This window comes from Saimiri boliviensis, chromosome 19 (genome assembly GCF_048565385.1).
Source record: "Saimiri boliviensis isolate mSaiBol1 chromosome 19, mSaiBol1.pri, whole genome shotgun sequence".
In the NCBI taxonomy this organism is placed as follows: domain Eukaryota; kingdom Metazoa; phylum Chordata; class Mammalia; order Primates; family Cebidae; genus Saimiri; species Saimiri boliviensis.
This window is the reverse complement of record NC_133467.1, coordinates 7,878,888-8,023,066: the sequence shown is the minus strand read 5'-3', so window position 1 is coordinate 8,023,066 and position 144,179 is coordinate 7,878,888. Positions and strand designations below refer to the sequence as shown.

The window sequence follows — 144,179 nt, the reverse complement described above, 5'->3', positions numbered from 1 at the left end:
TATAGTGTAGAAGAGGTTTTTTTTTTTGGTGGTTATTGTTGTTTTTTGGCAATCTGACCATCCTATCTAAATTCTTTTAATATATACATATTATCAAAAAGTTTGGTTCACATTTCAGTATTTATAGGATCCTTGGATTTCAGGATTGAATAAGATCTTAGAGATAACCCTCAGTTCCTATAATTACTATTTCAGGTAGCACTAACTGCAGGTACTAGCTTTGGAAGTAAAGCAAAAGAAAACCGGCCAGCACTTGTGAGGACTGCCCATTTTTTCCTGTACTCATTAAATGGCAGTGTGCAAGGGCATGACTCATAAACTACCACCACCCTTGACAGGTTTGCTTTAGGAATAGACCTATTATACCACTTTAGCAATAGAACTTCAAATAGCTTGGGGACAGAGGCTGTGATCTGAAGTTTAAGAAGCATACTCTTGTAAAGATTAGTTGTAATATATTTGAGACTCCATAGGGGTGCTAAAGCAACCATGCAGTCAACAGGATAGCCAAGTTTTTGGAAACAGACGGTAGAAGTGATGATAAGACTATAGGGAAGTTCCCCTATGATGAATAATGAGGCAAAGTGTTTAATGAAGAGAATTACAAAAGAAAACTGATGGTTAAATGCAGGGTGATTGGTATCCTGGAATGAGGCAGGAAAAAGAAAAGCAAAAAAAGGTAGAGTGCAGAGGTAGAGACACACAGGGAATACCAAGTGTGTATACAGGGTACACCGCTGCCTTAAACTCGTTTTACAGAGAGATAAAGTACAAGTTGAGGAATAAAAAACTGTTTAACTCCGAAAGACACAAACAGAAAAATGCAGACAAAGAATAGAGGAATATCCATTAAAGGAGTATCTCTCCATTTGTCCATCCACATACAGAAGGACAGCTACTCCTCCATACATACATGCACACAACCATACAAATAAATTCAAAAGGACTCACCTACTTTAGTACTGTAGACACTTTTTTGAAATGAAGTAGGCTATTAAGAATTCCATAAAGACAGACTTAGTAAGGTTGACAGAGACTTAGAAACCCAAATACACTCAAGCACATAATCACCAATACACGCCTGCCCCTCTCTGTCTTATAATGTCTTTCCTACCCTGCAGTCTTTCAGGATTTTGCCATTAAAGTCATTTAAAGCTATATTTAATTTTAGCGTCATGCAAAATTATCACCCCCTGGAATTTTCCTAAAAACTCAAACTAATCAGAGGCTAGATTTTGGCTCAGGGAGTGGAGGTTCCTTACTTCTGACTTATTTTTAGTAATAACATAGCTGTCATACTTACTTGAGTAGTGTAATACACCTTAAAATTGCCAGAGTAGCTGTTAATGTCCTGTTTCAATAGAGTATTAATGATTATATAAGCAATAAGATATTTATATAGTGTAATTCCTGAATTTATTTTTCAAGAAGATTAAGTATTTTTAATGACAGGAGAAATGAATCATTCTATCGATAATTATAAATTTCACCTTTCTTAAAATTATATATCATTTAAAGACTGATTTTAAATACCATATTTTTCCTGAAAAGTAAAAAATAACTTATTACTGCAATATTGTTTTCCTAGTCCTTTAAAACTGTTTACATTATTTGTAACATTAAACAACACTGGTAATACATATCTTGCTCTGTTTTTGAAGTTCATGATGATCTCAATTATAAAAATTGATTGATCTTAAGAAAAAAGTACTGGTTCATTTGAGGTCGGGAGTTTGAGAGCAGCCTGACCAACATGGAGAAATCCTGTCCCTACTGAACAAAATTAGCCAGATGTATGCCTATAATCCCAGCTACTCAGGAGACTGAGGCAGGAGAATCTCTTGAACCAGGTGGGGGAAGTTGTGGTGAGCTGAGATCGCGCCATTACACTCCAGCCTGGGCAACGAGAGTAAAATCCATCCTCCCGCCTTGCAAAAAAAAAAAAAAAAAAAAAAGAAAAAGTACTTATTTTGCATAGAAAACATTACATATCTCATCGCAGGAGGTTAAGATTTTTTAAATGCTTTAAAAATGGAAAGATAAAATTTCTCAGATCGCTGAAGAAAAAGCATGCCTTTTAAAGGTAATTGCCAAAATGTCAAGTCAAGATCAATGCAGATTTTATTAAAGCATCACAAATTATTAAAACATTATTTAAAGCTCTATTTTCCCACTAGATGACATGAACTGTTGGGTTATTTGTGGTAAAAACTTAGAACTGAGTTTTAAAAGACTGCCAAAGACCTGCGATTTATGATTTACTTATGAGCCACGATGGAGGAATGAAGCCCCAGATAGGTACTTGGTATGTAGTTTTGAAGATCATTCCTGAAGGATTCTTACTTTTTGATATTCATCTACTTGCATCCCTCCCTCCCACATGGAGAGAGATGTCTTGTGTAATAAGAGACATCCTGTGTCTTTACTAATAAGATGTTGTAAATAATATGGAGTGTGGCTCCCAAAGCTATTTCAAAAAATAGATAATAGGAGCAAGTGAGCTTCCAAATCACCAGGATCTTAAAGCAGCCCTATGAAAGGTCCTTGTGGTAAGAAACTGACACCTCCCAACAGCAGCCACATGAGGGGGCGATCTTGGAATCAGGTCCTCCAGTCTCAGTCAGGCTTCAGCTGCTGGCAACCCTGATCAGCATTTTGATTGCAACCCCATGAAATGCAGTGAGCCAGAAATAACCAGCTACATTATCCTTGAATTCATGACCCGAATAAACTGTGTGAGATTATACATTTATATTGTGTGTGTTAGTTGCTAAGTTTCACAGTAATTTCTTATGCTGCATTTGAAACTAATATAAGTACATATTTAAATTTTAGAACCAAATCCAACACTTAATGGCTAAATAGCATTGTAATAATCACTTATTTTTTCTGGGTCTCAGTTTTCCTGTTTTATTTATTTATATCCATTTTATAAAAATGAAAATATTATATGCAATATATTCATTTTATACAAATTACAAAGTATAATTAGAAGATCTGTAGGATCCCTTTTAGATATAATAGCTATGCATATTTCTGAATCTATGAGACGGAGAGTGTTGTTTTAATCAGTCCAATGATTTGATTTGAATATTGAAGAAAGACTGCTTGCTTTTTCATTATGTTATTCTCACTTTATATTCAAAATGACTTAAAAGATAATGAACTATTTTAGAAAGTAGACTTAGCAAGCTAATTCATGCTGAAATAACTTTATAATTGACATGTCTATTACAGAAGATATATATATATATGTATATATATATATATATACACACACACAAACCTATTGATAAGAAGTAAGATACAGGCCGGGCAAGGTGGCTCAAGCCTGTAATCCCAGCACTTTGGGAGGCCGAGGCGGGTGGATCACGAGGTCAAGAGATCGAGACCATCCTGGTCAACATGGTGAAACCCCGTCTCTACTAAAAATACAAAAAAATTAGCTGGGCATGGTGGCGCGTGCCTGTGATTCCCAGCTACTCAGGAGGCTGAGGCAGAAGAACTGCCTGAACTCAGGAGGCGCAGGTTGCGGTGAGCCGAGATTGTGCCATTGCACTCGAGCCTGGGTAACAAGAGTAAAACTCAGTCTCAAAAAAAAAAAAAAAAAAAAAAAAGAAGTAAGATACACATAATTCTTTTTTTTTTTTTTTTTGAGATGGAGTTTCACTCAGGCTGGAGTGCAATGGCGCGATCTCGGCTCACCGCAACCTCCGCCTCCTGGGTTCAGGCAATTCTCCTGCCTCAGCCTCCTGAGTAGCTGGGATTACAGGCACGCGCCACCATGCCCAGCTAATTTTTTTGTATTTTTAGTAGAGACGGGGTTTCACCATGTTGACCAGGATGGTCTCGATCTCTCGACCTCGTGATCCACCCGCCTCGGCCTCCCCAAGTGCTGGGATTACAGGCTTGAGCCACTGCGCCCGGCCTGTTGCTTTTTTTTTAATAAAGACGGGGTTTCACCATGTTGGTCAGGCTGGTCTTGAACTCCCGACCTCAGGTGATCCACCCCCCTTGGCCTCCAAAGTGTTTGGATTACAGGCATGAGCCACCACGCCCTGTCGATACATATAATTCTTAACTCTGGAGGAACATTTGAATCACCTGGAGAGTGATTTTAGAAAATGCTTTTTAGAAAATGCTCATGCTGGGAACAGTTTTCCTGTGGCTGTGCTGGAATAATTTGGAAAGTATTCTTTTTTGTCTTTTACTTTCTTTTTAAGTAAGAACTTTTTTCCTAATCACACCAAAAACCTATAGGATCTGATGGTTCTCATGATCTCTAAAGACAAGAGCGCCGTCTGGCCACAACCCTTAAATAGCAATAACATCTAATCTCTTTGCAATGCCATCAAAAGAAAGCACTGCACACAGCAAAAATAAAGCACAACATTATTTAAAAATTAAATGATAAGCTGGAGAATTTTGCAGCATCAAAAATAAAGGACTCATAAATCAAAAGGAAAAAAGATTATACCATGAAAAATATGAGCAAAAGACATGAGCTGGCAAATGAAAAAAGAAAAAATACAACGATCAGTAAGTGCCTGAGAAGATATTCATCATTATAAGTAAATAAAAGTTTGTTATTTATAGGATTAGCAATTTTTGAAAATGACTATATTAGTAATACGATGCTTCCATTCACTTAGGAAGTTAAATATTTCAGTTGAAGAACGATTTATCATTCTGTAGTTACTTTCAGTATGTGTAAATGTATCAAGCCATGCAATTCTACTTTAGAAATGAACTTTTAAAATATAAGTGGATGTGTGTAAAAGTAATTGTCTCTAAAGAAGTTCATTTTATCATGGCTAAAATTCAGACAATTTGAAATGTCCCAAATGACATTAGAAAGGGGATAAATATTACAGCATATCTATAGCAGTTTGAGAGCATAGCATATCTATAAAATGAAATATTTAGCCATTAAAAATAATGTTACAGTGAATATGAATTTAAGCTATTATCCAAGAAAAAATCCAAATTATGAATAATGAGAGCCTGAATATCTAAATGGACAATAGCCAGGCCATACATGACAATAACATTCTGACCCGCTAGCTGTGAGCAACCCGCCTGGGAAGACAGACTACAATCTCTGCAGCAAGTAATTAGAAACAATGAGGGTTTTGTTAATGACTGTCTTTTTAAAAATTCTCTTTTTCCCCTGACTCTATATACATCTCTGTGCTTCTAGCTTTTAACCATCCAGAGAAATCAAGTATGTTTTACTAACTAATCACATAATATACCCAGCTTCTAGTTAGCCCTCTTCTAGCTTCTCTATGCCAACAAAGCTTTAATCAGAGCATACCTAAAAGGTTTTTTTTCCACTACAAAGCTTTCCCACTCCTCTATCTCCCTTTGAGTCTCTGCCACATGCAAATCACAATGGCTGAGTCTTCGCTACAGCAAACTGAATACATAGCCTCTGTTTGTACTCATTTGGGAGGTCTTTGATTGTTTCCACAGTATCATAATAGAATGTAAACTGGGTGGGTGTTTTGTGAGCAAGATCTGCTTCTGAGTGTATGCCTGGGGAAATATCTGAAAGATCGTCACTGAGATATTAAACTTAGTTATCTTTCAGAGGGGAGGTACAGGGCTATTTTTACTTTAACTTATTTTGCATTTGCATTTTTCAATGAGCACATACAATTTATGTAAATGGAAATAAAATCATCATAAGTGTACAAATAAATCTATCATTATGTTTAATATTGTTAGACCAAATATCATATATATAAAACATATATATTTCTATCCAGATATGAAGTGTGTGTTGGTATTTGGTTGACTGTACTTTCCCATTACTCAATCATTCTCTAAAAGTAATTTTCCATCTTGGGTATCCAAAAGTTTTAGTCTGATGAATATTCTTTAAATATGAAAAATAGACTGCGTTAAGAAATACATTTTTAATTATAAAAATGATTAATGTGTGTTAACCATAAGGGGACTTTCTGATTCAATAGTCTCCATTATTCAGCCATAACTCAAATAACTATTATCATTCCAGAGCTAGAAAAAAAAATCCCCTTAGATTAATAAATATAAATCTTTATGGTCATCAATTTCCCCTGATGTTTCTTTAACAAAGGCCAGAAAGATGAGATTTTTGAAGGGAGCATTGCTCATTTCTGTCAACATCTGATTATTTATCCTTCTTAGTTAAACAAAACCCTGGTTATGACAAAGACTAAACTTTGAATAAATCTGCAAACTTAAATTATACAGCTGAGGGAGAAAAGAAAGCATAAATAATAGGGCCAACTTCTTTCACCTGAACACAATCTTGTTCCTGATTAAAGGTGATGCTACCGAGCCAGTCACAGGAGGACATATGCTTCATCCATTGCAAGGCAATGGGTTTCCGCTCTTGCACGTATCCTTTATTTCCTGGTCTTCCTTTTGACCTTTTCATCCATGGCAAGTGGGACAGGTACTAGGGTCCCATGAGGAAGACAAATGGCCAAAAAACACAGATCTTACATTCCCTTCTGTGCCACTGCGTTTTGTTTTTCATATTGGTAATATCGGCATGAGGACTAAGCGTGTGTGTGTGTGTGTGTGTGTGTGTGTGTGTGTGTTTAGAGGAGTATACATATGTGTATGTATGTGTATAAATCTGTAAATATATATATGCAAAGTATTTAGAAGAAGGTAGGTAACCTTTAGCCAAACATGTATATAATAATTACTGCTATTATTTCATGTTCTAAATTGTTTAGCAATTAACTGATAGATGCTAAAGTATCACCAGTATGTTCCCTTTTCTCAGCTTGGAGTACAGAACAAGACTCTAATTCCTTTATTGTTAAAATGATAATTTTTTTAACTCTAATGAATTAATATAGTATTTAATACTACAGGGCTTCCTACTGCAAATTGCCAGGATCCCACACAGTTTGTTTGTGCTGATCCAAGAAACAGTTTTCCTGTGGCTTCCTCATGGCAGGACTCAGCTGTGCCAGCGAAACCATGGCCCGCAAACACTGACCCTAAATAGCCCTGTGTGCAGGGCCTGGTTCCTCTGCGCTAAGCCCAAGTCTGCTTTCACAGCTGTAACCAACTTAAAGGGGCAGGCTCGTGCAAGTCTCCATCTGCCTCAGGAATCCTCTCAGGTAGCAGGTGTCACTACCAAGGCAAAATTTCCCCTCCCCAAACCACCACAAAGGACAAAACCTTAATTACAAAGCGCCACTCTAAATGTCCTTTCTACGACAAAGAGGTTCTTCCACTGAAGTAAAACGCCAAATCCAATTCTGGAGGTCCGAAGCGGGGAGCAAATTTTCAATGATGGCACTAAGGTTTAACATAAATAAACCAACTGATGATTAGAAAAATAAGTAAATTAAGTGAGGAGTAAAGTAGAATCTGGGACCTAAATTTCCGAGTAACCTGATACACATGTATCTCAGTTGACTATATATATATATATATATATATATATATATATATATATATTAAACAAGGCTCATTCTTTTCCATTTTTCTGTCTTATATGTTATGGACAGCCGTCAGTCTGGTGAAAAATTTTATGGCTATTTACGCCTTTTGGTGGGATTATTTCCAATTCGAGTATGTCCTGAAAATGTCTGTATTAGAGTTCTCCAGAGGGACAGAACCAATAGGGGAGAGAGGGAGACAAATAAACAGGAGTTCGTTAGGGAGAACTGACTCACACGTTTCCGAGGTGAAGTCCCAGGACAGGCCATCTGCAGGCTGGGGAAAGAGAGAAGCCGGTGGTCCCTCGGTGCAAGTCGTAATGCCCGAAAGCAGGGAAGCCGAGTGCAGCCTGCATCTTGCGGCTGAAGGCCCGAGGCCCCCCGGGAAGCCACTGCTGCGAGACCAAGACCGAAGCACCTGAAGCGTGATTGCCACGAGCAGGAGGATTAGAAATAAACACCCAGCAGGGAAAGAAGGCTCAGCAAGCGCACGTGGCCCGCGGTCTTCCCCTCCTGGGCCCGGCCCCGCGGCCGCTGATTGGACGGGCCCAGCCCCGCAGCAGCTGATTGGACGGGCCCAGCCCTGCGGCAGCTGATTGGACGGGCTCCCCCACCTTGAGGGAGTCTTCCTCTCCCGGTTCCCTGACTCAAATGTCAATCTCCTCTGGCAACGCCTTCGCAAACACGCCCAGAACTCGTGCCTTAGCAGCCACCTGGGTGTTCTTTAATCCAATCAAGTTGATACCTAATATTAACCGTGACCGTGTCTTCCACAACATTAGGAATGGTTCAGTACGTCCTGTATCGTTGCATTTTTAAACACATCCGTGGCTCAGCCTGTAGCCTCACTCCAGCCTCACGGTCGTGTTGTGAAATTATTCAATTTTCCTATTTTGAAATATGTTGCTCATTTCCTCAATAATTTTAATATTCTGAAGGACAGATCTCCATTTACATTTCTTTGCATCCTTCTCACTTTTTGAAGTGTTCACCATGAAACTAATTAATCTGTTTAATTTCTGATTTCAGTGTGTGCCCCAAAGTCACAGTGTTGTGCCTAAAAATGTTAACAGCTATTTTCATTGATAAAAGCATGTCAAAATGCACTGGCCACACTGATCTACTCCCAAGTTCATAAGCACAACTAGAAAATTGCAGCAAGGTCATTCAGTGTGAGCATCTTGGTGTTCCTGAAGTTCAGCGTTGCTAAACTCATCTGATGGCATTGTATTTGTCTGAAGCCAATGCCTGAACAAGTATCACAAACCTGAACTCAATTATGAGCTTGAGCGATGCTCTCCTCCCTCATCCCCTCTTAGTAATCTAGTCATGTGTTCCACTCAGTACTCTCCTTCTCAACGCAGGCTCAGTTCCAAGGGCTGGATAGAGGGAAGCGACTGGCCAGAATTTTTCCCTGTGCCCTTTCACACTTCTGAGTCCTCCTCTGCCTGATGTTAAAGATGAATGAGAATATTTCCCAATCTATTAGCCCTCCAGGCTTGCCTTAGCATGAAGCCCTAGGGATGGAGGACATGTTATGGTAACAGGAGGAATAATGGAAAAGTAACTTGAAGACAGGTATGAAACTTTCTAAATGTTAATTCTTTTAAACCAATTCTTTCTTCTTCAATGGCTCAGCTACGTCACTGAACAAAAAGTCTGGGGTGGTTATAGTCTCCCCATGTCCCTCTTAAGGGTGACGATGAAGGCTTTTTGTGCTTGCCTGTGAAGGTTTCAGCTACCTAAAGAGTTCCTTTGCGGTTAAAGCTTATCTTTCTGCACTCTGTTACCTGTTCTTTTGAGGAAGGTAATCCTTGGCTAATAATTTGAATAAGTCTTGAGTAGCAGTGATTTATAAAACCTTTTGCCGAATGTTTGTGTAGCTAAAATAGTTGCCGTTAATAATTCAGCAAAGGGTCATGGAGACTTGGCCAGTTCCTCTTAGCATTTACTCAAAGATGATGGAAAATAACAACAACGACGAAACAAACCCAGAGTGCTCCTATGGCTGCACATAACCCATGAGAGGCAAAACCACAGGACATAGTAGACGTGACTGCGGCACAGACACTTGCGAGGCACTCACTATGTTGGTTTGGTATCTTCACAAATGCACCCTTTCTGTTAAAGTGTAGGAGAACATAGGTTCTATTTGAGACTGGGTGATTTGGTCATCGTGTTTGCTTCGGGCATCAAGGGACGACAGTTTGCATTGTTGGGAGAAGGCTGTCCATACATCAGATTCTAGCACTAGGGCATAATTTCCAAGACACTCTGAGTGGGGAGAGATTCCTCATAACTGTTTTGCCCTGTAATAGGCTCGGATGGGGATTTGCTGGTTTCTGTGTCAGATCCAGCGATCGATTTGATATCCTCCAGGTCTCAAGGAAATAAAAAACACAAAGATAATTAAAGTAACTCTCACACAGCTTTTTGAAAACCCAGAAAAATATAACCATTAAAGCTTTCAAGAAACCCAGGATCCTCTGCACTGAATATTTATCAGGTAGTTATGTCACATAGACGTCAAAACTAAATCCGTACTTTTATAGATATAGATCGTTTTGGTGTCTTTTTAGTTGGGGTCCTACTCTTTCTACTATTTGAGGGACACACTTCTGGATAGCAGGATGGATGGGCATGAAGTATAAAGCATATGAAAATGGTTTTTCAAAACTTTACTATTATTCAACCCAAAAGATGATATAATATCTTGTCACTTTTCTCAGCAGATTGAAAAGAAACATGGCCAATGTTTTCTCTAGTAAATTATTTCAAAAGGATTTAATCAGTCTTTCTGAAGTGTTAAGATGTGTCATGTCATACCTGGAAGGGAGATTCCCTGAGATCCTTTGAAACCACCCTGTGTGCAGCTTGTGACTTCTTTTACAGTAGCTTGAGTGTAAGAAGAAACATCTTGCTCATTTCCTCAATAATTTTAATATTCTGAAGGACAGATCTCCATTTACAATTCTTTGCATCCTGAGTGTTGTTACTGACTTCTTTCAGGTGGCTCACCACTGACACATTCCACGGGCCAAATGTATTCATTTGGTTTATTCCCCGACAGATGCAGTAAACAGGTGCCTTCTATCAAAATGACAATGTATCTCACGTGGGCTATACTTGCCGGTGTAGGTGTTTTCTGTTTTAAAAGCTAATAAAAGCTCTTCTCTGAAATGCAAGACCCGTATATAAATTAAACATGGCTATAGGGCGAATGTCTTTGAGTTATCAGTGAAAGGATATTTTAACATAAATTGAAAACATTTACTTTGCAAAAATACTTCCTGAATTGCATCAAAAATTAATTAGAAAACAGGTAATACCAAATCAAACTAAAAGATGGCAAGAAGATTTTATAACATATGATCTAAAAGCACAGAAGAGGAATTACAAATTTCTGTTAAAATGTTATTTGTACTCATATGAGTTGACAGTCATTGGGAAAAAAAAATAAACCAACTTCTCAAATGAGAATTTTTACCTTGAACTAAAAATCTCCTTATAACTAGTTTATTTCTCTCGATAAAACATTAGACCTCCTATATCTGAACATATTACTGTTTATATATATATATATAGTTATTTCTGTAACAACACTCTCTACAGGTACATATTTTGAGATGAAAGTAAGACTGTGTCAAACTAGAGATATTTTGTATAGCAAAGAAAACAACTAACAGAGTGAAAAGGCAACCTACAAAATGGAAAAAAATATTTGCAAACCATATAACTGGTAAGGCACTAATTTCCAAAATATATAAGAAAACTCCTACAACCTAATAGCAAAAAAAAAAAAAAAAAAAAGCCAGAAATCACCTAATAACTAGATTAAAAATGGACCAAAGGCTTAAGTAGACTTTTCCCCAAAGAAGACATACAGGTAGCCAACAGGTATATGAATGAATGTTCAACTTCACTAATTGGTTGAGGGAAATTTAAATCAAAGCCACAAAGAAATATCTCGAATCTGTTAGGATACCAATTATATATATATATATATATATATATATATATATGACACCAAGTGTTGGTGAGGATGTGGAGAATTTGCAAATCTTGTACACTATAGGTGGGAATGCATGATGGTGACTCTGCTATGAAAAACAGTATGGAGTTACCTCAAAAAATTCAAAATATGATGTGGTAGTCTCAATTTAGGGTATTTATTTAAAAGAACGGAAATCAGGATCTTGCAGTGATGTTAGCACTTCCATGTTCATTGCAGGACTATTCACAATAGTCAAGACATAGAAGCAACCTACATGTCTATGTAAAAAAGCTGAGTGGATAGCCGGGCGCGGTGGCTCATGCCTGTCATCCCAGCACTTTGGGAGGCCGAGGCAGGTGGATCACGAGGTCAGGAGATCGAGACCATCCTGGTCAACATGGTGAAACCCCGTCTCTACTAAAAATACAAAAAATTAGCTGGGCATGGTGGTGCGTGCCTGTAATCCCAGCTACTCAGGAGGCTGAGGCAGGAGAATTGCCTGAACCCAGGAGGCGGAGGTTGTGGTGAGCCGAGATCGCGCCATTGCACTCCAGCCTGGGTAACAAGAGCAAAACTCCTTCTAAAAAATAAACAAACAAACAAACAAAAAAACACAAAGGCACATTATTCCATCTTTAAAAAGGGAGAACATTTTGTAATGAGAAAACCTGGATGACCTTTAAGAACATTATGCTATATGAAGTAAGCCAGTCACAGAATAACAGATGCTACATGATTCCATTTACATGAGATATCTAAAATTGTCAAAATCATAGCATCAACAAGCGGACTGGTGTTTACTAGGGGCTGGGGAGATAAATCAAGTGCTAATCAATAAGCATAAAGTTTCAGTTAAACAAAATAGGTAAGTTCTAGAGATCTGCTGTTCAGCACTGTGCCTATGGTCAGCAATACTTTGCTGCAAACTTACACAGTTACTAAGAGGGTAGATTTTTCTAGTAAGCATGCTTAGGACAGTACAATTTTAAAAATTGAAAAAATATATATTGTAGTCACTGACATGCATTTAAGAGTACAGTTTTTGGTTTAAGCATTAGAAATTCATATATCAGTTTTGTATTGTGTATTTTCTTTAATGATAAATGACACTTAAAGACAGTTTCTGAAAACAATGCTGCTGAATTTGACAAACCATGGCTATAAATGAAGAGCAAAATTAGTAATGCATTTGACTGTTCTGCCCTGGATTCACTCATCTCAGCCTAAAAACACATTTCCCCTGTGATTCTCCTTCGTTACCAGTGTAGCAGGTATGTATGCACCTAGGCATACAAACTGAAAGGTACAAAAAAGTAATTTTTGCATCACTTTTTCCACTTAGTGCTTCCATTCCACCAGGAGTAATTGAATTTTATTATCAGTTAATCTCCCTCTCCTAACATATATATGCACTTTAATGTACTTTATCCTGAGTTGTGTCTAATCTTTGGGGATTTATGCATTAGCAATCTCCAGAGAAGCAGAAAAAATAGGACAGGATTTTTTTATGTGTTACATACAATATATACATATTTATATATGTGTTATATATATTTACATATTATATATTGGTTCCAAGGCCTCCTGGGAATATAAAAATGCATGCATGCTCCTGTCCCTGCTTTAAAATGCCAGAGTAACTGCATGTAACCTATGCACACTCTGGTGTACTTTTTGTTTGTTTGTTTGTTTGTTTTTGTTTTTGAGATGGAGTCTCGCTCTGTCACCAGGTTGCAGTGCAGTGGTGTGATCTCGGCCCACTGCAACCTCTGCCTTCCAGGTTAGAGTGATTCTCCTGCTTCAGCTTCCTGAGTAGCTGGGACTACAGGTGCGTACCACCACACCACTACTGATAATTTTTGTATTTTTAGTAGTGATGGCATTTTGCCATTTTGGCCAGGATAGTCTCGATCTTTTGACCTTGTGATCCACCCGCCTTGGCCTCCCAAAGTGCTGGGATCACAGGCTTGAGCCACCGTGCCTGACCCCCTCTGGTGTACTTTAAATCATCTCTAGATGCTTATAATAACTAATACAATGCAAACACTACATAAGTAATTGTTACAATGCAGCGTTTAGGGAATAAAGACAAGGAAAGGTTCATATATATTAAGTGGAGAAGCAATATTTTTTTTCGAATATTTTAAATTTGAGTTTGGTGGAATCCACAGATGTGTGAACCTACTGATACGAAGTGCTGGCTGTATGTGTGCATGTGTTTGTGAGTATGTGTGTGTTGTCCCTTCTATGCATGTATGTTTTAATTGTAGTAAAAGTAAAGGAAAAGTAGAACATACAATTTTCAATTTTTTCCGTAAAGTAAACATAACATCTTTGAAAATAGTGAGCTAATGGGGAAATAGCTTCAAGTCCATAACAAAATTGCTTAGGTGGCTTCTAGCCATTTGGAAGCTCTCTTGATCATCGCTGAAGCTTATTTGGTAGCTTCTTTCTGTTTTCCTGATCTCCCATACAATGCCGTAGGAATCAAGTCTCTCTAACGTTTAACCTGTGCTCCCTGCCGGATGCTTCTTGAAGGCTTTTGTGTTCCTGGAATTTAGGATTAACTGTGTAAGCAAATGCAGAGGTGTTTTTCGAAAGTGTCCACCAGATGTCACTGTTCACCAGAAAAATGTGATTAACTCTGCTGCCCTGAAACAAACAGGTGTTACTAATGATTTGATTCCTAAAATAGAAAAGGAAAAAATAAAAAGAAACAAGTAGAGCTACACTACAACCCGATCTCAGGCAGAAAGTAAAAACTCTCTTTACTTTAGGCTGGGAAATAATAATCCTTTAGGCGCTTTTAATTTCACGAACATTTTACCCCCATTAGGAAACAGGGCAGGTGCCTACAGTCAACGACTATTTAGTGGATAAACAGCTGAAAGCTGGAATCTGGGTTCTACCCTAGACCTTGCAATCAGAACATCAGTGTTACTGGTCAAGTTCCTTTATCAATGCATCTTCATTTCTTTTCCTATCAAATAAGAAGTCGGGTATTCCCACCAATCAAAAAATATTAGAATCTTGCTTCAACAATTTTAGAGAAATGCCTTCTCAAGGTTACCGTTTCTTGACTTGAATCTGCACTAGAGCCCAGGCCCTTTTTCACTCCTTAATGCAAGCCAGAGTGTACTAGCACATGAAGGATTCCCTGAGCTGCTTCGTTCAACATAAAAAAATAGGATTCCCACTGACCGTTACCTTCTGCAGACATTTATCTTTCTGTTCTCCAACAATGTTTACAGTTTTAAAATAGAACTATGTAGGATTTATTAAAATATATGTATTTTTTTTGCTCTGAGATTTATGTTTTGGAAAACTGACTTGGCTTACTTTTAAATAAATTTCTTAACAAAACAAAATATAAAAGATATATGCATATACATATATGAATAATAAAATGAATACATATACCTACTATTTGGTTTTACAATGTAGAACACTCTTCATATGTCTTTACACAAAGCAATTCAGTCCTTTGTTTCATCCACATCATTTGAGAACTAAATTTACTGTGCCAAAGTAAAGATGTTTCTTCTAACAAAAGGTTATTTCTTTCTGGATTTTAGCTTTTAGTAATTGCACACTCTTAGTTTACCCACAAACCTCAGAAGGCAAGCAGAGGCAGTAATTTGTTCCTGTAGACTCCCATCCCATTCTTATTTTCCTCTTAGAAAAATTAATACTGAAACTACATTTTTCTAGTCTGTAGTGTTTTATTTATTCAAAATTATAATAGATTATAATTCTTATCAATGTTAAAATACAAAGTATTTCATTTTTCCGGGAACCTTGAGGAGGGGAGTAGAGCAATGAAAAAAGAGGAAGCTTTCATAGTGGCCCAGAGAGGAGAAAGCGCTTATGGGATTGGGGACTTTCTAAGCAGGTAAATATTTTCAGGGAAATTCTGAACCTAGAATGTCTAAATGTGACATTGAATTTATCATGATAAGCTTTCAATTGGGGCTCAAACTGTGTGAAGGTGGCACTCTAGGGTGAGAAGAGCCTAGGGCAGCAATGGAACCAGAGAAAAAACAGAGAGATAATTCAGACAAAGAAGGGATCTCAGGAAGAAGCAATGGGGAACAATGTATGCTCCCTATTTCTCAGCCTATTTAAGGTAGTTTTATGAGTCATTTAAATTTAAACATATTAAAAAGCTTATTCCCAGTGTAAGAGTTGAAGAAAGAAGAAAGAAACACCAAAAGTGGCTCAACGGTCAAAGGCAAGTTTATTTTGGAGACTAAACATGAGAGGGGCTTCTCGCGGAGTTAGGTCAGGAGATTTCTCTCTTATAAACTAAGGTTATTTAAGGGTTTGGGGCTTGTGAGGAGGGAGTGCTTTATCCTCCAAGGGCCCAAAGGTTCATTTAGGACCAGGTGTGCTGTCTGTATATAGCAGAGTTTTTATCAGCTCTCACCCCATTCCCAGACCACATTGGCCAACTATTAGTCTGTGTCTCTTTGTCTCGCTTATCGGGGTGGGAGGGGTTTTGTGTCTGCTCCCATACATCTTCCTGCAGTTGCAGGCATACAGGCCGCCCCCTCCCCACCTGCCCGAGTCTGCTTTTAGCTTCCCTATCTTACTGCACCTAAAGAGAAAGGAATGTGCTTATTAGGGCTCACTGTTTTACTGGGGCGCATTGTGTGAGTGTGAAGTTTGGTGATTACCCAAGACACTTTCCCCATTCCTTCTGCGCCCGAGCTGTCTTATCCATGTTCTACTGTCTGCTTTTTCTGGCTGCTTGTTGTTAGAAGAGAAGTGATCTCCTTGAAATGCATGAAGTTAGAAAGGGAGGTGGAACTTAAATTGGCGGTGTCTGTCCAAGATGACAGTGCTCTTGTTTTGTCACCCAGCACATTGAAAGATTTGAGATACCCAGAAAGCTGATATTGAAGTTACAGATGTGCACAAATAGAGCATGCATTTACTGGAAATTCCAGAGTGTTTTTTCAGGTGCACGCACATGAATAATAAGATTCACTAATAAAAGCTTTTTCATTCTCCAGGAAACTCACATTCTTTGAGCTTCTTTGTGATTTGGTGTCATTCCTTCATAGAACTTCTTGGCAATCCGGGAAGGTCAGGGGCATTTCTCTGATTGTTTTAAGCCTGAAAAGAAGTTAAACGGTGCACGTCTCAGTTGCTGGCCACTTTGGCAGCCTCCAAAGCAATCATCTCTGCCACCCTTCCAAAGGGTTAAGAACAAGACCATGCTGCAAACGGGGCAGCAATGACATACTGACTGGGAAAATCACCAGTCATTCCTGGTCTCTGACCCTCTCTACGTGATGTCCAACTATTCTGCCTTTGAAATGTATACCTTAATCATCCTTCACAGTTGACAGTGTTTTGCGTTTTTTAAAGCATATTTAAATGCATCCTTTCTCTTGGATGTCATCCACCCACTGCAGACCTAGATTGCTAGTACAGATAAAATCAACAGTGTTTTGCACATGGAGATCTATGATAAAGAAAGATAAAAATCCTTGCTCCAGGTCATACAAAACTCAGAGAAAACATGTATTTCCTGTCTTCAACACAAGTGAGTTTTTAGATGCAGGAAACTACGTTGTCTCTTCATTTCGTTGTTGAGATTATAAACTCACCAAAGCCCAAATACCACTATACCCAAATCAGAGCCACTGTTTCCCCTTTGTATCTATTCTTGCTATGTCTTTTTTTTTCGGGGTGGGGAGGGGGTCTTTATGGCCTGGGAAATAAACTCCAGGGAAGTTAGAATAAAATGATGAATTAGTTATTTCTGCAATATAAATGGTGAAATTTGTGATGGGACTTTGATTCCAACTTTCCTCTTTAAATAGAAACTTCAGGAATATTATTCACAGAGTTACATGAAATATCACAAATCCAGGTCTATGTGAAATGCTAACCTAGCATTTTTCCAAGTGTGATCTATTAATGAGTATATTATGTTACAAAAAATGATTCCATGTTCAAATTAGTCAAAAGTTCTTTGTCAAATGACCTGTCCCCGTATCTCATATGTGTATATTCCTCACTGATAAGGAGGATGATTAAAGAGTGTATTTCCCTAACTTGCTTTCCCACTGAAATATTTTGTTAGAGAATGTTTTTTGGTCCAGATTATTCTGGATGGCAAGCTAAATTAGAGAAAAGAATGTTGCAATGTCTCCAGTACTTCTTCTTTGTATCCTTCTTTCTAAGGAGTTACTGCAGTTTTATATACTTCAAAGTTAAATCAAGTGAGAGTTGTATAAAACCTTCAGATACATTTTAATTGTTTTAAGATTTAAAATACAGAAAAATTTAATTTTTCTTGATTTGTTAAAGAAAATAAAGTGAAGAAATTTAATTTGTACTATGTGCTTGTACAAGTCACAAATGGTACTCACAGAGGATAAGAAAAAGGATAAACATGGAAAGAGGGAAGTTCACAGAAAACCTGTAATTGTCTCCACTGTTCTCAGTGGAAATGCTGCCTCCTAAACGATCAGAAATCCTGATGAGCCTGTTTGCTCCTCCAGCATCTCTCGGGCCAAGATTGAATTTCCCCGTACGTTCAAGATGCCGCCTGGGAGCTTATGTTTTTCTCTGCAGCTTGCCTTGCGCTGATTCCGGAAGCAAATTGAAGGTGTCCATTCCCAGATAGAGCATGTCAGGTTGGATTGCAAGTTCAGTGTATCTTTGAAAGGCAATGCTTTAACTCCTAATTCTCTAGGAAGGACTCTTACAACTGGTGCAGTTATGAAAAGAAACAAAATCACGATCATTTTACTGATATCACCTTTGGTGGCAATTAGTCTTAATTCCAAACACTTTGCTAGGACTTTTGAGATTTTCACAGCACTTTCACTTACTCTGAACTCTCACTGCAAATTCATAAGAAGTTATGCACAAGGCAGAAATAATTATATTCCTTTTGCAAGAGATCCAATGACTTGTGAAAAAGAAAGTATATCCAAGAGAGGCCGAATCAGTGATCTCTGTCTCTTGGTTCAGTGTTTGTTTGTTTTCATTACATACACCAACCTACTCTTGGAATGAGTTACCATTTCTAAGGTAATATCATAATAAAATATGTTGGCTACTAGTTTTGACAGTTACTCTGCTAAGCTCTGACTTCACGACACAATAAACTATGCTTACTTGTCTCTAGAACTGTGTTAAGAACTTTATATCGACTTTATATAACAATCATTGACATTTGTACAATTTTCTTTAGATATATATGAAACATAATTTCTTAAATGCAGGCATTATTACACAAAATAATCCTGTTTTAGAGACATGATCTTGCTCTGTTGTCCAGGCTGGAGTGCAGTGACATAGTCTTGGCTCACTGTAGCCTCGACCTCCTGGGTTCAAGCAATCCTCCTGTCTCAACTTTCCCTGTGTCTGGGACCACAGGTGTAGGCCACCATATCTGGCTAATTTTTTGATTTTTTGGTATATGGGAGTCTCACTTTGTTGCCCAGGCTGGTCTTGGACTCTTGGGCTCAAGCAATCACCCATCTCAGCCTCCCTAAGTGTTGGGATTACAGGTGTTAGCCACCACACCCAGGCACAAAATAATCTTAAAGATTTAGTCTGGAGTGCTTTGACAATCACATATACCCATGTAACCATCACCCAAAACAAGATATAGAATATGTCCATTCCCCCCCAGTGTTGCCCTAAACCCCTTTGTGGTTGATTTGTACTTCTCACAACTCTAGACAAACCGTTCTTAATTTCTATTACCTTAGAAGTTCTTGGGCGTCACATAATTATAACCATGGATTATATGCTGTTTGGTCAGGATTTTCTCATTCAACATTTTTTGACTTTTTTTTCCATGTGGTGATGTGTATCATGGTTTGTTCCTTTTAATTAATGAGTAGCACTTCATTGTGTTACTAGATCGTAAGTTATTTACCCAGTATCCTATTGGTGAACATTTGGATTGTTTCTCCTTTTGACTATTATGAATAAGGCTTCTTTGAACATTCTTGTACAAACATTATATTTTCACTTTTTAAAAATAAACACAAGCATTAGAATTTCTAGGTCATAAGGTAGGCCTATGTTTAATCTTATAAGAAAATGGTATTTTTCCATTCCTCATTTCTTCCAACAGCTATGGGTGAAAATTCTGGTTGCTCCAAATCTTCACCCAATTTGATGCTCTCAATTTATTTAATTTGAATGATTTTACAAGGTACACTATGGCATCTTCTTGAAGTTTTACTTTTATTTTCCCTGGTGATTAATAGTGTTGAGCAACTTCACAGGGTAGTTACCTGTTTATCTTCTTTGTTAAGTGAGAGTTTAAGATTTTAGTTTACTTTTTTTTCCTAATGTTTCATTTATTGTTGATTTGGAAGAAACTTTTGTGGATTTTATATACGAATCATTTGTCAGATATATATTCCAAAAAAAATTTTTTTTTTAGTGTGTCGTTTACTGGTTATAATTATCTTAATGGTATTTTTTAATGTACAAAGATTTTTAATTTAATAGAATCCAATTTATCCCTTACCTTTTAAATGGTTTGTGCTTCTGTAGTTCTATTTAAAAATTCTTTTTCATCTCCAAGTTTGTGAAGATACTCTCCTGAGTAACTTTTTAGAAGCTTTCTATTTCTGCTATTTATATTTAAGTTTATGGTCCATGTGAAGTTGTTTTTTTGTGTATCAAATTAGGTAGGGTCAAGTCTCATTTTTTTTCCACATTAGAATATTTATCTATTCCAGTACTGTTTGTTAAAATGTTGCATTCCCTATTGAATTGTTTTGCTGCCTTTCTCTAATTTCAACCTACTTTATATGTGTGCATCTCTTTATAAACTTTCTATTCCATTTTACTGATTTCTTATTTGTACATACTTTTGACAATACCATGCCATCTTGATTACTGTTTTACTTATTTACTGAGACAGAGTTTTGTTCTTATTCCCTAGGCTGGAGTGCAAAGGTGTTACCTCAGCTCTCTGCAACCTCCGCCTCCCTGGTTCAAGCAATTCTCCTGTCTTAGCCTCCCTAGTAGCTGGGATTACATGCGACTGCCACCACGCCCAGCTAATTTTTTGTATTTTTAGTAGAGATGAGGTTTCACTATGTTGGCCAGGTTAGTCTCGAACTCCTGACCTCAGGTGATCCATCCACCTCAGCCTCCCAAAGTGCTGGGATTACAGGCATGAGCCACCACACCCAGCTGATTACTGTATGATAGTAACTCTGAATATCAGGCAGCAATGTACGTTTTCCAACCTTGTTTTTATTTTGCAAAATTGTTTTTATGATTCTAGATCCTTTGAATTTCCATATATGTTTTAGAATTGGGTAGTCTCTTTTCACCAAAAATATCATTCTGATATTTAATTAGTGTGATAAATGTATGGATAATTTTAGAAAAGAATAGATATCTTAACAATATGATGTCCTCTAGTACATGAGCATTGGATAGCTATTGATTTTTCAATTTTTCTCAGCTTTGTTTTCTACTTTTCAGGGCATATGTTTTAAAAATGTTATTGTAAATTATATATTTTATTAGGTTTTATTTTCCAAGTATTTGTTACTATTATATGGAAATACAATCATCTTTACATGTTGACCTTGTATTTTGTGACCTTACTAAATTCACTTATTATTTCATAGAGATTTTTAAATACATTCTAATTCTATAGTTTTCTATGTACACAACCATGTCATTGTTGAATAGAGTTTACGTCATTTCTGATCTGATTGCCTTATATTTAGTTTTTTACTTTCTTATTGCAATGCTAAGACCTCCTTTACAATGTTAAATAGATATAGCAAACATCCTTGTGGTGTTCCTGATCTTAGGAAAAATGAATTCTAATATTATACTCCTAATTACAATGTTACCTGTAGGTTTTTCGTAGATGCCCCTTAACAGACTGAAGAAATTCCTTCTAAGTTTTCTGAGAGATTTAAAAATATCTTGAATGTATGCTATTATTAATTTTTAATGCATACCTTGAGATATTTATGTATTTATCTCCCTTATTCTGTTACAATCATGATCTACAATTGACTGTTTTCACATGCTGAAACAACATTTGCATTACTGAGTTCCATTCCAAATGGAGTTTATCTTTATATATGTTACTGAATTTAATTTACTACTTTTCTTAAAGGTTTATTTCCATGTTTATAAGGGCTATTAAACCATTATTTTATTTCTTTGTAATATCATTGTCAGATTTTGCTAGCGGAGTCATGTTTTATACCCAAATAACTGCAGAGGAGTGATTGTCTTTCAGCTCTTACGCTCTCCTTTCAGCCTTTCACACACTCTCTCCTTACACATGGTAAAGGCCTGCAGGAAAGGTTTGGCAAACAGACTTGTTCTGTGCCTGGAAATCCTCGGCATTGTTTAATGGTAGCCTGTGCGAAGCCACTAAACATTGTTAGGAGTTCAACTGTTTATGGTGGTTTTCTTTTACCATCTGCCTGAGATGAAAAGAATGGCTCTGGTCTCCTCTCGGGAATGGCTCATCACTTTCTGGAATTCGGTTTACTTAGGTTTCCTTTCATTGCCAACTCCTGAGTGGGTTTTATAAAGCTATGATGTTACGGTGTATCCAGCTTGTTCTCCCTGTTAAGGTAGGAGTGATGGTTCCACTGAGTTTCTGCTTTTTGTCCAGGAGACTAATTTGGAATGTACCATTATTGCTGCCATATTATGCATGAAGAAACAGAACTCCAAGATCCCACAGTTAGAAGTTGTTAAGCTTGGATCTGGAAAGTAGTTTATTATTATTATTATTATTATTATTATTATTATTATTTAAATTCTGGAGTACATGTGCAGAACGTGCAGTTTTGTTACCTAGTTATACATGTGCCATGGTGGTTTGCTGCACCCATCAAGCTGTCATCTACATTAGGCATTTCTCCTAATGCGGTCCCTTCCCTTGCCCCGCAGCATCCAGCAGGCCCCAGTGCGTGATGATCCCCTCCATGTGTCCTTGTGTTCTCTCTGTTCAGCTCCCACCTGTGAGTGAGAACATGCTGTGCTTGGTTTTCTGTTCTTGTGTTAGTTTGCTGAGAATAATAGTTTCCTCTTATCTGACTCCATGATTCATATTCTTAAAAGATTATGCATAGTCAAGATTAATCACTTTTTACATTTAGAGAAGAAAAAAGGATAAAAAGTTACAGATGTTTCCCAACTTATAATGGTTTGACTCATGATTTCTGACTTTACAACAGTGTAAAAGTGATACACATTCAGTAGAATGTCAATAAATGACATGATATATTCAATACTTTATTACAAAATAGGTTTTGTGTTAGGCAATGTATCCCAGCTGTATGCAGCTGTGTGTTCTGAGTACATTTAGGGTAAGCTAGGTTAAGCTCTGAGGTTTGGTAGGTTAGGTGTACCTGTAGTAAATGCATTTGCCACACAGTATTTTCAGTTTTTTAGGTTTACTGGGTCAAAATCCCTTTCTAAGTCAAGTTGCATCTGTACATCTATTTTAGAGGAAGCCTCACACTATCTATTTTTACTCTTTCCTGAAACACAACTGCACTGCCAGGCAAGGATTTTCTAAATTAACTCTACTTTGAACTTCATTGATCTACCGAGATTTTGAAGGAGTATTCACAGAAGAGTCACTGCTTACTTTCTACTGGATACAAGTTTGGAGAAAAGTCAGGGTGTACTCTATTTGCACCTCTTAGAATGAATTGAGCTTTTGCTCAAAATGAATAATAGACATCTGAACTGTTAATTATGAAGAGAAGAAATTTTTTCTATATATTCACTGCTAAGAAGTTGCAATTTCCAGGATATCAGTTTGTGTGTATTTGTACAATTGGAAAATTTTTGTTCAAATTTAATTAGAGTAAAATGCAGCTCTTGTCTGTTTTAAGAGGAAAACATTAATTAACATTAAAAGACAAAATACTGTTTTAAGTGGAGGGAAGATTTGTCTTTCTTGCTTTTCTCTGTCATCTCTGGCAGAAGGCAGCCAGGGGACCATTATTTTCTTCTCATTATTAAGGACCCCCAAATACTTTTGGCGAAAGTCACTGGAGCACCTTATTGCCATCTTGCTGGTCAGATCACCAATTTTTTTCCCTAGCCCCAGGAAATAGGTTTTCTGACATCAATTTTGTATCTGTGAATTCTAAGATAATTTTTTTTTGAGTTTCAGGAAAAAGTTAGATATAGAAAATGGAACTTTTTGAGGGGAGAGGACTAGGTGGAGTCTGGATAAATTTAGAGAATTTCAAGCAGCTGGGGAAATGTAGAATTTACTTTGGTAGGAAAGAGGTGTAGAGATTTTAATTTAAAGAGAATAAATGCTATATAAGTTTACCTTGTATACAATTTGTCAATATAATCAGCCTAGAATTGTGACTAGAATAAATATTCCAAATATTTTATTAGCTATAATGGAAATTTTACTTTAGCTTTGAGTAATTAGATATGATTATTTAAAGTGAATTCCTCTATTTATTCACGCAGCAATCACTTATTACATACTGTGTGCCAAGGGCTTTTATAATGGACTCCAAAATGCTCGTTCTTTAGTGAGTAAAAAACATACTTAAACGTAATGAAAACACGAAATCAAATCATATATACCATGTTCTTTAGGAGCCAAGAGGAAAAAGTAACAGCTAACTTTTCCAGACAAGGAGATTGAGGAAGGTTTTAAAGAAGTGAAAGTTGAGTGGAATTTGAAACTATATATAAAGACATAAATATAGAGGCAACTTCCAGACAAAGGGAATAGGACTTAACTGTGATGTCAAAATAAAGGTATGGATCAGCCAAAACGTCTTAGCGTATACATAGAAATATATGTAGTAGTCCAGTGCAGCTATGGTGTGATGTAATTAGGGCCAGAATAAGATGAAGATACCATGTGGCGAAGGGATTTCTAAAGTTTGAACTTTATGCTCTAGAAAACAGAGTGTATTTGAGAAATGTGAGCTACTATTAAACATGCTGAAATTATTTAATAAAGTAGAAAATAATTATTCTTACAATTCTATTTTGCCTAGTAAACAGGGGTAGCCGCCCTGGATCGCAGCCTGGTAAGTTGCAGAGAGGTGATGAGGGAAGGCTGTAGTGACCCAGTAACTAAAGCTGACACTATTAGCATCGTCTTTTTCTCCCTTTCCCTGTCTCTATCTCTATTTCTTTCTATCTCTATCTATCTCTTTGTGTTAGTCCATTTGCATTGCTATAAAGAAATATCCAAGATCAGGTAATTTACAAAGAAAATAGGTTTATTTTGGCTTACAGTTCTGCAGGCTCCACAGGAAACGTGGTGCCGGCATCTGCTTCTGTTGGGGGCCTTTGGGAGCTTGTAGTCATGGGAAAAGGCAAAGGGGAAGCTAGTGTACTACATGGTGAGAGGGAGCAAGAGAGATGCCAGGCTTCTTTAAACAACCAGCTCTCATGTGAACCAACAGAGCCAGAACTCACTAATTACCATCAGAAGGGCACCAAGCCATTCATGAGGGATATGCCCCCATGACCCAAACCCCTCACCAGATCCCTTCTCCAGCACTGGGGATCAGCTTGCAATGTGAGACTTGAAGGGGACACCCATCCAAGCCATACAGCTCTTTAAAGAGAAGAAGCATGATCACAAGAAACATACCCTTCTTGGGAGAGTCCAGTGTGGTAATTTTGATCATTTGGATTTAGGGTTTTTTTTTTTTTTTTTCTGGTATGAGTTATACAAAAGACAAAAGCTTCAGAGATACTAATAGAGCAGGGTTTGGGTGCAGACTTTTGAATCAACAAAGAAAGGGCACACCAACCCATTTCTAGCTGTGCAATGTTTTGGTGGCATGGATGCAGTTAATCTGTTACGAAGATATTTTTAATTTACTTACATGTAAAACAAAATGAAGCCATTTCAATTGTGGTTAATTTTAGGTGGCAAACAAAGCAAACAATGGTGTTAGAATTATGTTCTAGCTGGAAAATAAAATAACTTTATTTGTTGACATTGAAAACAAACGTTAAGAAACACTTGCTGAAGTTACATTTCTGTTATGGAATGTGAACATGTCCAGAACTGTAAGGAAACATGAGAGCTCATATATTCACCTCCTTCACAGCAGTCACTCTTTTTTTAAAAATTTTTTTTTAAAAAATTATACTTTAGGCTCTGGGATACGTGTGCAGATCACTCTTCTCACTCAAATCTCATTTTACTCTGTGCTGTCTTTACTGTCATCTAAGATCGCCTTTATGTAAACTTTTGTGGGCAGCTGAGCAGCTAATTTCCCAGTTTAAAAATATTAAAACACTTCAGTAAAATTTAAGTTCTTGAAAAACAAACAAAACACTAGCAAGACTCTGAAGGCTGACTCTATCTGCTATAAAACAGCATGAACTATAGATTAGAATTTTACATCACAGGCTGACCCAAAGGGTTTGATTTATTTTCATACCTTTCTAGTCTTTCTTTTTCATATTTTTTGATAGCTGGTTGACATGATGTATTCAAAAGTAATCCGGGCCCTTGTAGGCCCTTCAGAGGTGGAACTGCTGGGCACGGTGTCCTAGGAAAGGTGTTCAGGTGTTAGTCACTTCCTTTATTGTTGGAAAATGCCGATGCTTTGCTTACACACATGTCAAACTGACAGCAAATCACTTCCTGAGAGGGGCTGACAGTCTCAGGAAAACGAACTCAGGAAATGGTACATACGACAAATGTGTAATGTCACAAATCCTGACTCTTACATTCACATCTCCTTTCTTTCTCTTTCTTTTCCTCTTCTTGCCCTGAAAAGAACTTACAGTATGTATATGAAACATAACAGTCAGTGAGAACATTACTTGTTTTGCCAGATTATTTGACATTATAGTGTTTGAATTATAACTTATGCTAGATTCAGTAAATAAACTAGAAATAACAAGATGAGGTAGGCAAGTCTTGCAAATTAATTAGTGTAATATTATTTAAAGTGGGCTATTACCTAATTGGCTTCTTCTACATTTTCACATAGATTATATTTTCCATTATTTAATGTTATCTTATTTCTTCCATAAGATTTGAAAGGAGTAGAATTGGCAATAATACTAAAGAACAGCATGATTGGTATTAAAAGGGGGCAAAACAACAGATAATTTAAAGTAGACAAATAGAACCCTATATTATGGTGGGGGGGCGGAGTCTGTATCTTGAGACAAAGAACACTAAGGAGTGTGTAAAATTAACAGTGTATCTCCAGAATAAAAGACAAAAACAAACACACAGAAAACCCAACAATATCTTATACTGGCATATAGTGAGTTTCCTTTCACAGGGCTCTGAAGATGTTTTGTATGGGCCACTAAACTTAGTGCAGGGATTTCAGTATCAGAAAAATGGAGATAAATTAGAAAGGGCTCATGAACAGAAAGATAGATAAAGGACTGTGGAGTTTACCCATTAGGAAACATAATTGAGTGAAAAATATGGTTTGACTCACCACTAATGTAAGATACAGCCTCTAAGAATATGATAAATGTGAGTAACCCAGATCCATGGAATTTAATGTGTCTGTGTAACAAGCAGCAGTAGGCAGTGGACAGGCTTTCCGTCCGTGGTCACAGGAGTCCTAGCTAGACAGTAATGCTGGTTGTATACATGCCCTTAGGCTTCTGTGAAGGTGACCAGAGATTTTAAGGCTAGACCAGAGATTTCTTAGCCTTAGATGAGAGGGAGTCTCTTGAATAGAGCAAGGGCTGTTTAGAGTAGACTCCCAGCAATGCTCAGAGTGCAAAGAACCCTCTGCATGGGCTTAGTGACAGTGAATGTGGGAAGCCAGAGTAAAATCTCTCCAAGAGTCTTGTGTTTCCCAGTGTCAGAAATTGTCAACCCGATATTTATTACATTGTGAAGACTAGAGAGCTGTATTTTTTAATATTGTCCCACATGTCAGTGACCCCAGAGGCAGGGCCTTTGCCTTTCAGCCAAGCTATTATTTCCCATGGGGATCATGATAAAAGCAGCAGAGAATTTTAAACTCCTGATGATGAGAGCAAAGGGAAGTTGTGTCCGCAGTAACATCGACAGAGATGGCAGGGACGTGAGTTCCCTCCAACGTGGAGAACGTTAGCGCTCAGAAGCACAGCGGGTGAGACATCGGAGGGATATGTATTGTGACACAGGACACCTCAACAGTGTGTAGCTCCATGACAGTTCTAGAGGCAGGGGAACGTTAGAAGCAAATTGTAGTATCAGTGGTGCAAAGTGCTCTTCCTCCGGAAGACGATGAAGGCTACAGCTGCTGTACTAGTCTTGCAATGGGTGGCACTGGAAGCTATTCTTCAGTGGTGAGACTGCACTTTTGGGTATTAAGAAAAGTAACACAGAAACTTTCGGAAGCCTTAACTGAGTCACTAGGGCAGAGATGACATTGTTTGACCTCCACGGAATCATGTGCAAAAACTTGGCATGGGGCCTCCTGTGTCAAAACGTAAATGAACCAGGTCTTGGAGTCAATTTTGTCTGACTTAAGGTTTCTAAGAGAAGAATGACAAATGGCCCCTTTATCAGCTTCATGCAATCTGATGAGTCGCAGGTGATTGCAGAGCATGGGCACATCCAAGTACAACAGGAATATCTTTGATTTCTATCTATAGACACAATTTTAACTATTTAATCTCATTTCATTTTCTCAAACTCAATCATCGTATTTCTGTGTAACAAACACAATAATAATATGGGCTGCTTTGATATGTTCTTATGTATCATCTCAAGTATGTGTGTGTGTGTGTTTGCAAAATGTAATATTAATAGTAATTGTTTTATACATAAACAAATAGGCAGTGTTTAACAATTTTACATGTGATGGTGTTTGCCTTTGTCTAATCAGGTAACCTAAGAATTTTGAACTGCTGCTGTGTCTAGGGGTGTAGTCTGTGCTGCTTAAGTATATGTTGGGTTGAAAATAGATTATTTCCAAATTATTTTCCAAGTAGATTATTTTCAAATAATATATTTTCAACCTAAAATATACATAAGTAGCACAGACTAATGTTATCCCAATGGATAATGAGAAAAATTGAAACTATTATAAACCAATATGTTTAAAGACTATTCAGCCTTTTTTTAAAAAGCTGACCTTAGCAAGACAATTGCAAGAACAGTTTTAGAGACACTGTTACTCTTTCTATATGTGACTTTGGAAGAAGTGTGAACTATGAGGAGAGACTCATCTTTGGCTCAAAAAGCATCCACTCTCGGCATTGAACCAGCATATTGGATCAAAGAAAACTAGATCATGCCAAGGAAAAAAGAATTGTATTCTCTAAAGGGCACTGCAACATTATCTTCATTGTTTATTTTCACAAGAAAAAAAGACAAGGATAACATGGTAATAGTAGTTAATTTGAGATGATGGAAATATAGATATTTATTACATTCTTTTCTGTACATCTTTATATTTTTAAAATTGTGCACATATAAAATATGTGCTTGAGTAAAAAAAACTGTTACATAAAAATCTCCCGTCACTTACATCTGCACCCTTAAGGTGCATGTTAGAGTGTGGAAAATGGTAAATAACAAATACCACAAAGGAAACCACAGATTAAGACTTACAACATTTTAAATCAGGCTTTCTGCCACTCAAAATGATAAGCTAAACACTTACAGTTTTCATTTTTTCCTAATTCCCTATTTTTATCTTAGCACTTTCTAATTAAATTGAATGAAAGTCAGTGAGTGCTCATGAACTGTGTCCCACATGCTGGGCAGTGTGTGTCACTGGGACTGTGCCAGGTAGGAGGCAGGGTGGCCTGGTGGATACACAGTGGGAGCTGGAGCCAGCCTGCCTGGCTTTGCTGCTTGGCTCAGCTCCCAGCCAGCTGTGTTGTTTGGGAAAAGTTATTTCATGTTCTGCACCTCAACTCCTCATCTGTATAATGTGGAGGTAAAAATAGCACCTACCTTTTAAACTGTGAAGTGTAAGTTGTGAAGAGTAAAGGTGTGAAAACATATTTAGTACTAAGAAAGGGGCCTGACTCATGAGAAGCATTCAATGCATGTTCATATTATTATCAAGGAAGAGAGACTCTTGTTCTCAAGGAGATGGATCTCATATTTCTTGTGGCTCACAATCCTTTTTATACAGAAAAAAAAATTACATTCTTTAAATAAACTAAGATATCTCAAGGGGAGTCTTTCCTTGATCAGCTTCTTCCAGAGACTTAGAAGGCATAGTGGTTGAAATGGGAAAAAAAAAAAAAAAAAAAAAAAAGGCAATAAAAGTGGAGCTCAAGACCATAAAGAAATTAAAGACATTAAAGAACATTAAGAAATGCACTAATCTGACACATGTGTGAAAGCATTAGCATCGTGTACTAAGTAAAGGACTAAGTTAGAGCAATGAATTCTAATTAATCATTTAAGAATTTTATGGAGAGCAGGCCAAGCTTCTAATGTTATCTGGAAAAAGAAAAGGGTGAAAACAGTATTTGAATGGAGAAGAGAAGGAAGAAATAAAACATTTGAGTTTGCTTTGATTTAAGGGGGCAAATTAAAAACAAATTGTTTGAATAAACTAGTGACAGCTCCCCTTCTCCATGTCACACAGTACATAGGCACAATGGTGAGGAGGTGGCATTATTTTTGGATTTGATCCACCCCAGTATAAATTACTGAATAAACAAATCGCATCTTTAAAAAAAAACTCACATAAATAATATAGTGTTGACACGTATTTTAGTTACATGTATTCATCAGGCTTCTAATGTCCTACTTTAGGCTGCAAACTCAAATCCATAGGAAGGTAAATAGAGCAGGTAACAGAGGCAGGTGTGCCTGTGAATGCTCTGCAGGTGTGGTGATGACTTTGGCGAGCACATCCTCTTGAAAAGGGAAAGCGGTTACCTCTGGCCAATATTCAGGCTCAATGTTCCAGAAACTGGGATTCTTATTTGAAAATTTTTAATTTTAATATCTTCCAAAAATGAATTAAATGGCATTTTGGCATTTTGCCTAGAGGTCATCTTTTTTTCCTGTTTTTTTTTTTTTAAATAAAAATATACTTTTACAGTTACCCTAATATGACTCCATCAATGTGATTTTCCAGTTATGACTTGGTACATACTAAAGAATGTTGATTTTTGTCACTTTGTAGATAAACTGAATGGCTTAGTGTTTCCTGATTATGCCCAGTTCTGTCCTATATCTGATCCTTTTCTCATATTACCAAATGTTTTCTTACCTTCATGTCTCTGTTTAAATTCTACCTTGCACAAATGCTGTGACCACTTGAGGCGTAATGCAGTCACTTCCAGTTAAAAGCAACTTTTCTAACTCAAAATCTTCATAGCATTTACTTATGTCTCTTATGATATCTATAGATTTCTACCTTTTGCTATATATATATTTTCATTAAGATTATATCCCAGTTATTTTTATATGAGCAAAATAATGCTTACATAGTGCATGCTTATAGCAGTAACCACTGTTTTCATTTTGGTACATTTCTTCCATTCTTCTGAATAAAAATGAGACAAAATAATCTACTAAGATCTAAAGTGGCTGTATAAATTTAGCCATGTGCCAATTGTATGAGAAGTCCTTTAACAGCATAAAGTAGTTTCATTCTTGTTTAGTTCTTGCTAATAGGAAAAATATAGTATTTTATATTTTGAGTTTTTTAAAGAATAAATGTCCTATTAAGATTTACGCTATATTAAGGCTAAGAATATTTTCATAATAGGTCATAATTATATATGTACTAAGTGTTATACTAATCGCTTTATAGATTTTAATTCACTTAATCATTTGGAGAACACTATAGTGTAACATTACTATCCTGATGGTACGGAAGATTGAGATTCCAAAAGGTCAGGTAGTTTGCCACAATTACATAGTTACTAAGAGGCAGAGATAGGAATAAAATCCCCTTCTTATTTTGGCGACGTACAGCACCTCAGTATGGCATTTTCAATGCCCGTGCAGTTTTGTGAATGTAGCTTTTCAAGCAGTGACTTCCTGTCATATTATGTGCACAGGTGTGGCTTTAAAAAGCTGAAAAGATCCATTGCAATTTCCCTCCAGCTTTCTAGAAAAGCTGAGTTTATTTAAAGTTTCTGAGAAACCATTTTATCAGACAAACATCTATTATTTTTCTGATTGGTAAAATAAGTTTTGAAAACAATGTAAGCTTGAGTTTTTGAAAACAATGTAAGCTTGAGTTTTAGAAGGTTTTAGGGTACTTTGTAATCATAATTTGTGTGATATTTCACTGACTTTTTTTTCCTTCTTTCATAGTAGATCTGGGCCCAAGCACCTTTTAAGAATAGAATTATAACAAGTAATTTTACTTGAAATGAATTTTTTTTTTTTTTTTTTTTTTTTTTCTGAGACGGAGTTTTGCTTTTGTTACCCAGGCTGGAGTGCAATGGCGCGATCTTGGCTCACCACAACCTCCGCTTCCTGGGTTCAGGCAATTCTCCTGCCTCAGCCTCCTGAGTAGCTGGGACTACAGGCACGCGCCACCATGCCCAGCTAATGTTTTGTATTTTTGGTAGAGACGGGGTTTCAACATGTTGACCAGGATGGTCTCGATCTCTCGACCTTGTGATCCACCCGCCTTGGCCTCCCAAAGTGCTGGGATTACAGGCGTGAGCCACCGCGCCCGGCCCTTGAAATGAATGTTATATACAGAATATGGATAAAGAAGTAGGCAGCTCAATATTTTAAAGCCAAGATGGCAGGAGTTTCACCTTACTGTTTCTTAGAAAATTTCTTTGTCTATTTCCAAACTTGCTTGGATACTTTCATATTTCTAGCTTTGTTTTTTCCTTCTTGGAATAAATATTATACTGCTACTGGCAACAGATTTGGGAAACACATTTTGATCAATTATTTAATGCATTTAGTAGCAACAAAGGGAATACTGGTTAGATTGGAAGATCTCGGGAGGCTTCCTTATAATTTCTTTGCCCACTCGCCCCCAGCAGGAAAGGAACAAAAGCATGGTAAGTTGAATCACAAGAGCTATTCACAAGTCAGCATCTGTCTCTGTAATAGTAAAACATTCTATATTTTACCTACTAACTTCTCTGATAAGTCATCTTTTCCCGTAAAGCATCTCAAGTGTGTCATCTTTCATGACATGCAGGTCAGTCATAGCCCTCTTTGCATTCAGATTTCTCATCTTTTATTACCATATGCTCCAGGAGTCTACTCTTTTCTCTAGCTCTCTAGGACATCTTTTCCTGTCTATGTGTCTGATATGTGACAGCATTTCCCTTTAGTGTGTTTAGGGAGGAATATCTCCTTTTGGCATGGATTCCATCTGTGACATTTTTATGTCCTCAGGGCATCCACATTTCAGTGTTTTCAGGACCAAGTATTCTTACTGCGGATGTAGTTTTTAACTTTTGTCTGTCAATTACATGCTACTTTACTGTCACAAGTATTGCCAGTGAACTTTCATTTCACTGTTGGATGCTGAATTTCGTGTTGAGACAGTGAACACAAATTTGACTTTGTGTTTTTGAATAGGGATGCTAAAGGAGATTGGTGAAAGAAATCGGTTATCTGCTTTTTATATTAGGTAGATATTTTTTTGTTCCCAGCAATGCCTCCCATTTTTTTTCCACATTGCCTTTTGACTCCTAGCATCAATATCATTTTCTGGAAAACTACTATTTACTTAAGTAATCTCATGCCAAGAAGGAAGATTAAAAGGTATGTGTATGCATGTGTGTGAGTTTTTTCAATAAAGATTAGAAGAAGGGGAGAAGAAGGAAGCTTCTTTTAATGCCTACAATGCAATAAGCATGCTAATATGTATGTGTTCACGTGTTATTTTTCACGTAATTGATACTTACTCTAATAGAATAGATAAAAGCACAGACTGAAGCTGAAATGTTTGAATTAGTATACCAGCTTCAACATTTACTAGCTATTTGACCTTGGTGAAATCTTTTAACCTCATTGTGGACCTGATATTCATATTTGTAAAATGTGAATTGTTGTTGAGATTGTTGTTGTGGAGTTTAAACAAATTAAAGGTGAATGGTTTGGTTTGAATTCTGGTCCTCTTTATATAGAACATGGCATTTGTTCCAGAAACTTTTAAAATATTAGTCCTTAAAGTGTGCAAAAGAGTAATACCCATTTCTAAAGATAAAACACATGGTTTGGTGGGAGAGAATTAAGTATTTTCTCTGGTATAAAATACTCAATTAGTGACAATGATGGAATCAGGACCAAAATATTTGTTTTAGCTAAGATACTGGTTTGGCTGCTGTGAAAAAGACCTAAAATAGCATGCTAGAAGATGGTAGACACTTTAGATCTTATATAAAAGTCAGCTGGTTTGAGGTACTGACAATATTTCAGGGACCCACAATTCTATCTCTGGCTCCACAATTTTTAAGGTTTGTCCTTGTTTGGATGTCCAAGACGGCAACAGTAAAAATGGATGGCGTGCCCCTTCCTTTGAGATTACAGTTCACAAGTCCGTTTGCACACTAGAATCATCGCGGAGACCTTTTAAGAAGTATTGATCTCCAGTTCCTACCTCTCAGAGATTCTGACACAGTTGTTCATTTTGCTTTTTGTTTGTTTTTGTTTTGTTCTGTGGTTTTTTTTTTTTGGCATTATAATGCATCCACAAATTAATATTTATTTTTTATTTATCTTTAAACTTTCAGTTTAGGCTCAAGGCTACATATGCAGGTTTGCCTTATAGGTAAAATCGTGTCATGGAGGTTTGATGTACAGATTATTTCATCACCCAGGTACGAAGCCTCGTAGTACCCAATAGTTCTTTTTTCTGCACCTCTCCCTCCTCCCATTTGTTTTCAAGCAAATGCTTTAATTGTCTCCTATTCACACTGCTGGTGATGGAAGAGATTCCTGCCCTAGGTTAGAGTGATGGCCAAACATATACGCCACCTGACAGTGAATGGATGAGGCTGACCCCTGTCTGTCACATATACTTACAGCCCTAAGGGAGGAGGACAACACATGCTACACAAGGGCATGTGAGGTTTTCCTTGGGAATGGAGTGAATAATCAGGAGTATAGGAGGCAGGCTTTGTAATAGCAAGAAAGAAAGATGCTCCCTAGCTCCCTAGAGAGGATGTCATTGGCTTGTTTAAATAATTCTGTGGGCTGGTAGTAAACGGAAACCCACTACCCAGACACTGTAACTGTGCTTTCTGATAAGGATGACGGTTTGGCTAGGGCGCCTTATCCACAGGAGCCGAGTGAGAAGGAGAACTTGCAGGTAGGTCACTCGAGGTTCTCCAAGTTTACCAGATGTCAAAGCAGCCTCTAATATTGAGCCTAAATTTTAGGCTTTATTCTATGACAGTCCATGATAGATTTTTCAGGTTTGCTGGCAGTTTTCTTCCAAAGGGTGATTCAGGGATTCGGGTTCCTTCTCCTTCCTGAATCTTTCATCTCCGAAGGTCTTATCATCATTTAGTTCCAATCAGTTGAAGACAGAAGGCAAAAGGCAACATAGAGTAGGCACATTTATTTTTAAAAAGGTTTGGGCAAGAAATACCAAACTTCACCATCTGCTCTGTGACCACACCTAGGAACAAGGTGATCTGGGAAATGTAGTGCGGACTACGCAGTTTTCCCGATCAAATCTCTATCACTTTAGAAGAAGAAATGGGGTTTGAATCAACTGTCCATCATTACCTTAAGTATCTCTACTATGGTCCAGGGATGTATTTTTTCTTTCCTTTTCTTTTTTTTTTTTTTTGAGGCGGAGTTTCGCTCTTGTTACCCAGGCTGGAGTGCAATGGCGCGATCTCGGCTCACCGCAACCTCTGCCTCCTGGGTTCAGGCAATTCTCCTGCCTCAGCCTCCTGAGTAGCTGGGATTACAGGCATGTGCCACCATGCCCAGCTAATTTTTTGTATTTTTAGTGGAGACGGGGTTTCACCATGTTGACCAGGATGGTCCCGATCTCTTAACCTCGTGATCCACCCGCCTCAGCCTCCCAAAGTGCTGGGATTACAGGCTTGAGCCACCGCGCCCGGCCCAGGGATGTATTTTTTTTTAATTATTTTATTTTATTTTTCTTTTACCATTGCCCAGAGTTCAACCCTTCATCTGTTAGGTGTTTTATTTTCAGTGTTTCTGTACCCAGAATCCATAATCCCTGCTTTCTCCCCACTCCTCACCACGATTAGTACTTTTCTTCCATGCTCGATTAACTAGACTTTCTATCCTTACAAAACCTTTCCAGAATAGTCTAGACATTTTGCTCTAAATTCCTCTATACGATGCTTCCTTTGAATTGTTTGATAATATTCAAAAGAATTTGTGACATTTCTTACATTGCTTTAGTATAAAATTATTTACTTTATTACTATTCCATTTTTCATATTTATTTTGATTACTTTATTAAATCATAAATGCCTAAAAGTTTTAAGCACAGTTACTGATGCTTAGTTTTGTTGACTTTTTTACAAAGTAGGAGAGTTTATGTGTTTGAAATGCATGTATACTCACACCAATAACAGATTGTATAAAACTGGTATATTTAATGCATACAGCTTTTGGGATATACTTAAAATGCAATTCTATTTTGATCTCTCCCTCTTTATTTAAATTTTATTTAGCGGGATTTTTTTTTCACTGCCACTGCAAAAAATAAGAACTGTGGCAGACATATGGCTTTTATGATCAATCCTAAATAATAGAACACCATAAAGTCATTTTTATTCACACACTCTCAAATGTAAAAGAATTAGAATTTCCAGGCCAATATATTTATCTTCAGCCTTCGTTCATGTATGACTTATGTTCCTTGTTTTTCAGTAAGCACTTACGGAGAAAGGTGAAAGCCTTCATCTTTCTTTCTCTGGCCGTAATGCCTTTGTCCAGCATAGTCTTTCATTCCCCATCTCTGCTAAAGAAACTTGATTTGGAGAATCCTGCATTTAGCTAAGACTCTATAGGTCTCTTTCTATACACATGAGATGTTTCCTAGTTTATCTTATTATATTTCATAGTAATTTCTCTTTATACCTTTTTATTATTTATGTTTTCATCTTGTGTACATTCTCTCATAACTGTTTTCTAAAAGTTTCACTCCTTTTCTCAGAAAAGCAATGCACTTCTTAAGCCAAAAAAGTTTCTCTTCTCCTTCCAAGTAGATGTTCAAGGAGAGCAATATTTTCTTCCTTCCTTTCGTGTATCTGGTGTATCAAATTTTCCGATGCCTTTATCATTGCATTTCTCACATAGTGTCTAAAGACTCAAGTGTTTTCCTTTATAAGTCTGATATCTTTGTTCTATATACTATATACCTTGCCTTCTTACCAACACCCTGTGTTGTTGTTGTTGTTGTTGTTTTTTTGAGGCCAGAAGTCTTTATTTTTTGTTCCTATGCATGGTGTCTTTTCTCTCATATAGGTGGTCAGCTCCTTCTTTTGGCTCCCAGGAGCAGCACCCTTCTCTCTACATGATCCTTTTAAAGCATCATTTGCTACTAGTATTTTAGCATCACGGGCAAATTCTTCCCTTTATCTCTCAGCACATGATGCTTTATTAAATGTATTAAAGTTCAGATAATTATTTTCTGTTTTCATTGTATTAAACCATTGCTTTTACTTCCTTTTGTTCTAAGTTACAAGGCCTTTTCCTCCTGCCAAAGAGATGAATTGTCATTTTTCTTATGTTAAATGAGATTTAGCAGCACTTCTATTATTCATCAGTTTCATGTTTCACATTTATGTTTGGATTCCTCCTTATACCTTGAGGCTATTTTACTTACCCTTGTGTGGTTAAGAGCTTCTAAGCGTTTTATTTCTTCTGCTACCTTGTAAAACTTCTTTTTTATTTGGCACGTCAGACAGAATGCATTATATTCTCCCATTCAAGTAGTCAGTAGCCACTTTGCTATTTTGTATTATCTTGGCAGTATATCACTGTTTCTTTTTTATAACACAGAGATATTATATTTTACTGAATGTTAATCTGCATAATTTTTTCATAGACTCTTTGTAATATTACTCAAAATGTTTAGATTTTTATTTGCCTATACTCATTTAATAGGTAATTATCACATGTTGCTATTTACATCTCAGGACATACTAACTTCTGTGATTTATTTTTTGTCAGTAGTATCTGTTTTCTCTATTATTTCCTTTGTATCTTTATTATATTCCCGTTTCTTCCAGATTATTTTAATTCAACTGATCTGTGCCATACAGACCCCAAAATAAATACTGCATTCTGACCATACATGAGTGTTTTACTAAACTATGAAATGTAAAAGCTACATAATGCACCGTCTTTGTACCCAGGAAAATCAGAATCTAGAAGGCATTTAATTCCAGTGGGACATTCATAGTAGTAGAAGTAATACGTGAACAGAGGAGAGATTCATTACTCTGCAGACATAAGGGAATGCTTTGCAGAGGCAGGCGGCTCTCTCGGATCGCGGCGAGGCCCGTGGCAGGCCTTCACGCAGTCGAGGAAGGCGGAGATTCCCGATGGAAAGCACGGCACGCACGAGGGACGTGAGCATGGCGCCCCCAGGATCGCGGAGGCCGCAGGTGGCTCCGGGCGGCCACAGCACGAGCTGGTCAGGCCGACGCGGGTGAGCGGTGAGAGACGAAGATGGACACGCAGGTGGGAGGACGCCGCGAAGCACCACCGTAGCTGTCGTTCTCGGTGGGAATGGAGACTTCATTCTGTAAGAGCGAAGACACCGGCCGGACGCGGCGGCTCACACCTGGAATCCCCGCACTCCGGGAGGCCGAGGCGGGCGGATCACGTGGCGCGCCTGCTGGCCCAGCTCCGCGGGAGGCGGAGGCGGGAGAGTCGCTTGAAGCCGGAAACCGGAAAACGGCTGAGGCGCGACCATCGCTGGAAACCGGGAAACGGCTGAGGCGGGCTTCAGACCGGAAAAGGGCCGAGGCGCGAGAGCCGCTCGAGACCGGAAAACGGAAGTTGCAGCGAGCCGGAGTGGCGCCGCTGCACTCCAGGCAGGCGGGAGAGCGAGACTCCGTCTCAAAAAAAAAAAAGAGAAGAAACCGTAAGAGGAAAGGATTTGGTCAGGTAGAGGAGGCCTTGGTGACCGTAAAGCGTGGATGCTGGAGGTGGCGAGGCGGAAGTCAGCAGGGCAAGCTACGAGGCTCCTGTCCGGAGGAAAAGTGCGGAGAGGCCGAGCGAAGCGAGCGGCGATGGAGAAGCACAGGACGGACGTGCACCAGGCGGGCGTGCACGTGAGCGGAGAGGCAGCTAGGACGATGGGTAAGTGGCTGGCACGCCGGGCCGGGTGCCCTGGAGGAAGGACACACGCTCCATGGCAGCCTTTTTTGTTCTCTCTTCTCTTCTGTTGTGTTCTGTTGGAAAGCCTGACCTCAGGAGCCTCGCGCTTCCTCAAGCAGTTCACTTGCAGTGTCGCGGCCCGACACAGTGTTTTTCGGGACGGGAAGGACGGGCTCCCGCACTGCGGAGGCAGCCAGCAGCGATGCAGGACGGCTGCAAGCGGCAGGTCTCGGAATGGTCGCGGGGTGATTCACCGCGTGCTGTCGCTCGTGAAGTGACTTTTCACGTAGTCTCCTTAGGCAGGGACCGAGCCAGAGAATCAAAATGTTGGTGGCACGGGATGAGCACGGTGTGTCATACTGATGGCCCAAAGCTGAATCCGTGTCATTCTACGCTAAGCAGTTTTGTTACCATTCTAGGTAAGTGATTGGTTCTGTGCCTCAGATAGACGTCTAAGCGTTCTGTGAGGGTAAGTAGTTGCCCATCCAGAAATAGGCCGTAAAACTAGTTTCCTGGCAGAACTCATAGAAGAATGGGCTGATGTAAACTTTATATTTTTTCCCATTTTAAATCCTTAAATACCATCTTTTTTTTAAAAAGTAGAATCTGGGTTACTGTGTCCTAGAAAAGCCTAATAGTAGTCTTCTTAGTTGGGATGCGCCATCTGTTCACTCTCATAACTCACTTTATTTTCCCCCACGGTAAATCTCATGGGTATTGTCATTTCTACCTAGTCACTAGAAGTACTTGTAGTTATCTGCCAAAGTTATCCAGAAAACGTTCTTCTAATAGATTCCAGGGTTTATTTTGGGGTTTTCTTTTCTTCCTCTTGATAGATATTTTTTTCCTTTTTTTAAATCATGTTCTCCATGGTTAGCGTTCTCATCTAACATTCTACATGCTCAAAACCCTCAGCTGAAAGGGAGTGTAGATTACATACCCATCACCAATGCACAATGTATATCAGCTTCCCTTCTCTTTATAATTATTATTTTCCTTCTTGACATATTCCTCAAGGCTTCATTTATAACAATGCTTCCCTGAAGAGTGTTTACATTTCTGTCAAGGAGTACAGAATACGTCACTTTTTCCTAGTAAAACTAAAGAATATTTATCTTATCTACGATCCCATGAGCACAATCCTTGCACATAGCACTTAGCAGCGACATCGGTTCCAACACCTCATCCTTCATCTCCTCTCTCTGCCCTGCCGCATACATCCCTGTGAATTCCAGGTGCGCCTCCCCTCCAACCCCAATACATTTCATCTGTTCCCAATGTGATCCAGATGCCTTGTATTTTCTTCCAGGGAAATGCAGGATCTTTATAAGCTGTCCCCTGTGAGTCATTTGTCTGCCTTTACATCCAAGTCTGTTGTATTTTTCCCCAGTGTGCCACAGGTGCATATGGCTCTTCTTCTTCCCAGCACAGATGTACACTTCCTTCACCTTCTGTTCTCTTATCATTGCTGTTTTATGTGCCCCCGGTACACCTTTTCACCTCACATGCTGCCCAGCTGTGTTATATTTTCTCATTGCTAGCATCCATCAATATTGCTGGCTTTAAGGGAGCAAGTTGCTTCTCTTGCTTTAGATGAACAAGAGACATTTCTATTTCTCTTAGTTTAAGTATGTCTGACTTTTTTTCCTAATGCCTGTTATGTGGATTTACTCTTCTGTACTGGGAGGCTTCCTCATAATCTCGACCGTTCCAGTGGGAATATGTAGTGCTGTGACTTTCTTTTGAAATAGAATCTGAGGTCATCAAATGCCTTTTCATTTCTATTTATTATTGTGTTAAGAAAACACTGGTTCAGAGTGTGCTAAGAGCAAGGCCTAGAGCTACAGCCTATGCTTATCAGAATGAAGAAGACATAGTTAATGGGTTAATTGTAATGTACAGAATAATCTCATCTCTAAGCTTGCAGGTAAATGGAAAAAATTTCTTATACAGTTTTTTTTGTGTCAATCAGAACACACAAAACAGAGCTCTATATGTCTACAATTTATGTAAAGTATATAGGTATTCCTCATCATAAACTAGCTCTTCTGACTTTTTCTGGATGTACCCTTGTTTAATTGCACTGAGTTGTCCTCCTTCCCTGAATTCCATGAAGACCTGCTCCTTCAACATCCCTCAATTCAGTTGTTCGCAGGTTAGTGTGACAGAGCAATGCTAGAGTGATACGAATACTCCCTCATGTTGAGCACACTGGTTTGGTCTGCTCAGAGTCTTGTTTACAGTTTGTTTTTAAATAACCAAAATGCTTACTTTTCTTCTTCCATGATATACCTTATGAGTCATCGTCTGCATAAGAATTACAGCATATAAATTGCATTCATTGAGTTTTCTGTCTCCAAGTCAGGTCTTCTACCAGTGTACTTCAGTTCATAATAATTAGACCTGGGAACGCTGCGACTTTTCCCTTCTGCTGCAGAAAATATCTATGAACAATTATCATTATCCCCCACAGTGCTATTAGGGGAATTGTTCTTCTTTTTAAATACTAAGTCTTTATGGAGCCTGCTCCCATGTCAGCTTTGATCCATTTATTTGGTTTTGAGCTGACTAAAACCTCTGTCTTATCTTCACTGTTCCACTGCTTAATTATCCTATGTCCTTTAGAGCATGAAACTTTAGACTTTTTTCTGTTTGAAGACTAAAGTAGTACATTGTTCATATTTTTAATATTTATCCTTCAAATATTTATTTTATTATTCATCCTTCAAATATTTATAGGATGAATAATAAAATATTTGAAGGATGAATATTAAATAATAAAATAAATATTTGAAGGATGAATATTATAAATATGAACAATGTACTACTTCAGTACATACTGTGTACTAGGCAATCTTACAGGCCCGATAAGATAAAAGTTCCCACCTATATAAATCTTACGTCTTAGGCAGAAAGACGGGAATAAATTTATAAGTAAAATGCAGTTTACAGTACTGAGAATGGTAAGTGCTTGTAGGGAAAAAAGCTCAGCAAGAAATAGTGATAAGGAATGTGTAGATCTGTACAATGGCATGTGTGTGTTAAATGCGGCCCACGAAAGGCCTCTTTGAGAAGGTCACAGTTGAGGACTGAGTTGGCCCTGATGGTATCTGAGTGGAGTATCTCAGATGAAGGGAATAGGAATTCAAGTGTTCTAACCTGGAACTATGAACTGATGTACTTGGGGAACTGGAGAAAGTCCATGGGACTGGAGTGCATTGTGAGGGGGAGAGTACTAGGATGAGTAAGAAGAGGTTATGGGGTTCAGATGAAGGAGAGCCGTGTAGGACATTTTAAATTTCACAAATCCCGCTGACTGAGGCCTTTCCCCAAATGCAGTCTTTATTTCTCATAGGTCCCAGAGGTATTAATACTTAGTTCCTTTTTCTAAGGACCTCTGATTTTCCCTAATGGTCTCCACCTCCCTCCCTCCATCCCTTTTCCTTCTCTCTCATACAGCTCCCTCCCTCCCTCCCTTCCTTCTTCCCTTCCTCCTTTCCTTCCTTCTCTCTTTCTTTCCTTCCTTCCTTCCTTTTTTCCTTCCTTCCTTTTCTTTCCTTTTTTCTCTTTCTCCCCCTCCCCACAGTTTATCCCACAAAACATGGCACCTTATCCTCATTTGTAAATATTTCCTCTCATCTGCAAAGATGATGGGCCCCCAGGATATCAGCTTTTCTAAAAACATTGCATTTCTTATTTATTTTTGAGTCACAAGAGGACATGGACATTCAAATGTTTGCTGCAAAAATAAGAGGAAAGGGTGTTTTCTCTTTCTCCACTTCAGGACCATTCTCTGTGATTTCCAGCTGTTTCCTTTCTTCCTTTGTTCTTTTATGGCTTTAGGTACAACAGAGATCCAGTGTTCTCCTTGTGTACTTAGGTTCCATTTATCCTTTTTTCTTTCCTTTTTTTCAAGTTGGCTTCTCCAGAGAAGCATACCTTTTTGCTCACTCTTCTCAGAAAGTCGCCTTTTATCTCTGAACCTGCCAGGAGCAGCGTAGCTCACTACCTTGACTCTGTCTTTGTCTCCCTTTGGCACCCTTTCACCTCAGAGGCATGACAAATTGTATGCAACTGACTTTTTATGTATCCTCTATTGTGTGCTTCTTTCTGTTAGCTCTCTAACGGAGTACAAGGTGAGTGTGGAATTCTCCACCTACAGAACTGGAAAGGATTCCATGTAGTCCAGTATTTCTTGATAACCGAAGAAAAAATAGTGTTTTCCTCTTTGCCCCACATTTAAAAAGGAAGAGGGTGTGGACTCACAGCTCTGCTGTTGTTTTTCTCATGTACATTTGCTTTAGGTGCTGTTTATTCCTCCAAGGAAGAGGAAGAGTGGTGTGATTGTAAACTCACCCTAGGAGCGCCATCACTGTCTTTCCCATCTTCTACTATGCAAAAGATACTTGAAATCCCACTTTCTCTGTGAAAACTTTCGGAATAACTCCAGGCTTTTACTATTTGACCCTCTCTGAACTGCTTTATTCCAGATGGTTGATGTTACTGACTTGACATGAACCCATATTGTCTAACACATACGCTGTTTATATTATTCTTGTTTCTTCTAGATTGATAGCTCCTAGGGACATGTTTTATCTCTCTTTGTCTTGGTGCTCGCCACAGCACTTTAAAGCAATGCTTTTCTCAAAGTAAGGACTTAACAGCATATTTTTAAAAGATTCACATAAGCATGAGCATTTTGCCCAATTTACAATTATTATTACTGTTATTTTTCAGATGAAGTCTTATTTTGTCACCCAGGCTGGAGTGCAATGGTGCCCTCTTGGCTTAACTGCAACCTCCGTCTCACGTGCTCAAGTGACTCTCCTGTCTCAGCCTCCCGAGTAGCTGGGACCACAGGTGCCCACCACCACACCTGGCCAATTTTTGTATTTTTAGTAGAGACATGATTTCACCACGTTGGCAGGGCTGCTCTTGAACACCTGACCTCAAGTGATCCACCTGTATCAGCCTCCCGAAGAGCTGAGACTATAGGCATGAGCCACTGTACCAGGCCCTAAATTATTTATTTACCCTATTGAAAACTTTGATGTTCCATGTTTAGGTACAGTTCAGATGGGCTAAACTCTTTCTTCCTTTTTGGGAAAGAATATTCATCACTGTTGACCCAGAGAAATTAACTTTGATCTCTTGTTCTATTTTCTGTGTATTTACTTTTCTTCAAACATTTCCTAGACAGTTGTTTCTCTTCATAACTAAATTAAACCAACTATTTCTTCAATATTTTTTCTTTCTCTGGTTACCTTTCCTCTTCCATACCATTATACACAGACAAAGACAGCATTTGCTGCTCACGGGCCTTGATTTTACAAATAGCAATCTAATAATTTATCTTCCGCCTAAACAAAAATGTTTTTGATTCTGTGATATTTTCATATCTAATACAAAAGTTATATATATATATATATGTATATATATATATCTTGCATACAATTTAAAACACGTCACCTAGTAAAATAGCCTGATATGCAATACAATTTCCTAGAGTTAATTATCGGGTGTGCGTGTGTGTGTGTGTGTGTGTGTGTGTGTGTGTGTATGTGTATTATGTTTCTCTTCATGAATATATAATATACCTACTGTCTTGTAACTCATTCTTTTCATAGTATTAAATTGTAGTCTAACATCTTTATTACATTGTGATAGTACTAAAATAATGTGTTACTTTTTACTGGAATAAATATTTAGAAAATATATAAATAAGGCAAAATAAAAGTTGCTTATAACTAACTACTCACAATGATCACTGTTTATAATTTCATCCATGCAACACATTGTGAACTGCATTATGTGTCATATATTTTCCACTATGTCATTTTTCACATCTGCACAATATTCTTTCCTATGTATATTGAGTGATTTTAAAAATCAACTTGATTATTAAATACTAGTTTCCAGTGATCTTCTCTTACAATTCTGCAATTTGCCTCACTGAAGGACATTTTTGTTTCACATTCCTTGTTTTTTACTTAGGTTAAATTCCCATCTTGAATTGAATTTCTGGGCAAAGGTATGTGCTGCCACATTGTCTTCCAGAAAGCGATACTTCCATTTACATGTCACTCAGGTATATGTGAGTGACCATTTACATGAGATCTTGATATTACAGAGTTTTTCATGTTTTTATTTTTAGTTTTTCCAAATTGGTAAGCATTATAGGCTGTCATATCATTTTTTTAACTTCATATTTCCTGAAAATAATAATGAAGTTAAACTTTCCTGAAGGACAGCTTTCCTAGTTTGCTATAAATTTGCCTTTTATATTTCTTTGTGGTGATTTTTGATATGCAAACATTTTATTTAACCACGTATGGATTTATTGTTACATATAAGCGTGGTGTTCTGTACCTGAGTCCAGAAAAACATTTACTATATTTCCTTTTAATTACGTTTTTAATATTTAGATATTTACCAAATTTAGAAGTGAATTGAGTGTTTGATATGAGGTAAGAAGATTTTGCTCTTCTCAGAATGATCCAAACTGCATTTTTCTTTTTCTTTTCTTTCTTTTTTTTTTTTTGAGACAGAGTCTCAATCTGTTGTCAGGCTGGAGTGCAGTGATGTGATCTCGACTCATTGCAACCTCTGCCTCAAGCGATCCTCCTGCTTCAGCCTCCCAAGTAGTTGGGACTACAGGCGTATGCCACCATGCTCAACTAATATTTTATATTTTTAGTAGAGATGGTGTTTCACCATGTTGGCCAGGGTGATCTTGATCTCTTGACCTCATGATCTGCCCACCTCAGACTCCCAAAGTGCTGGCATTCCAGGTATGAGCCACTGTGCCTGGCCTTCAAACTGCACTTTTTCTTAACTAATCTGTTACTAGTCACAGATTTGAAGTTTATTTTGTAGAATACTTACAGGCACACAAAATACTTCTTTTAGGTTAACATAGCTTTATTCATTTTCCCCTTTATATTTTACTTATTTAACTTATTTCAGCTTTCTTCATTTGATCCCTGGCTGGATTTATTTTTTCCTATCTAGGATATAGCTGCATTCCTTTTTAGGCATTTATATAGGGAAATCTTACTTCTCCTGCCCTCCTGTCCACCCTTTATCTTACCCGTAAGCTGTATTGTTTGGCTCCAAAATTTGAAGATATTGTGATTTTCTACCAAGGTAATCTAATGAGAATGCTTGCCTTCTGTGTGACTGTTATTTCAACATCTCCTTAAGCTCTTATCTTTCCCTGCATTGGCCAGACATGATTTTTCTAAAATTCATTTTCAGTTGCATCACTGACCCACTTTCCTTGTAACCCTGAAATATCACGTTGGCTTCTGTGCATCTCAGATTTTTGTTTAGTTTTGGCGTTGATCTTACCTTGCGCATCTTTTCTCTGCCTACACTGAGTGTCACCTTCACTGTCTTTGGGTCCAGTGCACTGTGTACCAACCATCTCGGGGACTCACGCATATTCAAGCTCCTGCCTTGTCCATATTGCATGTGTTATAATCTCTTTCCTGACTTTATATGTAATGTAACTTCTTTGACATGTGCTTCATAGTAACTCAGTTCTCATTTGAGGCAGTATGAGTGCCATATTTTTGTCAGCAGATGATTTATTCCCTTTGTATCTCATCTGTTATTTAAGTCTTTTACTTAAATGTACCCCAAGGTTATCACTGATCCTGTTTATGTATCTCAGATGCTCTGCTTCTGTATGTATCATTATGTATCCTGATTATGTATCTCAGTTTCTACCTCACTTAAATCAGTAGTCTTGTTTCTTTGTCCTGTGTAGCTCACCAGTTTTCAGATACTTTTTTATTTCTTCAAGTGCGTCTGCTTTTACGTTTTTATACTTTTGAGATAATTTTTTTGTTCTTTACACAGTTGCTTACTTTTCATCTCCCCTTCAGCAAATGATTTGTTTTTGCCTTTACTTTCTTGTTATTTTTTCTTTTCATTTACTTGTTTTTCTGTATTATGAACTCTCATATTTCACATCTCAATTTCTCCGTATTCAGTGCCTCTTGTCACTTTTGTATCTGAGGAGCATTATTTTATTCCATAATCCTTCACATGTTGTTACGGCTAAGTTAAATAATCTTCATAGTAACAAATGATTCACTTTTCCTTTTAGAACCACAGTAAATACTTTATAAACAGTTTTTAAAGTGATAGTCTGCTCTTCTATTTATATCCCATATTCTTTTAGTTTGCTTTAATTTTAATTTTATGAGTCTTTCATCTTTTGCCTTCCCTTATTATTTATGGATTCTGTATTTTCTTCTTTTAAATGCTTGAAACATACTTGTTATCCAATAGATTCTAAATACATTATTTTCTTAAATACTGAGTTACCTTGGTGATTAAAAAGGAATCATTTAGTCAATGATTGTTAAAAAGTTGCTTACTGATCTATATACCAAGAACTCAAAGGATACAGAGTAAGTGGTGGGGGAAAACCAGTAAGGGCTAGGTCATCCAGGGAAGACTAGAAGGACTAAACATTTTAGCAAACCTTGAAGGATTCATAGGGTTTGGACCCTGAAAAAGATGAGAAAATAGCAAGCACTACAGTCTTACGGTTCAGACAGAACAATTCCGCTTTAGAGACAGAACAGACCAAACTGTAGCAATTCAAAGGCAGTCAGACATTAACAATCACCAGCATATCAAGTTTCATTTGTTTTCAGTTGGGAGATAGAAAAAAAAGGTAGATGAGAAATGAACTGAAAAACGATCGTTAGAACTCTCCATGAGCAGAGTTCCTTTAAAGGATTGTAGTAATATGTCCCAAATGCTTAAAGAGCTACAACCTCCCTTTCTGTTATCACCATTTTTCTTAATTTATAAATTGTTGTTGCCTTATTTCCACTTTTTAATCTATTATTTTCAAGCCATCCCTGATCAATCAGTAAGTCAATGAATAGAATTCAGTAATATATACATGGTATTTTAGATATAAGAATGACTACTTTCAAGGAGATTTTAACCTCATGTAGCAGCAAGTAATTGCACCTCTAATTTTCAGTAGGTAAAGAGTATTAAGTAAAGTGATGAAATAGAGGGAAGCTGTAAAGCTGCAGGAATCTAATAAATATAAAAATAAGTGATGATAGAATTAGTAATTTTAAAGATACAGAAATTGAGCTGGACCTTGAAGGGTACGGATCAATAAGATAGAAGAGTTCTTAGCTCTTGAAGTCAGTGATTAGGATGATGTTCTTTTTTAAGTGATCGTCAGATATTGGGTCTGTACTACATGCCAGGCTAAAGACTTTTACACACTGAGATATAATGGTGAATAAGACAGTCACTATTTGCTCAAATGGGGTTTACATGCCTTGGGGAGAGCCACTCAATAAAGAAACAAACTGGTAAACAAATAAGTTGATATTACATAGTGGAAGGTTTATAAAGAAACTAGTGTGATGTGGCAGAGAGAGGAGACTGGAAAAGGAGTCTAATTAGTTTGGGTAGTCAATAGCTGCCTCTTAATGTGAAGTCAGTCACATAATGATGTGGGGCAGTATACTCCAAACAAAGGGAGAAGCATATTGGTAGAGCTTAGGGCAGAAATGAGAGTGATAGGAAATGAAATCTGATAGGTAGATTTGGGTAAACCATGCAGAGCCTTGCTGGCCATGATGAGGTGCTTTTTCGTAATTGGGTATGTTTCTTTGTGAAGTGTTTGTTCAAACTTTTTGCCTTTTTTTTTTTTTTTTTAATGTGATATTTTAAATAATTATCCTGTTTGAGGTTCAGGTCACTTCTTAAATCTGAAGCTGGATATCTTTTACTAGTTTTATAAAATTTTATCAGGCAAAGTTTCTTTGAATATTGCTTCTTTCTAATTAATTTTCCTCTGTCCTTCTGGAACTATGAGTACATCTATGTTAGACCTATTCACTCTGTCCCCATGTGTATCTTAAAACCGTTTTCTATGTTTTCTACCCTCTTATCTTTTGTACTTTAGTTTTTTTCTATCAAATTTTAAATTCATTTTATTAGTCCTGTGTCCTTCCTGCTATTTTATTTACTGCATTTTTTATTTGTGTGATTTTTCTCATTTGATTATTTTTCTAATGGATTTAGTTCTCCATTGAACTGCTCTAATTTTTTCTCAATTTTCTTGAATCATATTAAATAGCAACTTTAATATATATTTGCTTAAATATATGTAGTTATTTAAAAGTCTATGCATGTTTTCTGTTTATTTTTCTAACTTATAGTCATTTAGTCTACTTCTTGGTATGCTTGGTCATTTTTTATTGAATAGTGGACATGATGTGTTGACAATTTAAAAATCTCCGGGTAACACTTTAATCCATTGAAGAGCATTTAATTTTATTTTATTCAAGTGAAGAGAAGGCAATCCGACCATCTTTAGCCAAGTCAAGTCCCTTTTTAGCTTGCCCTATTTTTAGAGTTTAGCCCTTTAAGGATTTTCACTGAATGTCTGGGCTGCCTACTAAAGCCCCTTTCATGAGCCCCTTTCCAGCACTGAGAAATTGCTGATATTGTTTGGTTTTTAGTCTCTTACAGTTGTTTGCTGCTTGATTTTTTTTTTTTTCTTTTGGAAACTGTCCTTCTGTATGTGAAATTTAAAAACCAACAAATGCTTCTAAGCGCATTTTCATATAGATTGTTTGTCTCACTTATTTGTGGTTCTCTTTTTTCAGCACGTTGAGTTCTCAATACCTATTTTTTTTTTTTTTTTTTTTTTTCTGGTATGTCCCTGTGACTAGCACTTCAAAGTAACAAATGTTTCTGAAGCTCTGACTCACAGTGGAATTTTGACTGTCTTTGCCGCTCTTTGAGTCTTCAAAGAGCTGTTTCGTTGTTTTGTTTTGTTCTGAAGGGTGTGTTAGTCTAGTAGTAGCTGCTTCACCATACCTAGAAGCAAAGACCCCCTCCCTTTTTATCTTTTAAAATAATAGTGTTATCTACACTACTTAGTATTCTACCACATTTGACATTGAACTCCTAAAGAACTTTGAGTACAGACATGTATCTATGTGACCAAGAGAGCTCATAACACTGGACACTTACTTGGAGAACAGGAGAGGAATCTGGCCTAAACACTAACTCCTGCTTTTCCTCTTATACTGATAGGAAACTCATTTGGGTCAGTATTATGAAAGCCATTTGTTTACATATTAGTCACAAAATACGTAATTATTTAGGTTCATCATCAAAGCAGATAGTTGCACATTAAAACTATTGTTTAATGATAGGTGATGAACATATACATCCTTCTTCAAAGTTTTATTTTCTAGGATAGGATGATATAAATAGATTATCCAATTAATACTGGATGCCTGGAAATCCCAGGAAGCAACAGCATGAACAACGGCCTGGAAGAAGATACAGCTTTGTACATTTATAGAGTCCAAGAAGTCCAGTATATCTGAAGAGTAGAATGTTGAAAGAGGTAGCAGAAGCAATGAATAGAGTTCGGGGTTTTGTAAGCCAGTTTGAGGAGATTGGACTTTGACATCAAGCCAATGGGAAACCATTTAAATGTATTTAAACAAGATTTAAATTTTAAAATGATGACTGTGTTTCTATGTAATAAATGGAATAGAACAGGAAAGAAAAAAGGAGACAATTTAGGAGGCTATTAACAGCAGCTTGGTTTATGGTGACATCAGCATAGGTAGTAAAAAATGATCGTACTCAGAACCCACTTTGGAGGCATAAATGGCTTGGTAATTGGCAGTGTAGGTGAATGGGAGGGATGACACTCATATTGTGGCCTGGGCAATGGGGGATTGGTGGGGGAACTTGATCACTGAAACAGAAGATACTAAGGCAGAAGCATGTTTTCAAGAGACAATGATAAATTCAGTTTTCAGCAGGCTGGGTTTTCGTCACCTCTGAGATATTCAAGTCAGGATGTCCAGTAATCAATTAGGTGTATGTTTTTGTGGTTTGGAGAAAGACCTGGACTATGGATACATATTTAGGGTCATCTTCACAGAGATGTTAACTGAAGCCATAGAGGGAGAGAGGAGTGTTTTGGGCAGTGTAAAGGAATTAAGGTCGAGGAATAAGGAGAGACAAAACTCTAAGAAACGCCAACATTGCAGGCATGATTGCTTTTTAAGGGCAAGAAGCAAAAAAGAGTAAGAAAGAGTGAGAGGCTGTCAAGACTGCAGCATGATGGACTCTGAGAGCAGAGACTCTCAGGAAGAAGATGCTGTCTTGTTTCGAAAGCTGGAATGTGTCAAGAAGTGTCAAAAACTGTGAAAGGTTGATGATTGTACCTGCTTGCAAGTTAACAGATAAGTCAGCCAGAGTTTCAAGGATACTAACCACAGACATGAGATTCTGGAGCCAGAGCCAAAGAACTGTGTTATTTGTGGCTGAGCAGGTTCAAGTAGTACAGGGGCGGTAAAGTATGAGCCTAAGTGAGAGCTGCATTCACAGAGAGCTTGAATCACGGCTCTACAGCTGTGAGCTTAGGAAATCCTAGTCTTTTACATTTTTCTGCACGCAAAGATACCCATATTTGCCTGGGAGGGGACTGTCTTCATTATATGGGACAGTAAATAATGGATCCCCTGTCAAAGGAGTCCCTATGTTCCAGGAAGATTCCATGTACAAAAATCCTTGAAATTACATTCCAGAACAAAAGGCTATCAGTGCCTCTGCTTTCATGATGTGCAAAAACATGTGGAATCTCTGGAGAATTATCTCCCAAGGAAGGATAAAAATAATTACAGCACAAACTAATATCTTTTCAACATATATTTTGTGCTGTACACTGTACTAATTATCTTTTCTCTAATTTACATGTCAAAACAGCTCTATTAGATAAGTTCCTTTGTTATTTCCATTTTACGGATCAAATCAAATACTAAAAGATTAACAAATTAGCCCACAGTCACACAGCCACCAAGTGATGAAATCACAATCTGAACTCAGGTACTTTGACTTCTAATCTCTGTTATGTCCTGACTCATAGTTTAAACAAAAAGCATATAAAACATGTTCATTGGCTGCAGCAAAATAATGGTCATTGGTGACCACAATGAAAGTCAAGTCATTTCAGTGCAGTGACAGGAGCAGGATGGGGCTGGCGAGGTGGCTCAAGTCAGTAATCCCAGCACTTTGGGAGGCAGAGGAGGGTGGATCCCGAGGTCAGGAGTTCAAGACCAGTCTGACCAACATGGTGAAACCTCGTCTCTACTAAAAATACAAAAATTATCTGGGCATGGTGGCGTGTGCCTGTAATCCCAGCTACTCAGGAGGCTGAGGAGGAGAATTGTCAGAACCTGGGAGGCAGAGATTGCAGTGAGCCAAGATGGTGCCACTGCACTCCAGCCTGGGAGACAGAGTGAGACTTCATCTCAAAGAAAAAAAAAATATATAGGAGCAGGGTGAAGATTGGAGTAAATTGAAAAATGATTGGGAGCAGCATAAACTGAGATAGGGAACATAAAAAAACTCATTCAAAATCTTTGATTGTGTAGGTAAGGTAGCAACAAAAAAATCAAGAAATTATTTTTTTTAAAGAATTTGGAGATTTTTTTGTCTGCTTATAGTGGGAATGTCAATTAAGAAAGGAGAAAGGTAACAAAGGGTGCGGAAGAGGGTTATTGACAATACTGCAAGAGACAAGGCCGGAGAAAATGGAGTGGTGTGCACATGTGGGGAGAGAGCAGAGCCACCTCCTCCGTGATTACAGGCAGGTTTTGTCGCTGTGCAGGGAGGGATTAGGTAGCTCCTGTTTTGTGGCTTCTCTTTGATCTGTGAGGTGGAAGGTGAGATTTCCTGCTGAGGTTAAAATGCAGGTGACTGAAGGAAGTGGTCTAAATTTTAAGACCAGAGCAGCTTTCTGTGATGGACAGGGCAGCTGGACAAGGAGTTTAGTGTGAGTTTCTTTAGCAGTATTCAGGTGCTGATTTGCCAGGAGTGGAAGAATAGGGGAAATCAGGATATAGAAACATAGTTGATATGAATGGGCCATGAAATCAAAGCCAGGCAGGAAAAGAAGTGAAGAAAGAAGTGAAGGTAGTAGGAAGCTAGTAGATAAGAAAAAGGCCGAGTGTGACCCATAGACTCTATTTTTCACTTTTTAAACATTATTTATTTAGCATTATTTAAAATGGTGGGTGATATGGGAAGCCATCCCAGTGTGATCATGCAGTGGCGTAATCATGGCTCACTGCAGCCTTGTCCTCTTGGGCTCATGAGATCTTTCCACCTTAGCCTCCGGAGTAGCTGAGACTGCAGGCATGCGTAATCGCACCTAGCTAATGTTTGACTTTTTTACAGAGACAGGATCTTGTTGTGTTTCCTGACCTGATCTCAAACTTCTGGACACAAGCAATCATCTGCACTGGCCTCCCAAAGTGCTGGAATTACAGACATGAGCCACTGGACCAGCAGAACTCTAAATTCTGGTAAGACAAACACTGGTGTGGTGTCCTTTTTTTAAAACAATTAAATTATGTTTCATTTGGCATCAAATACTGTAATCTCTGTCTCTTTACATCACATCAAGAATCTGTGACCAGAGACATGAGAATTTGAGAATTAAGCTCCTGAATTTTTTTCACTGAACAGATGTTGACAGTGGGCAGTGCCTACCACAGGCAAAGATACAGTAGTAGCACATGAGGTTGTCAGGAAGAAAACCGCAGCCAGGACAGACCCCCTAAATTATAGGAAGCTCTCTGCTAAAGGAAGGAAGGTTTCCAAGAAAAAGAAAATATGTGTTCTTAGGGAGTATTAAAGCGTTAGTGTTGGAAAACTGTGAAGCACACCTGTTCTCAGGATTGGCCTGAAATCCAATGTTGATGTTGGTAAAGTTTCTGTGGAAATGAGGGTTGTTTTCCTTTGCCCTTACCCTCCTTGTCTGTGATTCTTTCCATGTGTTTGTAATTACCTTCCTTAGGTACCACCTTCTGCTAAAACTTGAGAGGATACTTGACAGGCTTTTCTATAGCATTTGATTATATCGTGAACACATCCTCTTGAAATTTGCTATTGTAATTTCCCTTACCTGCTGTTATTCTTCAGCATTTTGAATGGTTCTTTTTCAGTCTCCTCAATTACCTCCTCTTTCTCTGCTTACCGTGTGAGATTTGATGTGCCCATCTTAATCACTAGTAATTGCAGAAGATATTGCTAATTGTTTACTCATATCTATGGCGTTCTCTTATGCTAGTTACATATCTATTTTCCTCTTCCTCCTTAGTAAGGGAACTTCTGTGTTTATCTGGGTTCACTGTTCAACAGGCTTAAAAATTACTTGTCCTCTCTTGCAGCTAGATGTGACCATGTGGCGAGGGTAGCCAACTATCCTGATTTGCCTAAAAGTGAGAAGTTTTCTGGGATGCGAGACTTTCAGTAATGCAACTGGACAAATCCTTGGCAAACCTAAATGAATTGGTCACCTTATATGTCTTTTAAGCATGCCAGGTGCTTTTTCAGTGCAGGGCCATGGTGCATGCAGCTTCTTCTGTTTGGAACACCCTCTTCCCCTCTGTGATGAAATGCTGAAACAGAGGTTTCCAGACCTTCTTGGTTCATGACACCTTTAGTGACAGTGTCCAAAGGTGTTCATGCATATTAATGTACTAACAACCAGTTGCTATTTAAAAAGAAATATACTTATGTTAAAAAAATACTTTGTTTCCTTCTTAAATAATCACCATTACTTATCAATGGGATATGTTCTGTTGGGTGTAACAGAATTTCTTAAAGTTTAGCGTTGGATTGGACCTTCCCACCCTCATTTCTCATGCCACAATGATTTTTGCATGGTAACAGCTTTTTATCCAGAAACACAGAAAACACAGTTCTACAAAGATACTTTACAAACAAGCAAAAAATACTATAAACCAGTGTTAAAACTTTGAAATCCCTTGAGGTCGTAGTTCATAATGCTGCCTGATACTGCTCTCTTTGCCTAGCAGTTTAAAAGCATCTCATGATTCTCCAAAGAGCTTGCTCCAGTGCCCTGGAGTTCCTTGACACATAGTACAGGAACCATGATGCTAAAAGAATGGCACTGAAAATAGTGCCACGGGAATTTATTATTTCATTAAAACTGTATTGTCTCACAAAGAGCTCTACTGATTGTTATGTTCAACAAATGGTCATTGGTAAGTTACCGTGAGCTAAGAGTCTTTTTGTGTAAGATTCATCTTAGACTTTATTGTAAGTCTAAAACTTTCTGTGTTACATGGTATTGGAGTTTAAAGGATGGATTGTGTGTGTCAGATTAGTGAGGAAGGCTAGAATTAAGACTAAAAATAAAAACAAAAAAAATTCCTCCCTTATCTGACTATGTAGCATTGCAATAAATATTGAAGTGTACTACCTTGATTTCCCCCTCAAGTTAGAAACATGAATTCATCAGATGGTGGGAGTATTGGCTGCTGATAGATGGTGGGAACCGCACTTGGTCAAGATGAGCTGTTTTGTACAAAATTATGTTTTTTCTCTGAAGACAGCCTGTGTCTGAGGACTGTTCAACATGGCCGTACAAAGACCCAGTTTCCTTGCCTAAGTTGGAACATCTCTGAGGAGCCGTTGCTTCCCCACAGCTCCCCAAGGGACTGGTTTGCACCTCTGTCAAACTGTACACAGTTCAATCTTTTCCTCTGCCTCATCTTGCTTCCCTCGTTTACGCTCAGATTTTGGTCCTCAGTAAACTTGTTGCTCACAAATCTCCATCTTATGGTGGTATTAGAGTAAGACAAAACTTTTATCTAAGACAAAATCATATCGGCTGTCTTCTACTCAGTGTTATATCGCTTATAAACATACCCTGCTGAATTGTTTTTGGGTTGGTAATTTATTTGAGTTTATGCTGCTCTATTAAGAAGTCATTACACTGTATTAAGTACAAACTCTTAAGAACAATACATTGAACTGTGTCTTAATTCCCTGATAAAGTTTTCGTAAGTTTTCTTCATATTATAATAAGACAAAAATTGGAAAGAAAGAACATGACATTTAGCTTCTGACACACCTCCCCTTATCAATAAAATTAACACATACATTTCAAGATACGGGAAAATCATATTTCTAGGAATTGTGGTTCACATGTTTTCTATCTATACTTTTTTAACATTTAAGAATAATAATTGGGCCGGGCGCGGTGGCTCACGCCTGTAATCCCAGCACTTTGGGAGGCCGAGGCGGGTGGATTACGAGGTCAAGAGATCGAGATTATCCTGGTCAACATGGTGAAACCCCATCTCTACTAAAAAAAATACAAAACATTAGCTAGGCATAGTGGCGCGTGCCTGTAATCCCAGCTACTCGGGAGGCTGAGGCAGGAGAATTGTCTGAACCCAGGAGGCGGAGGTTGCGGTGAGCCGAGATCGCGCCATTGCACTCCAGCCTGGGTAACAAGAGCGAAACTCCGTCTCAAAAAAAAAAAAATTGTAAAGTTCTTGTTTCCAGTGAACAAATTGTCTTCACTGTATTTTATTGCATGCAAATACATTCATAAATAAGAATATGACAAGTTTTTCTTTCTCATTTTATTGCCTCTCCAGAGACACAAAACAGTGACTTTACTAAATTGATGCAACTCAGTCTTCTGAGAAGTTGAATATATATAAATTTAGGATTTAAAAATTTTGGCATATGGATTTTTTTAATGATGAAACCATCAGGAATGTAGTAAATAACAAAGGCTTCATGGTCTCAGTCACTGTTAAAAAAAAAGGGCCAACAAAAAGCTTGGTAGTGGCGTGCAACGTGGAGAAAGGCAGAAGGTTGGATTCAGCCTTGGGGCTACATGATTCAGGGTGGAGGGCATCAGTAATTAGTGGGGCATCCTCTGCCAATATTGGGGGGATCTTGAGTCATTTTGCAATAGTTCCAAGCACACATAACACAGTTTTTAGGTGTTAGTGCTCATACATGAGTCTGGCATTTTCAGGTGGGTTAATACTATGAGTAAAAAGGTAAAATGACCCGGTTCCACAAAACATTTTAAAATTATATCTCTGCTGTTTAGTTTTACAGTGCTTGTGGAAAGAGATAAATAAGTTGCTCCAGGCCGGGCACGGTGGCTCAAGCTTGTAATCCCAGCACTTTGGGAGGCCGAGGCGGGTGGATCACAAGGTCGAGAGATCGAGACCATCCTGGTCAACTTGGTGAAACCCCGTCTCTACTAAAAATACAAAAAATTAGCTGGGCATGGTGGCGTGTGCCTGTAATCCCAGCTACTCAGGAGGCTGAGGCAGGAGAATTGCCTGAACCCAGGAGGCGGAGGTTGCGGTGAGCCGAGATCGCGCCATTGCACTCCAGCCTGGGTAACAAGAGCGAAACTCCGTCTCAAAAAAAAAAAAACAAAAAAACAAAAACAAACAAACAAACAAAGAATAAGTTGCTCCAATCACTCAATCAAGGGTAAAAAATCGACAGTGTATCTGTTCCAATTTTATGTGCATTTGAGAAAGTTTTAGAAGAACCACATTCAAGATAATAGTTGAAAGATAACCATTACAAAAATGTAAACTCATGATTTATATTTGCCAAAAGATGGTGCTCATGTATCTGTTAGAATTATTTAGAGAGATGTAAAGAGAAAAAAAACAACATTCTTTTCATGAGTCTGAAGGTATGAAACCTGCGGCTGTGGAATCATGGCTATATACTTGCGTTTTACCATATTGCATTTGAAATGTAAACAACTTAATTTAAAAGATATGCTCCTGGAAATGTGTTATTAAGCAGTGGCCTATCACAAGAGAGTTAACATGCCAGATTAAGACCTGTAAGTAAGGGTAAGATTCTGCAGCCATTTTACTATCTTCCATTACAACAACAATGCTGGAATGAAAGTAACAGAAAGACAAAAAAGGAAATAGTAAAATGATACATCAAAGGCACATTTTACATGATAGTTTGAAACTCAGAATTTCTTTTTTATTTTTATTTATTTATTTTTTTTGAGACAGAGTTTCGCTCTTGTTACCCAGGCTGGAGTGCAATGGTGCGATCTCGGCTCACCGCAACCTCCGCCTCCTGGGTTCAGGCAATTCTCCTGCCTCAACCTCCTGAGTAGCTGGGATTACAGGCACGCGCCACCATGCCCAGCTAATTTTTTGTATTTTTAGTAGAGACGGGGTTTCACCATGTTGACCAGGATGGTCTCGATCTCTTGACCTTGCGATCCACCCGCCTCGACCTCCCAAAGTGCTGGGATTACAGGCTTGAGCCACCGCGCCCGGCCTCTTTTTTATTTATTCTTATTTTACTTTAAGTTCTTAGATACATGTGCTGAATTTGCAAGTTTATTACTAGGTATAATGTGCCATTGTGGTTTGCTGCACCTGTCAACCTGTCATCTAGGTTTTAAGCTCCACATGCATTAGGTATTTGTCGTAATGCTCTCCCTCTCCTTACCCCCAGCCCCCAACAGGCCTGATGTGTCATGTCCACCTTCCTATGTCCATGTGTTCTCATTGTTCAGCTCTCACTTATGAGTGAGAACATGTGATATTTGGTTTTCTGTTCTTGTGTTAGTTTACTGAGGGTGATGGTTTCCATCTTCATTCATGTCCCTACAAAGGACATGAACTCATTATTTTTTATGGCTGCATAGTATACCATGGTGTATGTATGTCACATTTTCTTTATGCAGTCTATCATTGATGGGCATTTGGGTTGGCGCCAAGTCTTTGCTATTGTAAATAGTGCTGCAGTAAACATACAAGTGCATATGTCTTTATAGTCGAAGGATGTATAATCTTTTGGGTATATACCCAGTAATGGGATTGCTGGGTCAAATGGTATTTCTGGTTTTAGACCCTTGAGGAATCACCACACTGTCTTCCACAATGGTTGAACTAATTTACACTCCTGCAACAATGTAAAAGTGTTCCTGTTTCTCCACATCCTGTCTCCAGCATCTGTTATTTCCTGACTTTTTAACGATCACCATTCTAAGTGGTGTGAGATGATATCTTGTAGTTTAGATTTACATTTCTATAATAACCAGTGATTATGAGCTTTTTATCAGGTTTGTTGGCTGCATAAATGTCTTCTTTTGAGAAGCATCTGTTGATATCCTTTGCCCACTTTTTGATCGGGTTTATTTTTTTCTTGTAAATTTGTTTAAATTTCTTGTAGATATTCCTTGTAAATATTAGACCTCTGTCAGAAAAATAGATTGCAAATATAGTCTCCCATTTTGTAGGCTGCCTGTTCACTCTGATGAGTTTCCTTTCACTGAGCAGAAGCTCTTTAGTTTAATTAAATCCCATTTGCCAATTTTGGCTTTTGTTGCCATTGCTTTTGGTGTTTTAGTCATGAAATCTTTGCCCATGCTTATGTTGTGAATGGTATTTCCTAGGTTTTCTTCTAGGGTTTTTATGGCTTTAGGTTTTACATTTAAATCTTTCCTCCAACTTGGGTTAATTTTTGTATAAGGTGTAAGTAAGGGGTCCAGTTTCTGTTTTCTGTATGTGGCTAGCCAGTTTTCCCAGAACTATTTATTAAATAAGGAATTCTTTTCCCATTGCTTATTTTTCTCGGGTTTGTCAAAGATCAGATGGTTATAGATGCGTGGTGTTATTTCTGAAGCCTCTGCTCTGTTCCATTGGCCTGTAGATCTGTTTTGGTATTAGTACCATGCTGTTTTGATTACTGCAGCCTTGTAGTGTAGTTTGAAGTCAGGTTGTGTGATGCCTCCGGGTTTGTTCTTTTTGCTTAAGATTGTCTTGTCTGTGTGGGCTCTTTTTGGGTCCATATGAAATTTAAAGTAGTTTCTTTCTAGTTCTGCAAAGAAAGAGGTAGCTTGATGGGAATAGCATTGAATCTGTAAATTACTTTGGGCAGTATGGCTATTTTCACTATATTGATTCTTCTTATCCATGAGCGTGGACTGTTTTTCCATTTGTTCGTGTCTTCTTTTATTTCCTTGAGCAGTAGTCTGTAGTTCTCCTTGAAGAGGTCCTTCATGTGCCTTGTAAGTTGTATTTTATTTCCTTCATAGCAATTGTGAATGGGAGTTCACTCATGATTTGGCTCTCTGCTTGTTTATTATTGGTGTATAGGGATGTGATTTTGCATATTGATTTTGTATCCTGAGACTTCACTGAAGTTATTTATCAGCTTAAGGAGTTTTTGGTCTGAGACAATGGGGTTTTCTAAATATGCAATCTTGTCATCTGCAAACAGAGACAATTTGACTTCCTCTTTTCCTATTTGAATACCCTTTATTTCTTTCTCTTGCCTGATTGCTCTGGTCAGAACTCCCAATACTATATTGAATGGGAGTGGTCAGAGAGATCTTTGTCTTGTGCCAGTTTTCAAAGGGAAAAAGGTTTTCGAGAGCTTCCAGCTTTTGCCCATTCAGTATGACATTGGCTATAAAACTCAGAATTTCATTGTTTTGCTAGGTAATCATGAAAATTGGGCCTTCTATGTCTGCATAAGGTATGTCACTTAACATCTCCACCAGCAATTATTGAGCATCTACTCTATACCAGGCACTGTGATAAATATTTTACATTCATGATTTTATTTTATCCTTACAATAGTTGTAGGAAGTATTGTTCTTATCAAATCCATGTCATAGAGAAGAGTGAAGCTAGTGATGACCTCATAGAGGTTAGTTATAGTAGTAACAGTTGGAACCAGTTGAACCAGTTCAACAGTTGAAGCTAAGCTGTCTAATTCCAATATTTGAACCTAAGCTATCTAATTCAGTCTTAACCACTTTGCTATAATACCAGCTCTGTAAATATTTTGTTTAAAATTTGAAACTCAGTTTATAGAATACATTATTTTTCTGATTGTCCATCCTGTATGTAGTTAATTACTTTTCATAAACACATTTGAAAGGGTAGCCTTTCAAATGTCCTAGAGTCCTACACCGTTGAACAGAATGCCAATAATGCCACCCACTAGGGGTGTCGTCTTGGACCGGTTTCTACATCTGCTTATTATAAGGACTGTTATAAGAAATAGAAATAATACATTTATAGTGTTTATACCCAGTAAGTACTCAGTATGTGGAAATAATTATTTTCAGAAAGGATCTAACAAAATTGTAATTTTTATTCCACAGGCAAACTCTAGGTTATCAGTAAGAAAAGAAAATTCTGTGCAGAAAATTACTAGAGCAAACATTCATCGTTTAAGTAAAATTAGAACATATATTTTTGTATAGATATGTTCAACCCACCCAAAATTCATTAATTATATAACTTCAGAGATATCTCTATAAAGATGATTTTAAGTTGCAAAACCATTCTTTACTAAAAAATTCATCAAATGATGAATTTTGAAGTTGCAATTTGCTTTAATGCATTCATAATGTAATACAAGTGAAATTTTTGTAAAGTAATGGCGTGAAATGAAAGTTAAAATGATTATTCCAAATCATCAAATCCTAGTATTTTCATTATCAAATCAAGATTATTTCCAACTTTATGGTATTAATTATTCTGCATATTTTTTTTACACATAAAGTTCTAGATTAGTTTATTTCCTGAGGCCAGTGACAAATCATATTTGAATCGAAATCTTACTGATTTTAAATAATTATCTTGGAAATGAGTACACAATAAACCTGTTAAGTGAAGGCTATACATACGATTGAGGTAGTCAGGTTGTTTTATATATTTTCTATTTTGAATAATATTAGATTTAATTTAAACCATATCAGTGTTCCTAAATACCTAATTATGGCTATTTCAAGTGAGATTTTTTTTCAAGTACAATTCAAATTTGAAAGTGCCGCAAAGTCATAACACAATCGAAGTTAAAAAAAATCTTGCGTCCCTTGGTGAAATTACTATAACATGTCACCTCCTGCATTTTATTACGTGGATTAGTCTTTAAAAATGAAGAACAGCTGGCTTTTGCCTGCTGCATAACATCTTCCCATCCTCTTCTTCAGGCTAAATAGCCCCAATTCCCTTAGCCTCTCATTCTAAATCCCATTTTCTAGCATTTAAATCACTCTTCTGATCAACCTGGCCCTTTTCAAATTTACTCACCTCTCTGTTATGCTAAGCAGTCATAATTCATTAACTGGTTTTCAATCAGTAATAAAGCAGCTGTCACTCACTCTGTTCCCTGCTGTATAGGAAATGGCCCAAAAGAAGAAAGGCCACTGACACATACAAACAGAGTTGTATCCACCTATGCTTGGGATGCACATGTTTGTTTATATTTTTATGTATCAACTTAAAGGTTTGTGTATCATGCACTGTATGTCAAGCCTATGCCACTCTTTAGCAGACTCTTATTAGCATCTACAATGTTCCTTGGCTGATGATGGTGGTATAGGAGTTAGCAATACAGACTTTTTCACCAGATGCTTATTTATAGTCCAGTATGGGAGTCATATGATAAGTGAATATAAATAAAATGTAATTATTATCAAAACAAAATACCACAAAAATAAAATACTAACAGTGTTAAAAAGAAAAATAAAGCACTTAAAAATAGATGCAAATTTAGGCGCAGGGGATGTAATGATAAATAAGTCAAGGTTATTTATGTTGGCTGGGAGATAAAGGTTGAATCTATAATAATAATAATGACACTGATTAATAAAAGCTAATGTTTACTGAGAGCTTACTAGGTAATCATGCATTATATCAACTGGCATATGCATTATCTCATTTGATTATCAGAAAATTTTTACATAGCAGGTATTATTGCTAGTCCAGTTTTTCTAATGCTAAGACTGAGGCTTAAACAATTTGGGTAACTTTCTAAAGTCATCCAATAATTAATTGGTAAGGCCTGAAGTAAAACCAGGTATTTATGACTCCAGAGTTTAATTCCTTATTCTCTATTTGGGCAATTAGGTTAATATATATTACATATTGTGTGTGTATACGTATATACACACATGTACATACATACAAATACATATTCAGGAACAAAGCCATGTTGAGATAGTTACTTGCTCCGGTTATACACATAATTTGGTCTTCTTAGGAAGGTTAATAATTTTGTATTGTGTCAAATTGATATTCTAAAGATATTAGCTTAACATTTATTTGTGGGAAAGTTAAATGCTATTAGGATAAGAGCGGGAAAGGAAATTCTCTGCTTTTTCTGTAATTCTGAGAAATGACATTCAACAAATCGAAAGCTTTGTCTTCCTATGGGAAAACCCACTCTTCCTGGAAGGATATTTTGTGATGTTTTTATGACTCAAGCATTTATTTGCGGTTCTCAACCCATAACTACATTCCCAGTAACTTTTCAAAATATTCCTTCAACACTGTTAGCACACTTCTGGGATTTTTAACAAGGCTTTCTTGTTCAGGAATCAGGTTAATATAACTATTTGTTTGTTTGTTTTTCTAACAGTATCTCTTGATATGGGCAATTTGAGTAGGTGTCTCTTCTGCTTAATCCAGAAACTTGAGAAACCAGTGTTGGGTTGCATCAGGTGCAAACTCGGGCAGAAACAAAGGGCCTAAAATCTTGAATTTGCTGAAGTCTTCTCTTTACATAGGGTATATCCATCCCATGACACAGGTTCTAATTCCCTGGAGAATTAAAAAGAAACATGGAGAAAAATTCAAGCTTTTGTATCTGGGCTGCCCAAGCTCTTATTTAGATTATACACACACTAATCATGAAATTATTCACAAGTGGATGTTTTTTTTGTCATGAAACTGTAGCATAAACATATGATCCAGTTAATTTATCACTCTAGTGTGTTTGACATAGAGCTATGTAAAGAAATATGTATTCTGGAGAACCATTCTAAGATAATTTCTCCCATTGGCCATTGATGATTGCATTTAAATAATGGAAAATGACAAGATTAAGTAAAAGACCAGAAGCTACCATCATCCCCTGCTTCCTAGTTCACCCTCAGAGGTCACTGACTCCATTCAACTTTCACTTTCTTTCTTTTGCCTGTTAGTTGTCTTCAGAAGAAACTGCTCTTTTTACGTAATGGCTGCTACAGCCTTCCCGCTCCCATCCAGACCCCTTTCTTCCCCATAACATCTCCTCAGCCATACACTTTCCTGCACACACTGAGAGATGAGCTTCATTTGAAAGAAAAGGTGGTGCTTCTCTTTGTCAGGATGGCTGTCAGTGAAAATGCTCTCCTCTCACTCTGCTCCTAATCTTGCTCCTCTTCCCAGGAACAGTGCCCCTCCTTGGACACTCTGCATTCATAAATTGGGCTTGGCTTATTTGAGATTAGTAACCCTCTTCTGGCTACATTTATGATATTCTGCTCTCTTTCTGTAGGAGACAGTCAGGCTCATTATGTTGAAATAATGTTTGCTGCTTAAAAGTTCTCACATAGAACCTTGAGCTCTTCAGGGAAAAGATACTGTATAAATCCAATAAAAAATGAATACATGCATAATAAAAGGTGGGTCAATGCTGAGTATAGTGAGAATTTTTTTCCTACTATGCAAGAGACATTGTAAATTACAATTTTTCAAAAGTGTGGTAGCTTATTAAAAGAAAGAAGATTATCAGATATTTCCCTTCTCTCCTGAGAATAAATGAAGAAGAAATAAGTTTAAATTGCAGAAGAAGGAATTTGGGTTAGATACAGTTTGTTTCTATGGGGCTGTTACATTTAAGCAGCTCTGGTCCGTATGCCAGGGTCATTAAAAATCAGCTGAAGAACAAATGGGCCTGCAAATAATGCATGATCCTAATTTCTACAAACTGATTTTCACGCTATGGAAACATTCTTCATTTGCTGTGTGACTTTGTCGATGGGGTAAACGTAACTGTCAGATTGAGAGTGTCATTCCCGACTGACGAGATGAGGTCACATTGTGCTACAGACACAAGCTTGGAAATCAGAAAACAAACAAACAAACAAACACAGGCCATGTATTCCAGATTTGTGAGCTTAGGCAACTTGTTTGTCCTCTCAATACCTCAGTTTTCTCAACTCCAAGCTGGAGAAATACCTCCCACCTATTAAGATTATTAAGCAATTTATCTGTAAAATGCCTGGCATAGTGGTCAACACATATCCAGCTCCCATATTTGAGGCTAGCATGTAAAAGGATATCTTCAATAAACAGTTCATAAAATGGTATGCAAATAGTCAGACTGGAAGATCCACTGGTCCAGGGCATCACAGTGACTACATGTGCTGGTAGCTGTGGAACTTCAGTTCCTAAAAATCTTTTCCTAGAGTTTGAATATAGATGAACTATCAACAGTATTTCTCAGGAGGATTTTATATTTTGATGCTACTGTGTGGCTTCCAGTTTCATATGTATCATCAATCATCCCTGGTTGAATTTAGATCCAATAAAAGTGAGATTTATGATTAAGCACATATCCAGATTTCCTTTCATAACATTCAAAATAAAGAAACAAAAAGGCACAAATACATCAAGGCAAAATAAGGACAAAGAGAGATGAGTTAACCAGAGAAGTCAACCTTCTAAAAACTGAAAAGCAGATGATGCATGCTGACAGAGTCGAGACATGAGAAATCTAACCTTATGTTGCTGGGGATAAGGCAGAAATTGGAAAAAAGCAAGTTTCCTTTGTTGAAGCAGAAAACTCCAGAAGACTCTTAAATCTGGGTGACCAGTTACCTGCAGAAGCAGGCGTACAAGTTGAGGCTGGAACTGGGTGCATGATATGTCTTTAAATTTCCAGGTCCCCTCCCTAGCTTCGCATAGTCAGCCGATTCTGTCTTCCCCACTGGCAGAAACCTGAAGTTTTACTGCCTAGAAAGGTAAAATCACAAGCGTGTTGCACTTGAGTCACTAGACCCATTAGTGGATGGAGGTGAGACTTGCTATTAAAAGCAACAGCTTTATTTTATTATATTCAATTGGAAAAGTATTTTATTAATTAGAGAAAATAAACATGGAGATTTACTCTGGCAGGCAACCCTAAGGTAATTTTTTCTTTCTTTTAGAATGATGAAAAAATCAGAAGTTGGAAGTACAAAAACACTGAATTTTCCATCTAAGGCCATTCCTTTGTTACTGTGAGCAAGAGCCCTGACATTAGTATTTTAACGAGCTCTTCGCAGGGTACTGAGGCATAACGTTTAAAGGGGGAATAGAACACCAGGAGCCAGTACTTCACTAAGCATCTTAGGACAACTCAGACAGGAGTAACTTGGGAGGATATCCCAGGATTCACAAGACTAGACAGGTGGTCTCTTAAATTCTACATTTGCCAGTAACCTTGCAGAATTTGAAAACCTTTTAGTAATTCTTCGGAAGTCTTATAATAACCTATGTCACCCAAGAAGATTTAGAGAAATGGTACATTGCTAACCAAGAATTATCATAAGGGATCTTCTCTTTTTATCTTCCTTTTTTTTAATGCTGAAATGTCCCTTCCAAAGATATTTTACAAACCTCAAGGCCACCTTTGTCATTTCTGCTACACTTCATTAATATAGTACATCCATCAGTTAGTTAATCAGTCAAAAAACATCATTAAATTCTTTCTCTTTGACAGGCTGTAATAGGTGTTGCTGACTAATATTTGATCCTTCTCCACTAAGAAATCAGAGTCTAGTGGAAGTAGACAGATAAGATAATGATTAAGAGAGTATGACATGTAGTGTGATAGAAATAGGCAGAAAAAAGCCAGGTGCGGTGACTCACACCTGTAATCCCAGAACTTTGGGAGCCCAAGGCCTGCACTCCAGCCTGGGCAAGAGAGTGAGATTCTGTCTCCAAAAACAAAACAAAACCAAACCACACGTGCCCATACACACACACACACACACACACACACACACACACACACGCAAACACACAAAATAGGCAGAAACGGTAGCTGAACCTCAACTTAAGAATTGGAATAGGTTTGCTGGGAGAAAAGAGTATTTTCTATGGTTAATAATAGTCTGGTTCTTCCTGGAAAAGCCTGGTTCACTTTTCCTTCCTCTTTCTTTAGGTAATTAGAGTGTAAGACAAGGTGGTCTGACGACCGTGGCAGACGGATTTGCAGTTTTCTTCATGCCTCTTTTAAAAATCTTTTTTTCAACTTTTATTTTAGGATCAAGGGGTACGTTTACATGTTTGTTACATGGTTAGATTGTGTGTCACTGGAGTTTGGTATACAAAATAATTTGTCCCTTAGGGAGCGAGCATGGTATACCTGACCGGTAGTTTTTTGATCGTCATCCCCTCCTACCCTCCCCAGTAGGCCTCGGGGTCTGTTGTTCCCATCATTATGTCCATGTGTACTCAATGTTTAGCTCCCACTTGTAAGTGAGAACATGTACTTCGGTTTCTGCCCCTGCATCTGTCTGCTTGGGATAATGGCCTCCAGCTACATCCATGTTGCTGCAAAGGACGTGATTTCATTTTTTATGTTTGTGTAGTATTTCATGTTGTATGTTTATCACATTTCCTTTTTCTGGTTCACCGTTGGTGGGCATCTAATTAACTTTTATTTTAGATTCAGGGAGTACACGTACAGGTTTGTTACCTGGGTCTATTGCATGCTGCTGAGGTTTGGCGTACAAATGATGCCCTTACCCAGGTACTGAGCATAGTAGCCAACAGTTAGTTTTTTAACCCTTGCCCCCCTCTCTTCTTCCACTAACAGTCCCCAGTGTTTATTGTTGCAATCTTTATGTTCATGAGTACCCAATGTTAAGCTCCCATTTTTAAGTGAGAACATGCAGTATTTAGTTTTGTGTTCCTCTGTTAATTTGCGTAGGATAATGGCCTCCAGCAAGCAGAAGATGTAATGTAAATTTACTCACATAAAGATAAGACTCCATCCTGCTTCATCCTACTTTTATTCCTCTTATCTTTCCTTGGAAGTGGATAGTTTATTTTGTTATCTTTGCCTCCTTCTTCACTTCAGTATCGAAACCAAGGAAATTTTAAAGATTCCTTCATTGAGTAAAATAATTGGCCCCAGGTAATACCAAAGGTCTCTCTAAGATCACCTTAGAGCAAATATTTTCAAACTTGCCTGTGTTTTGGAATATCCCGGGGCGAGATTTTAAGTATCCTGATGCTTGTATCATACCTCAAATCAATTGAGTCGCAGTATCTGGACTGGGACCAATGTATTGATTTTTTTTTAAAGCACTCAGCAGCCCAAGGGTGAGGCCCATTAGTCAAGAAACATCCTTATACAGAGTTGTCACTTTGTTTTTAGTGCTTCTGTCATTGTCACTCAGGATTTGAAGAAGCCTTTAATGTGAAAGAAAGAGACAAAAGAGAAAGAAAAAAATGAGAACATGAAATTCATAGAAACGATGCAGAAAAGAGACACTCTCGCATTTCCAATGAGTTTTTAAAATAAAGATATTGAACATATGATAAAAGAACATCACTTCGCAAAATACAGAATCAAAGAACTTCAGTTCTTTTCTACTCTGAAATGTGTAAAGGTCACAATGTTGAACACATTGTAAAATAGATCTCCACCCTTGACATCTTCAGTCTCATCACTCTACAGACCCCGACTTGTTGCTCTTAGCTCCAGCAACCCTGGATGCTCATCTGCTCCCTCCCTAGATCCACAGTCCAGGTTATTTCTGACCTTGAAGCTTGCCTGTCTGATGTTCCATCTGTGTGAATGCCTGTCTTTGTCTTAGTAGTCCCTCTTCTTATCCAGAAAACAGCACAGGTTTCACTTCTGGTAGCATTCTTTTTCTCTCAAGTCAGAATTAGATTCGAAATCTATATAATAATATGTATTATATAATATAATAATGTATTATCTTTTTCTTATGATTTAATTCTATAACATGGAGATTAAAATCACGACACAGGATCAGAAAACCAAACACTGCATGCTCTCAGTCATAAGCGGGAGTTGAACAATGAGAACACATGGATACAGGGAGAGGAACATTACACACCAGGTCCTGTCTAGGGGTGGGGAGTTAGGGGAGGGATAGCATGAAAAGAAATACCTAATGCAGATGATGGGTTAATGGGTCCAGCAAACCACCATGGCACGTATATACCTATGTTAACAGACCTGCACGTTCTGCACATGTGTCCCAGAACTTAAAGCATAAACAAACAAAAACCACAATTATGGAATCAGCCGGATCTTGGGCTTGCCATTTGTAGTTTTTGCAATCTGGGTATTCTTGAGCAAGCAAGCTACTTCATTTGTCTGAGCATCAGTTTCTTCATTTCTAAATGAAGCTAATAGTAATAATAGTGCCTATATTGCAAGGTTGTAGTGAGGACAAAGTCCAGTTACTGTCCACATTACTTGGTACACAGTAAACACACACATTGTTCAGGCCCATCTGAAAACCAGGTGTTGGGGTTTTTCCATACCACTTTTGTGATCTATCTCTCTAAGTGAAGTTTAGTTAGAAGATAAAGCCACAAACAATTACCCTAACAACTTTCTTTTAATTTTTTTCTCTTTATAATCTAAATATAATAATCCAAATTCTTTCTGACACAGTTACTGGTGTGAGTATAAATTTTACTTATAAACATCTGCTATTGGTCTATACGTCCCACTAGAACACTATCCACCTGAGGGCAGGGACTGCCTCATGGACCTTTTTGGTTTATTAATCTTTTACCACAGTCATAGCACCTGAAACTGTTGATTGACTAGAGTCTGAAAACCACTATAAGTGACAGGTGGAATAAGAGGATGCCCCACTCTCTTTAAAGTCATTTTGTTTGCTGGTGTATTATTTATTGTTAAAATATGTAAGGAACATAAGTTTGCTCACATAGCTTTTTAAGTTAACACAATAATTTTAATACAGTTTTTTCTTTTAGTTGAAAATGCAGTTATAAAAGTTCTCAGATTCAGTATTCAATGTTTGCATTACAGAGTCCAATAATACGCATGTGGACTTATGTGCTAGAGCTAAGGGGAGTTGTGTGCTAGGATAGCATTTCTTTAACATGCATATGAATCGCCTGGGGATCTTGTTAAAGAACAGATTTCAATTCAGTGGGCCTGAGATTCTGCATCTCTAAGCAGCTTCCAGATTATGCTTATCCTTCTAATTTAGGAATCGTATCTTGAAGAGCAAGGTTCTAGATTTTTAAAATCACTGATGAAATATAAAAAACAAAGCAAATAGATTGCAAATGCTAATCATGACATCAGAATAGAGAACAGAAACTAAAATGGCAAGTAAATAACATCATAAATGTTTTCGATAACACTTGCTGATACTATATGCAAATAATAATCACAACATAAGAAACTCCTTTCTCTCTTAGTGACTGCTAATTGCAAGCTAATTTTATTCATTGGTGATGTTAAAATAACAGATGGCTGTATTTAAAAAAATTTCTTTAGGTGTCATAGTAAAATTTAGACAACTTAATTATTTCCTGACATAGTTGTTGATGATACATATATTTGATTGTTATAGGAATTCTATTTTATTACAAACAACAGTGTTAAAATTATAATGATGAAATATCTAGTCCTGGAGAATCGGGCATTTGCTTAAATTATAAATCATTTATAGTTAAAGGACCATATGTAGATTTCTTCTTACTTGCAGTAATGAGAAACAGCGATGTATGTAGGTTTACAAAACAGGATTTAATTTTTATTTCTAGATAAAAATGTCATCATAGATTAGTTCCTATTAAGAAAATTTAGTATATCCAAAATCAGGCACAAAAAATTAATAGTTAATGTTTTTAAAGTACTTTGCAAATAACAAATAATTTTTATTGTGCTGTCATAAATTGTGTATCTATTACACAGTGGTGACAGTTAGAATATGTTTGCTGGATGAAAAAGTAGCATTTTGTTTTGTATTGGAGAACATCATTAGAAAAATATTGGAGTATTTTACTACTTAAAAGTTGAATTAGTTTCACAGGAATTAAGTAAACTTAATAAGCTTAAATGTCCCATAGAAATTATTCAACAAATCAGGAAGCAAATGTCTTCTCTGATGTAAAAAGATAATTTCAAATAATGTTTAATGAATTGAAGAGAAATTACGCTATTTTCTCCAGCAAAGATGCGCTAAGTTTCTAGACTTGTTTTCTACTTGCCCTCAGCATTTTTTACTTCTGTTCCTTTTCACTAACTCCTCTCTCAACAAAGCAGCAGCAGGTTTCCTAGATCATACACATGTACTTGCCATTTGAGAGCATGTGCATACTCTGTCCCTCAAAGGTTACTATTTAGATCCAAATTGAATTTGGGTCAAAGAATGCATGGCTTTCAAAGGTTTGTATCTATTGCTTCAAATTCAAAAAATTTAATATTTTTTTCTAAGTAGTTTTAGCAGTGATAACTTTGGGGGCTAATTTTTGTGTTGATTGATTTTTCTTTTTTCCCTCTTTTCAATTTTAATATTTTTACTACAGCATTCAGGTCCGCAGTATTCACTTCCAGGGTTCACTCTGCTGAAGGGCTTACCTCATTCAGAATAGACTCAGAGACTTGAGTTTGAAGAAGTCTTAAAACAGCAAAAATGCAAGTCTTAACATCATGTAATTTACTTGTCAGGAAGTGTGTTGAGTTCTCATTCCAAAGTCTATTTATGTAGGTGTAATCCTAATGTTAGTTGTCTGGATTTTTCAGTTGGGCAGAAGCAGCACATTCAGATAAACTTTGGCATGGGGTTAGTCCTAAGAACAGGCATATTGACAACAAGGAAAGAATGCTGTAACACATGACAAAAACAGAGTGAAAGAAAAATAAGTGTAAAAATAATTGTAGAAAAAATTCAAGAAAGCATAATTCCAAATATCAACAGACCTCAAAACACCTCATTGCCAAAGTTGAAAATAATGATCATAATTTTATCAAAAAGGCAGATAAAATTAAGCTCAGTGCACTCTGATTAAGAAGATAGGGTGGTAATAGTTTGGAAATAAAAACATGATTTTGATGATTTCAGGTATCATGTATATGTTCTCATCTGGAACAGAGTATCTCCTAACAAAGTCGGAGTATTGAAATGCCTGTAGCTACAAGCCACAGCCCCTGATGTGCCCACAGTCTCCTGAGACATATAAAACGTAATGGTGTGATATGTGAAACTATAAGTACATACAAAATATGGTTTTAACACAGAGGAGAGAATGATTGAGTCAGTTGGGAGTGGGGAGGACTTTACATAGGAGAAATTATTAAATTGAGTCTTGAAGGAATAATAGCCACTTACCAAGAAAGAAAGGGCTACAAAATTTGGTGGTTTTAATAAAGCTTTATATAAATATCCTTCCTTGATTTTCTTTCTGCATTCAGTCAATTATCCATCACTCCATGGAGAATTAGGACTATTATAGCAGAAAGAAGTGAAAGGAGATTATCCCATAAATGATAGTTCAGATATGCATGCCTCCATCCAACTAGTCACCTGTCCATCATCCATCCATTTATTCATCCATTATCATTATGCGCCTACTTTGAAAGGAAAACTATCATGCCGAGGGAGATTCAGTTGGTGTTGCTCAGAGTGGGGAGCTGACATGAAAATCTGACAAGGTGCATTGCTGGAAAAGGCAAACATGCCCAGGATGATAGGTCAGTGTTTGGAGGGAACAGGTGAAGAGGTATACCGTCAGTACAAAGAGATGGCCAGCTTTCATCTGAATCCATGCCACTGTCCTCCACATGGTAGCCAAACCAGTATCTATAGATTGTCAGCCATGAGATCTGAGAAACTTTGATGACTATTCTGCTATCATGAAAGTTCTTCCTGTGAAATCTATTTTTCATTCCTCAGATTTTTTTCCCCATTGTATTCAAGGCTTTGCCAAATCCAAACAGAAAAACTCCCATTTTAAGAGGTCCGGACCATTCCCTAACCCCCACTAAACTATAAAATGATGCACCTATCAATCTAGAAGCACAGGTGGCAGTCTAAATGAGAAAGAATCCAGCATCTGTACTTGAATCAATTCAAAAATTTACCGTCAGCTGACGGCTTAGAAAATCAAAGCTCTGTTTAATAGCTTCTAGCTATTCTTTTTTTTAACAATGTTACTTCAAAAAAAATTAAAAAATTTTCATAGGTTATTGGGGTACAGGTGGTGTTTGGCTACATAAGTTCTTTAGTGGTGATTTTGTGAGATTTTGGGCACCCACCACCCGAGCAGTACACACCGCACCCTATTTGTAGTCTTTTATCCCTTGCCTCCTCACTCTTTTCCCCAATTCCCCAAAGTCTATTGTATCATTCTTATGCCTTTGTGTCCTCACAGCTTAGCTCTCACGTGTCAGTGAGAACATGCAATGTTTGCTTTTCCACTCCTGAGTTACAAAACTTAGATATATCAGCAAGACCTCCATATTCTCCACCTCTGTCTCTTAGTGAATGCCCCTCTGAGCTCCCACAGCAATTTGTGTTTGCTCTTATTAAAAATTAGAATTGATCGCATTGTAAAATAACTGTTGATTTATGTATCGGAATTTCTCCGAAATTATAAAATCTCCCCAGAAAAGACCAAATCTTACTTGACATTAGATCTTTAACACCTAGCTTTGTACTGGTCATAAAGTGGGCTTTAAAAACATGATTGTTCAAACATTGCATGTTCTCACTTATTTGTGGAATCCAAAAATTAAAACAATTGAATTCATGGGCATAGAGAGTAGAAGGATGGTTACCATAGGCTGAGAAGGGTAGTGGGGGACTGTAGAGGAGGTGGGAATGGTTAGTGGGTACAAAAAATAAACCCAGAAAGAATGAATAAGGCATACTATTTGATGGCACAACAGTGTGACTATCATCAGTAATAACTTAATTGTACCTTGTAAAATAACTAAAAAGGTATAATTAGACTATTCGTTACACAAAGGATAAATTCTTGAGGGGACGGATAATCCATTTTCTATGATGTGATTACCTCACATTGCATGCCTGTATCAAAACATCTTATCTCCCTCACAGATATATACACCTACTATGTAGCCACAAAAATTGTAAATTAAAACATTAACAAAATAAAAACATGATTGTAAAATAACTAAGGCATGTAGTGAGAATAGCATGTCTGAAGGAAGGATGGGGTGAAGCGGCAGGTGTCACAGAACAGCAGTCGTGGCCATTTACTGGAAAGGACACTGGTGGGAAATAATGTCAGAGAAAAAGATTATAGGCCAAGGTATGAAAAGCCTTTGGAACTACAGTTAGGAGGTTGGGCATTTTCAAGGAAAGAATCATAAAGTGTTTTTAGGCCAAAAGTGACATGAATATGTTGACATTTTAGAAAGCTAACTAGCAGCACTGCAGATGATGAGTTCACATGGGATGAGGCTTAAGAATAAGAATGGTCAGAGCCTGTACTAAAGTAATGACAATGAAAATAGAAAAAAGGTGATGATGTCATAGCTCTTCACAAAGTGGAATTGGCAACGTTGGTGCGGTGAGTTAGGCCTAGATCCATCTGTAGCGCTGGAACCTCAGTAGACCTGATGATGCAGTAGGAAAAATATCACAGATGGGTGTAACTGGGATGCAGTGTACAAGTATTTACATAGTAACGTGGCAAACACTTGAGTGCTGTTATGATTCCTCCACTAGCCAAATACCGTGAACTGTAGATCATCCTCCAATCTGGGATTTTCTAATTGGTGGATTTTTATAAAAATTTATTCCATGGGGCTTGCATTGACCACCTTTTGCACAAATCCAGGAGGAATTAAGGCCGTTGCGTCTATGTGCTTGAGTCCTTAAACTTGTCTATAACATTTGGACTTTTCATTGCTTGTCTAATTGATAAAGTGAAAGAGTATAAACTTAAAGTTGATCTTAGTGGACTGTCTCTCGAATTCTTGTGGACTGACTGGCCAGGCTCACCGGTACGTAATTACAACAGAGATTGTGAGGAAGACAGAAGAATTGGTAACAGCACCCATGTTCCTAATATAGATGACTTGTAGCTCCATTAATTAGAATGAAGCAGGAATGTAGGAAAAGGGACAGATTATGGAGGGATTTATACATTCTGTTTTTGGTATATTAACCTTGAAGGATTTTGAAATATCCAGGAGGAGATCTCCAGTTTAAAATTCTGATCAGTGGAGCAATGATGAAAGTTCTTCTCTGGACAGTTTTGTTTGTTTTCTTGAGGGGGCTTCTCCGAGCATAAATGTTACTTAAATTCCTAAATCCTTCTTGGCGTGCTTTCTGTCTTGCTATATCTTTGGCACTTTTTCAACTGGAGATTAAAATTAAGCTGAGTAACATATTCTCATCACTGTTGTGATTAGCACCTAAATTTGTGGACTGAAACTTTCTCCGTGGAAGCTTCAGAAACAGTGACAGTGGCAACTGAGAAGGCAGCATTTGAGGAAACGACTGAAGAAAAGCTCGAAGTAATAATTGTAAAATAGCCACTAGTGTATTCCCTTTGCACATGTTGTCTCTAATGATGTGTGGGATAAAGAATTTCTAACAAAAGGCTGCATAAGCATCTTTCTTTCTAGATCTAAAGAAAAGCTGCAATCTCTACCTGAAACCAGGTGTTACAGGTTTGTTGCTGAGGAAGATAGTTCCAAGTCTTTAAATGCTGGGTTATATAAAGACATGTGATTGTCTTTCTTTTCTGTTTAGACCTTGGCTCTCATGCCTCACCAGAAGATAATGGGAAACTAATGCAGCTGAACAAAGATGATTTACATCAAAGGCCAGTCAGAGCCCATGGTAGTAATCGAACTTCTTAAACTGCCTACAGCAGAGACGAAAGCAAGCTCCACACAGACAGGAATCAGAGTTTCTGATGTTTTTCTGGGACTGCAGAGTGTGAGTTGCTTTCCATAGTGTTAGATTGTCTCTCTGTAGGCAACTTAACACTCTGATGCTGCTAATAAAAATTGTTCTCTCTGTTTCTCTAAAACAAATGAATATAGTCAACTATACGTTTGCCATTGCAATGGCAAACGTATAGTTGACTATACGTCTAAAATTAGAAAAATTAGACCCTTTGGTTGGGTACTAAGAAAAATAGATAATGGCTGATTTTATCTAGCTCCCAAAAGGCATGAAGGCTAAGAGTTACAAACTCAATGGGCAAAGCATTTTCCTCCCTTAATGATTTGTTTTTAATGGGCAGATGTCCTGGTAAAAAACTCAAATAATTTAACTTGGAGCTAAAAAGTCACTTGGAGACCACTAAGCGCCACCAGTATTTTAAAACATTTGTTAAACTTCATTAATACGCTGGAGAGCAGTAAAAAAAAAAAAAAAATCCTGTTAGCAAATGCTGGAGTAAAAAGATTTCTCAGATATTCAAAGAAGGGGATATATAATACCTGTTTAAAAGTTCCTAGCACTTATCACAGCATCTGTCATGCAGTAGATAGGGTGACCAACATCTAGTCTGCCCAAGACTTTGTCAGTTTTAGCACAGAAGTCCCACTTCTGGAGAACTGCCTCAGTCCTGGGCAAACTGAGATGGTTGGTCACCACAAAACAGAATGCTTGCTGGCTGTAAGGATAAACAAAAGAAGAATCGTGCTTATTAATTCTGTAAATTCCTTCTTCAGGTGCCATGTGATAAGTGTATTCTCTCAATGAATTTATCACCTAAAAAGTTACATTTAAATCACAAAGTTCGTTCATGTGATCATTTTTACCATGTGAGCAGACCTATGGGGTGGGCGGCAGGGGGGCAGTCAGAGATTAATTGGTGAAAGTGGAAACAGAGCAAGGGTCATTGGAAGAATTTAATGTTCACAACATTTAGCTAAAATAGTCTGACACATGCAGTTTACCACCCCACCAGTGAGGCCGGAAATTCTTGAAGTCCTTGGCAAAAGCTTCTCTCAGAAGGCAGAGAGCACTGGCAAATTATGTGCCAGAGACTCTTTATGCCTTCATGTTGCTGTTCCCTATCTCTCTTCTCCCTTTGTTCTCTCTTCATATATGTGAATTTATTAAATGTGCGTTTGTCTTGGTATGAAAGCTATATTGTATTTTTAAGGGATTCACTTATCTTTTCTTTATAGATCTTCCTCCAGTGATTCACTCATTTCTTCACTTAATTATTTGTTCATCAAATACTTCTTGAGCTGCTACGCTGTGCAAGGCATTATCTGGGTATTGGGATACCACAGTAAGCAGTCTAGAAGGAATGCAGTGCTGCAAGCCAAGGAAGCGGCAAGTGCAGTGTTCTGAGACAGGACCTGGCCTTTTGAGTCCCATGAAAGGCAAAGTGGCCATTATGGCCAGAATCGAGTGAGAAAGGAGAGGAGTAGCAGAAGGTGAGATGGGAACTGACGAGATGGAGGCATAAGCAGAAGGTGAATGGTATGAAGTCCTGCTGGCTGCTTCAGTCATTCAAAAGACACTTGCCTCCTTTCTGAGTGACTTTGGGAGGGATGACAGAGGAACATATGAGCTAATACACCTTTTAACAGTATCCTCGGGGTGCTGTGTTGACAATAAGCTGAAGAGACACGAGGCAGAGGCAGGAAAACCAGTCAGGAGGCTTTTACAACAGTCCTGGTAAGGTAAATGAATTCCTCTGGAAAAAGGATAATAGGCAGTAGTGGTGGTGATGGATTCTGATGGTAGTGATGTAGGATTTGCTATGAGATTGGAGGTAAATATAGGTAAAAAGGAAGTAATGAGGTCAAAGTCCTTGGCCTGAGCAACAAAAAAATACACATTTTCTTTCATAACCATGTAAACCCTAAATGCACTGTGCCCCATAGCTGTGATGTCTCATCATCTGATCTATTGTTTCCTGTTTCTGCATTGTAATGTTCAGTGGACAACACAATTTCCTTATTTCTAAATTCTTGGGAAGGGTAGTCACATCGGTATAGACTCCAAGAACTTACAGAGTAGCCAGATATTTTGATGTTAATTTCTGGATAAAAAAGCAAAATGTTTGGCCTTCACGTGATAGGAAACTCTGCTGACTACTAACTTAACTTGTGTATTGTGCCCTGTAGTATTAAACATATATTACTTTTAAGCCAAGCCAACAGAACATTTTATTCTTTCAAGTTCAGCAATCAATCATTTTATACTGGCTTTTAAATTTTATGTTTCCAAACACATCCTTAGGTTTGTCTTTTTGATTTGTTGATTGTGTGAAACTTCACCTATAAAAATGTTTGTTGAGACAGCCAAAAGAGAAAACTCCACAAACCCATAAACAAACATTCTATAATCCACCTCAGAATGTATTCAAAGCTTAGAAAATTTTCTTCTTACCTATACATCTGACAATGTAATTACCTCTAAGGAGAGTCTGGAGGTGTAGTTTTGTTTCCTCTTGATTATTATTTATGTAAAATACCATATTGAATAAATGCCATGAGAAATGGCACACTGAAGAGGTACTAACCATCAGGAAGATAACTAATTGACTAATGCACTATAGAGCTTTGTGTAATAAAAATACCCCATCCCTGATGATTACAGTGAAGCTTTAACTCTTAAGCACTATACAGGCCAGGCACAGTGGCTCACACGTGTAATCCTAGCACTTTAGGAGGCCAAGGTTGGCAGAACACCTGAGGCTAGGAGTTTGAGAGCAGTGTGGCCAACATAATGAAACCCCTTCTCTATAAAAAATACAAACATTAGCCAGGTGTGGTGGAAGGTGCCTATAATCCCACCCACATGGGAGACCGAGGCCTGAGAATCACTTGAACCTGGAAGGTGGAGGTTGTAGTGAACTGAGATCATGCCACTGCACTCCAGCCTGTGCAACAGAGCGAGACTCTGTCTCAGAAAAAAAAAAAAAAAAAAAAAAAAAGTACACTATGCAAACACTTTACATGTTCTGTACATATTGTTTTTAAGGTTGTTGAGCTTGGTGAAGCCTTCTAGGAATTCAAAACTTACACTATCAGGTTGAATATTTTGTTTTTTAAAAAATGAAAAAGAATCTTCAATGGACTTCTTGTAAATTAAGCCACCACCTGTAAGGAAAGATACATTGAAACTCTTCAGAAAGTGAAGTCAAATTATGTATTTTTAAAGATGGGAAAGCATGTATTACAGTCTTGGAGAAATCAAATCATAAACAGATTCTTTCTTTCTTAAAATAGTGACTTACAATTTCTTAGGATGGAATTTTAAGTAGCAATAAAATAAGAGATGAAAGGTCTCTGAAGGATGAAGCACAGGACACAGAACGGCAAACCTCATTCACATAACTTACACAAGAAAATTCTTACAATTTGCCTCTACTACATAAATTCGTTAATTTTTCTTAACAAATTTGACTGCTACAAGTGTCTGAAAATGGTCACTTAATCTATGTTAGCGTCTTTTTAGTAGGCGGTTCAGATACTCAGCGAAATCATTTGTGACATGGTCCTATTGTGATCCCGAAGACTAGATGGCGTTTGGTTTGCTTGTTTGCTTTGTATTCAGTGTGTTATGAAACGAATTTAGTTATGGCACCCAGATTTAACAAGGAAGCACTCAGTTTATGTCAGTTATTAATGATCTATATTTGTTGATGCCAACAAAACAGACTGAAAAATATAATCACTTGCTATTTCACTGTTCGTATTACTTGAGAACCTTATTGTTTTAGCGTCAAGGCGATTCCTTAAATGCCAGTTTTGGCAGGTGCTCACCAATGAAATCTCTATTACCTCTAGACTTCAGAACGTGTCTTCTTAACCTTTAACGTGTCTTAGACCCCTTTGACAGTCTTGTAAAGTCTCTGGGCCCTTTACAAGAACAATATTTTTAAATATGTAGGATGAAAAACATAAGTCCCCAAAATAAATCAAACATTGAGATTCATTTTTGTCCACAGAGCCTTTGGGACCCCACATTGAAATTACTTGCTTTAGCACAACATGTGGAAAAAACTGGAACCTGCCATTACATTTATGGGGAAGAATTCCCTAGAGCAAAAGCGTTTACTCTGTCTCTAGGTTTAACTTCCATGAGGAGAATAACCATTGCTGATATTAGTTTTGCGTAAATTCAAGGAGAGATGTTGGTGTTTCAGTGAACACTTAGGGATGGGAATGGTTAGAAATATCGACAAAGACAAAATTTTTATTGTAGAATGATTATTTTCATTCTTGAAGGCAAAACATGTTGCCTCCTAAATTTTTGTTAATCTGTATCCACCCCCTTTGAATTTTTTTTTTTTTTTTTTTTACAGTTTAATGCCACATGAATTGGCCTTAAAAGTACTGAAACTGGGAAAAGTAGTGGATGTTCCATCTTTCTATTTGACATATTAGAATTAGTTTCCTCAGCAATAGTTTACTATGTAGATTGTATCAAGCTAATGAGAGAAATGCGGAAAGGAAGATGATGTTTCTCTATATTATGCAGTTGTCAAATTAGCTTAATCATCTGTGCCTGAAGCAGCATTGTTTCTGGAATTTTATAAAGTCTGAATTTATTCCATTGATACATACTTACCCTGATGGAATCAGATTATTTAATATTGTGCATTTAAGGCACCAAAATAAGAATGCATTTGGGAAAAATATATCTGGGTTATTCCATACTTGTTGTCTCCCTTCTCTGAAATGAAGCACCGGAATTTATTTTTTGGTTCCAAATTTGGTTCTATCTGAGTTTTTTCCCTTTCCTACTGCTTTCTTACCTTAGTTTAGATCATTCATTCTCTTTGTATGAATTCCTAGCATTAACAATTCTTTCAGACTTAACTCATCCTCTAATTAAACTGGATATCCCTTAATACTAACTTGCCATCTGTCCTTGATCATCATTTCTAATGAATAAGAGATTACAAAAATTTTTTGTACATGACAATCTAGGATGACAACAGAAGTTGTAAATCTGGTTATATGACATGAACCTCACCAAAGTGAAAGTCCAAGCAAAATTTTATTACTTACGATTTTGACTTTTGCAAGATGGCTGTTAGGAAAATTCTGAAAAAAGAATAAGTTCTCACTGATTTTCTCTCTGTGAAAAAACATTTCACAGGGGAAAATAAGTTTGGTTTTATGTCCTAAAGGCTAGATCCCTCATTCAGACCTTGTTGGCTTCTGTCTTTAGTTCATCTTGGCATATCCCAATGCCAATGTGCAAAATAATGATGACAGATGGGCATAGGAGCAATCATGCCAAAACTCCAGCCTGCATATTACATTTGAAGAGCTAATAAGAAGTTTTTGCTCAAGAACATTAATGTTTCAATGTTAGGCAATAGCTTGTATGTTTGAGTTGACCTAGCTCAGAGGAGTTAAAAAATATATCAAATTGTACAATTTGGACTAACATATATAATAAATTAAAAATTTCAGAAAATAATAGTACGAGGATAATCTTAAATCATTAAAGGACAATTAAGTGATGCCATGAAGGCAGGTATTTATTAACTTCTACTTGATGGAGATTTGTAAGATGTGCCCAAATGATTGTAAGGTTTAGATTAATGTTCTGTCAAGTAGATCAAAGAGAAGCATATACAAGGCTGAATCACACTGAGAAACATTGGAGGAGTTTATTCAGTTATTTTTTTGGTCTGAGTTATCTCTCAAAAGTTAACAGATACTTTCATAATGCACATACTCAGGGATTATGGCAGAAAGTTTGCATACCATTCTTATAGAACATGCAATTATGGAAGTTATATTTCTCATTTTTAAGTGAACTTGCTGTAATGTAATTCATTTAACACACAAGATCTCAATAATCAGAACATAGAATGTAAATGAAGGTAGCTAGAAAACACTGTTCTTGTAAGAAAGGAATCAATCAAGAGAATCATAAAAAATTAACTTACAGAAAATGTATGTCGTGACACTGGGTAACTTAGCTGTAGGTAAAAGGATTACTGTTTTGCTGAAGATTGAGAATTGTAACATTTGCTGTTCTTTTAGCCATAAATGAATTTTTCTGCCTGCCTGACTTTGTAATCAGAATCTGCCAGAATGCTATTTACATGTGCCATCATTTGCAAAAGTAGAAACACATTCAGCGCATCAAAGTTGATAATACATAAAGTAAAGGTGCTTGCTGCTTTATTGAAACTTTGTTATTTCAGTGAAATACTGACTAAGATGAATTGTGCTACTCTAAAGTTACGTTAGTCCATGCACAATTGGACAACTTTCAATTACCGCATTGTTGAAACTTCCCTTGAATAGGACTAGTTATTAACACTGGCTGCACACTGAGATAAAACTACATTTTTAATCTTAAAATACTCACGGTGTATAAAGTACCACTGCGGTTAGAGCATTTCAGGTTTCCTACTGCTCAAGTTCACTTTGTCGGCACCAAAGACTACAAATCTAGTCTTTGTAAATTCCTGCTTATGGCATTAGGAGAATATAGGAGAAATGCTGGCTATTTACATGGGTAGTGCATATTTAATTTAGTCCATCGTTATTATACCCATGCCTCCAAAATGCAGATGTCTTTTATGAGGATAAAGCAGGCCATTATTTTTGTGCCAAAGATTCATTTCTTTCTGGAAGAATGGGGAGAAAAAGAAAGCCTAAATGATCACAATGGGGATTTAGGGAAGTAATTGCAAGTAGAAGAACTACTTTTGAACTGCTTCTCTGACTCAAAAATTGATCATCTATCAATTCAATAACAAGAATTCATTAGGGTTACTGTGAGTTAAAATGTGCAGTGAAATTACTATTCTTCAAATGGGCAATCTCTATTCTTTGTTTTCATTTGGTCAAAAATAAAGGGAAGCTGATAATTAACCTGTCATGTAGAATAAAACTCTACGAAAATTAAATGAGATAAAAGCACTTTTAGGTTTTGCTGCTCTTTTGGTTCCATCACAAGAAAATGCTCTCTTAAAGCTGTAGAAACGAAAGTATTTTTAATTCCGTAGGACTCCAGGAATAGCCATTACAAGCCTGAGGCTTTAAGGTGAACATCAAATTCAACATTAGAAGCATACTAGGATCTTTTATCATTAGAAAGTGATTCAGTGAAGAGTCAAAAAAAGGGAAATGTATCACAGGTGGAAGTATGCACACATACTACAAGTGGCTACACTACCACAAAATTAACTAGGCTTTTACATTCAGGAAGCATTTTTAAAAAGCTTTTTGAAATCAGAGGCAGCTAGGAAACTATATATTCTTGATCATATCTGAATCCGGAAGACAAAGAATTGGGGCATAAAAATTTAACTGTTGAGATTTCCATGCTCTGTGAAGAATAGAATGTGCTGATTCTAATGTATTGATCCTGGTTCTTTGTATACAATCTAATATTCTTTTGAATTCCCATGTGGGAGATGCTTGAGAGTACAGAGAAAGATGAAAATCTTCAGATGACTTTATATCAGTAGTCCAAAGGAAATATTAAATAAATTGGGTAGATTATCATGATAAAGAGCAAAAGCCAACAAGTGACAATTTTATCTTAAAAAAGTAATGTCATTACATATTATTTTGACGATACGTACTTTATTGGGCTGTATTTACCTTACGCAAATCTCACCACATTTTTAGTATGATTCTAATGCTTACAAAGCTTCCAATTTTGATTTATTTTCTTCAAGTATCTTTATAATAGGAAACAAGATAGCACAGGAGAAATTGCCATTCCTCTAAATTTATTGTATCTTTCATTATAAATTTTAAAAGCTGTAATTTTTGCTTTATAAATAAATCATTGAGGGATTTGGTGAGAACTATAAACTGAGTCACCTAAGCTCTAAGCATAACAGACAAATAGGAACGTAGATGATGACCATGCCACAATCCGAAAAACCCACTAAAATAACATTTAATATCGACATCATCAAAATTTGGAGCTAAAAATATATTTTTCAACAAACTTGGTAGCTACTAAGATGGTTAAAACGTCAGCTTGTAAACCAACCACACTTTCTATAGTACAGAAGGTGAATAAATTTGTAGTTCTTATGTGTGTTTTTAATTTGTTTGTTTAACACAATTACATACCTTTTGTCCTAACGTAGCATTAAGAACCATACTATTGTAGAGAACAATTAACCTGATATTATTATCTCAGATGGGACCCAAGGCTATGAATATTGTGCTGCAATTCTTGACTTGAAAAAAATTATACATAATCTCTATACTAGACTATCTATTGATCTGTTTTTAAATTTACTATCTCTCTTTCTTTTCATTTTATCTCTGCTATTAAATACAACCTGTGATATTTTTATTTCAGAGATTGCAGTTTTCAGTTCTATTATTTTCGTCTGATTCATTTTTATATTTTCTATCTCTCTGTGTAGATTTCCCATCTTTTTATTCATGAGAACAATAATTCCCTTTATATCATTGAATTTAGCTATAAAAACTGCTCTAATTTTTGTTCGTTAATTATAACATCTGGTTCTTCTCAGGATTCATCTTCATTTATTGTATTTTCTCTTGAAAATGTAGAATGTTTTCCTGTCTTCTTCTCCTATCCTGAACATGGTTATTGTGATTTTTGCGGAGGAACAAAATTGCGTCACATTCATTGTAGAGTCTTATATTTTGTTTTAACCAGCAATTAATATGGTTGCATTTAAACTTCAGACTAACTCTGTCTCTTGGAAGGGAATGTAAATCAAAGTTCAGATCTTTTATCCTTGACTGGGTGTATTAGTCTGTTCTCACATTGCTATAAAGAAATACCTGAGACTGGATAATTTATAAACAAAAGAGGTTTAATTGGCTCACCTTTCTGCATGCTGTACAGGAAGCGTGGCAGCCTCTGCTTCTGGGGAGGCCTCAGGAAGCTTCCAATCATGGCAGAAGGCAAAGGGGAAGCAGGTATCTTACCTGGCAAGAGCAGGAACGAGAGAGAAAGTGAGGGGGAAGGAGCTCCACAGTTTCAAACAAACAGGTCTCATGAGAGCTCCTCACTGTCATGAGAACAGCACCCAGGGATACATGAGAAACCCCTCTGTGATACAGTCACCTCCCCCCAGGCCCTACCTCTCCCCAGCATTGAAGATTACAATTTGACATGAGATTTGGGAGGGGATGCAGATCCAAACATATCACTTTGAATTTAGATCAGACGTGCATAGTTCCACAGTCAAAAAAAGATTTTGGCAAATTTTATAAATAGAATTTACACTATCCCTCCTTGCCTCGCCTTTCTGGAACTTTTCTAAGACTTTCCAGTGACTGTGGTTATTATGCACTCTGTCCCTTGGCTCTTAAGGCCAGAAAGACTGAGGATTTGCTATGAGACTGCTATGGTTTGTATGTTTGTTTCCTCCAAAACACATATTGAAATTTAATTGCCCTTGAAATGATTTTGGGAGGTGAGACCTTTAGGAGGTGTTATGTCATGAGGGCAGAGCCTGCATGAATGAATTAATGCTGTTATCATGGAGGTGGATTTGTTATTGCTGAAGTGGGTTTGCTCTCTCTTGCTTTCCCATACTGTCTCTATCTCGTGCCCTTCTGTGATACGATGCCTTCCACCATTTTAGGACTCAACAAGGAGGGCCTTACCAGGTACTGGTTTCTCAGTCTTAGGCTTCCCAACCTTCAGAATTATGAGCCAATAAATTCTGTTAATTGTAAATTACCCCATCTGTGCTATTGTTAAAGAAGCACAAAAATGGACTAAACACAGTCTTAGCTGTCCTGTACTGTGTCAACCGCAATCTTCCTTCTGGCTGTAATTATTACCTTCATAAGTTAAACCTTTATGAACAAGTCCACATAGGACTTGTAAACCATAGCTAAACTTTTAAATACTGAATTTGTAGGAACCATGGTATTTTAAAAGTGACAATGATTTATCTAAAAATACAACAATAACTAGTACAGCTAATTCTCTAAACTCCTAAGAATTCTGAGGTTGGATTAATTTGTATGGTTAATTTTCTGAAAATAACACTGGAGTGGATTATTAATAGTTAAATCTTGGTCAGTGATCTATGGCTGAACAGTTGTATATTTAATTATGATGATTCAGCAGAACAGAAGGATAGACGACTACAAGAATGATTTCTCCTACCTCTTGATTCTGAAAACAGTTTTGCTAAATTACATATTTTCTCTAGAAGTTTAGCTATATTCTATCAATATACCTGAAAAAGCTTAGCAACAATACTTACCTTGGTTTGAATTCCAGGTGTTGAAGAAGCTAGTAAGCCTTTCTGCCCTCAGTTTCTTTTTAAAGCAAATTGGAGTTCTAACCTTTATGTGGCAGGATTTTAAAATGATGTATATAATATAGTGACTATTACAATGCTTGGCACTTACTATCACTGTATTTTATTTTTGTATACTTCTTGCTTCTTCTGGATAGAGATTAATTACAATGAATAATTTAGGCACTCATAATTATTACTGAATAAATGAATGAAAGTGCTTTAGATTTCATATTTTGTTCAATATCCCACATAGAAAGGATTAAAAATTACTAATAGCAGAATTTTTTAGTCCTGTAATTTTAGACTTATGTCTCCCAAAGTTTTTTTCTTAGTATTTTTTTTCTTAGTACTATTTTGTAGTCCTAGTAGTTTTTCTTCCTCTATTACATTCCATGATTAATGTGGCTTATAAATTAGAATCTCAGATGAACAAAAGTTAATACTGACTTCAGTTTCGGTTAAGTGTAATTCTAAGGACCAAAAGAAATGAATAACTTTTGGAATAAAGCAACAGATTTTCTCAACTAGGATACATTCCTTCAAGTAAGTATTATTTATTGAGGTAATATTTTATCTTTTCCTGTACTACATTTAAAAAATCCTATATTGAAATATAATTGAATACCAAAAACTGCACGTATTTACTCCATTAAATTTGATGAGTTTGGAAATATGCATACACTTGTGAAACTATCAACCATCATCACCATAATTAAAATAATAGACACACATACTCATTCTAAAAGTTTCCTTTTGCCTTTTTACTTGCTTTTTAAAAAGAACACTCCACATTAGATCTACCTTCTTAACAAATTTTTGGATGTACAATACGGTACTGTAAATACAATACATTAGTTAACTTAAATGGGAAGTTGTGGTTCAATAGGTATAACTAAACCTTTAAACCCACTGAACCACAAGTCTCCATTTTGTTCTTCCCCATCATGTGGCAACCACCAGTCTATTCTCTGCTTCTGTAGATAGAGATTTAAATGCATGACCTGAAACTGTACAACTTCTAGAAGAAGACATAAAAGAAAAGCTTCTTGACATTGGTCTTGGCAATGATTTCTTGGATATGACACCAAAAGCACAGGTAATAAAAGCAAAAATGGACAAGTGGGACTAAATCAAATGAAAAAGTTCTGCACAGCCGTGGAAGCAATGAACAGAATGATAGGAAAACTACAGAATGGGAGAAATATTTGCAAACCATATATATATATATGTGGAAATTATCTTAAAAATATTATAAAAGATTAATAATAACAAAAAAGCAAATAACCTGATTATTTAAATAGGTAAATAGCTTGAATAGACATTTCTCTCAACTCAACAAGACAGACAAATGGCCAACAGGTATATGAAAAAGATGTTCAGCATGACTAATCCTCAGGGAAATGTGAATCAGAATCGCAGTAAGATATTACCTCACACCTGTTGATGGCTGTTATTTACAAATGTGTTAATGAGGATGTAGAAAAATTAGAATCCTTGAACACTCTTGGTGTGAATATAAAATGGTGCAGCCACTATGGAAAATACGGTAAGGTTCCTCAAAAGATTAAAAGCAGGACCACTATAGGATCTAGCAATCTCACTTCTGGATATTTATTCAAAAGGATTTAAATCAATCTCAAAGAGAAATCTGTATTCTTATGCTTGTTGCTACATTATTTATAATAGATATGACATAGTAGAAACCCAAGTGTCCTTCAAGAGATGAATCGATAAAGAAAATGTATATTTATATAATGGAGCATTATTCAACCTTAAACAGATGGAAATCCTACCATTTGTGAAAACATGGATGAGCCTGGTAGGTTATATTATTATACTAGGTAAAATAATCCAGTCACAGGAGGATGAATACTGCATGATGCCACTTATATGAGATACCTAAAATATGCAACATGTCTTTTGTGTTTGAGAGAAGGTAACTGGGTTTTTTCACCAATACAGCAGCATCAAAAATAGATTTCATGATGGTGTTTAACTTCATGTTTGAGTTTGTAAATATGAATGTTGAATAAGACCATTTATAGATTATTCTGATTATCTGACACATTCTTTACCACTTTCCAAAGCACTTTCTTAATGTATTCATTACTTTTTCTTTTTGTAAAGAGACACCCTACAGAAACCAGTGGGTTGTTTTTCCACTACTAAATCTGAAAGTGTTATGTAATTAACTCAAAGGCAGACATTTCACAAATATGCTTAGTTGACATCTTTTTACTTGAACTATTTATTTATATGCTGTTGTATTTAGCGGAACATGCAGCTTTTAAATCATGAGCCTGAGATTAATTACAAAAATAGTTTGACAGCTTGACTTCTTTTAGTAAGGTTTCAAGAAACTGTCTTGTTTGATTTTAAAGTATAAGTCATGAAATTTAAAATGTCTCTCTGGACACTGGATTTTTCTTTTTCTGTAAAAATGTGTGGTATTTGTGGGAAGATGTGCTCTGTCTCGTCAGTCAACATTATTTTAGACTGAGTGCTTGCTTTTTCCTGGGTGACACATAATGCCAATTATCCAGAGGAATTCAATTCTCTTCCAGCTGCTTCCAGTTCTTATTTATAGGCTTGACTCTCTGACAGACCATTTCTAAATATGTAGCTCATAGTCTAGAAATGTCATCCTCACCTTTACAAGACAAACAATTTTGATAAACACTGCATCTGTAGCTTCAGAAGTAGTCTGAACATGGAGAATACAAATGGCCTGGGTTTTTTATTTAATTATATTTTGTGATTAAGATACTGTTGAAACCATAAACACACACATGAAACTATAAACACAAACATAAATACACACATAAACTTAGTTTATGGCCCTAAAATTGTTATTTTTGTCTCTGAAAACACTCACATTTCATAGTAATAACTATTTGCACTCAAAATAGATTTTTTAAAATCTTAGATTGTAAAACTGCAATCATCAGTCTGAATGAGGCAGATAAGTGTTATATTCACTTCTTAAGTGTTTATAGTGAAGCCACTCCAAAATGCCAAGATAACCAATTGAAAAAATAACAGTAATCCGTCAAAATGGATGCCCACTGACCACATAGCAGGTATAGACTACTTTATTTCCTTGATCCATTTTCATAGATTTGACTGAACTGACTTCAGATTTGAGATTTAGGTTTTAGTCTGTGATCATATACATGCGACAATGAGGTTCTTAGAACTTTGCTGACCTCTGTTAATTTCACCGATAATATAATAAAGCTTTAATTAGAAATGGGAAAACCAGACATTTTCTTCACTCTTTTATGTACCGGTACAAGACTGATAATTTAGCTCAATATAGAATCAAAATACCCTTAGGATGTCTATATTACTGTTTGTATAGACTCGGTGTTGATATTTAAATGCTTATACAGTATTATAGAATATCATTTCAATAGGATAATTATAAAGAAATGTTTTTTAAAAAACTTTTGCTGAAACTTATGTAGTATTTCTGTAAGTTTGTGCCATGCACTATTTGAACACACGGCAAATTTTATTTAATCTTCACAAAACTCAAAAACTGTAGATTGGTAGATGTTACTATTTTTTCCATTTACAGAAAAGGAAAAGGCACAGAGCAGTTAAATAATTTGCCCAAAGTTATGCATTAGTTAACTCCTAAAACCATGGTTCTAACATAAAAGTTACACATTGGTTAACTCCTAAAATTATGATTTCAACATAAAAAACTATTGTTAGGTTTATTAAGAATAGTTTTGGTAATGAAGAACCATTTAAGTACTCTGAGCAAAAAGAACAAAGCTGGAAACCTAACATTACCTGATTTCAAAATATACTACCAAGTTATGGTAACCAAAAGAGCATGGTACTAGCATAAAAATAGGCACATAGACCAATGGAACAGAATAGAAAGCCCAGAAATAAATTCATGCACCTATAGTCAACTGATTTTCAACAAAGGTGGCAAGAAAACGTATTTGAGAAAAGTCTCAGTAAATGGTGCTGGGAAAATTAAATATCCATATGCAGAAGAACGAGATTAGACCCCCCAACTCTCACCATATACAAAAATCACCTCAATATGGATTATAGGTTTAAATTTAAACCCAAAACTATGAAACTTCTGGAAGGAAATGTAGGGGAAACACTTCATAGATTTAAACTAAGCAAGAATTTTTTTACATCATGCCTCAAAAGCACAAGCGACAAAAACAAAATATACCCATAGAGTTATATCAAACTAAAAAGCTTCTGTGCAGCAAAGGAAACAGAGTGAAGAGACAACCTACTGAAATGGGAGACAATATTTGCAAACTATATATCTGACAAGGGCTTAATATTCAGAATATATAAGAAACTCAAAAAACTTAATAGCAAAAGACCAAATAATCTGATTTTAAATGAGCTAAAATATATAAATAGACTTTTCTCAAAAGAAGACATATAAATTTACAATAGGTATATGGAACAAGTTCAACATAATTAATCATCAGGAAAATACAAATAAAAACCACAATGCGATACTGCCTCACTCCAGTTGGAGTGGCTGTTATCAAAAAGACAAAAGAAAGCACATATTGTGGATGTGGGGAAAAGAGAAGACTTAACATTGTTGGTGAGATTGTAGATGGTACAGCCATTATGGAAAACAATGTGGCAGTTCCTCAAAAAATTAACAATAGAACTACCCTATGATCCAGTGATCCTACTACCGGGTATACGTCCAAAGGAAATGAAATCAAAATGTTGAAGAGATATCTTCACTCTCATATTTATTGCAGCGTACTTTATAATAGCCAAGATATAGAACCAACCTCAGAATCCAACAATGGGTGAGTAGATAAAGAATGTGGTATATATACCCAATGGAATACTATTCCGTTATAAAAAAGAATGGAATCCTGTCATTTATGACAACAGTGGATGAACCTGGAGGATGTCATATTAAGTGAAATAAGGCAGGCACAGAAAGGCAAATACCACATGATCTCACTCGTGGAATCTAAAAACAAAAGCAAACGTTTCATTTTATAGAAGCAGAGAGTAGAATAGTAGGTACTAGACATGGGAAGAGGGAGGGAGGATGGCAAAAATTGGTTAGCAGCCATAAATTTACAAGTACATAGAAAAAATAAGTTCTGATGTTCTGTTGCAGAGTAGGGTGATGATGAGTTAATGGTAAAGTATTATATATCACAAAATAGCTAGAGGACAGGCTTTGGAATGTTCTCACCACAAGGAAATAATAAATGCATGAAGTGATGGATATATTTACCAGCCTGATTTGATTACTATATTATATATATATATATATATATATATGTATTTTTTAAAACATAAAATTTTACCCCAGAAACATGTACAATTACAGTGTGTAAATTTAAAAATAAAAAATATACAGAACAACTAATTTGAATAAACATGCACATTTTTATTTCACTCATTCAGAAATAATTCTTCTACTTTTAAAAGTAAAACCCTAAAGTCATTTTGGATTAAAAAAAATGAGTAAAATAAGCATATTAGATCTTATAAGTTACCTACAAAGAGACTTCTAGCTGAGCTCTAAGTATTAAAACAGTTGAGAAGGAAAAATAAATGAATTAGAAGAAAGGACCAAGGACAAAGGTGGCAACTAGCATGTCTTGTTATCTTGTATTTGTTAAGCTCCTTGTATGTACATTCTGACTTAATCTTCAATTAAATTCTTGGCAGAAGAAATATTATCAGTAGTTCACAAAATAGCAACATGGGACTCAGGGAGATTAAGTGTATCATCCAAAGTTACAGAGCTAGAAGATGGCAAAGCCAGGCTTTGAACATGTTTTGACAAAGTCCATAGTTATTCTGTCCCACTTAACCTCCAGTGAAAGGCAACATACATGTAATTCAACAGCAGATGTAAGCTCTTCTCTAGAGCTAAATTTTCCATGATATTTATCTTATGAATTTTCTTGTAAGCTGTAATGCATATAAAAGTGAACAACACCTTTGGCTAATCTCTTATAAAGACTAGTATGTAGCAATTACAATGAATGGTTTATACCTAACCCTGATAAATGCAGTTATATTAAATTATTAGGTCAAGATATACATCTGTCTGAGGGGTATGTGTAGGAGAAAGAATCACGAGGGAAACATAAAGAATACAATTTCTATAAAATGACCCAAAAAATCACTGGGGATAAGGTACAGTTGAAATGACTATTGAAGGATGAATGAGACTTCAGATACCAGATAGCTAGAGAAAAACATTCAGAGGAGAAAAGAAATGAAATATGAACAGCTAAGACAAAGCCATTCCAATATAAAAATATAAATGATTAGTACCATTTTGAACATGTTTTATATATTAATTACTTAACATATATGACTTCTTTTTAATTTATTTTTTAGGTAGAATCTCTCTCTCTCTGTCACCCAGGCTGGAGTGCAGTGGCTCTATCTTGGCCCACAATGTCTGCCTCCCAGGTTCAAGTGATTCTCTTGCCTCAGCCTCCCGAGTAGCTGGGATTAGAGGCATGTACCACCATGCCCGACTAATTTTTTTGTTTTTATTTTTAGTAGAGACAGGGTTTTGCCATGATGGCCAGGCTGGTTTCAAACTCCTGACCTCAAATTATCTGCCTGCCTCAGCTTCTCAAACTGCTGGGATTACAGGTGTGAGCCACCACTCCCTGCCAACATATACGACTTCTAATTTTTATAACTTCCCTTGATGCTAGATACCATTATCACCATTTTATGAGAGGGGAAACGAAGACTCAGAAATACTGTTAACTGAACATAGGAACGAAGTGATAAATTATTAAAACGTGGAAGTACATAGCAACTGATGGGAGGTCATAAGGTGGAACAAGAGCTAACTAGGGGTGATAATTCTAATATTAACATTTATGTTTTGCTCATGGTGTTCTAACCATGGTACATAACATTTCTTATTTAAACCCTCACGGACCTTCGAGGGGGCTATTAGATTCACCACTGATGTTTATATAAAAAAATTGAGTCTCAGAGAAATTAGCAAATTGCTCAATTCATTAATTTAGTAGCATAGACCCTTTGAAATTATATAATTTTTATGCAGATTTGCTTATGTGCATTTTCTGGGGAAAGAGTATGTAGCTTATGTCAGCTTTTCAAAGGAGTTCATGATGCCAAAGAGAGGTTAAGAATCACTGTGTGCATTGATGCAGAGAGGCCTGATAGTCTGGCAGAGTTCATAAGAGGAGAGCTTCTGAGCAACCTGGCTACCTGGTAGGGTCTGCAGATTGTCTACACTGATGAAGACTGAGCAAATAGATAAATATGTTAAAATAATGGGAGGCTGGCTTTTCACTGTTGGAGAAGGAAGTTACATATATGAAAGAGTGAAAGCTAAAATGAACCCTATAATGTTGAAATGGAATTAGTGGTATTGGTGTGAACATGATTTGCAACATGTAGAGATAGCTATAGATATGAATATAGATGTATATGTATATGTATGTGTGTAAATAGAAATATATGTATGTGTATACATATGTGTGTGTGTGTGTGTGTGTATGTGTATATTTAGCGCTGATCACCCCAGTAGCAATAAGCATAACAGAGACAAAGAATGACTAAGAAAGTCATACATCCAGTAATTGGGCAAAATGAGGGTTGAACCAACATAATTGGACTCCTTGTATTTCACTATTCAACCACAATGTTATAGAAGTTATGGGAGTTGTGGCCAGTGAGTGCAACATTACCAAAAATTTTTACCTGCTTAAAAAAAATACAAAAACACTCTTTTCCTGACGACTCCAATAAAACCATTTTATTATAATGTTAAATCTTTTGATTTTTTACAGTATTGCCTCAAACCTGTCACTTACAAATATTTTCCTAGGCTAGTCTCTATTGTCAGCTACTCTTTAAAGTATAAATGTGTACATTTTAAAAGTTAAACTAATTTAGATAAACACTTTTGTACATGAATATAATAATAAAAATTAAGCTCTATATTTACAAAACTTACAAAAATATAGGAAATGTGATAACTGCTTTACTTAAATTATCTCAATTAATTGTCACAACAACACTCTGAATTCAGATCTGTTACTGTCACCACTTTGGTGATGATGAATCTCAGATTTAGAAAGTTGTTAAATAAGTTGCCTCAATAATTTATGTTACAAGCCTTGATATATTGCCTTGGATTATTGTGGACTCATACGTATTCATCACAGGATCACAGATGTGTGGTCCTATGATTCAAATTTCCTGAATACCCATGAAGAAGAGACTAAGGTGAAAGATACCTGTTTTTGAAAAACGAAGCCTTTTGTGGCAAGTGACTGTATGACCTCCTATGATAGTCCGTTTCACCTTAAATAGAGGGAATTTTGTGGCGTTATAGAGAACTATTTTGAAGAACTTAAGGATAGTTCAACATTAAAGCACATATCAACATTTGCTTTCAGGCTTATTTTTTGCTATCTAGACATTGTGTTGCGTTGTCCAAAAAAAGATGTGTTTTATCATACAGAGATAGGCCTAGAGCTAATGTGCTCCACACATCTGTCACTGACACAGGAACTAGTCAATTGGCAGAAATGTTAGTGAAGTAAAAACAAGGCTTAGAAAAGCTTTCAAGAGATCAACAGCACTGAACTTGCTGAGAAAGGTGTGGAAGTATAAGCCCCAAATGACTCAACTGAAATCCCTGTAGAGATTTGAACCAACTATAGTCAGAAGCAGTGGAAAACAGGAAAGATGAAAGGCAAATGGTAGCATAAAGCAAACAGCCAAATTTGAGATTGAACGTTGATCGTTCAGTTGCAGGTGAAGGGAAAAATAAGAGTGCCTCAAGTTTGATCATAATAGGGCATTTAATATGATACAAATTCCTGACTAGACAGAGATTTTGAGATAGTTGAGATAGTAGGGTTGTTTTTTAACATACAGTAGTTACCTTATTTAAATAATCAAATATTTCCTATTTTATATGAAATTGGATGGGGAGAACAGTTTAAAACATATATCTATGGGTATAAAATGAAAGAAATCTGTAAAATCTACATTATCAAAACACGGCTATGCCAAGAGGAGTCTGATTTAGAAAGGTAATTCTTCATAATTGATTAGCATTTAGAAAAGTATTATTAAAACACCTTGCAATTTTCGTAACTGTGAATGATAGTAGACAAAATTGTATATTTTTTAAATTGGAGACTATTTTTAAGAGCAGTTTTAGGTTCACAGCAAAATGCAAAGGAAGGTACAGAAATTTCCCATATTCCCCTAACCCTACACACGCACAGCCTTACTCATTATGAATAACCCCCATAGGAGTGGCGCCTATAGTGACATATCACTATCACCCTAAATCCATGGTTTACAGAGTTCACTGTCAATTTCGTGCATTCTGTGGGTTGGGACAAATGTATAATAACATTTATCTACCATTATAGTATCATACACTGTGTTTTCACAGCTCTAAAAATTCCCTCTGCTTCTCCCATTTATCCCTTCCCACTGTCCCACCAAACCCTGGAAAGCAGTGATTTTTTTTTTATCACTTTCTCTGTAGTTTTGCCTTTTTAAGGATGTAATGTAGTTGGGAAAATACAGTATGTAGTCTTTTCTAATTGACTTCTTTCACTTAGTAATATACATTTAAGTTCCTCCTCGTGTTATTATGTCTGGATAGCTCATTTATTTTTAGCATGGAATAATATTTCATTGCCTAGATGTATCACAGTGTGTCTGTTCATCTACTGATAGATATCTTGGTTGCTTCCAAATATGGGAACTTATGCATAAAGCTGCTGTAAACATCTGTGTGCAGATTTTTGTGAGGACGTATATTTTCAACTCTTTTAGGTAAATACTAAGAGGGCAATTACTGCATTCTTTGAGGAGGTTTAGTTTTGTGAGAAACTAACATCCAAAGAGTGTGTACCGTTTTGCATTCCCATAGGCAATGAGTGAGAGTTCCTGCTATTCGGCATCACTGTCAGCATTTGCTGTTGTCAGGGTTCTGGATTTTGTCCATTTTGATAGCTGTGTAGTGGTACCTCACTTTTGTTTTCATTTTAATTCCTTCCTTCCTTCTTCCCTTCCTCTCTTCCTTCCTTTCTTTTCTTCTTTCCTTTTCTTTTCCCTCCCTTCCTCCCTTTTTCTTTTTTCTTTCTCTCTTTGCATGTGAATGTCCAGTTATTCTAGCACCATTTGTTTAAGATGATCTTTGCTCTATTGCTTTGCCTTTGTTCTTTTGTCAACGACAAATGATCATATCTGTACAAATCTGCTTCTGGGCTCTCTATTCTGTTCCATTGATCTGTTTATCTATCTTTTGCCAGCATAACACTGATATGGCTTACAGTAGGGTAGTGTGAGTCCTCTTGACATTTTAAAAATTCTCTCTCCCCATTTTTTTGGCTATCCTGGGTCTTTTGCTTCTCTATAGAAACTTCAGAATCAGTTTGTTGATACTTACAAAATAACTTGCTGGTATTTTGATTGGGAATTACATTGAATCTATACCTCAAGATGGGAATATTGACAATGTTGACTCTTCCTATGTGTGAACATGGCCAGTCTCTCCATTTATTTAGTTCTTGGATTTCCTTCATCAGAGTTTTGTAATTTTCCTTATATAGATCCTGTACATATTTTGTTAGATTTATACCTAAGTATTTCATTTTGGGGGGTGTCAGTGTATATGGTATTGTGTTTTTAATTTCAAATTTCAGTTCTTCATTGCTAGAATTTAGATAAGTTATTGATTTTTCTGTATTAACCTTATATCTTGCAACCTTGATATAATCACGTCTTAGGTTTTTTTTATTTTTAATTTTTGTGGGAATATGGCATATATATTTATAGGGTACATTAGATATTTTGATACAGGCATGCAGTATAAAATAAACACATGAAGAATGGGGTATCCATCCCCTTAAGCATTTGTCTGTTGAGTTGTAAACAATCCAATTATATTCTATGTGATTTAAAAATGTGCAGTTAATTTGTTAGTGACTATAGTCACCATGCTGTACTAGCAAATACCAAGTCTTATTCATTCTTTCTAACTACATTTTGTGCTCATTAACCATCCCCACCTCCCCACTAGACCCTCACTATCCTTCCCAGCCTCTGGTAACCATTTTCTACTGTCTATGTCCATGAGTTCAATTGTTTTGATATTTGGATCTCACAAATCAGTGAGAACAAGGAATGTTTGCCTTTATGTTCCTGACTTATTTCACTTAACCTAATGATCACAAATTCCATCCATGTTTTTGCAGATGACTGGATCTCATTCTTTTTTATGGCTGAACATACTCGCTTGTGTGTATGTATCACTTTTTTCATCTATCTGTCTGTTGATGAACATTTAGGCCACTTCCAAATCTTAGTTATTGTAAACAGTACTGCAACAAATATAGGAGTGCAGATAACTCTTTGATATATGGATTTCCTTTCTTTTGAGTATATGCCCAGCAGTGGGATTGTGGGGTCATATTGTAGCTCAGTTTTTCGTTTCGTGAGGAACTTCCGAACTGTTCTTCATAGTGGTGGTACTAACTTACATTCCCAGCAACGTGTACAAGGGTCTTTTTCTCCACATCCTCTCCAGTATTTGTTATTGCCTGTGTTTTGGACAAAAGCCATTTTAACTGTGGTGAGAAAATATGTCATCATAGTTTGAATTTGCATTTCTCTGATGATCAGTGATGTTGAGCACCTTTTTATATGCCTTTTTGCAATTTGTATGTCTTCTTTTGAGAAATGTCTATTCAAATCTTTGCCCATTTTGATTGAATTATTAGATATTTTCCTGTAGAGTTGTTTGAGATCCTTGTATATTCTAGTTATTAATCCCTTGTCAGATGGGTAGTTTGCAAATGTTTTGTTGATTGTAACCTTTGCTATGCAGAAGCTCTTTCATTTGGCTTGATCCCATTTGCCAATTTTTGCTTAGGTTGCCTGTGCTTGTAGGTAATGAGATCAGAGTATCTCAAGAAATGTTTGCCAAGACAAATGTCTTGAAGATTTTCCCCAATGTTTTTTGAAAGCAAGAAAAAAGGCAAATCAAGAAGTATTATGTTCCCTTTTTATTTTACTGCATTAGCTAGGACTTGCGGCACAATGGTTAAAAAAAAAAAAAAAAAAAAAGTGGTGAGAGAGAATGCACCCTTGCCTCTTCCCAATCTTAATAGGGAAGCTTCCAGTTTCTTATCATTGAATATGTTATTAGCTACACTTTTTGTGTGTGTGTAAATATTTTTTATCAAGATGAGAAAGTTCATCTCTCCTCCTAGTTTACTGAGAATTTTTATTATTAATGGCTGTTGGATTTTGTCAAATGCTTTTTCTGCATTGGTTGATATGATCATGTGGGTTTTTTTGTAACCTCTATGTATAATGAATGACATTAACTAATTTTCAAATATCGAAGCAGTTTTGCATACCTGAGACAAGTGTATTTATTTCTGTACTTGTATTGATTGATCCTGGCATTTTTTAATACATTGTCAGATTCAATTTACTTACAATTTAATTCATTTGTCGGGTTCAAAACTAACATTTTGTTGAAGACTTTTGTATCTATGTTCATGACAGATACTGGTCTATAGTTTTATTGTCTTCTAAGGCCTTTGTTTTTGTTATTAGGATAATACTGGACTCATAGAATGAGTTAGGAAATACGCTCTCTGCTTCTGTCTTCTGAAAGAGATTGTCAAAAATCGTTGTAATTTATTTTTTAAATGTTTGGTAAAATTTACCAATAAACGGATCTGGAATTTGTGCTTTCCATTTTGGATGGTTATTTATTATTGATTCAATTTCTTTAACAGACATAGGCCTACTCAAGTTGTGTATTTTTTCTTATGTGAGTTTTTAAAGACTGTTTTTTCAACAGATTTGTCAATTTGATCTAGGTTAACAAATATGTGGGCATAGAGTTGTTCATTGTGTTCCTATATTACCCTTTTTGTGTCCATGGAATGTCTAGTGATGTTCCCTGTTTTATTTCTGATTTGAGTCCTATAGTGATGTTCGCTCTTTTATGTTTGATATTACTAATTTTTGTCCTCTCTCTTTTAGTTAGCATAGCCAGAGGCTTATCAATTTTATAGATCTTTTCAAAGAACTAGCTTTTGTTTTTATTGACTTTCTTTGTTAATTTTCTGTTTCCAATTTCACTGATTCCTGGTCTAATTTTTATTATTTCTTTTCTTCTGTTCATTTTTAGAACCTGGCCCAGCTCCTGGAAGTAAAACACAAAAAATTTGTACACCTCCCCTCATCCCCATAACTTAATCCTCCTGGAGTTTTTAACCCTCTAACTTGTCCACACCGAGCCTCCAGAAATTTGTCTATTACAGTTTAGGTTTTTCTATCCTTGAACTAGTTCTTGTGGTATTTCTGCTTGTGAGTCTCTCCTTTTGTAAGCCATGACTCCCTGTGTTAATCACCAGTTTATCTCTCTTATCTTGAGGGCAGTGGATTGCCCTGTGTCCTTGCCTGTCTTAGAAGTGCAAGAATTGTTAATTTATCCATCTCTTCATCTACTTTTTGTCAGGGCAGAGAGGCAACATCCAAGCTCCTTATATGCACAACTAGAAACTGACAGTCTAGTTGTATATATTTTTTTAAATTGCTTTTCTAGCTTCCCTGCTTCTCAAGAATGTTTCATGTGAGTGTCTGTATGTGTGCCAGTTTTTCCTGGCCCAGGATTCTGATGCTATCTGAACTCCTAATTATGGCTTATGAACCTGACCATACTGCTAGGGTTGGGATGTGGTTTGTTTGGCCCTGCCCAGTCTTACGTGGCTGCTGATCCCCAGTGTTGGAGGTGGGGCCTGGTGGGATGTGGCTGAGTCACGGTAGTGGATTCCTCACGAACGGCTTGTGCAGTCCTCACTGTAACAAGTGAGTTCTCACTCTTCTAGTTCCCATAAGAGTTCTCTTGAGAGCTGGTCACGAAAAAGAGACTGTCCATTCCCGTCATCGCACTCTCACTTCTACCCTCTTGTCACGTGATCTGTGCCTGCTGGCTCTCCCTTGTCTTTTGCCATGAGTTGAAGCAGCCTGATGCCCTCACCTGAAGCAAATGTTGGTGCGATGCTTTTTGTGTAGCCTGCAAAACCACGAGCCAAATAAGCCTGTCTTTTACAAAAGGAAAAATAAATTACCCAGTTTCAGGTACTCCTTTATAGTAACACAAGACACATACCGCACCAAAAATTCTTTTTTAAATTTCTTTTGTTTCTCCTATAAAGAGATTAGGTCTTAAAATCAACCAGATCTGATTAGAAATTCTTGTTCTTGTTACTGGTTTATGCCTGTGGTTAGAGTAGGTAATGTAATGTTTCTGGGTCTTCATTATTTTATCTGGAAATTAAAATTAAAATGTCCACCTTTTCAGGTTTTTTTTGGATTACTTAGAATACATATCAAAACCTTGGCATACTGTGTGGTATGTGCTGGATTTCAGTTAATATTAGACAATAATGATAATGAGATTAGGCCATAATTTGATGATCTCATGTTAGAAGAAATATACATTGTACAAATTTATACTGAATTGTCAATGATTTATTTCAATGGTCATTTACACTTTAAAAAATAGAAATTTTTTTATCCAATTAAATCATTGATATATTTTTAAGAATATCTAGGAGGATCTTTTTAATGTTCTGACTAAAACTTAGTTACAACATATATGTTTCAACTACTTTTAATATAGATAAATTATATAAACAGATACATTATAAGCATGCAATATATGTAATGGTAAATCTGGCTCTGACTGGATTTCTCTGTCTTCTTCCTCTCAGGAACAAGTATAAAGACTCCCACGAACATAGTAGAAAATTAAATGTGTAGGTATTTTAAATTCCTGGATACGGGAACTCTAATAACCTCTTCCATATATTTACATTCTTGAACACAAAAAAATATAAGGCGAAATTATATAGTTTGTTCTCTACCAAAATGTGAAAAGATGCCCTTACTCTACATTCAGTCAGGTTAATATAAATTTTAATAACATGACCACAATATAGGAAGGTAAAGTTTCTAAGATGCCAAGATGCTGAAAAGAAAGAGAGGGTCTATTTATAATTAATGCACAGTGAATGCATATATATTAACTAAACAAGAAAGAATGAGTAACAGCGTTCACACTGGTATTTTCCTTCCTTCCTTCCTTCCTTCCTTCCTTCCTTCCTTCCTTCCTTCCTTCCTTCCTTCCTTCCTCCTTCCCTTTTTTCCTCTTAATTGATGCTGTTGATATTATCTGTTTTTGAAACATATCACATGTTCTATATGCAATTTACAAATTAGTAGTAGCAAAAGTGGTAATCTACTTCACATCCTACCTACCCAGGATAAAACATAGTTAATTGCCTGTATTTCAGGAGCTTCTTTGTGCCTTTGTGTAATCATATTGACACCTGCCTCTTTCTTTTCTTTATACTGTTTCTAACTATGTACATATCCTTAGTAGCATAACGGTTAATTTTGAAAAACACATGGCAAAGAAAAATCTAGTTACAAAAGGGAATGACAATATCACAGCTATTAAAGGACTCTTAAAAGAGTCCAGGAGAAGGTAGGCTGAACAGTCTCTGGATCATAGTGTGACTTAATCATCTTTGAAAGTTTCAAAGAACTTCTAGGAAAGTCAGTGTGTAAGGACATTAAAAGGTCCTCAGAAACATAGCAAAATTGGGACATATGACAGGCCTAGAATATGGGCCAAGTATTGAGCAGTGGTTCGTAGTTCTCCTTGAAGAGGTCCTTTACATCCTTTACTGGTTGTATTCCTAGGTATTTTTATTCTCTTTGTAGCAATGGTGAATGGAAGTTCACTTATGTTTGGCTCTGTCTGTTATTGGTGTATAGGAATGCTTGTGATTTCTGCACATTGATTTTGTATCCTGAGACTTTGCTGAAGTTGCTTATCAGCTTAAGAAGGTTTTGTGCTGAGACAATGGGGTCTTCTAAATATACGATCATATCACCTGCAAATAGAGACAGTTTGACTTCATCTTTTCCTAATTGAATACCCTTTATTTCTTTTTCTTTCCTAATTGCTCTGGCTAGAACTTCCAATACTATATTGAATAGGAGTGGTGAGAGAGGGCATCCTTGTCTAGTGCCAGTTTTCAAAGGGAGTGCTTCCAGTTTTTACTTGTTCAGTATAATATTGGCTGTGGGTTTGATGTAAATAGCTTTTATTATTTTGACATACGTTCTATGGATACCTAGTTTATTGAGGGTTTTTAGCATAAAGGGCTGTTGAATTTTGTCAGAGGTCTTCTTCTCTGCATCTATTGAGATAATCATGTGGTTTTTGTCTTTGGTTCTGTTTATGTGATAAATTATGTTTATAGACTTGTGTATGTTGAACCAGCCTTGTATCCCTGGGATGAAGCCTACTTGATCGTTATGGATAAACTTTTTGATGTGCTGTTGCGTACGGTTTGCCAGTATTTGATTAAAGATTTTTGCATCTGTGTTCATCATGGATATTGGCCTGAAGTTTTCTTTTTCAGTTGTGTGTCTGCTGGGTTTTGGGATCAGAATGATGTTGGTCTCATAAAATAAGTTAGGAAGGATTCCCTCTTTTTGTATTATTTGGAATAATTTCAGAAGGAATGGTACCAGCTCCTCTTTGTATGTCTGGTAGAATTTGGCTGTGAACCCGTCTGGATCTGGACTTTTTTGTGAAACCCAAAGCTGACCAAAGTCCTGGTTTTTAGTAATACTTGCTCTCATCTTTCTTCATACATAGCCTTAGGAAAGGAGGGATATAGTGCAAGTTACGTATCTGCAATGATTTATTCTTATGATATTAGATAGAGAAATAAAAAATGACTCTGAATGGTAGAGCATCATAAACACCATAAGGGGTTAGATATTTGAGATGGAGTGTGTGATTAAGTTTAAACATGAATTAGGGAGAGAGCAGATTCATATAATTCTCTTACAGCTGGTAACAGATGACTTGAGAAGTCCATTTCTGAGTAATGAAAAAGGAGTCTCTAGTCAATGGTGAGATAATAAGTAAAGGCAAGAGGCAGGAGGCATGTCTGGCACATTCAAGATACTTAACAATGGAAGAGAAGATAAATTCACACGTAGAAAATCGGGTGCCAAACATTGTCTGTGTAAATTCAAATGTGCTCTGAAAACATTTTATATATTACTAACAAAAATAAAATCTGGTTTTAAATGCTCAGCAGCTGCAAACCTAATGGTTCTGCTTCAGTAATTCTCTAATCGTTCTCAAGTTTTCTTTACATCCTTTTCCCTTTAAACATTTATATGTTTTTAAAAAGGCACGTTAGTATATGTAGCCATGTCAGAATGGTAGCAAGGAAAAGTCAGAAATTCCTACTGGCTTTACATTGCATTGTTAGTTTGCCCAGATTTTTCATGCTGCTTAATAAAGCATCGATTTAGAAAGCTAATGAGAACATTTGTAATTTGGGCTTGACATTATTATGCTAAAGTTGACTACTTAATTATCAAATTAATTTTATGATTATAACCATAGTATTGCCCAATGTTTATGATGTAAACATTTGGGACTTTTAACTGTAAAAATGCTTAATATCTCTAACCTGTTCCAGTGCGTAAATAGCTATCAAATTTAAAAGGTCTAAGAAACATGCCAACAGCTATAAAATGAATATATAACCTTGATGTGGTGCTACAGTGTGTACAGCACCATTGCCTTGGTAATATTATTTGCTGTTGGATCTCAGTTGTGTTTTACATATTTGATATTCCTGAAAACTCAGTGATGTCTCAACAACAGCTGGCTTGGGCATGAGGTGATAACAGTAAGATTTCATGACAGTTATGGTAAGGACAGCTTTCATGAAAGGTTGCTGCCTGAAGATAGCAAACAAACCCCTAATGACTTGTTAACAGTTGGAATTTACTATCTTTATTAAAGAGGAAGAAAAAAAGCCATACACATAAAAAGCCCAACCAAACAATAGAAAAAACTCTAATTTGCTGAAGATTCCGTAGACAAGTCTGTATAATGATGTCAAACAGTAATGGAACCAAAGAATGTTTTTTCTTCTTTCTTCTTCCTTTATAAGTTTAATTGAAGCCTGAATTATCACTGACAGATTTTTCCCCTCTTTTCCTTAATCAATTTTAGCCTAATTAATTCTGTCACTAAGCCTTGTCACATTACTTAGCTGATTATTTCCACCATCAAGAGGCTGTATATTAATGCATTTTCTTTTCATTTTTACCCCTCTTTTTTTTTGGTGATGCAATGATTGTATGTATTTTTGGAATACAGTGTGATATTTCTATAAGCGTGTACAATCTATAATGATCAAACCATGGTGATCAGCACATCCGTCACCTCAAAACAGACACACAAGCCAACATTTATCATTCCTTTTGGTTGCGAACATTCAAGACCCTCTCTTCTAGCTTTTTGAAAATATACAACAAATTATAACTAACCGTATCTACCCTCTGTTGTTGAGCACCGTAACTCATTCCGCCTGTCCAGCAGTAATTTTGTATCTGTTAACCAACCTCTCCTCATTTCCTCTCCTAACTACCCTTCCTGGCCTCTAATACCCACAATTCAATTCTTTACCTCTATGAGCTCAAATTTTTTAATCTCCCACCTATGAATGAGAACATGCAATATTTATCTTTCTGTGCCTGACTTACCTCACTTATGTATTCCAGGCTCATCCATGTTGTCACAAACACAGGATTTCATTTCTCTCTCTCTCTCCCTCCCCCCCCATATATATATTATGACTATATGCACACACACACACACACACACACACACACACGATGGTGTACTATTAAACCGTAAGATGATATATGTGTGTGTGTGTGTGTGTGTGTGTGTGTGTGTGTGTGTGTGTATATATTCACATTTTCTTCATTCATTTGTTTATGGACATTTAGATTGATTTTTTATCTTAGCTATTGTGAATAGTGATGCAATAAACATGGGGTGCAGGTACCCTATTTATATACTGATTTCCTTTCCTTTGGCTAAATACCCAGTAGTGGGATTTCTGTATTATATGATAGTTCTATTTTTATTTTTTAAAAAACTTTCATAGTATTTTCCCTAATAATAGGACTAATTTACATTCCCACAAAAAGTTTGTGAATTTCTCTTTCTCTGCTTCCTAACCAGCATTTGTTACTTTATGTCTTTTGAATAATAGACGTTCTACTTGGGATAAGATATCTCATTGTAGTTTTGATTTACATTTTCTTATGATTAGTAATATCAAGCATTTTTTTCATATTCCTGTTGGTTCTTTGCATGTCTTCTTCTGAGAGACGTCTATTCAGTTCCTTTGTCCAGTTTATAATTGTATCATTAGTTTGCCCACTGTTGAGTTGTTTGAGTTCTTTATATATTCTGGATACTAGTTCCTTCTCAGATGTATAGTTTGCAAGTATTTTCTCCCATACTATAAGTTGTCTCTTTATTGTGTTCCTTTTGCTGTGCAGAAGCTTTTCATTTTAATATAGTACCATGTGTCTATTTACATCTTTGTTGCTGTGCTTTTGAAATCTTAGTCTTAAAATCTTTGCCTAGGTAAATATCCTGAAGAAATTCTTGTATGTCTTTTTCTAATAGTTTTAAGTTTTTGGATCTTACATTTAAGTCTTTAATCAATTCTTATTGGATTTTTTGTCTTAGGTAAGAGATAGAAAAACAGTTTTATTTTTCTGCATATGAATAAACAGCTTTCCAGCATCATTTATTAAAAAGACTGTCTTTTTCCCAATGTATATTCTTGATGGCCTTTATTGAAAGTCAATTGGCTGTACATATGTGGATTTATTGTGGGATTCCTTATTCTGTCCATTTGTCTATGTGTCTGTTTTTATATGAATATGCTGTTTTGATTATTATAACTTTGTAATATATTTTGAAATCAGTTAGTGTCATGCCTCCAGCTTTGTTCTTTTTGCTCAGGATTGGTTTGGCTGTTTGAGATTTTTGTTATTCCATGTGAATTTTCGGATTGTTATTTCTATTTCTGTGAAAAATGTCTTTGGTATTTTGATAGGAATAGCACTGAATCTCTATCTATATTGTTTTGGGTAATAAGGACATTTTATCATTATTAATTCTTCCACTCCATGAGCATCGGATCTTTCCATTTGTCTGAATCCTTTTCAATTTCTTTCATCAGTGTTTTCCAATTTTCGTTATAGAGGTCTTTCACTTCCCTGGTTACATTTATTCTTAGGTTTTTTTTTTTTGTTGTTGTTGTTATTGTAAATAGGATTGCTTTCTTGATTTTCTTTTTAACAAGTTTTTTTCGGTGTATAGAAATTTGATTGATTTTGGTCTGTTAATTTTATATCTTGCAACTTTAATGAATTTGTTTATCAGTTCTAATAGTTTCTAATGAACGTTTATCAAGGATAATAGTTTTTTGCTGGAATTATATATATATATGTATTTTCTATATGTAATTATATAATAAAATTTGCAAAGACAATTTGACTTTCTCTTGTCCACTTTGGATACATTTTTAGCTTAGAAATATTGTAAGGTTAACATGTGTAACTCTATTATACAAGACAGTGCCCAAAATAAGAATTCTATAAATGTTTGACTCTTTGATTAATGATTTAATGTCTTCCGGAATCCCCTTTCTTCTTTTCTTTTGTTGGCTAACTCCTATATCCCGTCCAAGACTACAAAGTTCAAGACTTTCTCTTTTCTGCAGTTCTGTTTGTCCTGAGAATGCTTCAGAATATTTGTTTATACAGTTCTTGACTTAAATTTGTATATTCTTATTTTGGTGTATATTTAGTTTTAATTTTTACTTTATATTTAATTTTATAATGTCTAAAAATCTTTTATGTAATTTAATTTTTTTAAATGTAAAACCTACGTGGTTTGAACTTATAAAAGTTTAAAAATGTATGCTCAGAGAAGTTTCACTCTTACCTCTGTGGCTTCCATCCTGTTCCTTCTCAATCTCACATCTTATACAGTTTACTGTTTTTTGTTATGTTTCTGATTTATCAGTGTAGTGCTTCAATTTGCAAAAATAAGCAATACATTAAAATATTATTTTCTTCTCTTTCTTATACAAGGAGTAGCACTCTATACATTCTATTTTGTACTTTGATTTTAAAATTTAGCTATGTATGTTTTTATTCAGTTTTTTATTGAAATGGAGTCTTGCTACAGATGGGATCTTGCTTAAGCTGTGCTGGAATTTCTGGCATCACGTGATTCTCCCATCTCAGCCTACCAATTATCTGGGATTAAAGTTGTGTGCCGCCTGGCTCAACAATACATTTTTAAAATTGTTCCATATCAGTTTGTAGAAGTTTTCTCTATTCTTTTTCATGGCTGCATAAAACTTCATTTTGTGGATGTACTATAGTACACTCAACCCATCTTTTTTTTAAATAGCTGGGCATTTTTAAGGATATATTTTGCTACTAAAATACTGCTTTAATGATTAACCTTATATAAATGTTTGTTTTGCATTGTTGGATATTTGTCTTCAAGGTAAATTTCTAGCAATGTTATTTCTGGATCAAAAAGTAAATGCACATATAGCTTTTCTAGATATTACCATATTCTCTTTGCAAGGGATTGCACTATTTTGGCAGTGTCACAAACAATGTAAATGAATATTGATTTTTGCACCGATTAACCAACAGAGAAAAACTTCTAACTTTCTTGAATCCCAGGTGGGCATGTTCCCCTTTACTATGTAAATCAGATCTTCTTTCATTTTCAGAAAGTTATATTGGATTACATTTTAAGCTAAGGTTGTCTTATGTTTTGTTTCCCTTATTTGGTCACTTCAATGAAGTTTATGTTGAATTTCTTTGCTTAGCTTCTTTATTGATTATCATTGATCATTTTAAAAATGTATTTTTTTTTCCCCTTTTTCATTAACTTGACTGTTTCTGTTTATGTCTTCAAGTCCCCCTTTATACTATCAGCTAAATCTATTCTTCTATGGGCATGTGTTAATTAAGCCTTCATTTTTGTGATAATTTTAAGTTTTTTCTTAAGTTTCAGGTTTAATCAGCTTTCCTTTCATAATGTAACTTTTAATATCTGTGTCTGTTCTGAGCTTTTTATTTTCTGATTTGAAATCCTTTAATTCATATTTTAAAATGCTTGTTAAGATAATTAATTTAAACTGAAGTGCTATGTTACAGATTTCTATTGCCTCATTTTTTATGTAGGAGCATTTTTATTAGGCAAAATGTTATGATTCTCATTATCTTTTTTTTCTTTTTGGTAACCAATATAGTTTGGAAATGATTTGTTTGTCCTGAGCAAATCTCATGTTGAAATTTGATCCCCACTGTGTTGGGTTTGGGAAGTGAGACCTATGGTCATTGTTAGGCTGAGGGTGGATCCATCATGAATAGATTAGTACTTTCCCTAATTGGAGGCAAGTGAGTTCTCACTCTGTTAGTTCCTGTAAGAAATGGTTGTTAAAAAGGGCTGGGAATTTCCTCTGCCTTTTTTTTTCCTTTCTTACCATGTGAGATCCTCACCGGGTGCCCCATCTGGAACCTTCCAGCCAGAAGAACCGTAAGCTTAATAAACCTATTTTCTTTATACTTTACCCTTAAATATTCTCTTATAGCCACACAAAATGGACTAAGACAGTAACATATGGATGTTACTTTGTCAGAGAGACCCAGAGAGAGAGAGAGAGAAAGAGAGAGAAAGAGAGAGAGAGCGAGCGGGAGGGCGAGCGCCAGCCAGAGCAGAGAGAGATATTGAGGGCTTCTGGAATGTGACTACATGTGTAAATCATAAATTGTGCCACAAGCATGTCTAGTGGTGATTTGAAGCTATTTACCAGGGAAATTGTGCACTGGGGAAAATAAAATCAACGGAACTTCTAGGCAGTATTAGACACTGGCTCTGAACTGTTGTTAATACCCGGAGACCAAAATGCAAATATGGTCTGTCAGTGTGACTGTGGGCTTATAGAGGCAAGGCTATAGATGAATTCTTGACTTAAGTTTTTCTCCTTCTTATGGAAGTTTCAGTAGAACTATTGTCTCAGCTTCTGATTACTCTCCAGGTCCAGAATATTTAGTGGAGAAACATGTACTGAGTGCCTAGTAAAATATGCACGTTGTTTGAATGTGGAACTGTTATAACATGAATTGTTATGTGCATGTTCCTGGAACTGTCTCTGCTACAGTTAAAAAAATACTACATCTCAAGGGGGTTCATTAGATTCTGCAGAGCTGGTGTTTCTAATCACAAATTCATTCACCTTGCCTTTTTGGTCTCTGCTTAGGCCCTGAGTGATGAAGACTGACTATATTTTAAAACAGTTTAATCAGGTAACAGTGTCAATATTCCTGGTTTCAAATGTGATATCCTTACTAGAGCTAATCAACATTAGCCTTGATGATTAGCCTTTATGCCTAGTGTATAAATCCTAAAATGCTTTGCGTTTATGCCATATCTATCACTAAAGAAAAGCAGACACATTTTGTATTAAGGGGGCAGATGCAAGTCTCCATTACTGTTTTACCTTGAAGACAGGTTAGTTCTCTGGCTTTCTTTCATACTGTAATTAAGTGCTATCTTGATTATTATCATATTCAACAGAACACCACATTGGTTCTTTACATTTATGAGATTATTTCAATTATAACTGGTGGATAGGCAAGAGCAAACATCCTGGATGCTTGTAAGGCACATATGCAAGAGATGGAGACATAATTTCTGTGAAAATACAGGGCTGTGGCACAACTATGGTTTGTAAGGGCCCAATGGTCTTCAGCATGTTGAGATACTCTTTCAAAATTTATGTTAATAGAAATTAAATACAATACTTTTTGGACCTCTTTGGATTTTAGAGACAATGCATAGGGTATTTGTCATATGACTCTGGCCTATTTTCTGGATGTTTTATAAGGCTGCTGGTTTTTATATGTCTCAGAGCAAGAAATGGGTCTGCATGAGATACGGCTGCAATGTAAGCTACTCTGACACTTGGGCATTATGAGCTGGAAGTTCCAAATGTCTGTGGTAGATACCGTATAGCAGGCGTCGATATTAGAATAATAGCCCGGAGTCTGAGGCATTTGCAGGAAGTGTATATACTATTCTGACAATAAATTTTGTTCATGAAAAAACAGTTCTTGGTTTGCTACTGGAACACAAAGTGACTATGCACCCCCAATTGCCTGTTATGAACTGAATATTATCTGATTCTACCCAACCATAAAATTGAATGTGCATAGCAGCATTCTGCTGTAAAATGGAAATGGTATGTAAAAGACTGGGGCTGAGCAGGATCAGAAGGAATGAGTAAACAGTACTGGGAGACGGCTCAGACTTCATATCTGCTCCCTCTGCTGTGCTGGTCTTCAACTCATACCTTTGGTCCCATAGAAAGTTACCTATGACTAATAAAAGAAGAAGGAAAAACTCAGGCTTGATTTATGAATGCATCTGAATAGTGTCTTGGTACTAGCTAGAAGTGACAGCCAATCCTTTACATTCCTACCCAGAAGAAGCTCTAAAAATGTGGTGAAGAGAAATATTCCCAATGGGCAGAGATTCTTGTGGTAAATATAGTATCATACAAAGTAGTTTTCCTATGTAAAAGATCGCATATACTTCAGATATTCAACCAAATTCCCCTCCACCCAATCTCCTGGCAACCATGGATGTATTTTTTTTTTCTTCTTTTCTATCACAAAAAATTGATAATTGTATTTGTGCTCAAATACGTAGATTTTTTTCCCTTCACATTTACTGAGAGAGTATTCTTTTAAGAGACAATTATAGGTCTATACAATGATATCATTAAAATGATGCTTGTGTTTTCAGTGATAAAAAATATTTATGCTAAACTGTAAAGGAATAAGAGATTTAAAAATACTGTCTATATTAACTGCAATTACTTTTGCACCAACCTAATATGTACTCTATTTTTATGATTTTATATTATATATAATCATGCCCAGAGTCGGAGGCATTTGCAGGAAGTGTATATCCTATTCTGACAATAAATTTTTTTCATGAAAAAGCAGTTCTTGGTTTGCTACTGGAACACAAAGTGACTATGCACCCCCAATTGCCTGTTATGAACTGGATATTATATGGTTCTACCCAACCATAAAATTGAATGTGCATAGCAGCATTCTGCTATATATATATGTATATATATAAAATATATAATATATATATATAAAATATATAATATATATATAAAATCATGTAAATACATGATTTTATATATATGTATAATGCTTTTTATCTAGCACATACATATATATATAATCATGTAAATAGAGTACATGATTGTATGTGTGTGTGCACGCGCGCACGCGCCTGTGGGTGCGCACTAGAAAAAGTTATAGCCAGTGAAGTTAAAGATTATTTTTACTCATTTTCATTTTGCTGGTTCATTTTTTCAAAATTTGCAGCAACAACCACATATTACTATTTTAAATTACTTTCATAATAGGATAAATAGTATTTTTAAGTTGATTATCAAATAACAAGTGGGAACTTGTGGAATATGCAGGCTACCAGAAGATCTAGCCAGATGAAGAATACAGTAGAAGGATAATTTGTGTGTATTTTTATCATCTGCTTTTTCTTCTTTTTTTTTGAAAAAAATTTTTTGTATGGATTTAGGAGTATAACTGCAGTTGTGTTATACACATATATTGTGTGGTGGTGGTCTGCGCTGCTAGGGTACCCTTCACCCAAAAAGTGTACATTGTACCCTAAAGATAGTTTTTTGTCTCTCACCTCATTTTTTTGGAATCTCTAATATGTATTTTTCTGGTCTGTATCTCCATGAGGACTCATTGTTTAGCTCCTACTTATAAATGAAAACATGCAGTTATTGACTTTCTGTTTCCGAGTCATTTGTCTTAAGGGTAATAAGCTTCAGTTCATCCTTGTTGCTACAAAAGACATGATTTCATTCTTTTCATGCTGACTAGTAGTCCATGTCATCCATCTGTCACATTTTAGTTCAGTCATCCATTGATGGACACAGCTGATTCCATGACTTGGCTATTGTGAATAGTGCTGTTTTAAACATACAAATGCAGATATTCTTTTGATAAAATGTTTCTTTTCCTAGGTAGATAGGCAGTGCTGAGATTGCTGGATCAAAGTGTTGTTCTATTTCTAGTTCTCTGACAAATCTTTATACTGTTCCCATAGAGGTTGTACTAATTTATGTTTCCACAAACAGTGTATAAGAATACACTTTTATCTGTAACCTTACCAAAATCTGTTGTTTTTTGACTGTTTCATAGTCATTCTGACTGGTGTGAGATGGTATCTCATTGTGGTTTTAATTTGCATAACTCTGATGATTAACGATGTTGAACATTTTTTCACAAGTTTGTTGGCCATTTGTCTATCTACTTTTTGCAAATGACTGCACAGGTCCTTTGCCCTCTTTTTAGTGGGGTGGATTGTTTTTGTCTTATTGAGTTGTTTGTCTTGTAGATTCTGAATATTAGTCCTTTGTTAAATGAATTGTTTGCAATTATTTTTTTTCTCATTCTGTAGATTATCTACTCTGTTGATTATTTCTTTTGTGGTGCAAAATATTATTTGTTTATTTTGTTTTGTTGCATTTCCTTTTGAGGATTATTCATAAATTATTTGCCTAAACGAATGCCCAGAAGAGTTTTTCAACTGTTCCAGATTTTTATAGTTCCAGTTCTTACATTTAAATCTTTAATATATCTTGAGTTAACTTTTACATATAGTGAGAGATAGGGATCCAGTTTTCTTCTTCTGCATGTAACTATGCAATATTCCCATCATCATTTATTTATTTTGTCTTATATAAATATAGCTAATCCTGTTCACTTTGGGTTTGCATGGATTATCTTTTTCCACTCCTTTACTTTGAGTCTGTAAATGTTTTTATCAGTTAGGTGGGTTTCTTGTATGCAGTATCTCATTATACCAGCCTGTATCTTTTTAAGTAGAGCATTTAATTACTTTTAAACTTAATATTGGTATGTGAGGCTTTGTTTTTATCATCATAATGTTTACCTGGTTGTTTTGTTGTCTTGATTGTATAATTGCTTTCTAAGACATGTGAGTTTATACTTCTATGTGTTTTTATGTTAATGACTGTCATCCTTTGGTTTCCAAGTTATGAACTCTTTTGAGCATTTTTTGTTGGATCTGTCTAGTGGTTACCAATTTCTGTAGGTTTCTCTAGGAAAGACTTTATTTCTCCTTCATTTATTAAGCCTAGTTTAGCAGGATTCAAAATTCTTAGATGGTCTTTTTTTTCTAAAAAGATAGAAAAAAGGACCGCAATTTCTTATGGCTTGGGTGAGTGCTGCTGTTAATCTGATGAGTTTTCCTTTATAGGTGCTTAGATGCTTCACTCTTGTCACTTTTATTATTCTTTACTTCATGTTGACTTTGCCATGTTGAGGTTCTTTTTGCAATTTATTTCCAGGAATTCTCTTAAGTTTCTTATATCTGGATATCTAGATCTCTAGCAAGAACAGGGAAGTTGCTGGTCTCTGAGCACACAATGAGGAAGTGACAGTCTCTTAATAAATGATGCTAGTAGAATGATATACAAATGCAGGTGAATGAAATTAGACCCTTATCTCACACCGTATACAAAGACAAATTCAATATGGAATAGTAGAATATATTTGCAAATTATATATCGAATAAGAAGTTAACACAAAAATATGTAAGGAACTCAAACAATTCAAGAGTAAGAAAGCAACCTGATTTTAAAAAGGGCAAGAACGTAAGCAGACATTTCTCAACAGAAGACATACAGATGGCCAATAGGTATATGAAACAATGCATAAGAATGGAGGGCAGCAAGGCTCCTGTTTCAGGGAAGCAGGTTGCACTGAATACTGAATTATACCTGGGTGTGAAGTGGAGTGAGAGCCTCTGCATTAAGATCTCTGCACTAAAAGGGAGGCGTGATCCAGGTTCCTAATCTAGTCCTAATCCTAATGTGTTGAATGCTTGGAATTACGCCCGGCTGTGGAGTGGAGAGGAGCCCTTGCACCAAGATCTCTGCATAGAAATGGAAAGGTCTTAATTCAGGCAACTGGGTGCACCAAATGCCTGAAAATACATCCCACAGTGAGAATTAAAGTAAGATTTGCAGTGTGGATTAATTGCTACTGCAACGAGGTCTTTGCATGGAGCGGTAAGAGCAACTCAGGTACCTATTCCATGTCAAGAGGTGTGCCAACTGCCTGGAAATATGTCCAGTTATGGAGCCGAGGGGCATCACTGCACCAAGTTTTTTGCCTTGTAAGGAGAATGTGGCCCGTGCTCCCAATCCTGGTGAGCAGGAGTGGGGCTTACCTGCCTCATACCCCTTGAAACTGGTGGGGACGGTTCTCTGAGTGATCAAGGTAACAGGTGGGGGCATCCAGCAATGTCACTTGCAGACTAGTCCCAGCCCATAAATCTGGCTACAAATCAGATTTCCCAGGATAAACTGTGACTTCAGTAACTCTCCTGGGCTCTAGTCCACAATGAGAGATGGCCCATTTTTAGCACCTACTTCTGGGATGCACTTCACACTCGTCTCTAAATTGTGGGCACGGAGGCTTTTCCCTCACTCCAGAACAAGTGCTCCAGTCTCCAGCTGGAGACTAAAATGTCGGTGGCAGCTGTCACTCCTTGGTCACCAAACTGTGGCTAACTTCATACGAGTCCATTTGAAAATGACAACCTTCTCTTAGTCCTGTTTCTGGGAAAATGCTTTCAGTGTTTTCCTATGTCTTTCTCTCTCACAGTCTCCCAGCCTCTTCCCACGTTAGCTCTAAGACTTAGGAGAAACAAGGTGCTCTCCTGTGACCTGGGTTGCACAGATCCCTAGTGGAAAAATAAATCATAGAAGGAGTTTCTTTGCCCTTGACAGTAACTGGAGCATCATTAACTTTTATCAGCAATATTCCATCATGCAGGCTGCTTGCTGACCTTCTCTTTTCTGAGATTTGGAATGTCCTTTGCTTTTCAGGTGAATTCTCATATTGCTTCTTGAATGAAAGCTCATTGTGTTGACCTTCATGCACTAGTTTGCAATGTTCAAGTGGATGAGGAATGCTAAAATCCTCTAATTTACCATCTTGGAAAAAAGAAACTATGAATCTGCTCATTATCTTCATAGTTTTGATTTTCTAGAATATCATCTAGTTGGGATCATAGAGTATAGAGCTGGCTTCTTTTGCTGAGCTATATGCATTATCCATGTTTTTTCGTGGCTTTATAATTTATTTTGTTATTTGTTAGGATGAAATATGCATAAAATATAATTTTGAGCATTTAAAAATGTACAACTTAGTGGCATTAAGTACATTGACATTTCTGTGCAACCATCACCGCCATCCATCTCCAGAACACTTTTCATTTTGCCAACTGAAATTTGATACCATTAAACAGTAATTTCCCATTACCCCTTTCCCCTAGTCTCTGAAAAACACCATTCTGAAAGTACCTCATCTAAGTGGAATCATACAGCATTTGTCCTTTTATGACTAGCTTATTTCATTTAGTATAATGTCCTCAAGTTTCATCCATGTATAGCATATGCCAGAATTTTCTTTCTTTTCAAGTATGAATAATATTCCACTGAAAAATAAACATACAAAATCAGTACCATTTCAATACACTAACAGTGAACTATATGAAAAATACATGAAAAGAACCAGTTAAAATAGCAAAAAAATGTATAAAATATTTACAAATAAATTTAGCAAAGGAGGTGAAAGATCTGTACACTGAAAATTATAAAACATAGATGAAATATTGAGGAAGATACAAATAAAAATGAAAATATATATTCTGTTTATACATCAAAATAATTAATATCAAAATGTTATTAAAATTTATTCCACCAAAAACATTCTGTATATTCAATGCAATCTTTATAAAAATTCCAATGACATTTTCTACAGGAAAAAAAAATCCTAAGCTTTATATGGAAGCACAAAAGACCCCCAAATAGCCAAAGCATTCTTGAGTATAAAGAACTAAGCTAGAGGCATCATCCTACCTGATGTTAAAGTCTATAAGAAAGCTTTAATAATTTTTTAAAAGCATAAAATGGTCATATAAACATATATCAGCACAACAAAGTAGGAAGTCCAGAAATATATCAATGCATTTATGGTCAATTAATGTTCAAAAAAGATGCCAAGAACACACAATGAGAAAATGACAGTCTCTTAATAAATGGTGCTGGGAGAATGATATACAATTGTAGTAGAATGAAATTAGACCCTTACCTCACATCCTATACAAAGACAAATTTAATATGGAATAGTAGAATATGTTTGCAAACCATGTATCTGATAAGAAGTTAATACAAAAAATGTATAAGGAACTCAAACAATTCAAGAGTAAGAAAGCAACCTGATTTTAAAAAGGGCAAGGGACCTGAGCAGATGTTTCTCAAAAGAAAACATACAGATGACCAGTAGGTATATTGGTTCATCACATTGACAATATTTAATGTCACTAATTATTATGGAAATTGCAAATTAAATCACAACAAGATATTACAACAACATACTACCTCATGCTTGTTAGGATGGCTACTATGAAAACAATGAAAGTTAAGTGCTGGCAAGAATGTGGAATAAAGGAAACCCTTGCACATCATTGATGGGAATGTAAAGTAATGCAACCATTATGAAAAGCAGTATAAAGGTTCCTCAAACAATTAAAAATAGTACCACCATATGATCCAGAAATCCTACTACTGGGTATATATATTTCCAACAAATATAGAATCAGCAATACGTCAGGAGATGTTTGCATTCCCATGCCTATTGCCGCACCATGCACCACAGCCAAGATCTAGAATCAACCTAAGTGTCTATCAACAGATGAATGAATAAAGTAAATGTCATATATATACACAATGAAGTATTATACAGCCTTTAAAAAGGACACCTGCATGGATGAACCTGAAGGGCCTCATGTTAAGTTAAACAAACTAGATGCAGAATGACAAATACCACATGATCATACTAATATGTGAAATCTAAGAAGTAAAACTCATAAAAACATATGGTAGAATAGTGGTCACTTTAGAGTTGGAGTGGGGGAGTTTAGGAGATGTTGGTCAAAGGACACAAAATTTCAGTTAGAGGAATAAGTTCAAGACATCTATTGCATGCTGTGGTGACTGTAGCTAATATAGTTTATACTTGAAAATTGCTAAGAGAATAAATTTTAAGTGTCCTCATTATATACACAGAAATGATCAGTATATGAAATAAGGCATGTGTTAAATATTTTTATTTAGCCATTCCACAATGTATACATGTATTAAACATCATGTTGTAATGTATACCATAAATATATGACATTTTTACTTGCCAATTAAAAAGGAAAGAAAGAAAGAAAGACAGCAAATTCCTGTGTTGATTTGTATCCTTCAACCTTGTAAAATTTAAATATTAGCTTTAACAGTTTTCTTTTTTCATTTTGGTGTGAGGAACGTTTAGGATTTTCGACGTATAAGATCATGATATCTGTGAACAGAGATTATTTTGTTTTTCCTTTCTAATTGAGATAAATTTTATTTCTGTTGTTTACCTAATTGCTCTGGCGAGGACTACCAGTACTTTGTTGACCATAAGTGCCAAAAGGTGGCATTTTGATCTGGTTCCTAGTCTTAGAGAAAAAGTTTTCATCATTTAACTGTTGACTATGATGTTAACTTTGGGCTGTTCATTATATTTTCAATATACTTTATTCCATTGAGATAGTTTCCCTCAATTTGTAGGTTTTTTTTTTTTTTACTTTTTAAATCATGAAAAGGTGACAAATACTGTCAAATGATTTTTTCAGCATTATTTGAGATGATGTGAGTTTTTCTCTTCATTCTCTGAATGTGATGAATTACATGTATTGATTTCCACCTTTTAAAACATGATTGACTTCCAGAAATAAATCCCTCTTACTCATTGTGTATAATCCTTTTAGTGGGATGTTGAATCTAGCTTGCCAGTGTTTTGTTGTGAATTTTTGCATCTATGTTCATCAGAGATGTATATCTGTCATTTCTTTTTCTGTTTTGGTATCAGGGTTATGCCAACCTCATAGAATAAGTTTGGAAGTGTTCCCTCTTCTGTCACTTTTTGGAAGAGTTTGAGAATTCATGTTTATTTTTATATGCTTGATAGAATTAATCAGTGGTCTTCTGATCCTGGGCTTTTGTTTTTTAAGCATTTTAAAAAATTATTGATCTCCTTATTAGTTATATGTCTGTTTATATTTTCTGTTTCTTCATATTTTAATCTTGGTAGATTGTGCATTTTTAGAAATTTATTGATTTCATATATGTTATCTATTTTTGGTTTATAATTGTTCAAAATACTTTCTTATAATTCTTTTTGTTCCTGTAAAATTGACAGCAATGTCATCTCTTCATTTCTGATTTTAGCAATTTGAATGTCCTTCACTTTCTTAATTTAGCTAAAGTTTGTTCATTTAGTTGATTTTTTAAAAATGAAACCAACTCTTGGTTTCAGTGATTTTTGCTGATGTTTCCCACTTTTTTTTTTTAAACTACTGCTCTAATCTTTATTATTTGTTTTCTTCTGGTAGCTTTGTGTTTATTTCTTTTTCTAGTTTCTTACACTGTAAGTTTAGGTTTTTAATTTGAGATTTTTCTTTATCATCTTCTTTTTTTTTCTTAGAGACAAGATCACACTCTGCCCAGGCTAAAGTGCAATGGCTCACTGCAGCCTCAAATCCCCGGGCTTAAGTGATCCTCCTGTCCCAACCTGCCAAGTAGCTAGGACCACAGGCATATGCCACCATATCCAGATATTTTGTTGTTGTTTTGTATAGACAGGATCTAGTTATGTTGTCTAGGATAGTCACGCACCCTGGGGCTCAAGCGATCCCCTTTTCTCAACCTCCCAAAGTGCTGGGAGTGCAGGCATGTGTCAGCCTGACTGGCCGAGGTCTTACATTTTTTGAGGTAGGCTTTTACAACTATACATTTTCCTGTTATCACTGCTTTTGCTTCATTACTTAGGTTTCTGTATGTTATGCTTTCATTTTTATTTTTCTAAAGATATTTTCAAATTTTCTTTATGTTTTCTTTTTTGATCTACTGGTCGTTAAGAGTACATTATTTAATTTTCACATATGGTAGGTATGTTAGTTCATTCTCACACTGTTACAAAGAACTACCCCAGACTGGGTAATTTATGAAGAAAAGGAGTTTAATTGACTGACAGTTCTGCAGGCTGTACAGGAAATTTGCAATCATGACAGAAGGTGAAGGGGAAAGCAAGCATCTTTTCCACATGGCAGAAGGAGAGGGAGCAAGGAGGAGGTGCCACACACTTTTAAATCATCAGATTTCGTGAGAACTCATTATGATGAGAAGAGCATGACAGAAATTCACACCCATGATCCAATCACCTCCCATCAGGTTCCTTTCACAACATTTGGAATTACAATTCCACATGAGATTTGGGTGGGGATGTAGAGCCAAACCATATCATTCTACCACAGCCCCTCCCAAATCTCAGGAGATTTCAATGTTTGCTGTATCTCATCTTGGTTCCCTAACTATTTTATACTACTTCTACTACATGGTCATTAAAATCTGTCTTTTTAAGTTAAAAACCCCTGGGTCACACATGTCTAGAATAGTAGCCACTGCAGGACCCAGAGTTTATCATGTCTTTGAGCATTTCATTTTAAATTTTATGGTTTCTGTTTTTGTTTTTCTTAGAATCCTGAATTTTACTGTTTGCTCTTCATTTTCTAACTTAACTAGAATCTTCTTTATAATAATTTTAATGTCTTCTGTTATTTGCATTTCACTTTTTTGTGATATCTCAACCCCAGCAACCATTTTTATATTTTGTAATATTGTGTCTGTATTACTCTGACATGACTTTGACTTCTATGTCATCTACTGTTTTTATCATTTTATGCTGATCTCTGATTATTTTCTATTTTCTTTTGTCTGATACTCTCTTTTAAGAGCTATTTTGTCTTTATTTTGAGCTCTCAATAAATATATTGTCGTTTTTCATGACTGCACCTGATCATCTTTTACAGTACTCTTGAGACATTTCTGTCATAATATTTGTTATTTAACTTAACTGCTTAAGTTTATTTCTTCAACTGAAAATTTTTTGATGCTCTTTTTAATGCTCTTCTTTCAATTATTTCTTATTTTTAGCACAGTTGCCTAAATACTAAAGAGTAATGTGTGTGACCTAGGCATTAACATTCAGAACATAAAAACAGGCAAGATTTCATGACAACGACACAAAAGCAATCACAACAAAAGCAAAATTGACAAGTGGGATATAATTAAACGTAAGAACTTCTGCACAACAAAAGAAACTATCAACAGAGTAAACAGACAATGTACAGAATGGGAGAAAATATTTGGAAACTACAGAATGGGAGAAAATTTTGGAAAATATTTGAAACCATGCATCTGACAAAGGTCCAGCATCTAAAAGGAACTTAAACACAATTACAATAGAAAAACAACTCCATTAAAAAGGGGGCAAAGAACATGAACAGATACCTTTGAAAGGAAGACATACATGGGGCCAGTAAGCATGTGAAAAAGTTCAACATCACTGATCATTAGAAAAAATGCAAGTCAAAACCGCAATGAGATACTATCTCAAACCATTCAGAATAGCTATTATTAAAAAGTCAAAAAATAACGGGTACTGTTAGGTTGAAGAGGAAAGGGACCACTTATACACTATTGGTGGGGGTGTAAGTTAGTTCAACCATCGTGGAAAGCATTATGGTGATGCCTCAAATAGCTAAAAGCAGAATTACAATTCAACCCACAAATCCCGTTATTGGATATATACACAGAGGAACATAGGTCATTTTACCATAAAGACACATGCATGCAAATGTTCATTGTGACACTATTCACAATAGGAAAGACCAGAGTCAATCCAAATGCCCATCAAGGACAGATTGGACAAAGCAAATGTGGTACATATACACCATGGACTCTTATGGAGCCATAAAAAAGAAGGATCTCATGTCTTCTGTGAGAACATAGATGATGTTGGAGGCTGCTATTCTAAGCAAACTAACACAGGAACAGAAAACCAAATACCATATGTTCTCACTTATAAGTGAATGCTAAATGATAATAACTTTATGAACACAAAGAAGGGAGCAATAGAAGCTAGGATCTACTTGAGGGGGGTAGGTGGGAGGAGTGAAAGGAGTAGAACAGATAATTATTGGGTGCTAGGCTTAATACCTGGGTGATTAAACATATACAACAAGCCCCCATGGCATGTGTTTACTTATGTAACAAACCTTCACATGTACCCCCAAACTTAAACATAAGTTAAAGCAAAAGAAATTGTGTGTGTGTGTGTGTGTGTGTGTGTGTCTGTCTCTGTGTGTGTGTGTGTGTGTGTGTGTGTGTATTAAGGTTGCAGGGAGGGGTAAAGCCAGGAATTGCTTTCAAGTATTATATTTGAAACTGATATGAGGGGAGCCAGAAAATCTTCTGTATCTGTTTTCTTTTCTAGGGATAAGTCTAATTTTGAATTTGGTTTTAATGGGGTGCCCATGGCTAAAAACAAGGCTCCGTGAACTCTGTGTATTTTAAACTGACAGTTATCTTCCTCAGTATATCAACCTGATTTGTTCTCATGTTTCTGTCTCAACCAGAAATTTTATGTCAGCAGGTTTTCTTCAATATTCCTTTTGCTATTTTTCTGTTGTATTTCACAGAATGTTTTCGGAGACATTACCATGATTTTAAGCACATTTTTATTATGTTCTGACACTCAGAACATTTGATTAGCTCCCAGAACATAGATTTCAGAGTATTTACTGAAGTTCTTCTTTGAAGATCTGCTTCTTTCTCTGGGTCATTGAAGATGAAATTTTATTCTGATTTGCAATTTTTATATTAGTTTAAAAAACGGGAGCAACATAAAAGTATCTTACATGTACTGAAAGCCCTCATTTAAGTGTTAAAAAAAAGTTCCCATTAAATCTTTTGTTATACCTTCTTCTGAAAAATAGATGCGCCACATTGTTTTACAAATTGAAGAAACTACAGTTCAATTGCTAAGACTGATGTCATTAAAATATAATGTGGAATTAAATCTAGGATTTTATTATTTATATTTTCTATGCTTTTTATAATTTTTCATTTAATACATTAGTAAACATTTTTTACTGAATAGAGTAGGTGTGATAAAATTCTCAGAAATACTGGAGATCTTTCTACTGTAGTGGGTCTCTTACTTTGTTGTCAGGTATGGCCTGTGTCTCTAGTGTTTCTGATAAGGAAACTTCCCTTTCAGGAAGTTAAAGGCTACTGATTCCTTGGGCCTTGATAGAGTTGATGAACTGAAGTCTTTTCAGATAGCAGGAGTTTCTTCACTTCTGCAGCTGAAGTGTTCTTCTTGCCCAAGCTTACGTTTTCTTTTGACCACCAGTTTGAACAGAGTACTGCCTGTGTGTGTCACACAGGATTATAATAGATTACTCCAAATGTGCTGAAAATTTTAAAAAACAAAATCCAAATATCTCCAATTTGCCAATGAGCAGGGTATCTTTATTCAGGAAGGATGCTGGATTATCCTTAACTCTTACACCTTGTGTTTCTCCTTCACTTTTGGAATCTCTCAATAATTAAGCTGGTATTTACTGCATAGTACAGTACTGTTCTAGAAAACTTACATATTGTTTTACTAAGCCTAGGGAATTAAAAAATATACAGAGGGTAATTGGCAGGTAGGTACATCATCTGGTTGAAAATTGATGTATTCATTTTCAGCTCCCTTCTTGGTTTCCTGAGTCCCTCCTTTTAGCAGAGGACTTGTTTAGCCGTTGTTTCTCATTCTGAAGAGTCTCAAAAGGCCAAATACAAAAGGGGCGGATAGGGGAGTCAGAAATTTTCATTCCCACTTAATAAGGAGCTACCTTAACAGGTCTGCATTCTTCTCTAAGAACTCTTATCTTCTTACTATTGATGCCAGGACTAAGTACCTCCTTTCTGAATAACAAAGAGATACTGTCTATCTTATTGACTCTAAAAGTTAAACATACCAGAGTATATTGCAGTAAATGCAGCACATATACAAGAAGCAGTAATTAAGTGAAACAGGATACTTTTTCAATACTCTAGCTCTCAGGGAAAAGTAACACCATCAACATCAAACATTGGCATTTATTGGCTTGCTTGCTTTCTCTGTGTAAGATGCAGTATCTCATTTGATCCTCAAAACAATGACATATGAGCTGGCTTAGTATTACCTCCACTTGACAGACAAATAAACTAAAGCTCACAGAGGACATACAACTTGCTTCTGATCACACAGCCTGTTAATGTTGAAGTCAAAATTGTATTTGTTTGTTAGGTGAGGTGATCCAATTATTTCTTGTAGCCCATTCCCAGTTTTCTGCATAAGTGCTGGATATGTCTCTCACTTTCTGCATTTTTTCAGTGTTTCTGCTGGGACTGGGCAAGAAATGGATGAGCAGCTTTAGAGCAGTAACATAGCTAATCAGGGAAATACTTCTTAACCGTGAGCCATGGAGCCAAAGGCTGTATTGTGTGGAAGATTGTGGTGAATTTAGGGCTTGGCATGGTAGGTGAATATCACCAGCCTTTTTACCTGTATGGAACCCTGAAAGAAGTCAGAGGTCATCTTCAGGGAAAAGTTAAAGAAAACTTGAACTGATTGGAAAGAATTTTTAATAAATTAATGTATTGCCCCAAATATTCAAACATTTTAGTTTTATATTAGCATAAACGAAGTTCTTAAAACTAATTTTAATTAGATGAAATAATAATAATCAGATTGATGTGTATTTGGGTATACCTAAAGAAAATTCTAGGTCCAAATGGAAATTTACATTGAGCTTTGCTTTTATTTTGTTAGTCTTTAACGATGAATTATTTATGCTTGCCTTTTTGATGTCTTAAGTTATTCTAAGAGAGACAGAAGACTTTAAGCAAGATAAATTACATGATGAAGTTAAGATGTTTACAAAAGAATAGATTACTTAGGTTATATCTACAAATAATATTTACACTTTTAACTGATCAGATAAGTAGACCTAGGAAACTAGTCCAATTATTTTTTCTATCGTTATTTTTTATCACTAGGAAAGTTGAAGTGTCTAAAGAGGACATGTCAGCTTTTAACAAAGATTTTCAGAAAAACGTCTTGGAAATCATCACCAGTCCTTACAGCTTTGGGTTCAGATAGAGTCAGCTGTGATGAAAATATATTGATACACCATAAAAAGGACTAGCAGGATAATTTATTTTCAGCAGAAGCCCAAATATTAATTCAGAGAGATTTCAAGATGAAATGTATACTGGAGTTAAAAAAAAAAAAATCAAATAACCCCGACTACTGCATTTCTTAGCAAACCAAGCTTTGCTTTTGTATCTGGGCTATAAAGGTGGTATTATAGTAGAGTTTTAGAGAGGACTTTTTTTTCATTAATATCTATACAGTTTTCAGACTCTTGAGAGTAAAAGTTTTAAATTTTCAGAGGGCTTGGGTAATTTTCCCCATTTAAGTATATTTATCACTAATCCCAGATTCTTAATTCTTTCCCTTAATGATTACATTTATTTCAAGTTTAATTATTTCAACACTAAAATCACACAATTTGTATATGAAGAAATATAATTATATTTCATTTGTCTTATTACATTCATTTATTTTTCTTACATGCTGGTAATATGCATTTTTATTTCTCATTGTCATGGAGTTTTACGAATCACTGTTTGCACACCTTACTACTCCTTCAATTTACAATGCATTTTAGATGCCCTTGCCTGATAAAAACACCTGAACAAATTATAGCCAAGAGAACAATTACGCATGTCACTGCTGCAGGTTTTAAATATCATAATCTTTAACTTTCTTGTCCAAGGATTTCTTGTCTTCCTTTTGTGTGAATATTTAATTGCTCAGGATAATTCTACTTATGTTGTCAGGAAGAAAATGTAGTGCATTCTGAATATAACCTTCTTTATTAAATATTCTACTAGCATCTTTCATGGTTGCTGAATTGTGCAAGCTATTGAAATAGATCTGGAAGCCAACAGAATCCTGATTACAAATAACCAGCTACACTTTATTAATCTTCCAAATAGCTACACAAATATTCTTTTTCTCCCAACTTCTTGGAAGAAAAGCAGCATGATGGGTAGATCAATAAAGCTAACAACAAAGAAAGGAAAACCATAATTCAATTTTTAAAATTGTAATACATAATTATAATTATTTTAGTCTTCTCAACCACAAAGAAACTTAATCCTATTTCTAATTCCTTATGATGGTGCATTTTTAATATTTAATAATAAATATTAAAAGATTTATACCTGTAGGATGAATAATTGCATATTTAATTATATGTGTATTATAATTAATGTTACTGTATTTCAAAAGAAATTTCAAAGTCTAATAAATAACAGAAAATTCTTGGACAAAGGATGGAAATGTTTACTTATGTGAGATGAATACATTTTGGAGGTCTAATATATAGCATGGTGATGATAGTTAATACCATATTGTATACTTACATATGCTGAGAGTTGGCTAAGCATTCTGACCATACACACACACACACACACACACCCACACACCCACATAACTCCATGAGGTGATGAATATGCTAATTATCTTGATTTTGATAAGCATTTCACAATGAATATAAATATCAAAATAACACAATGGTTATCTTAAATATATACCATTTTTGTCAAGTATACATCAATAGAGGTGAAATAAAGAATGCTGCTGAAAGATGATAGTGGCACTAAAGTGGTGACTGTATAGATATGAATAAAAGTGTATGATGTTAAAATCCCACCTCAAGCAGATGTATAAAATGCAAACAGGAATTCATTATATCAGGGTCATATAAGACATAATATGTAGAAAGCAGTTAAAAGCTAAATTAGCATGTAACTTAAAAGTCAGCAAAACTTTCAGGCTTGAGCTTAATTAGTAGAATGGCATAAAGACTAAAGAGACCTTCACAAAGCCGGAAATAGAGGAAGGCAAAAAGTAAAGCTAGCAGGAAGGAAATAAACTTAGAGGAACCAAATTTAAAGGCACATTAATAGAGAAAGAATAAACAGAGATGGAGAGGAGTTTTACAGTGATGTGATAAAATACATACATCTTCAAGCGTTAATAATGTAAGAAATGCATTCATTGGTTTGGTATTTTGAACAACTATGTATTTAGGGTAACCAAAGAGTTATGTTAACATCTGTTTTACTCGTTTTTTAAGTATGTAATTAAATATTTAGCTCAAGTTTAATTAATGTTACATCCCTTTGGTTGGTATACTGTTTTGTTTGTATGTTTTGTTGGATATTGTTTTTGTTATATCCCTTCAATTGCTATTGTGTATGTATATTCAGTATCATATCCCTTTTATTGAGTAATTATCATACCTGTATATGTTAATTAATTCTGTATTCCTTTTAGTGGATATGTTTATGATGAAAGAGTAACACAAATTGTACCAGAAATCATAAGACTTAGATTAGTCCTTAGTCTGTATAAATCACTGGGTTTATTTCTCTATAATAAAATGGAAATAATTACACCAGCTATGCTTACTTCAGAAAGTTAAGTATGCAAATTTATCATTAGTGGCCATTGGTCTTTCTTTTTTAATCCACTTGAACTACCAAACCGCCCCTGCTCATTTGTATTCCTGCCACTGGGATCAACATAGTATTTATTATCCTACTAGCTTATGTTATGTTACCTTATTTCACAGATTCTGAGGTACTTAAAAAAATTTACTCCTGTAAAGTTGGGATAAACTTCATTATGTCTAGGAGCTTATTGTCACTGCTGGCTAGTCAGCATTGTTGTTTAGTACCACTGGATATGTGAACTTGGCTATTATTTCTAATTAGACAATGACGCTCCCTCAGTGTTTCTGTATACAAACCATTTTAAAACCACTTAAGGGAAGTTATGTGTCACCTTCTAATATGATCAAGAAAGTGATGGTATCAAAATTTGGAAAGCTTGCAAGAAAATTCTATTGCCAGTTTATATGCTAGTCTTGTGAAAAAACATAGACATAAATAACTCTGAGTTGAAAAATCATTCAGAAGAATCAGACTCCGAAAGTAATGTATTTTTAAAACTTTTATTTTCAGGGGTACAGGTGCAGGTTTGTTATATAGGTAAACTACAAGTCATGGGGCTTTGATATACAGATTATTGTGTTACCCAGGTAATAAGCATAATACCCAATAGAGAGTTTTTTGTTCTTCTCCCTCCTCCTACTCTCTACCCTCAATAGGCCCCAATCTCCGTTGTTCCCCTCTGTGTCCACATGTTCTCATTGTTTAGTGTGTACTTATAAGTTTATAAGTGAGAACATGCAGTATTTGGTTTTCTCTTTCTGCATTAATTTGTTTAGGATGATGCCTCCAGCTCTATCTGTGTTCCTGGGGGTGGGGGGGAAGCATTCTTTTTCATGGCTGCATAGTATTCCACAGTATATTTTTATGTATCACATTTTATTTATTCAGTCTACTGTTGATGGGCATTCAGGTTGATTTTAGTCTTTGCTCTTGTGATAAAGATATGCATGTATGTGTTTTATGATAGAATAATTTATATTTCTTTGGGTATATATCCAATAATGGAATTGCTGGGTTGAATAGTAAATCTGTTTTAAGTTCTTTGAGGAATCGGCACACTGCTTTCCACAATGGCTGAACTGATTTACATTCCCACCAACAGTATATAAGTGTTCCCTTTTCTCTATAACCTCACCAGCATCTATTAGTTTTTGACTTTGTAATGGTAGCCATTCTGACTGGTTTTAGATGCTATCTCATTATAGATTTTACTTGCATTTCTCTAATGATTAGTAATGAGCATTTTTTTTATATGCTTGTTGGAAAGTAATGTTAGAAGCATATTAGAAGTTGGTTTTTTTCTGTTTTCCTTTTTACATATGCATAAGAGAGATATGTGCTAAAATCTGTGTGTAGGAAAATCCACTGTAGCTTTTACAGTGAGTAAAAATATACAAATTCCAAGTTATGATTAGCATTGTGTTGTGGTTTAGTTGATAGCATTTTAAATTTTGTAGTCATACATTAAGTAGTAATGAGTCTTACAACTGGCAGTATTTAGAATTTGGCTAAAAAAATACATCTCCTAACCGGTTTTCCTAATCCAAGTCCCGTGCTTCAGAAATTTCTTTCCTCCTTTATTCATTAAAGAACATTTATTTTCTAGACTCTATTTCTCCTGGGCCTTCTCAGGAGATTAGTCAAATTAGACATTGATATCAGCCATGATAGCTTCAAAGGAAGTAACAGCTTCATGTACTAATGAATCAACTTAATACATTTGCATTTATCAATGATTTTTGGATCTCAGAAGTTCAAGAAAATAATTTTAATTATACATACCTCAGGTGCCATGATTAGCATATGCTTATACCAACAATTGCTTGTCACTAACAGCAGTTCTCAGATTCTTCCCATGAGTCCCTGTATGGGCTCAATGAAGGACACCATTTTTATTATTTAAAAAATACAATGTAGGTTTATATTTATATATAATAGTACATGTTCATGTACAAAATGTGGAAATACATAAATCAAGAAAAAAATGGCAGAATACCCCTGATCTGACAGAGAAGACACCTATAGGAAACGTTTTCTTATATTTCTTGTCATTTTGTTGTTTTATGTAATTGTAATCACATGTATCTATATACATGTGATATATAGTGTTTCTTTTTTTATGTAACACTGGCAGTTTACTATACTATGAGGCTAATAATATACAATATTTTAATGTCCGCATACTATTCAGTCAAGTACATAGACTTCATTTTCCTGTAGTTACAAATGGGCCTTATTTTCAATTTTTATCTCTTCAGTAAATATCTTTTAGCCCAAAGTATTTTTTCTTGTATAATTTCCAGTTATTTTTTAGGATAAATGTATAGACTCAGAATCCATTGTAAAAGGGGATGACCTTCTTATTTTATATTTCTATCATTAAATTCCTTTCTATATGCTTTAAAATGTTTTGCAGTCCTAACAGCTGTGTATAAATGCACATGAACTTATTTTTCATCAAAGGAAAAAACTCATTTGTCTAACATTTTCTTTCAATATTCTTTGATTTTCTGTCAATAGAAAAATATCAAATGAAAACCCTGATATAATCAAGAAATAGATTGATACAGACAAGCATTAGACAAAACAAAGCAAAGTAAACAAATAAGCAAGTAAAAACATAGAATAGATAATAGAATTTTAACAATATAAGACTAAACAAATTCCAAAGTGTGACAGGACTTGGATCATTGACGGTTTTTGGCCAACAATTTAGCAACCTGTAAGTGTAAAGGTAAGTTAAAATTGATGAGAGCCTTCCTTCCTATATAATATTGACAATGTGTATTTATATTTCTGCTCTAATTATATAATATGGAACTAATGTAAAGATTCATGGACTGATATAACATTCAGTTTAATCAACTCTTCTTGCTCATAGAAATCTATCCCTAGATGTACAATTTCTCAAAGTTTACTTTGAGAATTGAGTCTTCCTGGGGGTGTTTGTAATTTCACTATGTTTGCCAAATATTTCCCATTAATCTCTCTGAGGATATTTCATTGTCTGCTTACACAGCCTTGTCACCTGCAGCCTTTTTTAATTCTAAGCACTTTGTGTTCCACATGCTGTTACAATGGGACATATTAAAAATAACTAGTTCCAATGGGAGAAAGGTCTTTGCAATCGAGGCACAAATATGCTGTAACTCTTGCTCTATGCTATTAAATGTCTTTACCATCTCACACAGTTCAGCATTTTTATGTTTTAGCATTTAAATTTCCTTCCCACATTGCTTCCATTTATCAAAGTCCTAACCTAGTTTGTGATCCATAAGAAAAATACATCAATTAATGTCACTTATTATTTAAATGTTTGTATATTTATTTTTAGTAACTGTAATAATAAATAGTATTATAGTTATCAATTCATTAATTAGATTTATTAATATTACATTTAAATATTTAATAATTATTAAATAATGATTATTTAGTTAGATGGGCATTCCATGAATCTACTTATTATTTCCCCCAATTTTTCATTGTCTTAACTGTATCTTTGATGTCTTAATTTACCTGTAGAGAATTATGTATATGTTTTTCTGGTCCATACTAAATTTTGATTACATGATTGGACAATTCAAATTTATAAAAATAACATTCTTAATCCCTTTTACATTACCTGCCTTCTGCCCATCCAAATACGGTGTCATCTTCCTTTGATTCCAGTATACTTACTAATTATCTCCACTCAACAATTTATTAAATAAATTTGTGAGAAAACAGCTTTGATTTTTCACGTATCACTCATATTACATACCACATGCAGTTTGACTTGTGTGCTTACTGTTTGCCTCAAACTACTCATTCCAACCTTACTATTGATTATCTAGTTGAAGGAAGGATTCTTTTCTCAGTATTCATTTGAATTAAATAAATTGTTTTAAGTTCTTTGAGAAATCTCCACTCTGCTTTCCACAGTGGCTTAACTAATTTACATTCCCATCAGCAACATGTAAGTGGTCCCTTTTTTCCACAACTTGGCCAACATCTGTTATTTTTTCACTTTTTTATATTACCCATTCTGACTGGTATGACCTAGTATCACATTACGGTTTTGATTCACATTTCCCTAGTGATTAGTGATTTTGAGCAATTTTCCCCATATATTTGTTGGCCACATGTATGTCATGTTTTGAGAAGTGTCTGTTCATGTCCTTTGCCCACTTTTTAATGAGGTCGTTTATTTTTTTTCCTGTTGAATTGTTTAAGTTCTGGACATTGTTTAGATTCTGGACATTAGACCTTTGTCAGATGTGCAGTTTGTGAATATCTTCTCCCATTCTGTAGTTTGTATGTTTATTGATAGTTTCTTTTGCTGTGCAGAAGCTCTTTAGTTTAATTAGATCACCTTGTCAACTTCTGTTTCTGTTGCAATTGCTTGTGGAGACTTGATCATAAACTCTTTGCCGTGACCCATGTCCAGAATGGTATTTCTTAGGTTTTCTTCTAGGATTTTTAGGATTTTAGGTCTTACATTCAAATCTTTAATCCTCCTTGATCTAGTTTTGGTATATGGTGAAAGAAAGTGGTCTGGTTTCAATCTTCTGCATATAGCTAGCCAGTTATCCCATCAGCACTTATTAGAGAGTACTTTCCCCATTTACTTGTTGCCAAGTTTGTTGACGATCAGATGGTTGTAGGTGTGTGGCTTCATTTCAGTTCTTTATCCTGTTGCATTTGTCAATATGTCTGTTTTTTTATGCATTACGTGCTGTTTCGGTTGTTAGGTCCTTGTAGTATAGCTTGAAGTTAGGTAGTGTGAAGCTTCTGGCTTTGTTCTTTTAGCTTAGAATTACTTTGGGTATTCAGGCTTTTGTTGTTGTTGTTATTCCGTATGTATTTTAGAATAGCTTTTTCTAATTCTGTGAGAAATGATGTTGGTAGTTTCATAGATACAGCATTGAGTCTGTAAAGTACTTTGGGCAGTATGGCCGTTTTAACAATATTGATACTTTCTATTTATAAGCATGAAATGGCACTTCATTTGTTTGTGTTGTGTCTGCTTTCTTTCATCAGAGTTTATAATTCTCACTGTAGAGATCTTTCACTTCCTTGGGTAGCTGTACTCCTAGGTATTTTGTCCATTTTCAGGTTATTGTAAATGGGATTGCATTCTTAATTTGGCCGTCAGCTTGGACATTATTGGTGTATAGAAATGCTACTGATTATAGGCCGGGTGCAGTGGCTCACACCTGTAATCCCAGCACGTTGGAAGGCCGAGGTGGGCAGATCATGAGGTCAAGAGATCGAGACCATCCTGGCCAATATGGTGAAACCCCATCTCTACGAAAAAATACAAAAATTAGCTGGGCATAGTGGGGCGTGCCTGTAGTTCCAGCTACTCAGGATGCTGAGGCAGGAGAATTGCTTGAACCCGGGAGGCAGAGATTGCAGTGAGCCAAGATTGCGCCACTGCACTCCAGCCTGGTGCCTGGCAACAGAGCAAAACTCTATCTCAAAAAAATAATAATAAAAAATAAAATAAAATAGATAAAAAAGGAATGCTACTGATTACAGAACTACCGTTTGACCTAGCAATCCCACTATTGGGTATATACCCAAAGGAAAATAAATTATTCTACGAAAGAGACAGAAGCATTTTTTTTTTTTAATAGAGTCTGGTTCTGTTGCTAAGGCTGGAGTGCATTGGCGCAATCTCAGCTCACTGCAGCCTCTGCTTCCTGGGTTCAAGAGATTCACCTGCTTCAGCTTCCCAGGTACCTGGGATTATAGGTGCCCGCCATCATGCCTGACTAATTTTTGTATTTTTCATAGAGATGGAGTTTCACCATGTTGGCCAGAGGCTGATATTGAACTCCTGACCTCAACTGTTCCACCCGCCTCAGCCACCCAAAGTGTTGGGATTATGGCGTGAGCCGCTGCGCCTGGTGACACAAGCACTCTTAGGTTCAATGCAGCACCATTCACAATAGCAAAGACATGAAATCAGCCTATTTGCCCATCAATGGTAAACTGAATAAAGAAAATATGGTACATATACAAAATGGAATACCACCCAGCCATAAAAAGGAATAAAATCATGTCTTTTGCAGCAATATGGGCACAGCTGGAGGCCATTATCCTAAGCAAATTCATACAGGAACAGAAATCCAAATACCACATACCCTCACTTGTAAGTGGGAGCTAGACATTGGGTAAATACGGACATAAAGATGGCAATAATAGACACTAGGGGCTACTGGAGGGGAGAGGTTGGGAGAGGAGACTGAGTTAAAAGAATTACCTATTGAGTACTATGCTCAGTACCTTGGTGATGGAATCATTAGTATGCCAAGTCTCAGTGACATGCAATTTACCCATGTAAGAAACCTGCACATGTACCCCCTGAACCTAAAAGTTGAAAAAAAAAATTGATTTAACTTACAAGCACTTACTCTTAAAACTCTTTTCTTCCTTGATCTCAGTGACATTAAACTTTATGGTCAAAATTTTACCACTCTTTAATTAGAGATCACACATAAACTTACCAATTGTAAGTTACTTTAACTCCTTCCTGTAAAAGTATAAGACAGATCAGGTGCGGTGGCTCATGCCTATAATCCTAACACTTCGGGAGACCTAAGCAGGCAGATCACTTGAGGTCAGGAATTCGAGACCAGCCTGACCAACATGGCAAAATGCCATCTCTACTACAAAAACAAACAAAACAAAAAACTGGGTGTTTTTGTGCATGCCTGTGATCTTAGTGGTGCCTGCCTGGAGTCTTAGCTATTTGGGAGGCAGAGGTGGGACAATTGCTTGAACCTGGGAAGCAGAGGTTTCAGGGAGACAAGATCACACCATTGCACTTCAGCCTGGGCCACAGAGAGATACTGTCTCAAAAAAAAAAAAAAAAAAAAAAAGTCTAAAACAAACCACATTGATCTTGACATCTGACACGGTCTCTCTATTGCAATAGCGTGAATAAAATCAATGTACTTTCTAGCTTTTTTTACTGTTTAACAGTGCCTTTAGATTTGTCTCTCCCAATTCATTTCTTTCCATTTTGTGCAACCAATCTGATTTTGTTTTCTCCAGACTGACCATCAACCTAACCCTTAAAAGGATGATTCCTTCTGCAATGTCATGCTTTTTAAAAAGTACATTACCTGAGTAATCAAATTCTTTGAAAAGATTCAACTTCCATCAAATGGATACCTCTCTTTGAATCTCTAGCATACACTTTCAACTCTCTACTGAACAGCTCCAGGCGATCACGTATCTGTTCTTCACATTCAACATGTCCCAAATCAAACTCACTGATTTTCCCCTCCATGCTTCCTCCTTCCTCATGATTTTGTTATTATTTATATTACTATTTACTCACTTTTCCAAACTTGGAAGCATCTTTGGCTCTTCACTTACACCCAATATACAATTAATCACTTGATCTCCTCTTTATTTCTTTTTGTTACTGACTTCATTTAGAGCTTCGTAATTTCTCAGTTAAAAAGACTACAGTAAATTTATATCAAATCCACCTGCCTGAGGTCATAATCTCCCTGCAAATCACCCTCAACAGTGTTACTTAAATTGTCTTCACTTACGCAAATTTGGTTATATCACCTAGTTATCAAAACATAATATCTAATTCCTTATCTTGGAACCAAAGATCCCTTGGCATCTGGACCCACCCAGTCTCTCCAAACTCAATCTGTGTTCTGGAAATATACGCCAAAATGACAAACTGCCTGCCATGCATCCTAGAGGTTCCCCGTCAGTCATGTTTGTGCTCTAACAGTGCGGAATGCTCATTGCCTTCTTGCCTATCTGATGTCTTTAGAGCTTTATGCAAACATTTCTCCCCAGAAATGTCTCACAAGCTCTCTTTCTTTATGTTGAATTATGTATCCCTATTATGTTTTTATAGTATCCACGTCACGCTGCATTGTAATTGCTCAATTGTTTTACTCATACAAACTATAGCACCACAGAAATAAACAGGGTCACTCTATTTCTATGTTCTTATGAACTAGCAGATTGCCTTGCCATGTCCATTCATGAAACTTGGAGGGATTTCTGCTTGGGCTTCTTCTCTTACACTTAGCAAATTGCACATAGTTTGGTGCTAATATTAGTGTCCCACCAGACCATGTTGGTTTATAATCTTCTTGATAAGGATGTTGAAAATAAAATTACAATTACAATTACCTGTAATTTTAATGAGAGCGGGCACTCCTTTGAACAAAACAAACAAACAAAATGCCAATATAAAAACTTGATATGAATACAGTGTGGGTCAGCCTGGGAAAAGCCACACAGCACAGGTTTGAAGAAAAGCTAGTCATTAAATGCACAGCTTTATAGGAAAATTTACCTTTTGCTATACCATCCCCATATGTTTCCCTAGGTCAAGAACCAGGACCATTGTTATTGCTAGTACTTTTTTATTTTCGATTAAAAATGGCATTTTTTTTTTTTACGATAAAAAGTCATTATTTCTAGGGAAAGAGCAAGGTGAATGGTCTATATCAGATAACTTTAAACTACTTTTCAGAGATTTTTCTCATTGCCTGGAATCTGGTGCCAGATTTTTAGTTAATACATCATAGTTGTTCTGTCTTTGATTGATTGATTGATTGACTGGAGACTGAGTCTCACTCTGTTGCCCAGGCAGGAGTGCAGCAGTGTGATGTCGACTCATTGCAACCTCCGCCATCTGGGTTCAATTGATTTCCCTGCCTCCACCTCCTGAGATAGTTGAGATTACAGGTGTCTACCACCACTCCTGGCAAATTTTTATATTTTTAGTAGAGACGGGGTTTCACCATGTTGGCCAGGCTGGTCTTGAATCCCTGACCTCAGGTGATCTGCCTGTCTCAGCCTTCCAAAATGCTGGGATTACAGGCGTGAGCCACCTTACCCAACCGTGTGTGTGTGTGTGTGTGTGTGTGTGTGTGTGTGTGTGTGTGTATGAGGCAGAGTCTTGCTCTGTTGCCTGGACTGGAGTGTAGTGGCACAATCACAGCTCACTGTAGTCTCAAACTCCCGGACTCAAGCAATCCTTCCACCTCAGCCTCCCAAAGTGTTGGGATTATAAGCATGACACACCTTGCCCAAACTTCTCATTGTTTTGAAATTACCCATAGTTTCTGAGACTTAAATTCTGTCAATTTTACTAATCATTCTCTTCAGTGAAGAGAATAATGAATGTCAATGATTTTGACCTTCCAAATTTAAAGGATTAGAATGCAGTGTTTTTAGTCAGGTATTCTGGAAGTGGTAAAACTCATTGAGACTTTTCTGTCTGACAAATCTAGTTTTAATTCTGACTCTGCATGTGAGAGACTTTGAAACGTTGGCTAGTTTGATAAACACATCCAACCTTAGTGTTCTCATTTATAAAACAGGAGTAAGCATATTGACCCGTAGAAGACTGGTGGTTTTTTGCATAATATTCCTTCCAACCATCTTCTTCCTAATGGAACTCTGACATTTTTCAGATACCTACCCCGCATATACATAGCTATGTATATAAAATAAAGCTCAAAGACCCTCAGAGATAGGTCTAATTAAAACCCATTTCCTTTTCCATTTATTATTAGGAATTGACATATGTTCATACGTCACAATTCCCAAGACCCCATGGGCCTTGATACAATTTTATTCAGCACTTTGTTGAAGAGTCTGATAACTGTCCCAAAAGCTTCACTGGGTAGGTAAGGGGATGGAGATCATTTGCCTAATCACCACGTAGCCTCATTCTCCAATCTTCTGTCAATTCAGTTTTTGATCTTATAAATTCTAAAAGCTAATGCACCCTTTTGATATTGTGATTTTCTCAATTGCTTAGTTTACGATGACTTCATAAAGTAGAGAAAGCATATCTGATTTCAATTTCTACTCGCTCTGCCCACATGGAGTGAAGAGGAAGGCTATGAGTGGAATAAGTATTGGTAAGAATGGAGAGTTTGGCGAGAAGGTGGTTTTGTGGTTTCATAAACTGTATTGAAAATTTGGGAAATAACTCCACAAAAATTATATTTTTCTTATTCCACCAATTTGTACATATGTACACACACACACACACACACACACACACACATGTGCCAGACACAGTGGCTCATGCCTGTGATCCCAGCACTTTGTGACGCAGAGGTGAAGGATCCTTTGAGGCCAGGAGTTCAAGGCTGGACAGTAAAGTAAGACTCCATATTTAATAAAAAAATTAGCCAGATGTGTTGATACATGCCTATGATCCTCGCAACTTAGGAGGCTGAGGCAAGATGATCTCCCGAGCTCAGTAGTTCAAGGCTGCAGTGAACTATAATCATAGCACTACACTCCAGCCTTGGTGACAGAGGGAGACCCTGTCTCAAGGTATCCGTATGTGTGCATATATGTGTTTTTGTATACATAACTTTGGCCCTGTATCCTACAAAATAATAACTGAATATTTTTTATAAAGCACACATCTATCCCCAACATAGTCTCATTAGATCTCCCTCATACGGATCCATAGAATGAAACAATGGACAAGTCAACACTGTCTAGCTCCTAGGACTGTTTGACCAGGGGCCAAGGTAGCAAAGAACTCAGCTTGCCCTACCACCTTACAGAGTGATCACATTCTGTTCTTCATTTGAGTCTTCGAAATTCTCTCTAAACGTACCCCTGTTCAAATGTTCTGGGCAAACTCTTTCTCTCATTGTCTTATACACTATCTGGTCTTTCCTAACCTACTCCTCCCTGTGGCCCACTGCCTCTTTCTGTCCTCTGTATTCACCCCACATTGATGATAACTCTTCTTGGTAAAGCTGTTTGCTGAGTAGGATATCAACAATATCTTGGAAGTAAAAATTTTCTCCCAGGCCCTGCTACCAAAAGATCTGAAGTTACATAGAGCTGCCAGAGTGAACTAGGATGGGCCGAGTGAGTGTGTGTTAGTCAAGATAAGCAAGGAATTCATGGAGACAGAAAGTGACCTAAAGGAAAAGAATTGACTGGACTGGAAACCAGGGTTCAGGACACAGGTATAATAGTTCATGGGACTAGAACATTTTCTGGAAGTTAAGGCTGAAAAGGAAATGAAAGGAGAGAGCAAGACTAAGAGTGAGGAGAAAGATGGACGGAAGGCAGGAAGGAAGGCAGGAAGGCAGGAAATAATTCAACCTTAGGAAATAGGAAAAATGTGTCAGTACTGGGCATTGAGAAACAATGGCTGACCATGAGAGTTGGGATTCTGAAACTCAGTTGTTGGGCTTCCCTGAAGCCTGTGCAGAGATCTAAACCAGAAAGAGCATTGTCTCAGAGAGACAGGAAAGTGAAGTTCAAGCTTAAGTTTCCATTTTGGAGCATAATAAGAAGCAGTAGAAAGAAGAGACTAATACAACTTTAATATCATATCTGATTGGCATTGAGAAACGACCTCTTTTAATCTGACAAAAATTTGGAGGTAATACAATTTAGCCTCAAGTATTTTAATAATGGGATGTAGGGGATTCAATGACTACATTAAAAACAACTAAAATAAAGCTAGCCATGACCCAGTGAGGTTGTAAAAATTAAATAGGGGAATGTCAAAATTGCCTGTGGCTAAAATATATTGATAGCAAATATATCTTCTTCAAACAAACCAAGGAATAGCGATTAATCAAATGATTTCAATAAATTCTATAATCAACTGAAGAAATTGCTTACCAGGTGATAGATACTACATTAGTAAAGCTTGAAAGGAGGTTAGCATGCTGTGAAGACATGTATAAGTCATGTCACACTGCAAGGAAATACAATTTTGGGGAAAAAGAAGCATATATAAATGTTTTTTGTGAAGTAATAGGCAGTGAAGTTTCCATCATTTCCACAGAACTGACCTTTATCATTTGTAATGCTAGTTGCTCAAGAACTTTTTAAAAACACATTTTTTCCTTCTTTTGCATAATGTGAACGTAACAAGACAGTCTGCATCTGATCATCATAACATTACAGAAGCAGTTTCTCCTGAAATTTTCAAAACAAAAATTGTAGAGGTGAAATATTATAAGTCATGTCAAGTGAGAAAACTGGTGTATACCACAGAACAATGCCTCAGAGTATATGCATATTCAAGGAGAAGCAGTCAACAGGTTGAAAACAGCCAAGATTTGTCTTCCTGGAAATGCAGCAGGCATTTCGGTTATGTTTGGCTCTTCCATGCATATTATATTAAAATTATTAATAACCTATTTCAGGTATATTTACAGTCTAATGAGAATAAATTTTTAGACATGTACTTTTATCGTAACACAACTTTTTCCTCATTTCATAACACTTTTTTGCTAGGTTGGGAAAAAAGTACCACCTTCACAAAATCTTTAGGTTAAGATTATGCATGATAGATATTTCTACATTTGTGTGAGAACATGTGCTACAGCAGTGCTTATAAATGTGGGATTAATGGCTTCCTCTTGATATTTGTCTTATTTTTCATGACAGTCAAGTTTTTCTGGAAAAGGAAAAACTACTGGTGGAGGAAGTAAATTGGCATGAAGTCAAAACTGATGGGTCCATTTGAAAATACCAAAGTTTTGGTAAGTGGCTTCATTTCTAAATACAGTAGGGGGGCTGATAGTCACATTTGAATGTCTTAGTAGTTTTTTTGGTGCTCTCATGTGGACATTTCTGAGCAAATTCATGACTTTGTGATACTCTGTGCTATGGAGGAGGTTGGAGAATTGTCTCTATACATAAAGCGTTTCTCCTTAACTAAGCTTCAGCAAGTTCACTAACAAAAATCAGTTAAACTGTTTTTTGAGAAGTAACCGCCAGGGACTACCAGCTTCTTCCAGATCCGTGATCACATTCTAGTCAGGTATGATCAGTGTGGAACAGCAGCTGAAATATCACACATTTTATTAGACCCATTGCAAGAGGATTTTTATCTCAATATTAAAGAAAATTATTAATAGATATGAACTGTAGATATCCATGAAAAGTGAAATGGTTAGAAGGCCAACTCTCAGTTACTGTTAGGATGCCCTCGTTCTCTAAAAATGTGAGGAAAGAGAAAATGAAAGGAAGAAAGAAAAGCCAAAGAGATTGGATTTACTAATATGGAACTACTAACCTAGGACTCAATCAGTGAAACTATGTGATTAATGTCTTCAAGGTCACTTAAAAATAGTGTGTATTCACGTAGAGTATTCTATTGCTGAAAAATGATCTGTTATTTATTACCACATAATGCCCTGAACATCTGAAGTACATTTTTATTGCCACTAAATAATTTGCCTAAAATTTGCCTGAACAAATAAAGGTAAGTGTATTAGTCTGTTCTCACCCTACTGTGAAGAAATACCTGAGACTTGGGTAATACATAAAGAAAAGACGTGGCTGGGCGCGGTGGCTCAAGCCTGTAATCCCAGCACTTTGGGAGGCCGAGGCGGGTGGATCACAAGGTCGAGAGATCGAGAACAACCTGGTCAACATGGTGAAACCCCGTCTCTACTAAACATACAAAAAATTAGCTGGGCATGGTGGCGCGTGCCTATAATCCCAGCTACCCAGGAGGCTGAGGCATGAGAATTGCCTGAGCCCAGGAGGCGGAGGTTGCGGTGAGCCGAGATAGCGCCATTGCACTCCAGCCTGGGTAACAAGAGCGAAACTCCGTCTCAGAAAAAAAAAAAAAAAAAAGTTTAATAGACTCACAATTCTGCATAGGTAGGGAGGCCTCAGAAAACTTACAATCGTGGTAGAAGACACCTCTTCACAGGGTAACAGGAGAGAGAATGAGAGCCAGCAGGGGAAATGCCAGATGTTTATAAAACTGTCACATCTTGTGAGAACTCACTATCATGAGAACAGCATGTGGGAAATCACCCTCATGATTCAATTACCTCCCACCGGGTCTCTCCCATGGCACATGGGGATTATGGGGGTTAAAATTCAAGATGAGATTTGGGTGGGGACACAGCCAAACCTTATCAGGAAGTTGACCTTGTGCTTCTCAAATTATCTGTATTTTTTTCCTTTGATCCTTTGAGGGTTGAAGACTTTAAAAAAACAAAATACAAATGAATGAACAGAAAAAGGATGGTGTTCTTGAATGTCTCAGTAGTGCCATAGTACAATAAAGGTTTCTAAGCACGTACTTTCAAATAATTTACTGATATCGTCATGACTGTGTTATTTTGCAGTCCTCCAATGGCCTGCTGGCCACATTTTAAGTGCCAATTTGGAGAACGTTGTTTTGGCCAGGATTTTTTCTGTGGTGGAGTTTTACTTGTATAATCACAGAGCTGATGCTAGAGTAAACCCATATCATCTTGTAGCACATATTATTTAGATTTCATATTAAGGTATTCATTTTTTATCACTTGATTGGCATATCCAAAGAGTGTGGGTCTGACATATTTAGGAGTGAAATGGTATTTGGGTAACTGTGTTAAGTGACAAAAAAAACAATTAAATATCTTCTTTTATAGTTTAAATTTATGAACTTCTAATTTGTATGATAGTACATTATGGCTTACAGTTTGGAAATACCAAATTTTAATTATAACCAGAAGGGAATCTGATTAAGAAAGGATGGATCTTGATAGACTCTGCAAGGATAATAAATAGTTGTTCATTCCATCTGCATTAATACAGAGTGTCCATATCAACACAACACTTCATCTGACAGTTTAGAATGAGTCGGTAAGGTTCTCAGCCTGTCTAAAAGCTTGTAGCAATTTTATATTATCTCAAATTTGCTGCATTTCTACACAAATGATCCTCTAATTGCTGCATAAATTTACATTTTAAGCTTAACAGTTACTCAAACAGCTTCTAAGCACTATTGATATTCAGGATGGCATCTAAAGCTCATCAAGACAATAAAATATGTCTTGAGATTCAGAATATTACCGATCCTTTTAGTTCTATAAATTTATTATCTCAAATAATTATTGAAATAGACCTATTTAATCTTAGTTTCTCTTCTTGTATTTATTCATTCCTACTATAGATAAATGTTATTAGGAGTCCATTCTCTAAAAAAATTAGTCAATTTGAGGTAACTAATTAGTAGGTATATATACGTGTGTGTATATAAATCTATATATATTTAGATATACACAAGATAGTATTTTAAAAACTTTAAGAGACATTGTAATATTTTGCATTTATCTAAATAATTCACTTTATGAAAATATCCTGAAGGATCAATCTCAGGGTAAATTAAAATGATAGGATAAAACATCTTTAAGAGAAATACTGAAAAACCTTAAGAATACATTTTTCTTCCTAAATTAATAGAATAATGTGTTCTGAAAACTCAGAAAAATTTAATTCATGAAATATATTTTACCAAATTTTCATTCTTCTCAGTATCAATATGGTTGTAATATACATGTGTGTATGCCTGTGCATGTAGGCCTATGGCCTGTCTGCATATATTTAACATATAGAAAGACAACGTAATATGTATGTAAGTTTATACATATGTGTGTTTGTGTCCGTGTGTGTGTGTGTGTGTGCATGGAATGCAGTCATACAAATAAGTCTTTTTATCCTACTAAGTTTATTGGACTTTTGATGGGATCTATTCAAAGTTATAGTGAAACAGTTTATGTAGAAAGTTGACTTTGATCTAAAGTCACTTATACTGATCTTTATTTTAATGTTCTAACTGTATTTTTTTCTCCCAGTGTTTAAGGCACTGAGTGTATGATAATTGCTACACACAATGCATGTGGCTACTGATATAATTAAAGGCAGAAATAAAGAAAATTCTGGCGATCAAACATGTTTCATTATTTTACTTACTATTCTTTTTATTAAAAATGTAAGATCTTACCCTTTAGAGCCAGTCTTCTTAAAAGCAGTCTTCGCCTCCTGGCCAATCCTAAACTTACTATACTATGCCTTCAAACAATCCTAATAAAACCTCATTCACTAAGGTCATCATTGGTTCCAGTTCCTAACTCAAGGTTCAGTTTTCAGTTCTTAATTTGTTTTCATAGTTTGTTTTTCATTAAATTTCTATTTCTTCCTTGAAAGTTCTTTTATACCTTTGCTTCTGAGACATGACTCTCTTTTTAAGTTTCTTTACTACTTAGTGACGTTTGAGGACACCCCTTCACTGATCTATCCTTCCAATGATGGTTGTCCAAAAGTCTCGATTCTTGACATACATTTCTTCTTACACACTCCCAGGAATCTCATTTTCTTTCATGGCTCATATCACCATGTGATATGGTTTGGCTCTGTCCCCCTCCAAATCTCATCTTGAATTGTAGCTCCCATAACCCCACATGTCATGGGTGGGACCTGGTGGGAAGTAATTAAATCATGAGGTGGATTTTTCCCATGCTGTTCTTGTGGTAGTGAATCAGTCTCATGAGATCTGATGGTTTCATAAAGGGCAGTTCCCCTGCACATGCTCTCTGTTGCCTGCTGCCATGTGAGACATTACTTTGCTCCTCCTTCACCTTACGGCATGATTGTGAGGCCTCCCCAGCCATGTGGAACTGTGAATCCATTAAACCTTTTTCCTTTATAAGTGACCCAGTCTCAGGTATGTCTTTATTAGCAGCATGAGAACAGACTAATACACCATGCATAAGTAGACAACTGATAATTTCTTTATTGGTAAGGAGAGACTAGACTTTTCTTTAGTAATAAGCCAGCCATTAATATCTCAGTGGTTTAACTCAATAGATATTTATCTTTCACAGAATGGCTGGGGTGTCAGCTGTCTTTATGACCACTCAAGGGAAGTAGTAAATTACACATTGTCTCTTAAAGTGTCTTTGTAGAAATGACATATACGTCCATGTTTCTCACATTTTATCACCATCACTTTCCTTACAACAAGGAAGCAAGAGAGTGTGATCCCACATAAAGGAAGATACTTGTGAATAGTTTTAACACTGTTACAACCTCCAACTTCTCCCTCCGGCTCAGATTTTAAGACTTCGGTATTCCTTTGCTTTTTGGAAACCTATACTTATACTCTTATATGAATTTGCAACACAGGTCTAAAATGAGACTCTTATCTTTCACTCATATTGGAACATTCCATATCAATGAATTGCCTGTTTTAATAAATGACAATGATTGCCTACCTAGATCCTTAAGCTTAAAACTTAGAAAACCATCCTTAACATTGCCATTAGAGTGATCTATGTAAAATTAACTTCCTTGTACAGTTTTTTAATAGACACACCTTGCAAATAAAATACAATTAAAAAGTCATTAGTATGGCACAAGGGCTTTATTCTCTTCTTTCAGTTACCTGAGAAAACTTAAGACCCAGCACTCCACACTTTGCACCTTTGGCTCTTGCCAAATTCAACTCTGGATTCTAATTTGTGAAAGTTTCTCATATAATTTTTTATTTGGTATGAAGATCTAGAAGGTCTTTCTCAGTCTCATCTTGAGTTGACTAATTCCTGGTAGCCCTTCCCCCGATTCAACCCAGGCTATCTTCTGTGGCAAACCTTCTCTGTCCCCACAACTCCCACCCAATGCAGTGCCCCTACAGCATACTCAACTCACCTCCTCTCTCAAATTTGATTAACTTCTATATTTATTTGTTAATCCCAAATATTTACTATCTACTGTATACATGATTCTTACCCTTATGGAAAAATACACAGAACTACTTAAGAGGTTGGCACTCAAGAAATAAATAGACACTCAACATGATTACATGCCATGGTACACATTTTTTTTTTTAAGACAGAGCCTCACTCTGTTGCCCAGGCTGGAGTGCAATGGTCAGATCTCAGCTCACTGCTTCCCAGGTTCAAGTGATTCTTCTGCCTCAGATTCCCGAGTAGCTGGGATTACAGGTGTGTGCCACCATGCCCAACTAATTTTTTTTTGTACTTTTAGTAGAAATGAGGTTTCACCATGTTGGCCATGCTGGTCTTAAACTCCTGACCTCAAGTGAGCCACCTGCCTCAGCCTCCCAAAGTGTTGGGATTACAGGCATGAGCTACCACGCCTGGCCACATTTTAAGAAAATAAAAAGGGTAA

At 36.2% G+C, this 144,179-nt stretch overlaps 1 long non-coding RNA gene across 1 annotated transcript; it reads left to right on the top strand.

Moving 5' to 3' along the window:
• The first annotated feature begins 38,532 nt into the window (after nucleotides 1-38,532).
• LOC141582137 (uncharacterized) lies at nucleotides 38,533-138,696 on the top strand. The gene is made up of 3 exons (XR_012514976.1): nucleotides 38,533-38,656; nucleotides 52,934-53,061; nucleotides 138,651-138,696. It is a non-coding gene; the product is annotated as an uncharacterized LOC141582137 (long non-coding RNA).
• Nucleotides 138,697-144,179: the final 5,483 nt, after the last annotated feature.